Below are 144179 nucleotides of genomic sequence, written 5' to 3'. Positions count from 1 at the left end.
CGCCAAACAAAACCGGCAGCGTCAAGCAAAGGAGGCAATCTGATTAAAATCTGATGTAGTGTACAGGCTTTAATTATTTTGGCTATAAACTTATTTTAATTTTATTTTTTATTACTTTTGTTATTAATGCCTTTTTATTTTATTACTTTACTTTGATTTTGAGATTTTTTTTTAATTTCGCCCTACATACATCTGATCCGACGCCTATGTAAGTCCCGTTCAAATCTCGCGTAAGTAACAGCCAATCACAGCCCTCTTTTATACAGGCTGTCGGTTGCTTACTTTTCAGTGTAGCGATACTCTACGTGCAATCTTTCTGTACATTATATTTTGCTCACTTGAATAAACCATTAATAGAAAATTGCTAGTATATTTTTTTTTACAAAAGAAATTCCACAGCATTTTACAATTTTTTTCATTACATTGAATATTTTGTTTCACTTCTAACAAATATGTACACTTCCTGATAAATCTTCGCCAGCCAAAGTTCGTTTATACAGTCATCACTTCAATTTAACATCAAACACTGAGCATAATTATCTAGAATGGAAGCAAACAAATAAGTAAATCGTAATGATTAGAACACTGTAAACAATTGTATAACGGTCACCAGCCCACGGCATCGACGCAGAAAACTGGAGCAAACAAATATTTCCTGATCAATTGCGATGTGTTCCAAATAAAAAATATTTTATTCCAGTCCAAATCAGCTCAATCACTTTAATAAAGAGTTATTGTATAATGTACAGAATGTTGATACATTTTGATGAATGTTTACAGCTACGGCTTCAATACTGTAGACGATTTTGGCCCAATCGTCAACAAAACATCACCTGTCTCCAGGGTAAGCGACTGACGCTCAAGCCAAAAGAAAAAACTGTTTACATAGTGACATACTTCGTGTTCGCCTTATCCATAGGCTCCAGGGGGGGTCGTAACGCCATTAGACCAACAACAAGTACCAGTCAGGAGGATTAGCTTCCGTAACACCAATCAATGTACGGTCTCCATCTGGATTCATACAAATGTCTGGTGCCGTCCGACTGTGCCAAAGCGAGGAACTTGGACAACTTTGCAGAAAAGCCTAGTGCTTGGTTTATTGACAGCCTCCACGCGTGAATATGGAATAGAGCGGGCTCATCGGTAGAGTGCCGTCCGGCTGGGACAACAGATCCGGGAGATTCGGCGACTCAACTGGAAGTTCCAGCAACATTGGGAGCCAGACCTTCACAGGTCAATTGGGCGCCACCCAAGTCAGAAGACAGGTGGGCTTGAGTCACAACTTCTCCAACACTTGGCTCCCACTTGGAAGGGTAGAACAGCGTAAGCATAGATGGATAGAGCGTCCATGGCGAAAGCGCTCGTCTCTGAGAGGAGTGACACGTACGCCGGGAGCTTGGCATTCCAGTGATTGGCAAACAGAACTATCTGGGGCCCATCCCAGAGACAAAACTGCAGGTCCGCCACCCATTAGGGAGGGGGGTGGTCTGCCACTCGGTGTTCTGGAACTGGATACGTCTCGAGAGGGCGTCTACAGCACTGTTGCGTATCCCTGGGAGGTGGTAAGCCGATAGCTCAACCGGGTTATCCAGGCACCAAAGGAGAATCTCCTCCGCTAGCTTTGACAACATGGGGGAACGTGTCCCTCCTTTCCTTGACACTACTAAGGTGTTGTCTGTCCAAAGCAGGACTCTGTGATGGTGTGCGACTCCCTGAAAAATTTCAGACAGTAGGACGTAGGTCTGCAACTCCAACCAATAGATGTGGCGGCCTAAATATGCGGACAGCCCCATCCCTGGGGCGACGCATCTGTAATGAGAGTCAGTGAGGGAGTCGTCGGATCTAGGAGAGTTCCTGTTTCCAAGTACCATGTGTCGTTCCGCCAAAGGAGGGCAGTCATTGCTTGGTCCGATGATCGAACCCCTGAACGTCAGGTTTCGCATGTGGATCCTGTAAGCACCTCTGAATTGGATGAGACCGGAGAGGCAGACGACGAACTGAAGTCATCAGTTCGTGTATCGACACCAATCCCGACGACAGGAGTTGGCTGGTGAACTCTACAAGAGAGTTGCATCGCTCCTGCGAGGGTGAACAAGCCCTTGATCCATGTCGAACTGCATACCCAGAAAAACCAGGCTGTAGGATAGTATTGGGTTGGACTTGGCAATATTTATTGAAAAGGCCAACTCATGGAGGAGAATCTGCGTCAAAAGCACGTGCTCCACTAAAGCCTCCCTGTCTCAGTTGTGTAATAACCAGTCGTCAAGATGTGGGTTCGGATAGGCAGACGACCAGTGTAGCAGCTGGGTCACCTGTCTTAGCACACTGGTGAAGACATACGGTGCCGTGCACAGACCGAAAATAAAGGCGGTAAACTTTGCCCTCAGATGGGAATCTGAGATACCGGCTGCATGAGTGGTGAATCATAATGTGGAGGTAAGCGTCGCTCATATCCAGCGATGCCCGCTGGTGTTTCTATCCGGAAGCGCTTAAGTTCCACAAACCCGTTCAGGCGACTGAAGTCTAGAACTGGACGCCACCCCCCCCCCCAACTCTTGGGAACAAGGAAGATGTGGGAAAGAACCCTGGCAATAAATACGGGGCTTGCTACTTCCTGTCGGATCGTCCCCGCCTTGACCTCATCCCTCGACAAAAGACCTGAGGGAGGGTGAGGACTCAGAGGAGGAGGAGACTGAAGAGGAATCTGATACCCTGCGCCAAGCTGGTATGTGCTACATAAGGCACGATCCCATTGGAAGGAGCGGACGGGGATTCGGAGCTAGTGCTACCCGAACTCCAGCCTCCAGTATGTTAGGACGAAGAGGGGGAGACTGAGCCCGAGGACTCTGGGGAGGGAGACCCGGAGTCGTACCACCATCCATGTCCAGGCAGCCGGCGAACCTTCAAAGAGACTTCGCGGCCCCCTGGTCCCCAGAAGTGTCAGAACACCCACCACCAACACCACAACGTTTCTTGGGCTTTCTCTGACGCTTCCCGCTACTAGTCTTTTTCTGCCCCTTCGAAGGAGACTATGAGCGCTTTGATCCTCGCTGGTTGTGGCTCAGAGCGGAGGACTTACTGCCTGGGCTGCCTTGTAGTTTTAGTTAGAACCATTGACAAGAAGGACTAGCTACATTGGCCAACAGGGACAATTGCTTAAATTGGATACGCTGATCCTCAGCAACCGCCAAACCATTCACCGCATCCACTAACCGTCCACTAAATAGCCGGTCACGGATTAGGATAGGCGCACAGACCCAGAACTGCCTCACGCTCAGTCAAAACCGCTCCTGTCAAGAGGGCAGTATGGACTTACAAGATATCACACATAGCGACTCTCTGCGTCGCCAGGGACTGGCCCATCTGCCCGAGGATCGAGGTTTGCTGTTGAGCTGACGCTCTAACACTAAAGCAGCCCATTCTATAAACTTGATGGGTCTAAGTTCCGCCCGTAAAGCCCTATGCACTAGTAGGCATTGGTGCCGGTCAAATGACCACGCAACGTGGCCTTCTCGATCTGCACTACCCGCCATAACAAAAGTATGGGTACCGGGATAAGGACAGGGAACCTATGGAGAGACTGTGGTACCACGTGAGTGTCCAACACCGGAACCTATCATCGGTTCATATAGCCCCAATGGGATATCGATTCACCCAACGGAAGGCATTGGACGTGACCGCTCCAAAACCAGGTTTAAGCTGTTTGTCCTTTTCTCCCGAAGGGTACCAATCACCCCTCCATCACCCTCTGAGCCTCCTCCATAGCCTGGGTCACACGAGGCACTCAGGGGAGTTGGCCAACGGGCGTACAAGTCTCGCGGCCATCACTGCCTGGTTCACACGCTGCAACCTTAACTGCATATTAGTAAGGGACAGCTGGGCTCCGGTTGGTTGGGTATCCTGTGACTGCCCCGACAAAGATGAGACGAGAAACGACAAAGCGCTCACCCCCCCTCCTGTTGGAGAAATGGTAGCTGCACCCCATAAGAGGGTTGCATACCGCCCTGTACAGGGGTACCAACACTGGAGTCCCCTCGCAGAGTCATAAGTGGGGGCACTCTGCACGGCTTGGAAAGACGCAGGAAACAATGCCTGGTTAGCCCGAGCCTGGGGGGGGGTATGGAAGAGGACGCGTAAGGCGATCCGTTCCAGGGATAGAGCCCCCTTTATTAAAAAAGTGGATGCTCCCTTTCCCACTGATGTGAGTTGTCCCCCCACTGACCCTCTAAAGGAGAGATCACTAGGAGAATGGGACACACTTGACCCTAGCCCTGGTGGTGGAGGTACAGGCAGTATCTCAGCTTGTGCTTGTATCCTGACACAACCGAGCGTGAAAGGCAATAAGCGGGACCCAAACAGGCATTGTTTAAGGCAGAATGAGCATGTCTTGCGTCCCAACTGTTGTGTCGGGACATACTTTGTATTTTTTACGACTTAGGTGTACTGCAGTTTGAAAAAATTACGAAAAATGAGATAGTGAAAGAAACAATATTTATTTACTCACTGTTTACAATAGCCAGAACGCTGTATGTGTCTTCACTTTCAGGTTAGTTCTTCCGCCGATTTCTCGCAACCAGCAACGCAAATTTTTATTTGGGATTTCGAGAAACATAACATGAATCGTTGTGGCATTCATAACACAACACCTCTCCATGTTTCAACTTTTAAGTGGTCAGTTAACAAGGTCTTTCATAGTAGCATTTCTATGGGATTGACGTACTAGCATGAATGGGTTCAGTTATCAATGTTCACTGCTGACATCATCTGACTGGCCCTCTAGAGGCGAAATGACGCCAAGCAAAGCGGGCGTTTGTCTGCTTCACAGCCCGTTTTATACCCGATATTTAGGGCATTTCGCAGCACATACAAGTTGTTTTTATCAACAGAATTCATTCATAGATCTCAAATTTCATGTACAGAGTGTCAAAAGCCACACCTTTGCTCCCCTTTAAATAATCTCCACAAATTTCTATGTTTATTTTCCATGTTTCTGTAATTATACAAAAAATGAGAACAGAGATAATTATCAGCTTTGTAGTGAATATTAAATGACTTCAATTACTTTAATAGTTGTGTGAGCATATCAACTTTTTAAATAAATCTATCCACAAAAAATACGAAGCATCCGCAAAAAAAGAACACTGTCAACGCTGCTATTTGACAAATCTGGGAATAATGAGAAATATTACTTTAAATTTGCTTATCATGCATTTATAAATTTCGTAGATGAAAGTAGGAAAAATTTAAAATGCCGTAACTCGTCCACAAATTGACTGATTTGAACAGAAACGATGACGATCTGGCTAGAAAGGCTAAATCTGCATCTGTGTGTTCGACACAAGAATGACATTACGAAAACATACAAAGCAGGTAATAAACTACCAGCAAAGTCTGCTGTGGCAAGCATAGCACCAGTGTAATCCAGAATTCACACCTACATAATAGGCATAGTGGTCAGAGATACAACCTGATGTTTGAAGTGAAGTAGATGAGAATGTTTGAGAAGTGAGTTTCAGACATTTAACCATTTCATCACCTTAGCAAATGTCCTCACCCCAATTTTCTGTACCAATATTTATATTTTTGTTATTTCAGATTACTAGGCGATTGTTGCCCCAAATTACGTAAACTAGAAGTTTCAGATTGCCGTGATATAAATGAAGCCAGCTTAGCTCGATTACGAGTGAAGGGAATTGATATTGATGTGAGAGCGCCTCCTGGAGGTAGAGAACCACACCCAGCTGTCTTGCCATATCCAGCATTGTTCCATCAGATATAAAAAACATGGGCTGATAACTTCACAATAGCAGTGCTAACAAATTTGTACATTTGTCAAAATATATGTGGCTATCAATAAAGTTTACAATCAAGTCTTTTAATGGATTTTTTTGTTTTTTTATGTTGACAATAAGAATAATCTTTATTGCATCATTTATCATATCCTTATTTTGATTTGGAAATTACAACAAAAACAAAAAATTGAGGAAGTAGCAAAATAGAAAAGGATTTAAAAAAAAGAGAAATAGCTGGTATTTTTTTGTAATGCTTGGCACTGAAACAATTAGATGTAGCTTGCTAGTTTTGTTATTTTTTGGCTGTTATTGCTTGTTGTAATCAATTGGTATTTATGTTGTTGCAAATGTATTAAACTGATTTCCTTCCATATTTCAGTTCTTTCATTTTCATACAGCATGCATTCAATTATGAAGCTCATTTCGTATTCAATCTCATTTTGGTCGCAAGCAGTGCACTTTCTGCCACTGCAAGGAATTTGTTGGTATTGTCCTTTCTCTATTTCTAAACTATGGGCGCTAATTCTCAATTTTGTTACAACTGCTCTATGTTTTGCAGCTTATTATTGGTGCTCGAAATGAGTTGTGATCGAATTTGAATAATTCAGGATTCAATTCTCGATCCCATTTTCTAATATTTTAATTTTCTACATGTATATGGTCATCATTTTCAAATTGGGTGCATATTAGCTTGCACAACATTACAATTATGGGTGCATGTAAACAAGTTTGTCACTTCTTTGTACAAGTTCATGTTTGACTTGTGCTTCATTCTCTAATTTCCCCACCATGAATACATTGCAAGTGTCATTGAGTAATGCCATAAAAATTAAACACTTTACTTACAAATATTGCAAATTTAGTCATTTAATAAATCTGATTTTTGTTGATACTAGTACAGTCAGTTATTCACTCAATTCATGCAGAAACGATTTACCTGGTCACAAAGACGACATCCATATTACACTTGCAACAGGGACAACATTACTTCATATGTTTACAAAACAACACAACTTTAGGACAGTGATTTATTTTCAACTTTGAAATTAAATAAAATTACATCAAGATAATGTATTCTATTCAAAAATTAGCCCACTAAACATCAATAATGCACTGTAAAATACACATCAAAAAACACTACTACAATGATTAAACCATTTTGCATATTTACACAAAATTTAAATTGAAGAGACTGACAACTACCAGCGACCATTAAAAAAGAAATAGTGTACAATAGTGTGCATAAGGGTCCTGTCATAGGAATACCATTTATAAATTCACACCATTTTAAAATTGTACAGTTTGGAAGAAATTGAGGGCTCACTGTCCATATAGTGCATGACAATCTGTTCAGTTTTGCATGGTTTGGAATTTGATTTTTTTAAAGTAATAGTTATTTACCAGAGTAATATTTAAAATGACATCGTATATCTAAATCCAGTTCTACGCAAATGCCTAAAAACTACCGGGGGTATGCATGTGGAGATGATTTCTTCTTCCACAAATAAACATCATGTATCAAAGGCGTACGATATAATGGAAATGTGTTAAATATTAGTATTGTGAAAATCATCCATTGATGTTAAAATCTGGTAGATCTTCATCACTGTCATCTAAGGAGTAACTATTTAGTAACGGAGAATATGAAGGACTGCCTGCAACATTTGAAGTTGAAAAATCAGAAAGAGAGAATAGCTCTTCTGTGCAAGATGAATTTTTGGACTCAATATCATCTACTAATGTCACATCACTTTCACCAGTAGCTTGCTCACCTATTTGACTGGGTTTTGTACTTTCAAAATCTGTAAAATATAAAATATCACATCACTAATTATCGGACCAGTTTACTGACATTAACACATGCCCAATATCACATCACTGATTATCAGACCAGTTTACTGACATTAACACATGCCCAATATCACATCACTGATTATCGGACCAGTTCACTGACATTAACAAATGCCCAATATCACATCACTAATTATCGGACCAGTTTACTGACATTAACACCTGCCCAATATCACATCACTGATTATCAGACCAGTTCACTGACATTAACACCTGCCCAATATCACATCACTGATTATCAGACCAGAAAACTGACATTAACACATGCCCAATATCACATCACTGATTATCGGACCAGTTTACTGACATTAATACATGCCCAATATCACATCACTGATTATCAGACCAGTTTACTGACATTAACACATGCCCAATATCACATCACTGATTATCAGACCAGTTCACTGACATTAACACATGCCCAATATCACATCACTGATTATCAGACCAGTTTACTGACATTAACACATGCCCAATATCACATCACTGATTATCAGACCACTTCACTGACATGAACACATGCCCAATATCACATCACTGATTATCAGACCAGTTCACTGACATCAACACCCGCCCAATTTCACATCACTGATTATCAGACCAGTTCACTGACATTAACACCTGCCCAATATCACATCACTGATTATCAGACCAGTTTACTGACATTAACACATGCCCAATTTCACATCACTGATTATCAGACCAGTTCACTGACATTAACACCTGCCCAATATCACATCACTGATTATCAGACCAGTTTACTGACATTAACACCTACCCAATATCACATCACTGATTATCAGACCAGTTCACTGACATTAACACCTGCCCAATATCACATCACTGATTATCAGACCAGTTTACTGACATTAACACCCGCCCAATTTCACATCACTGATTATCAGACCACTTCACAGACATTAACACATCACTGGTTATCAAACCAGTTCACTGACATTAATACATGCCCAATTTCACATCACTGATTATCAGACCAGAAAACTGACATTAACACATGCCCAATATCACATCACTGATTATCGGACCAGTTTACTGACATTAATACATGCCCAATATCACATCACTGATTATCAGACCAGTTTACTGACATTAACACATGCCCAATATCACATCACTGATTATCAGACCAGTTCACTGACATTAACACATGCCCAATATCACATCACTGATTATCAGACCAGTTTACTGACATTAACACATGCCCAATATCACATCACTGATTATCAGACCACTTCACTGACATGAACACATGCCCAATATCACATCACTGATTATCAGACCACTTCACTGACATTAACACATGCCCAATATCACATCACTGATTATCAGACCAGTTCACTGACATTAACACCTGCCCAATATCACATCACTGATTATCAGACCAGTTCACTGACATTAATACATGCCCAATTTCACATCACTGATTATCGAACCAGTTTACTGACATTAACACATGCCCAATATCACATCACTGATTATCAGACCAGTTTACTGACATTAACACATGCCCAATATCACATCACTGATTATCAGAGCAGTTTACTGACATTAACACATGCCCAATATCACATCACCGAGTAGCAGACCAGTTTACTGACATTAACACATGCCCAATATCACATCACTGATTATCAGACCAGTTCACTGACATTAACACCCGCCCAATTTCACATCACTGATTATCGGACCAGTTTACTGACATTAACACATGCCCAATATCACATCACTGATTATCAGACCAGTTTACTGACATTAACACATGCCCAATATCACATCACTGATTATCAGACCACTTCACTGACATTAACACATGCCCAATATCACATCGCTGATTATCAGACCAGTTCACTGACATTAACACCCGCCCAATATCACATCACTGATTATCAGACCAGTTCACTGACATTAACACCCGCCCAATATCACATCACTGATTATCAGACCAGTTCACTGACATTAATACATGCCCAATTTCACATCACTGATTATCGATCCAGTTTACTGACATTAACACATGCCCAATATCACATCACTGATTATCAGACCAGTTTACTGACATTAACACATGCCCAATATCACATCACTGATTAGCAGACCAGTTTACTGACATTAACAAATGCCCACTATCACATCACTGATTATCAGACCAGTTCACTGACATTAACACCTGCCCAATATCAGGTCACTGATTATCAGACCAGTTTACTGACATTAACACCTGCCCAATATCACATCACTGATTATCAGACCAGCTTACTGACATTAACACATGCCCAATATCACATCACTGATTATCAGACCAGTTTACTGACATTAACACATGCCCAATATCACATCACTGATTATCGGACCAGTTCACTGACATTAACACCTGCCCAATATCACATCACTGATTATCAGACCAGTTCACTGACATTAACACCTGCCCAATATCACATCACTGATTATCAGACCAGTTCACTGACATTAACACCTGCCCAATTTCACATCACTGATTAGCGGACCAGTTTACTGACATTAACACCCGCCCAATTTCACATCACTGATTATATGACCACTTCACAGACATTAACACATCACTGGTTATCAAACCAGTTCACTGACATTAATACATGCCCAATTTCACATCACTGATTATCGAACCAGTTTACTGACATTAATACATGCCCAATATCACATCACTGATTATCAGACCAGTTTACTGACATTAACACATGCCCAATATCACATCACTGATTATCAGACCAGTTTACTGACATTAACACCTGCCCAATATCACATCACTGATTATCAGACCAGTTTACTGACATTAACACCTGCCCAATTTCACATCACTGATTATCAGACCAGTTCACTGACATTAACACCTGCCCAATATCACATCACTGATGATCAGACCAGTTCACTGACATTAACACATGCCCAATATCACATCACTGATTATCAGACCACTTCACTGACATTAACACATGCCCAATATCACATCACTGATTATCAGACCAGTTCACTGACATTAACACCCGCCCAATATCACATCACTGATGATCAGACCAGTTCACTGACATTAACACATGCCCAATATCACATCACTGATTATCAGACCAGTTTACTGACATTAACACCCGCCCAATTTCACATCACTGATTATCAGACCACTTCACTGACATTAACACATGCCCAATATCACATCACTGATTATCAGACCAGTTTACTGACATTAACACCCGCCCAATTTCACATCACTAATGATCAGACCAGTTCACTGACATTAACACATGCCAATTATCACATCACTGATTATCAGACCACTTCACTGACATGAACACATGCCCAATATCACATCACTGATTATCAAACCAGTTCACCGACATTAACACCCGCCCAATTTCACATCACTGATTATCAGACCAGTTCACTGACATTAACACCTGCCCAATATCACATCACTGATTATCAGACCAGTTTACTGACATTAACACCTGCCCAATTTCACATCACTGATAATCGACCAGTTCACTGACATTAACACCTGCCCAATTTCACATCACTGATTATCAGACCAGTTCACTGACATTAACATCTGCCCAATATCACATCACTGATGATCAGACCAGTTCACTGACATTAACACATGCCCAATATCACATCACTGATTATCAGACCAGTTCACTGACATTAACACCCGCCCAATTTCACATCACTGATTATCAGACCAGTTCACTGACATTAACACCTGCCCAATATCACATCACTGATGATCAGACCAGTTCACTGACATTAACACATGCCCAATATCACATCACTGATTATCAGACCACTTCACTGACATGAACACGTGCCCAATATCACATCACTGATTATCAGACCAGTTCACTGACATTAACACCCGCCCAATTTCACATCACTGATTATCAGACCAGTTCACTGACATTAACACCTGCCCAATATCACATCACTGATTATCAGACCAGTTTACTGACATTAACACATGCCCAATTTCACATCACTGATTATCAGACCAGTTCACTGACATTAACACCTGCCCAATATCACATCACTGATGATCAGACCAGTTCACTGACATTAACACATGCCCAATATCACATCACTGATTATCAGACCACTTCACTGACATTAACACATGCCCAATATCACATCACTGATTATCAGACCAGTTCACTGACATTAACACCCGCCCAATATCACATCACTGATGATCAGACCAGTTCACTGACATTAACACATGCCCAATATCACATCACTGATTATCAGACCAGTTTACTGACATTAACACCCGCCCAATTTCACATCACTGATTATCAGACCACTTCACTGACATTAACACATGCCCAATATCACATCACTGATTATCAGACCAGTTTACTGACATTAACACCCGCCCAATTTCACATCACTAATGATCAGACCAGTTCACTGACATTAACACATGCCAATTATCACATCACTGATTATCAGACCACTTCACTGACATGAACACATGCCCAATATCACATCACTGATTATCAAACCAGTTCACCGACATTAACACCCGCCCAATTTCACATCACTGATTATCAGACCAGTTCACTGACATTAACACCTGCCCAATATCACATCACTGATTATCAGACCAGTTTACTGACATTAACACCTGCCCAATTTCACATCACTGATAATCGACCAGTTCACTGACATTAACACCTGCCCAATTTCACATCACTGATTATCAGACCAGTTCACTGACATTAACATCTGCCCAATATCACATCACTGATGATCAGACCAGTTCACTGACATTAACACATGCCCAATATCACATCACTGATTATCAGACCAGTTCACTGACATTAACACCCGCCCAATTTCACATCACTGATTATCAGACCAGTTCACTGACATTAACACCTGCCCAATATCACATCACTGATGATCAGACCAGTTCACTGACATTAACACATGCCCAATATCACATCACTGATTATCAGACCACTTCACTGACATGAACACGTGCCCAATATCACATCACTGATTATCAGACCAGTTCACTGACATTAACACCCGCCCAATTTCACATCACTGATTATCAGACCAGTTCACTGACATTAACACCTGCCCAATATCACATCACTGATTATCAGACCAGTTTACTGACATTAACACATGCCCAATTTCACATCACTGATTATCAGACCAGTTCACTGATATTAACACCTGCCCAATATCACATCACTGATTATCAGACCAGTTCACTGACATTAACACCTGCCCAATATCAGGTCACTGATTATCAGACCAGTTTACTGACATTAACACCTGCCCAATATCACATCACTGATTATCAAACCAGTTCACTGACATTAACACCCGCCCAATTTCACATCACTGATTATCAGACCAGTTTACTGACATTCACAGCCACCCAATTTCACATCACTGATTATCAGACCACTTCACAGACATTAACACATCACTGGTTATCAAACCAGTTCACTGACATTAATACATGCCCAATTTCACATCACTGATTATCGAACCAGTTTACTGACATTATCACATGCCCAATATCACATCACTGATTATCAGACCAGTTTAATGACATTAACACATGCCCAATATCACATCACTGATTAGCAGACCAGTTTACTGACATTAACACCTGCCCAATATCACATCACTGATTATCAGACCAGTTCACTGACACTAACACCTGCCCAATATCACATCACTGATTATCAGACCAGTTTACTGACATTCACAGCCACCCAATTTCACATCACTGATTATCAGACCACTTCACAGACATTAACACATCACTGGTTATCAAACCAGTTCACTGACATTAATACATGCCCAATTTCACATCACTGATTATCGAACCAGTTTACTGACATTATCACATGCCCAATATCACATCACTGATTATCAGACCAGTTTACTGACATTAACACATGCCCAATATCACATCACTGATTAGCAGACCAGTTTACTGACATTAACACATGCCGAATATCACATCACTGATTATCAGACCAGTTCACTGACATTAACACCTGCCCAATATCAGGTCACTGATTATCAGACCAGTTTACTGACATTAACACCTGCCCAATATCACATCACTGATTATCAGACCAGTTCACTGACACTAACACCTGCCCAATATCACATCACTGATTATCAGACCAGTTTACTGACATTAACACCCGCCCAATTTCACATCACTGATTATCAGACCACTTCACAGACATTAACACATCACTGGTTATCAAACCAGTTCACTGACATTAATACATGCCCAATTTCACATCACTGATTATCGAACAAGTTTACTGACATTATCACATGCCCAATATCACATCACTGATTATCATACCAGTTTACTGGCATTAACACATGCCCAATATCACATCACTGATTAGCAGACCAGTTTACTGACATTAACACATGCCGAATATCACATCACTGATTATCAGACCAGTTCACTGACATTAACACCTGCCCAATATCAGGTCACTGATTATCAGACCAGTTTACTGACATTAACACCTGCCCAATATCACATCACTGATTATCAGACCAGTTTACTGACATTAACACATGCCCAATATCACATCACTGATTATCAGACCAGTTTACTGACATTAACACCTGCCCAATTTCACATCACTGATTATCAGACCAGTTCACTGACATTAACACATGCCCAATATCACATCACTGATTATCAGATCACTTCACTGACATTAACACATGCCCAATATCACATCACTGATTATAAGACCAGTTCACTGACATTAACACCTGCACAATATCACATCACTGATGATCAGACCAGTTCACTGACATTAACACCTGCCCAATATCACATCACTGATTATCAGACCAGTTTACTGACATTAACACCTGCCCAATTTCACATCACTGATTATCAGACCAGTTCACTGACATTAACACCTGCCCAATATCACATCACTGATGATCAGACCAGTTCACTGACATTAACACATGCCCAGTATCACATCACTGATTATCAGACCAGTTTACTGACATTAGCACATGCCCAATATCACATCACTGATTATCAGACCAGTTTACTGACATTAACACCTGCCCAATTTCACATCACTGATTATCAGACCAGTTCACTGACATTAACACATGCCCAATATCACATCACTGATTATCAGACCACTTCACTGACATTAACACATGCCCAATATCACATCACTGATTATCAGACCAGTTCACTGACATTAACACCTGCCCAATATCACATCACTGATGATCAGACCAGTTCACTGACATTAACACCTGCCCAATATCACATCACTGATTATCAGACCAGTTTACTGACATTAACACCTGCCCAATTCCACATCACTGATTATCAGACCAGTTCACTGACATTAACACCTGCCCAATATCACATCACTGATGATCAGACCAGTTCACTGACATTAACACATGCTCAATATCACATCACTGATTATCAGACCAGTTCACTGACATTAACACATGCCCAATATCACATCACTGATTATCAGACCAGTTCACTGACATTAACACCCGCCCAATATCACATCACTGATGATCAGACCAGTTCACTGACATTAACACATGCCCAATATCACATCACTGATTATCAGACCAGTTTACTGACATTAACACCCGCCCAATTTCACATCACTGATTATCAGACCACTTCACTGACATTAACACATGCCCAATATCACATCACTGATTATCAGACCAGTTCACTGACATTAACACCCGCCCAATTTCACATCACTGATGATCAGACCAGTTCACTGACATTAACACATGCCAATTATCACATCACTGATTATCAGACCAGTTTACTGACATTAACACCTGCCCAATTTCACATCACTGATTATCAGACCAGTTCACTGACATTAACACCTGCCCAATATCAGGTCACTGATTATCAGACCAGTTTACTGACATTAACACCTGCCCAATATCACATCACTGATTATCAAACCAGTTCACTGACATTAACACCCGCCCAATTTCACATCACTGATTATCAGACCAGTTTACTGACATTCACAGCCACCCAATTTCACATCACTGATTATCAGACCACTTCACAGACATTAACACATCACTGGTTATCAAACCAGTTCACTGACATTAATACATGCCCAATTTCACATCACTGATTATCGAACCAGTTTACTGACATTATCACATGCCCAATATCACATCACTGATTATCAGACCAGTTTAATGACATTAACACATGCCCAATATCACATCACTGATTAGCAGACCAGTTTACTGACATTAACACCTGCCCAATATCACATCACTGATTATCAGACCAGTTCACTGACACTAACACCTGCCCAATATCACATCACTGATTATCAGACCAGTTTACTGACATTCACAGCCACCCAATTTCACATCACTGATTATCAGACCACTTCACAGACATTAACACATCACTGGTTATCAAACCAGTTCACTGACATTAATACATGCCCAATTTCACATCACTGATTATCGAACCAGTTTACTGACATTATCACATGCCCAATATCACATCACTGATTATCAGACCAGTTTACTGACATTAACACATGCCCAATATCACATCACTGATTAGCAGACCAGTTTACTGACATTAACACATGCCGAATATCACATCACTGATTATCAGACCAGTTCACTGACATTAACACCTGCCCAATATCAGGTCACTGATTATCAGACCAGTTTACTGACATTAACACCTGCCCAATATCACATCACTGATTATCAGACCAGTTCACTGACACTAACACCTGCCCAATATCACATCACTGATTATCAGACCAGTTTACTGACATTAACACCCGCCCAATTTCACATCACTGATTATCAGACCACTTCACAGACATTAACACATCACTGGTTATCAAACCAGTTCACTGACATTAATACATGCCCAATTTCACATCACTGATTATCGAACAAGTTTACTGACATTATCACATGCCCAATATCACATCACTGATTATCATACCAGTTTACTGGCATTAACACATGCCCAATATCACATCACTGATTAGCAGACCAGTTTACTGACATTAACACATGCCGAATATCACATCACTGATTATCAGACCAGTTCACTGACATTAACACCTGCCCAATATCAGGTCACTGATTATCAGACCAGTTTACTGACATTAACACCTGCCCAATATCACATCACTGATTATCAGACCAGTTTACTGACATTAACACATGCCCAATATCACATCACTGATTATCAGACCAGTTTACTGACATTAACACCTGCCCAATTTCACATCACTGATTATCAGACCAGTTCACTGACATTAACACATGCCCAATATCACATCACTGATTATCAGATCACTTCACTGACATTAACACATGCCCAATATCACATCACTGATTATAAGACCAGTTCACTGACATTAACACCTGCACAATATCACATCACTGATGATCAGACCAGTTCACTGACATTAACACCTGCCCAATATCACATCACTGATTATCAGACCAGTTTACTGACATTAACACCTGCCCAATTTCACATCACTGATTATCAGACCAGTTCACTGACATTAACACCTGCCCAATATCACATCACTGATGATCAGACCAGTTCACTGACATTAACACATGCCCAGTATCACATCACTGATTATCAGACCAGTTTACTGACATTAGCACATGCCCAATATCACATCACTGATTATCAGACCAGTTTACTGACATTAACACCTGCCCAATTTCACATCACTGATTATCAGACCAGTTCACTGACATTAACACATGCCCAATATCACATCACTGATTATCAGACCACTTCACTGACATTAACACATGCCCAATATCACATCACTGATTATCAGACCAGTTCACTGACATTAACACCTGCCCAATATCACATCACTGATGATCAGACCAGTTCACTGACATTAACACCTGCCCAATATCACATCACTGATTATCAGACCAGTTTACTGACATTAACACCTGCCCAATTCCACATCACTGATTATCAGACCAGTTCACTGACATTAACACCTGCCCAATATCACATCACTGATGATCAGACCAGTTCACTGACATTAACACATGCTCAATATCACATCACTGATTATCAGACCAGTTCACTGACATTAACACATGCCCAATATCACATCACTGATTATCAGACCAGTTCACTGACATTAACACCCGCCCAATATCACATCACTGATGATCAGACCAGTTCACTGACATTAACACATGCCCAATATCACATCACTGATTATCAGACCAGTTTACTGACATTAACACCCGCCCAATTTCACATCACTGATTATCAGACCACTTCACTGACATTAACACATGCCCAATATCACATCACTGATTATCAGACCAGTTCACTGACATTAACACCCGCCCAATTTCACATCACTGATGATCAGACCAGTTCACTGACATTAACACATGCCAATTATCACATCACTGATTATCAGACCAGTTTACTGACATTAACACCTGCCCAATTTCACATCACTGATTATCAGACCAGTTCACTGACATTAACACCTGCCCAATATCACATCACTGATGATCAGACCAGTTCACTGACATTAACACATGCCCAATATCACATCACTGATTATCAGACCACTTCACTGACATTAACACATGCCCAATATCACATCACTGATTATCAGACCAGTTCACTGACATTAACACCCGCCCAATATCACATCACTGATTATCAGACCAGTTCACTGACATTAACACATGCCCAATATCACATCACTGATTATCAGACCAGTTCACTGACATTAACACCTGCCCAATATCACATCACTGATTATCAGACCAGTTTACTGACATTAACACATGCCCAATATCACATCACTGATTATCAGACCAGTTTACTGACATTAACACATGCCCAATATCACATCACTGATTATCAGACCAGTTTACTGACATTAACACCTGCCCAATTTCACATCACTGATTATCAGACCAGTTCACTGACATTAACACATGCACAATATCACATCACTGATTATCAGACCACTTCACTGACATTAACACATGCCCAATATCACATCACTGATTATCAGACCAGTTCACTGACATTAACACCTGCCCAATATCACATCACTGATGATCAGACCAGTTCACTGACATTAACACCTGCCCAATATCACATCACTGATTATCAGACCAGTTTACTGACATTAACACCTGCCCAATTTCACATCACTGATTATCAGACCAGTTCACTGACATTAACACCTGCCCAATATCACATCACTGATGATCAGACCAGTTCACTGACATTAACACATGCCCAATATCACATCACTGATTATCAGACCACTTCACTGACATTAACACATGCCCAATATCACATCACTGATTATCAGACCAGTTCACTGACATTAACACCCGCCCAATATCACATCACTGATGATCAGACCAGTTCACTGACATTAACACATGCCCAATATCACATCACTGATTATCAGATCAGTTTACTGACATTAACACCCGCCCAATTTCACATCACTGATTATCAGACCAGTTCACTGACATTAACACATGCCCAATATCACATCACTGATTATCAGACCAGTTCACTGACATTAACACCTGCCCAATATCACATCACTGATTATCAGACCAGTTTACTGACATTAACACATGCCCAATATCACATCACTGATTATCAGACCAGTTTACTGACATTAACACATGCCCAATATCACATCACTGATTATCAGACCAGTTTACTGACATTAACACCTGCCCAATTTCACATCACTGATTATCAGACCAGTTCACTGACATTAACACATGCACAATATCACATCACTGATTATCAGACCACTTCACTGACATTAACACATGCCCAATATCACATCACTGATTATCAGACCAGTTCACTGACATTAACACCTGCCCAATATCACATCACTGATGATCAGACCAGTTCACTGACATTAACACCTGCCCAATATCACATCACTGATTATCAGACCAGTTTACTGACATTAACACCTGCCCAATTTCACATCACTGATTATCAGACCAGTTCACTGACATTAACACCTGCCCAATATCACATCACTGATGATCAGACCAGTTCACTGACATTAACACATGCCCAATATCACATCACTGATTATCAGACCACTTCACTGACATTAACACATGCCCAATATCACATCACTGATTATCAGACCAGTTCACTGACATTAACACCCGCCCAATATCACATCACTGATGATCAGACCAGTTCACTGACATTAACACATGCCCAATATCACATCACTGATTATCAGACCAGTTTACTGACATTAACACCCGCCCAATTTCACATCACTGATTATCAGACCACTTCACTGACATTAACACATGCCCAATATCACATCACTGATTATCAGACCAGTTTACTGACATTAACACCCGCCCAATTTCACATCACTAATGATCAGACCAGTTCACTGACATTAACACATGCCAATTATCACATCACTGATTATCAGACCACTTCACTGACATGAACACATGCCCAATATCACATCACTGATTATCAAACCAGTTCACCGACATTAACACCCGCCCAATTTCACATCACTGATTATCAGACCAGTTCACTGACATTAACACCTGCCCAATATCACATCACTGATTATCAGACCAGTTTACTGACATTAACACCTGCCCAATTTCACATCACTGATAATCGACCAGTTCACTGACATTAACACCTGCCCAATTTCACATCACTGATTATCAGACCAGTTTACTGACATTAACATCTGCCCAATATCACATCACTGATGATCAGACCAGTTCACTGACATTAACACATGCCCAATATCACATCACTGATTATCAGACCAGTTCACTGACATTAACACCCGCCCAATTTCACATCACTGATTATCAGACCAGTTCACTGACATTAACACCTGCCCAATATCACATCACTGATGATCAGACCAGTTCACTGACATTAACACATGCCCAATATCACATCACTGATTATCAGACCACTTCACTGACATGAACACATGCCCAATATCACATCACTGATTATCAGACCAGTTCACTGACATTAACACCCGCCCAATTTCACATCACTGATTATCAGACCAGTTCACTGACATTAACACCTGCCCAATATCACATCACTGATTATCAGACCAGTTTACTGACATTAACACATGCCCAATTTCACATCACTGATTATCAGACCAGTTCACTGACATTAACACCTGCCCAATATCACATCACTGATTATCAGACCACTTCACAGACATTAACACATCACTGGTTATCAAACCAGTTCACTGACATTAATACATGCCCAATTTCACATCACTGATTATCGAACAAGTTTACTGACATTATCACATGCCCAATATCACATCACTGATTATCATACCAGTTTACTGGCATTAACACATGCCCAATATCACATCACTGATTAGCAGACCAGTTTACTGACATTAACACATGCCGAATATCACATCACTGATTATCAGACCAGTTCACTGACATTAACACCTGCCCAATATCAGGTCACTGATTATCAGACCAGTTTACTGACATTAACACCTGCCCAATATCACATCACTGATTATCAGACCAGTTTACTGACATTAACACATGCCCAATATCACATCACTGATTATCAGACCAGTTTACTGACATTAACACCTGCCCAATTTCACATCACTGATTATCAGACCAGTTCACTGACATTAACACATGCCCAATATCACATCACTGATTATCAGATCACTTCACTGACATTAACACATGCCCAATATCACATCACTGATTATAAGACCAGTTCACTGACATTAACACCTGCACAATATCACATCACTGATGATCAGACCAGTTCACTGACATTAACACCTGCCCAATATCACATCACTGATTATCAGACCAGTTTACTGACATTAACACCTGCCCAATTTCACATCACTGATTATCAGACCAGTTCACTGACATTAACACCTGCCCAATATCACATCACTGATGATCAGACCAGTTCACTGACATTAACACATGCCCAGTATCACATCACTGATTATCAGACCAGTTTACTGACATTAACACATGCCCAATATCACATCACTGATTATCAGACCAGTTTACTGACATTAACACCTGCCCAATTTCACATCACTGATTATCAGACCAGTTCACTGACATTAACACATGCCCAATATCACATCACTGATTATCAGACCACTTCACTGACATTAACACATGCCCAATATCACATCACTGATTATCAGACCAGTTCACTGACATTAACACCTGCCCAATATCACATCACTGATGATCAGACCAGTTCACTGACATTAACACCTGCCCAATATCACATCACTGATTATCAGACCAGTTTACTGACATTAACACCTGCCCAATTCCACATCACTGATTATCAGACCAGTTCACTGACATTAACACCTGCCCAATATCACATCACTGATGATCAGACCAGTTCACTGACATTAACACATGCTCAATATCACATCACTGATTATCAGACCAGTTCACTGACATTAACACATGCCCAATATCACATCACTGATTATCAGACCAGTTCACTGACATTAACACCCGCCCAATATCACATCACTGATGATCAGACCAGTTCACTGACATTAACACATGCCCAATATCACATCACTGATTATCAGACCAGTTTACTGACATTAACACCCGCCCAATTTCACATCACTGATTATCAGACCACTTCACTGACATTAACACATGCCCAATATCACATCACTGATTATCAGACCAGTTCACTGACATTAACACCCGCCCAATTTCACATCACTGATGATCAGACCAGTTCACTGACATTAACACATGCCAATTATCACATCACTGATTATCAGACCAGTTTACTGACATTAACACCTGCCCAATTTCACATCACTGATTATCAGACCAGTTCACTGACATTAACACCTGCCCAATATCACATCACTGATGATCAGACCAGTTCACTGACATTAACACATGCCCAATATCACATCACTGATTATCAGACCACTTCACTGACATTAACACATGCCCAATATCACATCACTGATTATCAGACCAGTTCACTGACATTAACACCCGCCCAATATCACATCACTGATTATCAGACCAGTTCACTGACATTAACACATGCCCAATATCACATCACTGATTATCAGACCAGTTCACTGACATTAACACCTGCCCAATATCACATCACTGATTATCAGACCAGTTTACTGACATTAACACATGCCCAATATCACATCACTGATTATCAGACCAGTTTACTGACATTAACACATGCCCAATATCACATCACTGATTATCAGACCAGTTTACTGACATTAACACCTGCCCAATTTCACATCACTGATTATCAGACCAGTTCACTGACATTAACACATGCACAATATCACATCACTGATTATCAGACCACTTCACTGACATTAACACATGCCCAATATCACATCACTGATTATCAGACCAGTTCACTGACATTAACACCTGCCCAATATCACATCACTGATGATCAGACCAGTTCACTGACATTAACACCTGCCCAATATCACATCACTGATTATCAGACCAGTTTACTGACATTAACACCTGCCCAATTTCACATCACTGATTATCAGACCAGTTCACTGACATTAACACCTGCCCAATATCACATCACTGATGATCAGACCAGTTCACTGACATTAACACATGCCCAATATCACATCACTGATTATCAGACCACTTCACTGACATTAACACATGCCCAATATCACATCACTGATTATCAGACCAGTTCACTGACATTAACACCCGCCCAATATCACATCACTGATGATCAGACCAGTTCACTGACATTAACACATGCCCAATATCACATCACTGATTATCAGACCAGTTTACTGACATTAACACCCGCCCAATTTCACATCACTGATTATCAGACCACTTCACTGACATTAACACATGCCCAATATCACATCACTGATTATCAGACCAGTTTACTGACATTAACACCCGCCCAATTTCACATCACTAATGATCAGACCAGTTCACTGACATTAACACATGCCAATTATCACATCACTGATTATCAGACCACTTCACTGACATGAACACATGCCCAATATCACATCACTGATTATCAAACCAGTTCACCGACATTAACACCCGCCCAATTTCACATCACTGATTATCAGACCAGTTCACTGACATTAACACCTGCCCAATATCACATCACTGATTATCAGACCAGTTTACTGACATTAACACCTGCCCAATTTCACATCACTGATAATCGACCAGTTCACTGACATTAACACCTGCCCAATTTCACATCACTGATTATCAGACCAGTTTACTGACATTAACATCTGCCCAATATCACATCACTGATGATCAGACCAGTTCACTGACATTAACACATGCCCAATATCACATCACTGATTATCAGACCAGTTCACTGACATTAACACCCGCCCAATTTCACATCACTGATTATCAGACCAGTTCACTGACATTAACACCTGCCCAATATCACATCACTGATGATCAGACCAGTTCACTGACATTAACACATGCCCAATATCACATCACTGATTATCAGACCACTTCACTGACATGAACACATGCCCAATATCACATCACTGATTATCAGACCAGTTCACTGACATTAACACCCGCCCAATTTCACATCACTGATTATCAGACCAGTTCACTGACATTAACACCTGCCCAATATCACATCACTGATTATCAGACCAGTTTACTGACATTAACACATGCCCAATTTCACATCACTGATTATCAGACCAGTTCACTGACATTAACACCTGCCCAATATCACATCACTGATTATCAGACCAGTTCACTGACATTAACACCTGCCCAATATCAGGTCACTGATTATCAGACCAGTTTACTGACATTAACACCTGCCCAATATCACATCACTGATTATCAAACCAGTTCACTGACATTAACACCCGCCCAATTTCACATCACTGATTATCAGACCAGTTTACTGACATTAACACCCGCCCAATTTCACATCACTGATTATCAGACCAGTTCACTGACATTAACACCTGCGCAATTTCACATCACTGATTATCTAACAAGTTCACTGACATTAACATCTGCCCAATATCACATCACTGATGATCAGACCAGTTTACTGATATTAACACATGCCCAATATCACATCACTGATTATCAGACCAGTTCATTGACATTAACACCCGCCCAATTTCACATCACTGATTATCAGACCAGTTCACTGACATTAACACCTGCCCAATATCACATCACTGATAATCAGACCAGTTCACTGACATTAACACATGCCCATTATCACATCACTGATTATCAGACCACTTCACTGACCTGAACACATGCCCAATATCACATCACTGATTATCAGACCAGTTCACTGACATTAACACCCGCCCAATTTCACATCACTGATTATCAGACCAGTTCACTGACATTAACACCTGCCCAATATCACATCACTGAATATCAGACCAGTTTACTGACATTAACACATGCCCAATATCACATCACTGATTATCAGACCAGTTTACTGACATTAACACCTACCCAATATCACATCACTGATTATCAGACCAGTTCACTGACACTAACACCTGCCCAATATCACATCACTGATTATCAGACTAGTTTACTGACATTAACACCCGCCCAATTTCACATCACTGATTATCAGACCACTTCACAGACATTAACACATCACTGGTTATCAAACCAGTTCACTGACATTAATACATGCCCAATTTCACATCACTGATTATCGAACCAGTTTACTGACATTATCACATGCCCAATATCACATCAGTGATTATCAGACCAGTTTACTGACATTAACACATGCCCAATATCACATCACTGATTAGCAGACCAGTTTACTGACATTAACACATGCCGAATATCACATCACTGATTATCAGACCAGTTCACTGACATTAACACCTGCCCAATATTAGGTCACTGATTATCAGACCAGTTTACTGACATTAACACCTGCCCAATATCACATCACTGATTATCAGACCAGTTTACTGACATTAACACATGCCCAATATCACATCACTGATTATCAGACCAGTTTACTGACATTAACACCTGCCCAATTTCACATCACTGATTATCAGACCAGTTCACTGACATTAACACATGCCCAATATCACATCACTGATTATCAGACCAGTTCACTGACATTAACACATGCCCAATATCACATCACTGATTATCAGACCAGTTCACTGACATTAACACCTGCACAATATCACATCACTGATGATCAGACCAGTTCACTGACATTAACACCTGCCCAATATCACATCACTGATTATCAGACCAGTTTACTGACATTAACACATGCCCAATTTCACATCACTGATTATCAGACCAGTTCACTGACATTAACACATGCCCAATATCACATCACTGATGATCAGACCAGTTCACTGATATTAACACATGCCCAATATCACATCACTGATTATCAGACCAGTTTACTGACATTAACACCTGCCCAATTTCACATCACTGATTATCAGACCAGTTCACTGACATTAACACATGCCCAATATCACATCACTGATTATCAGACCACTTCACTGACATTAACACATGCCCAATATCACATCACTGATTATCAGACCAGTTCACTGACATTAACACCTGCCCAATATCACATCACTGATGATCAGGCCAGTTCACTGACATTAACACCTGCCCAATATCACATCACTGATTATCAGACCAGTTTACTGACATTAACACCTGCCCAATTTCACATCACTGATTATCAGACCAGTTCACTGACATTAACACCTGCCCAATATCACATCACTGATGATCAGACCAGTTCACTGACATTAACACATGCCCAATATCACATCACTGATTATCAGACCACTTCACTGACATTAACACCCGCCCAATATCACATCACTGATTATCAGACCAGTTCACTGACATTAACACCTGCCCAATATCACATCACTGATTATCAGACCAGTTTATAGACATTAACACCTGCCCAATTTCACATCACTGATTATCGACCAGTTCACTGACATTAACACCTGCCCAATATCACATCACTGATTATCAGACCAGTTCACTGACATTAACACCTGCCCAATATCACATCACTGATGATCAGACCAGTTCTCTGACATTAACACCTGCCCAATATCACATCACTGATGATCAGACCAGTTCACTGACATTAACACCTGCCCAATATCACATCACTGATTATCAGACCAGTTCACTGACATTAACACCTGCCCAATATCACATCACTGATTATCAGACCAGTTTACTGACATTAACACCTGCCCAATTTCACATCACTGATTATCAGACCAGTTCACTGACATTAACACCTGCCCAATATCACATCACTGTTGATCAGACCAGTTCACTGACATTAACACCCGCCCAATATCACATCACTGATTATCAGACCAGTTCACTGACATTAACACCTGCCCAATATCACATCACTGATTATCAGACCAGTTTATAGACATTAACACCTGCCCAATTTCACATCAATGATTATCGACCAGTTCACTGACATTAACACCTGCCCAATATCACATCACTGATTATCAGACCAGTTCACTGACATTAACACCTGCCCAATATCACATCACTGATGATCAGACCAGTTCACTGACATTAACACCTGCCCAATATCACATCACTGATTATCAGACCAGTTCACTGACATTAACACCTGCCCAATATCACATCACTGATTATCAGACCAGTTCACTGACATTAACACACGCCCAATATCACATCACTGATTATCAGACCAGTTCACTGACATTAACACCTGCCCAATATCACATCACTGATGATCAGACCAGTTCACTGACATTAACACCTGCCCAATATCACATCACTGATTATCAGACCAGTTCACTGACATTAACACCTGCCCAATATCACATCACTGATTATCAGACCAGTTCACTGACATTAACACACGCCCAATATCACATCACTGATTATCAGACCAGTTCACTGACATTAACACATGCCCATTATCACATCACTGATTATCAAACCAGTTCACTGACATTAACACCTGCCCAATATCACATCACTGATTATCAGACCAGTTCACTGACATTAACACACGCCCAATATCACATCACATCAGTTGTGCGTTACATTTCTGTGCATGGATGCCACTGGGTGCAGGCTCCAGCTTTGGCTGTCCTCGCAATGAACTGTGAGTGTCTACAATATGTTGACTTGACAAGCTGCTGGGAACTTGATGATGAAACTATCTTGGTATTAATAATATCTCATCCTGGACTGAAATATCTTTCTTTAGCAAAAATATATGGCATAACAAATGTTGTAATCGACATGCTGGCAAGAACTTGTTCTGCTTTTGAACATCTTAATATTCAGGGTTGTTGGAGGATTACAAATTCAGTCATACGGTAAGTTTTATTTTAAGCTTTATTCACAAATAGAGGCACTGTGCTTTATTATTCCCCATTCAGGTGCAGCCTGGAAAAGGGACTACTAATTCGGGTTTTTAATTTACCGTCTTCAAAATTGTTTCAGAAATTCTGCAGCAGATATCAATGAAAGCAGGTTGATGAACAATAATCTTTTGACCATGCAACAATTTTTTTTCCAGATCTGAAAATCCTAAGTGGATATTTTTCATGATTTTCATCAAAAATTACCTCTCCCAGCAACATTGACAGAACAACTGCGCATACTCAGAATAAATTAATTACTGCAAAATACTTTATTTTCGCTGAAGGAATGATTTAGTTAAAATAGAATCCAGAGAGTATACCTTTTTAGTTCCCGTTCGGACGCAGTCCGAAAACGGGGACTTATGTTTTGACCTCCGTGTGTGCGTGCGTCCGGACCTGTATCTTAGAAATGCCTTGACCAATCACAATCAAACTTTACACATACACCATACATGATATTATACATATGCACATCAATTTGTTTCACGATCTGATTCAAGATGGCCGAATAACGGCCATTTTTGTGCTAAAATCATCAAAATCAAGCATTTCTCGGCTGTTTACTGATGGGTTTTGTTCAAACTTGGTATATACATTAGACATTATGGGACCTTGATGCAAATAATTTTGTTTTTTAGATAAGATTCAAAATGGCCGACTGGCGGCCATTTTGTATTAATGAATGTGGTTCTCGTGCCATATCTCTGACTTGGTTTCACTGATTATGTTCAAATTTTAAATATTCATTATACATCATGTCATAGATAGACAGATATATTGGTTTGACGATCCTATTTAAAATGACCAAATGGTGGCCTTTTTTGTGCTAAACAATCATCAAATATCAAGCATTTCTGGCATTTATGGATGGATTTCGTTCAAACTTGGTACATATATCAGACATTACAGGTTCCTGATGCACATCATTTATTTTTCAGATCGGATTCAAAATGGCTGTCTGGCGGCCATTTTGTTTTAATGATTGGGCTTCTAGAGCCATATCTCTTGAATGCTTTGACTGATTATATTCAAATTTTATATATTCGTTATACATCATGTTATATATATACATGTATTCAAAATGGCTGATTTTGAATGCTGTTCCAGAGCAATTTCTCTCAATATGGACAAGTACTTGTTTGACGATCAGATACAAATTTCAATCATTTTAATGTTAAAAAAATCATATTCCTGACATGGTTATATTCCTGCTATATTACTATAAACAAAACTATATATTTTAAATTTGATAACTAACGGGGACTGTGCCATGCATGGCTTGTTTCCTATATTTTACTTTCAACTCGTCTTAAATCAATCAAAATAAATTCCATACAAAACACCCAAAAAGTCTTTTCAGTGAATATAAATTCCAGCTAAAATAAAGTATTTTGCCTTAGATTAGATCTGTAAGTTATTATATTACTGTTTATATTTTGTTCGGCTCAGTGGTTTCCTTCACTAGTTAGTAGAAGAAGTAGTAGCCATATTTGATTGCAGGAACTTCAAGAAGGCAGCATAACAGACGTGTTTGCAAAGGTAGGTTCTCCATTTTCAGTGAAATTGAATGTATTGGGGGTGAGATTGGTGTACATCCCGTGACATACCGATGTGTAATAATAATAATAATAATCTTTATTGATAAATGTAACCTTAATTCAGATATTGTTCGTGATACAATAAAGTTAAATGTTGAACATTAGAGAACAAAAACACAAAACAAAGCAAAAACATTTTTTTTTATTAGATTTAATGTAGTTTTCTCTCATTAAGAAGCCTTGGTATACAAATTTGGCTAAATTAATTAACATGTTTTTGTCTTTTGTTTTAAGTATATTTACTAGTTTTTCTTGCTTGTTTTGATTGGTCGGTGTTGCAAAACATTTGTTTAGGCTGTCTTGTCTTAATGCATCATAGTGTGATCACGTTAGGAGGAAATGTTTTTCATCCTCAATCTCTCCATTCTGGCAAATTTGACATTTTCTATCTTGTAAGGCGTGGTTTGTGTATCTGCCTTTCTCAATTTGTGGAGTATGTGCACTTATCCTTAATTTTGTCAATGCTGACCTATGGAATGGATTTTTGACTATTTCAAGATAACTTTCTCTTTAATGCATCTGTAAGTGCGTAGTTTGTTTCTATGGTTGCCTCCCTTTTTGTCATCGAATAGAAAGTTATCACAGTGACTTTGAAATGTCTGTTTTATGTTCTCCTTGACTGTGGTAATAAGTTTGTTAATAGTTTTAGGAGTGTGGTTTTTCCAGATGTCATCCTTGTTTACCAAATTTAAAGTTTGTTTGATGCTTGACACCCAGTTTGGTGTGCCAGCTTTGTCTAGAGTGATACCTAGTCTATATGCCTCATTTAGAAGAGTGTATTCTGGCTTCTGTGATATTTTTATCCAATATTTTACCATCTGAATTGTACTAGTAACAGTGAGAGGGTAGCGACCCAACTCCATCAGGCATGCTATGTTAGATGATTTGCAATTTACTTTTAAGAGAAATTTAATGTGTATTTTTTCTGCTGGGTTATTGTTGTTGAAAATATTTTGTTTTGATTTAATATTGTTGCTTGACCAGATCTCAGTGCAGTACAGTAAAACTGGTTTTATAATAGTCACACAAACAGTTACCCTGTCTGTATGTGTGCCTGTCCATTCCACTGATATCTCAAGAACCGTATGTTGGTTTTTAATGAAACTTGGTGTATACAATGTAGATGCTCTGGGCTAATGTGCATATTTGATTAGGTTTTGGTTGAAAATTTTCAGCTGTTCCTTTACTGTTCCACTGATATCTAAAGAGCCATTCATTAGTTTTGATAAAACTTGGTACATAGATGCTCTGGACTAATGTACAGATGTGATTAGTTTTGGGTAAAAATCCATGCATATAATTAACCTTATTTGCATAATGATTAGTCAATTTTTGTCTTTTCCACTGATATCTTAAGTACTAATCATCACATTTCAATGAAACTTACATAGATACATAGGACGATAAACATATGTGAAATATTAATTACCTAATGTTCAGCTTTTGATATTTCAAGCACTATTACCGGTACTTCATTACTTTTCAATGAAACTTGGTACATAGATGCTCTAGAACAATCCAAAGACCTGATTAATTTTAAGTAAAATTGTGTGCATATTAAACAACTATAATTAGTTAATTTTTGGCTTTTACACTGACTAATTATCTAATTATCCCATTTCAATGAATCTTGGTAAATAGATTTTCTAGGACAATGCACAGACCTGATTAGTTTTAGGTTAAAATTAGTGCATATTAATTATCTAATTTGCATAATTAGCCAATTTTCATCTTTTACACTGATATCACATGTACTAATTATTCCATTTCAATGAAACTTGGTACATTGATGCTCCAGAACAATGCACAGACCCACTCAGTTTTGAATTATAATCAGATCATATTAATTACCTAATTTGCACAATAAATCATAATATTTGGTTATAATCAAATTTCAATGAAACTTCGTACATAGATGGTCTGTGACAGTACTTATCTTAACAATGAATCTTGGTACGTATGTACACTAACACAATGTGATGATCTAATTAGTTTTAGATTTGTATACATCTATAATAATTACCTAATTTGCATAATAATTTACTTTTCGCTTTCCACTAATTTAGGTAGGATTAATCATCACATTATAATGAAACTTTGTACATGTGCACCCTGAGACAATATGCAACCTAAATCTATGCATAATAATTGCTTAATTTGTATAATAATTAATTTGGTTCATTGAGGTAATCCACAGACATGATTAGTTTAATGTTGATAAACATGCATATTGATTATCTATTATTAGTCCATCTAAAAAAATCAGATTTAAATTGAATTCATCGCAGAGGTGCTCTAGAATAAATTAGACTAAAAACCATGAATGAAAAATCAAATGTATTTTCTGTATGTATAATAAATTTTGATAATGTGAATCACATTTTTTTCATGTTATGCATCTCAAATAGACAAAAATTAGTTGCCAAGCTTCTCGTTTGAAAAGCAAATCTTAAATTTTGAATTAATTTTAATGTGTCTCCAATACTCACAGCACACGGGAGTTCTTTCTAAGCTTTCTTTGATTAGATATGTTTTGACAGGGATATAAATGTCACTGTGTAAAAGTTGTTTTATTTTAAAATATGCTTTCAAAGCCCTACATTGTATTTGCTAAATCATCTTGTGCTGTATGGAGCTTGCCTGAACTACTTAATTTGACTCCCAGGTAAGAATAATTAGAAACTGTTTCATGTTCAACATTATTAATATGAAATTTATGCTTGGTGAGTTTTTCCTGTTATATTGAATATAATAACTTTGGTTATATTGATATGTTGATGATATGTTGCCATTTTTCACAATAAATACCTAAAGTTTAAAGCATTTTGAAGACCTGTGTTTGATTTAGATAACAGAAGTAGATCATCTGGCAGGGAAGATTACTATTTAGTAAAGAAGGAGAATCAGTGTTTGAATTTTCTAAATATTCTTCAATATCGTTGACATATATTAAATAGTAATGGACTTGTTGGACGCCTCTTTGGAATGGGAATGCTTCTGTTAAGCCATTTTTTAATTTTAATTTTATACAACTCGATGAGCTACTAGTAGTGCAGATTGATTGGATGATTTTGTGAAATTTTCCTGAAATACAATTTTTTAAGAGTTTGTACAAAAGACCTTGACGCCAAATTGAATCAAATGCCGTTTCGAAATCTATGAAGCAGGCGTAAATGTATTTATTTTGACTAGTGTGTTTTAATACAAATATATGATCGCTTGTACTAAACTATTAGGGTTGTCCAAACCCGTTTCTGTACCTAATCATACCTACCAGAAAGTCCATGAAAATAATAAATTCCATTTATTACTCGTTAGGCTTAACTACAGATTAACTACAGGCTTCTCCTAAGGGGTCACTATCAGGATGCTCGTGAGGCCTGATCCAATCATTCTCACAAACGTTTCCGCTGCACCAACGGGCTGCCGAAAGCTTGTGGTGAGGTGGGCGTTTTTCTACAGACTTTCTGGTAGGTATGATTAAGTAAACAAACAGGTTTTTACAACCCTAATAGTTTACTACATCACCTACCAGAAAGACCGTGGAAATAATAAATTCCATTTATTACTAGTGAGGGAGGTAGGGAAGCTCCGACAGCTGAAATGTATATTTTTCAACACAAAAAAAAAAAGGTCAAAAAACTGAGAGAAATCAAAACTACTCACTAACAAAGAGTCTTGGCCCAGGATAAAACCACTTAGGCGACTTTCAGGGACTGAGTGCCTCGAAAGTAGACCCCCCAATATGGGGAGGCTTACTAATGCCGGTCGACTGAACAATGAAATAGGGTCCCAACAATTTTAATGCATCAAAGCAGTGTATTGCTGGGGTTTGATAGCGCCAAACAAAACCGGCAGCGTCAAGCAAAGGAGGCAATCTGATTAAAATCTGATGTAGTGTACAGGCTTTAATTATTTTGGCTATAAACTTATTTTAATTTTATTTTTTATTACTTTTGTTATTAATGCCTTTTTATTTTATTACTTTACTTTGATTTTGAGATTTTTTTTTAATTTCGCCCTACATACATCTGATCCGACGCCTATGTAAGTCCCGTTCAAATCTCGCGTAAGTAACAGCCAATCACAGCCCTCTTTTATACAGGCTGTCGGTTGCTTACTTTTCAGTGTAGCGATACTCTACGTGCAATCTTTCTGTACATTATATTTTGCTCACTTGAATAAACCATTAATAGAAAATTGCTAGTATATTTTTTTTTACAAAAGAAATTCCACAGCATTTTACAATTTTTTTCATTACATTGAATATTTTGTTTCACTTCTAACAAATATGTACACTTCCTGATAAATCTTCGCCAGCCAAAGTTCGTTTATACAGTCATCACTTCAATTTAACATCAAACACTGAGCATAATTATCTAGAATGGAAGCAAACAAATAAGTAAATCGTAATGATTAGAACACTGTAAACAATTGTATAACGGTCACCAGCCCACGGCATCGACGCAGAAAACTGGAGCAAACAAATATTTCCTGATCAATTGCGATGTGTTCCAAATAAAAAATATTTTATTCCAGTCCAAATCAGCTCAATCACTTTAATAAAGAGTTATTGTATAATGTACAGAATGTTGATACATTTTGATGAATGTTTACAGCTACGGCTTCAATACTGTAGACGATTTTGGCCCAATCGTCAACAAAACATCACCTGTCTCCAGGGTAAGCGACTGACGCTCAAGCCAAAAGAAAAAACTGTTTACATAGTGACATACTTCGTGTTCGCCTTATCCATAGGCTCCAGGGGGGGTCGTAACGCCATTAGACCAACAACAAGTACCAGTCAGGAGGATTAGCTTCCGTAACACCAATCAATGTACGGTCTCCATCTGGATTCATACAAATGTCTGGTGCCGTCCGACTGTGCCAAAGCGAGGAACTTGGACAACTTTGCAGAAAAGCCTAGTGCTTGGTTTATTGACAGCCTCCACGCGTGAATATGGAATAGAGCGGGCTCATCGGTAGAGTGCCGTCCGGCTGGGACAACAGATCCGGGAGATTCGGCGACTCAACTGGAAGTTCCAGCAACATTGGGAGCCAGACCTTCACAGGTCAATTGGGCGCCACCCAAGTCAGAAGACAGGTGGGCTTGAGTCACAACTTCTCCAACACTTGGCTCCCACTTGGAAGGGTAGAACAGCGTAAGCATAGATGGATAGAGCGTCCATGGCGAAAGCGCTCGTCTCTGAGAGGAGTGACACGTACGCCGGGAGCTTGGCATTCCAGTGATTGGCAAACAGAACTATCTGGGGCCCATCCCAGAGACAAAACTGCAGGTCCGCCACCCATTAGGGAGGGGGGTGGTCTGCCACTCGGTGTTCTGGAACTGGATACGTCTCGAGAGGGCGTCTACAGCACTGTTGCGTATCCCTGGGAGGTGGTAAGCCGATAGCTCAACCGGGTTATCCAGGCACCAAAGGAGAATCTCCTCCGCTAGCTTTGACAACATGGGGGAACGTGTCCCTCCTTTCCTTGACACTACTAAGGTGTTGTCTGTCCAAAGCAGGACTCTGTGATGGTGTGCGACTCCCTGAAAAATTTCAGACAGTAGGACGGTCTGCAACTCCAACCAATAGATGTGGCGGCCTAAATATGCGGACAGCCCCATCCCTGGGGCGACGCATCTGTAATGAGAGTCAGCGAGGGAGTCGTCGGATCTAGGAGAGTTCCTGTTTCCAAGTACCATGTGTCGTTCCGCCAAAGGAGGGCAGTCATTGCTTGGTCCGATGATCGAACCCCTGAACGTCAGGTTTCGCATGTGGATCCTGTAAGCACCTCTGAATTGGATGAGACCGGAGAGGCAGACGACGAACTGAAGTCATCAGTTCGTGTATCGACACCAATCCCGACGACAGGAGTTGGCTGGTGAACTCTACAAGAGAGTTGCATCGCTCCTGCGAGGGTGAACAAGCCCTTGATCCATGTCGAACTGCATACCCAGAAAAACCAGGCTGTAGGATAGTATTGGGTTGGACTTGGCAATATTTATTGAAAAGGCCAACTCATGGAGGAGAATCTGCGTCAAAAGCACGTGCTCCACTAAAGCCTCCCTGTCTCAGTTGTGTAATAACCAGTCGTCAAGATGTGGGTTCGGATAGGCAGACGACCAGTGTAGCAGCTGGGTCACCTGTCTTAGCACACTGGTGAAGACATACGGTGCCGTGCACAGACCGAAAATAAAGGCGGTAAACTTTGCCCTCAGATGGGAATCTGAGATACCGGCTGCATGAGTGGTGAATCATAATGTGGAGGTAAGCGTCGCTCATATCCAGCGATGCCCGCTGGTGTTTCTATCCGGAAGCGCTTAAGTTCCACAAACCCGTTCAGGCGACTGAAGTCTAGAACTGGACGCCACCCCCCCCCCAACTCTTGGGAACAAGGAAGATGTGGGAAAGAACCCTGGCAATAAATACGGGGCTTGCTACTTCCTGTCGGATCGTCCCCGCCTTGACCTCATCCCTCGACAAAAGACCTGAGGGAGGGTGAGGACTCAGAGGAGGAGGAGACTGAAGAGGAATCTGATACCCTGCGCCAAGCTGGTATGTGCTACATAAGGCACGATCCCATTGGAAGGAGCGGACGGGGATTCGGAGCTAGTGCTACCCGAACTCCAGCCTCCAGTATGTTAGGACGAAGAGGGGGAGACTGAGCCCGAGGACTCTGGGGAGGGAGACCCGGAGTCGTACCACCATCCATGTCCAGGCAGCCGGCGAACCTTCAAAGAGACTTCGCGGCCCCCTGGTCCCCAGAAGTGTCAGAACACCCACCACCAACACCACAACGTTTCTTGGGCTTTCTCTGACGCTTCCCGCTACTAGTCTTTTTCTGCCCCTTCGAAGGAGACTATGAGCGCTTTGATCCTCGCTGGTTGTGGCTCAGAGCGGAGGACTTACTGCCTGGGCTGCCTTGTAGTTTTAGTTAGAACCATTGACAAGAAGGACTAGCTACATTGGCCAACAGGGACAATTGCTTAAATTGGATACGCTGATCCTCAGCAACCGCCAAACCATTCACCGCATCCACTAACCGTCCACTAAATAGCCGGTCACGGATTAGGATAGGCGCACAGACCCAGAACTGCCTCACGCTCAGTCGAAACCGCTCCTGTCAAGAGGGCAGTATGGACTTACAAGATATCACACATAGCGACTCTCTGCGTCGCCAGGGACTGGCCCATCTGCCCGAGGATCGAGGTTTGCTGTTGAGCTGACGCTCTAACACTAAAGCAGCCCATTCTATAAACTTGATGGGTCTAAGTTCCGCCCGTAAAGCCCTATGCACTAGTAGGCATTGGTGCCGGTCAAATGACCACGCAACGTGGCCTTCTCGATCTGCACTACCCGCCATAACAAAAGTATGGGTACCGGGATAAGGACAGGGAACCTATGGAGAGACTGTGGTACCACGTGAGTGTCCAACACCGGAACCTATCATCGGTTCATATAGCCCCAATGGGATATCGATTCACCCAACGGAAGGCATTGGACGTGACCGCTCCAAAACCAGGTTTAAGCTGTTTGTCCTTTTCTCCCGAAGGGTACCAATCACCCCTCCATCACCCTCTGAGCCTCCTCCATAGCCTGGGTCACACGAGGCACTCAGGGGAGTTGGCCAACGGGCGTACAAGTCTCGCGGCCATCACTGCCTGGTTCACAAGCTGCAACCTTAACTGCATATTAGTAAGGGACAGCTGGGCTCCGGTTGGTTGGGTATCCTGTGACTGCCCCGACAAAGATGAGACGAGAAACGACAAAGCGCTCACCCCCCCTCCTGTTGGAGAAATGGTAGCTGCACCCCATAAGAGGGTTGCATACCGCCCTGTACAGGAGTACCAACACTGGAGTCCCCTCGCAGAGTCATAAGTGGGGGCACTCTGCACGGCTTGGAAAGACGCAGGAAACAATGCCTGGTTAGCCCGAGCCTGGGGGGGGGGGGGTATGGAAGAGGACGCGTAAGGCGATCCGTTCCAGGGATAGAGCCCCCTTTATTAAAAAAGTGGATGCTCCCTTTCCCACTGATGTGAGTTGTCCCCCCACTGACCCTCTAAAGGAGAGATCACTAGGAGAATGGGACACACTTGACCCTAGCCCTGGTGGTGGAGGTACAGGCAGTATCTCAGCTTGTGCTTGTATCCTGACACAACCGAGCGTGAAAGGCAATAAGCGGGACCCAAACAGGCATTGTTTAAGGCAGAATGAGCATGTCTTGCGTCCCAACTGTTGTGTCGGGACATACTTTGTATTTTTTACGACTTAGGTGTACTGCAGTTTGAAAAAATTACGAAAAATGAGATAGTGAAAGAAACAATATTTATTTACTCACTGTTTACAATAGCCAGAACGCTGTATGTGTCTTCACTTTCAGGTTAGTTCTTCCGCCGATTTCTCGCAACCAGCAACGCAAATTTTTATTTGGGATTTCGAGAAACATAACATGAATCGTTGTGGCATTCATAACACAACACCTCTCCATGTTTCAACTTTTAAGTGGTCAGTTAACAAGGTCTTTCATAGTAGCATTTCTATGGGATTGACGTACTAGCATGAATGGGTTCAGTTATCAATGTTCACTGCTGACATCATCTGACTGGCCCTCTAGAGGCGAAATGACGCCAAGCAAAGCGGGCGTTTGTCTGCTTCACAGCCCGTTTTATACCCGATATTTAGGGCATTTCGCAGCACATACAAGTTGTTTTTATCAACAGAATTCATTCATAGATCTCAAATTTCATGTACAGAGTGTCAAAAGCCACACCTTTGCTCCCCTTTAAATAATCTCCACAAATTTCTATGTTTATTTTCCATGTTTCTGTAATTATACAAAAAATGAGAACAGAGATAATTATCAGCTTTGTAGTGAATATTAAATGACTTCAATTACTTTAATAGTTGTGTGAGCATATCAACTTTTTAAATAAATCTATCCACAAAAAATACGAAGCATCCGCAAAAAAAGAACACTGTCAACGCTGCTATTTGACAAATCTGGGAATAATGAGAAATATTACTTTAAATTTGCTTATCATGCATTTATAAATTTCGTAGATGAAAGTAGGAAAAATTTAAAATGCCGTAACTCGTCCACAAATTGACTGATTTGAACAGAAACGATGACGATCTGGCTAGAAAGGCTAAATCTGCATCTGTGTGTTCGACACAAGAATGACATTACGAAAACATACAAAGCAGGTAATAAACTACCAGCAAAGTCTGCTGTGGCAAGCATAGCACCAGTGTAATCCAGAATTCACACCTACATAATAGGCATAGTGGTCAGAGATACAACCTGATGTTTGAAGTGAAGTAGATGAGAATGTTTGAGAAGTGAGTTTCAGACATTTAACCATTTCATCACCTTAGCAAATGTCCTCACCCCAATTTTCTGTACCAATATTTATATTTTTGTTATTTCAGATTACTAGGCGATTGTTGCCCCAAATTACGTAAACTAGAAGTTTCAGATTGCCGTGATATAAATGAAGCCAGCTTAGCTCGATTACGAGTGAAGGGAATTGATATTGATGTGAGAGCGCCTCCTGGAGGTAGAGAACCACACCCAGCTGTCTTGCCATATCCAGCATTGTTCCATCAGATATAAAAAACATGGGCTGATAACTTCACAATAGCAGTGCTAACAAATTTGTACATTTGTCAAAATATATGTGGCTATCAATAAAGTTTACAATCAAGTCTTTTAATGGATTTTTTTGTTTTTTTATGTTGACAATAAGAATAATCTTTATTGCATCATTTATCATATCCTTATTTTGATTTGGAAATTACAACAAAAACAAAAAATTGAGGAAGTAGCAAAATAGAAAAGGATTTAAAAAAAAGAGAAATAGCTGGTATTTTTTTGTAATGCTTGGCACTGAAACAATTAGATGTAGCTTGCTAGTTTTGTTATTTTTTGGCTGTTATTGCTTGTTGTAATCAATTGGTATTTATGTTGTTGCAAATGTATTAAACTGATTTCCTTCCATATTTCAGTTCTTTCATTTTCATACAGCATGCATTCAATTATGAAGCTCATTTCGTATTCAATCTCATTTTGGTCGCAAGCAGTGCACTTTCTGCCACTGCAAGGAATTTTTTGGTATTGTCCTTTCTCTATTTCTAAACTATGGGCGCTAATTCTCAATTTTGTTACAACTGCTCTATGTTTTGCAGCTTATTATTGGTGCTCGAAATGAGTTGTGATCGAATTTGAATAATTCAGGATTCAATTCTCGATCCCATTTTCTAATATTTTAATTTTCTACATGTATATGGTCATCATTTTCAAATTGGGTGCATATTAGCTTGCACAACATTACAATTATGGGTGCATGTAAACAAGTTTGTCACTTCTTTGTACAAGTTCATGTTTGACTTGTGCTTCATTCTCTAATTTCCCCACCATGAATACATTGCAAGTGTCATTGAGTAATGCCATAAAAATTAAACACTTTACTTACAAATATTGCAAATTTAGTCATTTAATAAATCTGATTTTTGTTGATACTAGTACAGTCAGTTATTCACTCAATTCATGCAGAAACGATTTACCTGGTCACAAAGACGACATCCATATTACACTTGCAACAGGGACAACATTACTTCATATGTTTACAAAACAACACAACTTTAGGACAGTGATTTATTTTCAACTTTGAAATTAAATAAAATTACATCAAGATAATGTATTCTATTCAAAAATTAGCCCACTAAACATCAATAATGCACTGTAAAATACACATCAAAAAACACTACTACAATGATTAAACCATTTTGCATATTTACACAAAATTTAAATTGAAGAGACTGACAACTACCAGCGACCATTAAAAAAGAAATAGTGTACAATAGTGTGCATAAGGGTCCTGTCATAGGAATACCATTTATAAATTCACACCATTTTAAAATTGTACAGTTTGGAAGAAATTGAGGGCTCACTGTCCATATAGTGCATGACAATCTGTTCAGTTTTGCATGGTTTGGAATTTGATTTTTTTAAAGTAATAGTTATTTACCAGAGTAATATTTAAAATGACATCGTATATCTAAATCCAGTTCTACGCAAATGCCTAAAAACTACCGGGGGTATGCATGTGGAGATGATTTCTTCTTCCACAAATAAACATCATGTATCAAAGGCGTACGATATAATGGAAATGTGTTAAATATTAGTATTGTGAAAATCATCCATTGATGTTAAAATCTGGTAGATCTTCATCACTGTCATCTAAGGAGTAACTATTTAGTAACGGAGAATATGAAGGACTGCCTGCAACATTTGAAGTTGAAAAATCAGAAAGAGAGAATAGCTCTTCTGTGCAAGATGAATTTTTGGACTCAATATCATCTACTAATGTCACATCACTTTCACCAGTAGCTTGCTCACCTATTTGACTGGGTTTTGTACTTTCAAAATCTGTAAAATATAAAATATCACATCACTAATTATCGGACCAGTTTACTGACATTAACACATGCCCAATATCACATCACTGATTATCAGACCAGTTTACTGACATTAACACATGCCCAATATCACATCACTGATTATCGGACCAGTTCACTGACATTAACAAATGCCCAATATCACATCACTAATTATCGGACCAGTTTACTGACATTAACACCTGCCCAATATCACATCACTGATTATCAGACCAGTTCACTGACATTAACACCTGCCCAATATCACATCACTGATTATCAGACCAGAAAACTGACATTAACACATGCCCAATATCACATCACTGATTATCGGACCAGTTTACTGACATTAATACATGCCCAATATCACATCACTGATTATCAGACCAGTTTACTGACATTAACACATGCCCAATATCACATCACTGATTATCAGACCAGTTCACTGACATTAACACATGCCCAATATCACATCACTGATTATCAGACCAGTTTACTGACATTAACACATGCCCAATATCACATCACTGATTATCAGACCACTTCACTGACATGAACACATGCCCAATATCACATCACTGATTATCAGACCAGTTCACTGACATCAACACCCGCCCAATTTCACATCACTGATTATCAGACCAGTTCACTGACATTAACACCTGCCCAATATCACATCACTGATTATCAGACCAGTTTACTGACATTAACACATGCCCAATTTCACATCACTGATTATCAGACCAGTTCACTGACATTAACACCTGCCCAATATCACATCACTGATTATCAGACCAGTTTACTGACATTAACACCTACCCAATATCACATCACTGATTATCAGACCAGTTCACTGACATTAACACCTGCCCAATATCACATCACTGATTATCAGACCAGTTTACTGACATTAACACCCGCCCAATTTCACATCACTGATTATCAGACCACTTCACAGACATTAACACATCACTGGTTATCAAACCAGTTCACTGACATTAATACATGCCCAATTTCACATCACTGATTATCAGACCAGAAAACTGACATTAACACATGCCCAATATCACATCACTGATTATCGGACCAGTTTACTGACATTAATACATGCCCAATATCACATCACTGATTATCAGACCAGTTTACTGACATTAACACATGCCCAATATCACATCACTGATTATCAGACCAGTTCACTGACATTAACACATGCCCAATATCACATCACTGATTATCAGACCAGTTTACTGACATTAACACATGCCCAATATCACATCACTGATTATCAGACCACTTCACTGACATGAACACATGCCCAATATCACATCACTGATTATCAGACCACTTCACTGACATTAACACATGCCCAATATCACATCACTGATTATCAGACCAGTTCACTGACATTAACACCTGCCCAATATCACATCACTGATTATCAGACCAGTTCACTGACATTAATACATGCCCAATTTCACATCACTGATTATCGAACCAGTTTACTGACATTAACACATGCCCAATATCACATCACTGATTATCAGACCAGTTTACTGACATTAACACATGCCCAATATCACATCACTGATTATCAGAGCAGTTTACTGACATTAACACATGCCCAATATCACATCACCGAGTAGCAGACCAGTTTACTGACATTAACACATGCCCAATATCACATCACTGATTATCAGACCAGTTCACTGACATTAACACCCGCCCAATTTCACATCACTGATTATCGGACCAGTTTACTGACATTAACACATGCCCAATATCACATCACTGATTATCAGACCAGTTTACTGACATTAACACATGCCCAATATCACATCACTGATTATCAGACCACTTCACTGACATTAACACATGCCCAATATCACATCGCTGATTATCAGACCAGTTCACTGACATTAACACCCGCCCAATATCACATCACTGATTATCAGACCAGTTCACTGACATTAACACCCGCCCAATATCACATCACTGATTATCAGACCAGTTCACTGACATTAATACATGCCCAATTTCACATCACTGATTATCGATCCAGTTTACTGACATTAACACATGCCCAATATCACATCACTGATTATCAGACCAGTTTACTGACATTAACACATGCCCAATATCACATCACTGATTAGCAGACCAGTTTACTGACATTAACAAATGCCCACTATCACATCACTGATTATCGGACCAGTTCACTGACATTAACACCTGCCCAATATCAGGTCACTGATTATCAGACCAGTTTACTGACATTAACACCTGCCCAATATCACATCACTGATTATCAGACCAGCTTACTGACATTAACACATGCCCAATATCACATCACTGATTATCAGACCAGTTTACTGACATTAACACATGCCCAATATCACATCACTGATTATCGGACCAGTTCACTGACATTAACACCTGCCCAATATCACATCACTGATTATCAGACCAGTTCACTGACATTAACACCTGCCCAATATCACATCACTGATTATCAGACCAGTTCACTGACATTAACACCTGCCCAATTTCACATCACTGATTAGCGGACCAGTTTACTGACATTAACACCCGCCCAATTTCACATCACTGATTATATGACCACTTCACAGACATTAACACATCACTGGTTATCAAACCAGTTCACTGACATTAATACATGCCCAATTTCACATCACTGATTATCGAACCAGTTTACTGACATTAATACATGCCCAATATCACATCACTGATTATCAGACCAGTTTACTGACATTAACACATGCCCAATATCACATCACTGATTATCAGACCAGTTTACTGACATTAACACCTGCCCAATATCACATCACTGATTATCAGACCAGTTTACTGACATTAACACCTGCCCAATATCACATCACTGATGATCAGACCAGTTCACTGACATTAACACATGCCCAATATCACATCACTGATTATCAGACCACTTCACTGACATTAACACATGCCCAATATCACATCACTGATTATCAGACCAGTTCACTGACATTAACACCCGCCCAATATCACATCACTGATGATCAGACCAGTTCACTGACATTAACACATGCCCAATATCACATCACTGATTATCAGACCAGTTTACTGACATTAACACCCGCCCAATTTCACATCACTGATTATCAGACCACTTCACTGACATTAACACATGCCCAATATCACATCACTGATTATCAGACCAGTTTACTGACATTAACACCCGCCCAATTTCACATCACTAATGATCAGACCAGTTCACTGACATTAACACATGCCAATTATCACATCACTGATTATCAGACCACTTCACTGACATGAACACATGCCCAATATCACATCACTGATTATCAAACCAGTTCACCGACATTAACACCCGCCCAATTTCACATCACTGATTATCAGACCAGTTCACTGACATTAACACCTGCCCAATATCACATCACTGATTATCAGACCAGTTTACTGACATTAACACCTGCCCAATTTCACATCACTGATAATCGACCAGTTCACTGACATTAACACCTGCCCAATTTCACATCACTGATTATCAGACCAGTTCACTGACATTAACATCTGCCCAATATCACATCACTGATGATCAGACCAGTTCACTGACATTAACACATGCCCAATATCACATCACTGATTATCAGACCAGTTCACTGACATTAACACCCGCCCAATTTCACATCACTGATTATCAGACCAGTTCACTGACATTAACACCTGCCCAATATCACATCACTGATGATCAGACCAGTTCACTGACATTAACACATGCCCAATATCACATCACTGATTATCAGACCACTTCACTGACATGAACACGTGCCCAATATCACATCACTGATTATCAGACCAGTTCACTGACATTAACACCCGCCCAATTTCACATCACTGATTATCAGACCAGTTCACTGACATTAACACCTGCCCAATATCACATCACTGATTATCAGACCAGTTTACTGACATTAACACATGCCCAATTTCACATCACTGATTATCAGACCAGTTCACTGACATTAACACCTGCCCAATATCACATCACTGATGATCAGACCAGTTCACTGACATTAACACATGCCCAATATCACATCACTGATTATCAGACCACTTCACTGACATTAACACATGCCCAATATCACATCACTGATTATCAGACCAGTTCACTGACATTAACACCCGCCCAATATCACATCACTGATGATCAGACCAGTTCACTGACATTAACACATGCCCAATATCACATCACTGATTATCAGACCAGTTTACTGACATTAACACCCGCCCAATTTCACATCACTGATTATCAGACCACTTCACTGACATTAACACATGCCCAATATCACATCACTGATTATCAGACCAGTTTACTGACATTAACACCCGCCCAATTTCACATCACTAATGATCAGACCAGTTCACTGACATTAACACATGCCAATTATCACATCACTGATTATCAGACCACTTCACTGACATGAACACATGCCCAATATCACATCACTGATTATCAAACCAGTTCACCGACATTAACACCCGCCCAATTTCACATCACTGATTATCAGACCAGTTCACTGACATTAACACCTGCCCAATATCACATCACTGATTATCAGACCAGTTTACTGACATTAACACCTGCCCAATTTCACATCACTGATAATCGACCAGTTCACTGACATTAACACCTGCCCAATTTCACATCACTGATTATCAGACCAGTTCACTGACATTAACATCTGCCCAATATCACATCACTGATGATCAGACCAGTTCACTGACATTAACACATGCCCAATATCACATCACTGATTATCAGACCAGTTCACTGACATTAACACCCGCCCAATTTCACATCACTGATTATCAGACCAGTTCACTGACATTAACACCTGCCCAATATCACATCACTGATGATCAGACCAGTTCACTGACATTAACACATGCCCAATATCACATCACTGATTATCAGACCACTTCACTGACATGAACACGTGCCCAATATCACATCACTGATTATCAGACCAGTTCACTGACATTAACACCCGCCCAATTTCACATCACTGATTATCAGACCAGTTCACTGACATTAACACCTGCCCAATATCACATCACTGATTATCAGACCAGTTTACTGACATTAACACATGCCCAATTTCACATCACTGATTATCAGACCAGTTCACTGACATTAACACCTGCCCAATATCACATCACTGATTATCAGACCAGTTCACTGACATTAACACCTGCCCAATATCAGGTCACTGATTATCAGACCAGTTTACTGACATTAACACCTGCCCAATATCACATCACTGATTATCAAACCAGTTCACTGACATTAACACCCGCCCAATTTCACATCACTGATTATCAGACCAGTTTACTGACATTCACAGCCACCCAATTTCACATCACTGATTATCAGACCACTTCACAGACATTAACACATCACTGGTTATCAAACCAGTTCACTGACATTAATACATGCCCAATTTCACATCACTGATTATCGAACCAGTTTACTGACATTATCACATGCCCAATATCACATCACTGATTATCAGACCAGTTTAATGACATTAACACATGCCCAATATCACATCACTGATTAGCAGACCAGTTTACTGACATTAACACCTGCCCAATATCACATCACTGATTATCAGACCAGTTCACTGACACTAACACCTGCCCAATATCACATCACTGATTATCAGACCAGTTTACTGACATTCACAGCCACCCAATTTCACATCACTGATTATCAGACCACTTCACAGACATTAACACATCACTGGTTATCAAACCAGTTCACTGACATTAATACATGCCCAATTTCACATCACTGATTATCGAACCAGTTTACTGACATTATCACATGCCCAATATCACATCACTGATTATCAGACCAGTTTACTGACATTAACACATGCCCAATATCACATCACTGATTAGCAGACCAGTTTACTGACATTAACACATGCCGAATATCACATCACTGATTATCAGACCAGTTCACTGACATTAACACCTGCCCAATATCAGGTCACTGATTATCAGACCAGTTTACTGACATTAACACCTGCCCAATATCACATCACTGATTATCAGACCAGTTCACTGACACTAACACCTGCCCAATATCACATCACTGATTATCAGACCAGTTTACTGACATTAACACCCGCCCAATTTCACATCACTGATTATCAGACCACTTCACAGACATTAACACATCACTGGTTATCAAACCAGTTCACTGACATTAATACATGCCCAATTTCACATCACTGATTATCGAACAAGTTTACTGACATTATCACATGCCCAATATCACATCACTGATTATCATACCAGTTTACTGGCATTAACACATGCCCAATATCACATCACTGATTAGCAGACCAGTTTACTGACATTAACACATGCCGAATATCACATCACTGATTATCAGACCAGTTCACTGACATTAACACCTGCCCAATATCAGGTCACTGATTATCAGACCAGTTTACTGACATTAACACCTGCCCAATATCACATCACTGATTATCAGACCAGTTTACTGACATTAACACATGCCCAATATCACATCACTGATTATCAGACCAGTTTACTGACATTAACACCTGCCCAATTTCACATCACTGATTATCAGACCAGTTCACTGACATTAACACATGCCCAATATCACATCACTGATTATCAGATCACTTCACTGACATTAACACATGCCCAATATCACATCACTGATTATAAGACCAGTTCACTGACATTAACACCTGCACAATATCACATCACTGATGATCAGACCAGTTCACTGACATTAACACCTGCCCAATATCACATCACTGATTATCAGACCAGTTTACTGACATTAACACCTGCCCAATTTCACATCACTGATTATCAGACCAGTTCACTGACATTAACACCTGCCCAATATCACATCACTGATGATCAGACCAGTTCACTGACATTAACACATGCCCAGTATCACATCACTGATTATCAGACCAGTTTACTGACATTAACACATGCCCAATATCACATCACTGATTATCAGACCAGTTTACTGACATTAACACCTGCCCAATTTCACATCACTGATTATCAGACCAGTTCACTGACATTAACACATGCCCAATATCACATCACTGATTATCAGACCACTTCACTGACATTAACACATGCCCAATATCACATCACTGATTATCAGACCAGTTCACTGACATTAACACCTGCCCAATATCACATCACTGATGATCAGACCAGTTCACTGACATTAACACCTGCCCAATATCACATCACTGATTATCAGACCAGTTTACTGACATTAACACCTGCCCAATTCCACATCACTGATTATCAGACCAGTTCACTGACATTAACACCTGCCCAATATCACATCACTGATGATCAGACCAGTTCACTGACATTAACACATGCTCAATATCACATCACTGATTATCAGACCAGTTCACTGACATTAACACATGCCCAATATCACATCACTGATTATCAGACCAGTTCACTGACATTAACACCCGCCCAATATCACATCACTGATGATCAGACCAGTTCACTGACATTAACACATGCCCAATATCACATCACTGATTATCAGACCAGTTTACTGACATTAACACCCGCCCAATTTCACATCACTGATTATCAGACCACTTCACTGACATTAACACATGCCCAATATCACATCACTGATTATCAGACCAGTTCACTGACATTAACACCCGCCCAATTTCACATCACTGATGATCAGACCAGTTCACTGACATTAACACATGCCAATTATCACATCACTGATTATCAGACCAGTTTACTGACATTAACACCTGCCCAATTTCACATCACTGATTATCAGACCAGTTCACTGACATTAACACCTGCCCAATATCACATCACTGATGATCAGACCAGTTCACTGACATTAACACATGCCCAATATCACATCACTGATTATCAGACCACTTCACTGACATTAACACATGCCCAATATCACATCACTGATTATCAGACCAGTTCACTGACATTAACACCCGCCCAATATCACATCACTGATTATCAGACCAGTTCACTGACATTAACACATGCCCAATATCACATCACTGATTATCAGACCAGTTCACTGACATTAACACCTGCCCAATATCACATCACTGATTATCAGACCAGTTTACTGACATTAACACATGCCCAATATCACATCACTGATTATCAGACCAGTTTACTGACATTAACACATGCCCAATATCACATCACTGATTATCAGACCAGTTTACTGACATTAACACCTGCCCAATTTCACATCACTGATTATCAGACCAGTTCACTGACATTAACACATGCACAATATCACATCACTGATTATCAGACCACTTCACTGACATTAACACATGCCCAATATCACATCACTGATTATCAGACCAGTTCACTGACATTAACACCTGCCCAATATCACATCACTGATGATCAGACCAGTTCACTGACATTAACACCTGCCCAATATCACATCACTGATTATCAGACCAGTTTACTGACATTAACACCTGCCCAATTTCACATCACTGATTATCAGACCAGTTCACTGACATTAACACCTGCCCAATATCACATCACTGATGATCAGACCAGTTCACTGACATTAACACATGCCCAATATCACATCACTGATTATCAGACCACTTCACTGACATTAACACATGCCCAATATCACATCACTGATTATCAGACCAGTTCACTGACATTAACACCCGCCCAATATCACATCACTGATGATCAGACCAGTTCACTGACATTAACACATGCCCAATATCACATCACTGATTATCAGACCAGTTTACTGACATTAACACCCGCCCAATTTCACATCACTGATTATCAGACCACTTCACTGACATTAACACATGCCCAATATCACATCACTGATTATCAGACCAGTTTACTGACATTAACACCCGCCCAATTTCACATCACTAATGATCAGACCAGTTCACTGACATTAACACATGCCAATTATCACATCACTGATTATCAGACCACTTCACTGACATGAACACATGCCCAATATCACATCACTGATTATCAAACCAGTTCACCGACATTAACACCCGCCCAATTTCACATCACTGATTATCAGACCAGTTCACTGACATTAACACCTGCCCAATATCACATCACTGATTATCAGACCAGTTTACTGACATTAACACCTGCCCAATTTCACATCACTGATAATCGACCAGTTCACTGACATTAACACCTGCCCAATTTCACATCACTGATTATCAGACCAGTTTACTGACATTAACATCTGCCCAATATCACATCACTGATGATCAGACCAGTTCACTGACATTAACACATGCCCAATATCACATCACTGATTATCAGACCAGTTCACTGACATTAACACCCGCACAATTTCACATCACTGATTATCAGACCAGTTCACTGACATTAACACCTGCCCAATATCACATCACTGATGATCAGACCAGTTCACTGACATTAACACATGCCCAATATCACATCACTGATTATCAGACCACTTCACTGACATGAACACATGCCCAATATCACATCACTGATTATCAGACCAGTTCACTGACATTAACACCCGCCCAATTTCACATCACTGATTATCAGACCAGTTCACTGACATTAACACCTGCCCAATATCACATCACTGATTATCAGACCAGTTTACTGACATTAACACATGCCCAATTTCACATCACTGATTATCAGACCAGTTCACTGACATTAACACCTGCCCAATATCACATCACTGATTATCAGACCAGTTCACTGACATTAACACCTGCCCAATATCAGGTCACTGATTATCAGACCAGTTTACTGACATTAACACCTGCCCAATATCACATCACTGATTATCAAACCAGTTCACTGACATTAACACCCGCCCAATTTCACATCACTGATTATCAGACCAGTTTACTGACATTAACACCCGCCCAATTTCACATCACTGATTATCAGACCAGTTCACTGACATTAACACCTGCGCAATTTCACATCACTGATTATCTAACAAGTTCACTGACATTAACATCTGCCCAATATCACATCACTGATGATCAGACCAGTTCACTGACATTAACACATGCCCAATATCACATCACTGATTATCAGACCAGTTTACTGATATTAACACATGCCCAATATCACATCACTGATTATCAGACCAGTTCATTGACATTAACACCCGCCCAATTTCACATCACTGATTATCAGACCAGTTCACTGACATTAACACCTGCCCAATATCACATCACTGATAATCAGACCAGTTCACTGACATTAACACATGCCCATTATCACATCACTGATTATCAGACCACTTCACTGACCTGAACACATGCCCAATATCACATCACTGATTATCAGACCAGTTCACTGACATTAACACCCGCCCAATTTCACATCACTGATTATCAGACCAGTTCACTGACATTAACACCTGCCCAATATCACATCACTGAATATCAGACCAGTTTACTGACATTAACACATGCCCAATATCACATCACTGATGATCAGACCAGTTCACTGACATTAACACATGCCCAATATCACATCACTGATTATCAGACCAGTTTACTGACATTAACACCCGCCCAATTTCACATCACTGATTATCAGACCACTTCACTGACATTAACACATGCCCAATATCACATCACTGATTATCAGACCAGTTTACTGACATTAACACCCGCCCAATTTCACATCACTAATGATCAGACCAGTTCACTGACATTAACACATGCCAATTATCACATCACTGATTATCAGACCACTTCACTGACATGAACACATGCCCAATATCACATCACTGATTATCAAACCAGTTCACCGACATTAACACCCGCCCAATTTCACATCACTGATTATCAGACCAGTTCACTGACATTAACACCTGCCCAATATCACATCACTGATTATCAGACCAGTTTACTGACATTAACACCTGCCCAATTTCACATCACTGATAATCGACCAGTTCACTGACATTAACACCTGCCCAATTTCACATCACTGATTATCAGACCAGTTTACTGACATTAACATCTGCCCAATATCACATCACTGATGATCAGACCAGTTCACTGACATTAACACATGCCCAATATCACATCACTGATTATCAGACCAGTTCACTGACATTAACACCCGCACAATTTCACATCACTGATTATCAGACCAGTTCACTGACATTAACACCTGCCCAATATCACATCACTGATGATCAGACCAGTTCACTGACATTAACACATGCCCAATATCACATCACTGATTATCAGACCACTTCACTGACATGAACACATGCCCAATATCACATCACTGATTATCAGACCAGTTCACTGACATTAACACCCGCCCAATTTCACATCACTGATTATCAGACCAGTTCACTGACATTAACACCTGCCCAATATCACATCACTGATTATCAGACCAGTTTACTGACATTAACACATGCCCAATTTCACATCACTGATTATCAGACCAGTTCACTGACATTAACACCTGCCCAATATCACATCACTGATTATCAGACCAGTTCACTGACATTAACACCTGCCCAATATCAGGTCACTGATTATCAGACCAGTTTACTGACATTAACACCTGCCCAATATCACATCACTGATTATCAAACCAGTTCACTGACATTAACACCCGCCCAATTTCACATCACTGATTATCAGACCAGTTTACTGACATTAACACCCGCCCAATTTCACATCACTGATTATCAGACCAGTTCACTGACATTAACACCTGCGCAATTTCACATCACTGATTATCTAACAAGTTCACTGACATTAACATCTGCCCAATATCACATCACTGATGATCAGACCAGTTCACTGACATTAACACATGCCCAATATCACATCACTGATTATCAGACCAGTTTACTGATATTAACACATGCCCAATATCACATCACTGATTATCAGACCAGTTCATTGACATTAACACCCGCCCAATTTCACATCACTGATTATCAGACCAGTTCACTGACATTAACACCTGCCCAATATCACATCACTGATAATCAGACCAGTTCACTGACATTAACACATGCCCATTATCACATCACTGATTATCAGACCACTTCACTGACCTGAACACATGCCCAATATCACATCACTGATTATCAGACCAGTTCACTGACATTAACACCCGCCCAATTTCACATCACTGATTATCAGACCAGTTCACTGACATTAACACCTGCCCAATATCACATCACTGAATATCAGACCAGTTTACTGACATTAACACATGCCCAATATCACATCACTGATTATCAGACCAGTTTACTGACATTAACACCTACCCAATATCACATCACTGATTATCAGACCAGTTCACTGACACTAACACCTGCCCAATATCACATCACTGATTATCAGACTAGTTTACTGACATTAACACCCGCCCAATTTCACATCACTGATTATCAGACCACTTCACATACATTAACACATCACTGGTTATCAAACCAGTTCACTGACATTAATACATGCCCAATTTCACATCACTGATTATCGAACCAGTTTACTGACATTATCACATGCCCAATATCACATCAGTGATTATCAGACCAGTTTACTGACATTAACACATGCCCAATATCACATCACTGATTAGCAGACCAGTTTACTGACATTAACACATGCCGAATATCACATCACTGATTATCAGACCAGTTCACTGACATTAACACCTGCCCAATATTAGGTCACTGATTATCAGACCAGTTTACTGACATTAACACCTGCCCAATATCACATCACTGATTATCAGACCAGTTTACTGACATTAACACATGCCCAATATCACATCACTGATTATCAGACCAGTTTACTGACATTAACACCTGCCCAATTTCACATCACTGATTATCAGACCAGTTCACTGACATTAACACATGCCCAATATCACATCACTGATTATCAGACCAGTTCACTGACATTAACACATGCCCAATATCACATCACTGATTATCAGACCAGTTCACTGACATTAACACCTGCACAATATCACATCACTGATGATCAGACCAGTTCACTGACATTAACACCTGCCCAATATCACATCACTGATTATCAGACCAGTTTACTGACATTAACACATGCCCAATTTCACATCACTGATTATCAGACCAGTTCACTGACATTAACACATGCCCAATATCACATCACTGATGATCAGACCAGTTCACTGATATTAACACATGCCCAATATCACATCACTGATTATCAGACCAGTTTACTGACATTAACACCTGCCCAATTTCACATCACTGATTATCAGACCAGTTCACTGACATTAACACATGCCCAATATCACATCACTGATTATCAGACCACTTCACTGACATTAACACATGCCCAATATCACATCACTGATTATCAGACCAGTTCACTGACATTAACACCTGCCCAATATCACATCACTGATGATCAGGCCAGTTCACTGACATTAACACCTGCCCAATATCACATCACTGATTATCAGACCAGTTTACTGACATTAACACCTGCCCAATTTCACATCACTGATTATCAGACCAGTTCACTGACATTAACACCTGCCCAATATCACATCACTGATGATCAGACCAGTTCACTGACATTAACACATGCCCAATATCACATCACTGATTATCAGACCACTTCACTGACATTAACACCCGCCCAATATCACATCACTGATTATCAGACCAGTTCACTGACATTAACACCTGCCCAATATCACATCACTGATTATCAGACCAGTTTATAGACATTAACACCTGCCCAATTTCACATCACTGATTATCGACCAGTTCACTGACATTAACACCTGCCCAATATCACATCACTGATTATCAGACCAGTTCACTGACATTAACACCTGCCCAATATCACATCACTGATGATCAGACCAGTTCTCTGACATTAACACCTGCCCAATATCACATCACTGATGATCAGACCAGTTCACTGACATTAACACCTGCCCAATATCACATCACTGATTATCAGACCAGTTCACTGACATTAACACCTGCCCAATATCACATCACTGATTATCAGACCAGTTTACTGACATTAACACCTGCCCAATTTCACATCACTGATTATCAGACCAGTTCACTGACATTAACACCTGCCCAATATCACATCACTGTTGATCAGACCAGTTCACTGACATTAACACCCGCCCAATATCACATCACTGATTATCAGACCAGTTCACTGACATTAACACCTGCCCAATATCACATCACTGATTATCAGACCAGTTTATAGACATTAACACCTGCCCAATTTCACATCAATGATTATCGACCAGTTCACTGACATTAACACCTGCCCAATATCACATCACTGATTATCAGACCAGTTCACTGACATTAACACCTGCCCAATATCACATCACTGATGATCAGACCAGTTCACTGACATTAACACCTGCCCAATATCACATCACTGATTATCAGACCAGTTCACTGACATTAACACCTGCCCAATATCACATCACTGATTATCAGACCAGTTCACTGACATTAACACACGCCCAATATCACATCACTGATTATCAGACCAGTTCACTGACATTAACACACGCCCAATATCACATCACTGATTATCAGACCAGTTCACTGACATTAACACCTGCCCAATATCACATCACTGATGATCAGACCAGTTCACTGACATTAACACCTGCCCAATATCACATCACTGATTATCAGACCAGTTCACTGACATTAACACCTGCCCAATATCACATCACTGATTATCAGACCAGTTCACTGACATTAACACACGCCCAATATCACATCACTGATTATCAGACCAGTTCACTGACATTAACACATGCCCATTATCACATCACTGATTATCAAACCAGTTCACTGACATTAACACCTGCCCAATATCACATCACTGATTATCAGACCAGTTCACTGACATTAACACACGCCCAATATCACATCACATCAGTTGTGCGTTACATTTCTGTGCATGGATGCCACTGGGTGCAGGCTCCAGCTTTGGCTGTCCTCGCAATGAACTGTGAGTGTCTACAATATGTTGACTTGACAAGCTGCTGGGAACTTGATGATGAAACTATCTTGGTATTAATAATATCTCATCCTGGACTGAAATATCTTTCTTTAGCAAAAATATATGGCATAACAAATGTTGTAATCGACATGCTGGCAAGAACTTGTTCTGCTTTTGAACATCTTAATATTCAGGGTTGTTGGAGGATTACAAATTCAGTCATACGGTAAGTTTTATTTTAAGCTTTATTCACAAATAGAGGCACTGTGCTTTATTATTCCCCATTCAGGTGCAGCCTGGAAAAGGGACTACTAATTCGGGTTTTTAATTTACCGTCTTCAAAATTGTTTCAGAAATTCTGCAGCAGATATCAATGAAAGCAGGTTGATGAACAATAATCTTTTGACCATGCAACAATTTTTTTTCCAGATCTGAAAATCCTAAGTGGATATTTTTCATGATTTTCATCAAAAATTACCTCTCCCAGCAACATTGACAGAACAACTGCGCATACTCAGAATAAATTAATTACTGCAAAATACTTTATTTTCGCTGAAGGAATGATTTAGTTAAAATAGAATCCAGAGAGTATACCTTTTTAGTTCCCGTTCGGACGCAGTCCGAAAACGGGGACTTATGTTTTGACCTCCGTGTGTGCGTGCGTCCGGACCTGTATCTTAGAAATGCCTTGACCAATCACAATCAAACTTTACACATACACCATACATGATATTATACATATGCACATCAATTTGTTTCACGATCTGATTCAAGATGGCCGAATAACGGCCATTTTTGTGCTAAAATCATCAAAATCAAGCATTTCTCGGCTGTTTACTGATGGGTTTTGTTCAAACTTGGTATATACATTAGACATTATGGGACCTTGATGCAAATAATTTTGTTTTTTAGATAAGATTCAAAATGGCCGACTGGCGGCCATTTTGTATTAATGAATGTGGTTCTCGTGCCATATCTCTGACTTGGTTTCACTGATTATGTTCAAATTTTAAATATTCATTATACATCATGTCATAGATAGACAGATATATTGGTTTGACGATCCTATTTAAAATGACCAAATGGTGGCCTTTTTTGTGCTAAACAATCATCAAATATCAAGCATTTCTGGCATTTATGGATGGATTTCGTTCAAACTTGGTACATATATCAGACATTACAGGTTCCTGATGCACATCATTTATTTTTCAGATCGGATTCAAAATGGCTGTCTGGCGGCCATTTTGTTTTAATGATTGGGCTTCTAGAGCCATATCTCTTGAATGCTTTGACTGATTATATTCAAATTTTATATATTCGTTATACATCATGTTATATATATACATGTATTCAAAATGGCTGATTTTGAATGCTGTTCCAGAGCAATTTCTCTCAATATGGACAAGTACTTGTTTGACGATCAGATACAAATTTCAATCATTTTAATGTTAAAAAAATCATATTCCTGACATGGTTATATTCCTGCTATATTACTATAAACAAAACTATATATTTTAAATTTGATAACTAACGGGGACTGTGCCATGCATGGCTTGTTTCCTATATTTTACTTTCAACTCGTCTTAAATCAATCAAAATAAATTCCATACAAAACACCCAAAAAGTCTTTTCAGTGAATATAAATTCCAGCTAAAATAAAGTATTTTGCCTTAGATTAGATCTGTAAGTTATTATATTACTGTTTATATTTTGTTCGGCTCAGTGGTTTCCTTCACTAGTTAGTAGAAGAAGTAGTAGCCATATTTGATTGCAGGAACTTCAAGAAGGCAGCATAACAGACGTGTTTGCAAAGGTAGGTTCTCCATTTTCAGTGAAATTGAATGTATTGGGGGTGAGATTGGTGTACATCCCGTGACATACCGATGTGTAATAATAATAATAATAATCTTTATTGATAAATGTAACCTTAATTCAGATATTGTTCGTGATACAATAAAGTTAAATGTTGAACATTAGAGAACAAAAACACAAAACAAAGCAAAAACATTTTTTTTTATTAGATTTAATGTAGTTTTCTCTCATTAAGAAGCCTTGGTATACAAATTTGGCTAAATTAATTAACATGTTTTTGTCTTTTGTTTTAAGTATATTTACTAGTTTTTCTTGCTTGTTTTGATTGGTCGGTGTTGCAAAACATTTGTTTAGGCTGTCTTGTCTTAATGCATCATAGTGTGATCACGTTAGGAGGAAATGTTTTTCATCCTCAATCTCTCCATTCTGGCAAATTTGACATTTTCTATCTTGTAAGGCGTGGTTTGTGTATCTGCCTTTCTCAATTTGTGGAGTATGTGCACTTATCCTTAATTTTGTCAATGCTGACCTATGGAATGGATTTTTGACTATTTCAAGATAACTTTCTCTTTAATGCATCTGTAAGTGCGTAGTTTGTTTCTATGGTTGCCTCCCTTTTTGTCATCGAATAGAAAGTTATCACAGTGACTTTGAAATGTCTGTTTTATGTTCTCCTTGACTGTGGTAATAAGTTTGTTAATAGTTTTAGGAGTGTGGTTTTTCCAGATGTCATCCTTGTTTACCAAATTTAAAGTTTGTTTGATGCTTGACACCCAGTTTGGTGTGCCAGCTTTGTCTAGAGTGATACCTAGTCTATATGCCTCATTTAGAAGAGTGTATTCTGGCTTCTGTGATATTTTTATCCAATATTTTACCATCTGAATTGTACTAGTAACAGTGAGAGGGTAGCGACCCAACTCCATCAGGCATGCTATGTTAGATGATTTGCAATTTACTTTTAAGAGAAATTTAATGTGTATTTTTTCTGCTGGGTTATTGTTGTTGAAAATATTTTGTTTTGATTTAATATTGTTGCTTGACCAGATCTCAGTGCAGTACAGTAAAACTGGTTTTATAATAGTCACACAAACAGTTACCCTGTCTGTATGTGTGCCTGTCCATTCCACTGATATCTCAAGAACCGTATGTTGGTTTTTAATGAAACTTGGTGTATACAATGTAGATGCTCTGGGCTAATGTGCATATTTGATTAGGTTTTGGTTGAAAATTTTCAGCTGTTCCTTTACTGTTCCACTGATATCTAAAGAGCCATTCATTAGTTTTGATAAAACTTGGTACATAGATGCTCTGGACTAATGTACAGATGTGATTAGTTTTGGGTAAAAATCCATGCATATAATTAACCTTATTTGCATAATGATTAGTCAATTTTTGTCTTTTCCACTGATATCTTAAGTACTAATCATCACATTTCAATGAAACTTACATAGATACATAGGACGATAAACATATGTGAAATATTAATTACCTAATGTTCAGCTTTTGATATTTCAAGCACTATTACCGGTACTTCATTACTTTTCAATGAAACTTGGTACATAGATGCTCTAGAACAATCCAAAGACCTGATTAATTTTAAGTAAAATTGTGTGCATATTAAACAACTATAATTAGTTAATTTTTGGCTTTTACACTGACTAATTATCTAATTATCCCATTTCAATGAATCTTGGTAAATAGATTTTCTAGGACAATGCACAGACCTGATTAGTTTTAGGTTAAAATTAGTGCATATTAATTATCTAATTTGCATAATTAGCCAATTTTCATCTTTTACACTGATATCACATGTACTAATTATTCCATTTCAATGAAACTTGGTACATTGATGCTCCAGAACAATGCACAGACCCACTCAGTTTTGAATTATAATCAGATCATATTAATTACCTAATTTGCACAATAAATCATAATATTTGGTTATAATCAAATTTCAATGAAACTTCGTACATAGATGGTCTGTGACAGTACTTATCTTAACAATGAATCTTGGTACGTATGTACACTAACACAATGTGATGATCTAATTAGTTTTAGATTTGTATACATCTATAATAATTACCTAATTTGCATAATAATTTACTTTTCGCTTTCCACTAATTTAGGTAGGATTAATCATCACATTATAATGAAACTTTGTACATGTGCACCCTGAGACAATATGCAACCTAAATCTATGCATAATAATTGCTTAATTTGTATAATAATTAATTTGGTTCATTGAGGTAATCCACAGACATGATTAGTTTAATGTTGATAAACATGCATATTGATTATCTATTATTAGTCCATCTAAAAAAATCAGATTTAAATTGAATTCATCGCAGAGGTGCTCTAGAATAAATTAGACTAAAAACCATGAATGAAAAATCAAATGTATTTTCTGTATGTATAATAAATTTTGATAATGTGAATCACATTTTTTTCATGTTATGCATCTCAAATAGACAAAAATTAGTTGCCAAGCTTCTCGTTTGAAAAGCAAATCTTAAATTTTGAATTAATTTTAATGTGTCTCCAATACTCACAGCACACGGGAGTTCTTTCTAAGCTTTCTTTGATTAGATATGTTTTGACAGGGATATAAATGTCACTGTGTAAAAGTTGTTTTATTTTAAAATATGCTTTCAAAGCCCTACATTGTATTTGCTAAATCATCTTGTGCTGTATGGAGCTTGCCTGAACTACTTAATTTGACTCCCAGGTAAGAATAATTAGAAACTGTTTCATGTTCAACATTATTAATATGAAATTTATGCTTGGTGAGTTTTTCCTGTTATATTGAATATAATAACTTTGGTTATATTGATATGTTGATGATATGTTGCCATTTTTCACAATAAATACCTAAAGTTTAAAGCATTTTGAAGACCTGTGTTTGATTTAGATAACAGAAGTAGATCATCTGGCAGGGAAGATTACTATTTAGTAAAGAAGGAGAATCAGTGTTTGAATTTTCTAAATATTATTCAATATCGTTGACATATATTAAATAGTAATGGACTTGTTGGACGCCTCTTTGGAATGGGAATGCTTCTGTTAAGCCATTTTTTAATTTTAATTTTATACAACTCGATGAGCTACTAGTAGTGCAGATTGATTGGATGATTTTGTGAAATTTTCCTGAAATACAATTTTTTAAGAGTTTGTACAAAAGACCTTGACGCCAAATTGAATCAAATGCCGTTTCGAAATCTATGAAGCAGGCGTAAATGTATTTATTTTGACTAGTGTGTTTTAATACAAATATATGATCGCTTGTACTAAACTATTAGGGTTGTCCAAACCCGTTTCTGTACCTAATCATACCTACCAGAAAGTCCATGAAAATAATAAATTCCATTTATTACTCGTTAGGCTTAACTACAGATTAACTACAGGCTTCTCCTAAGGGGTCACTATCAGGATGCTCGTGAGGCCTGATCCAATCATTCTCACAAACGTTTCCGCTGCACCAACGGGCTGCCGAAAGCTTGTGGTGAGGTGGGCGTTTTTCTACAGACTTTCTGGTAGGTATGATTAAGTAAACAAACAGGTTTTTACAACCCTAATAGTTTACTACATCACCTACCAGAAAGACCGTGGAAATAATAAATTCCATTTATTACTAGTGAGGGAGGTAGGGAAGCTCCGACAGCTGAAATGTATATTTTTCAACACAAAAAAAAAAAAGGTCAAAAAACTGAGAGAAATCAAAACTACTCACTAACAAAGAGTCTTGGCCCAGGATAAAACCACTTAGGCGACTTTCAGGGACTGAGTGCCTCGAAAGTAGACCCCCCAATATGGGGAGGCTTACTAATGCCGGTCGACTGAACAATGAAATAGGGTCCCAACAATTTTAATGCATCAAAGCAGTGTATTGCTGGGGTTTGATAGCGCCAAACAAAACCGGCAGCGTCAAGCAAAGGAGGCAATCTGATTAAAATCTGATGTAGTGTACAGGCTTTAATTATTTTGGCTATAAACTTATTTTAATTTTATTTTTTATTACTTTTGTTATTAATGCCTTTTTATTTTATTACTTTACTTTGATTTTGAGATTTTTTTTTAATTTCGCCCTACATACATCTGATCCGACGCCTATGTAAGTCCCGTTCAAATCTCGCGTAAGTAACAGCCAATCACAGCCCTCTTTTATACAGGCTGTCGGTTGCTTACTTTTCAGTGTAGCGATACTCTACGTGCAATCTTTCTGTACATTATATTTTGCTCACTTGAATAAACCATTAATAGAAAATTGCTAGTATATTTTTTTTTACAAAAGAAATTCCACAGCATTTTACAATTTTTTTCATTACATTGAATATTTTGTTTCACTTCTAACAAATATGTACACTTCCTGATAAATCTTCGCCAGCCAAAGTTCGTTTATACAGTCATCACTTCAATTTAACATCAAACACTGAGCATAATTATCTAGAATGGAAGCAAACAAATAAGTAAATCGTAATGATTAGAACACTGTAAACAATTGTATAACGGTCACCAGCCCACGGCATCGACGCAGAAAACTGGAGCAAACAAATATTTCCTGATCAATTGCGATGTGTTCCAAATAAAAAATATTTTATTCCAGTCCAAATCAGCTCAATCACTTTAATAAAGAGTTATTGTATAATGTACAGAATGTTGATACATTTTGATGAATGTTTACAGCTACGGCTTCAATACTGTAGACGATTTTGGCCCAATCGTCAACAAAACATCACCTGTCTCCAGGGTAAGCGACTGACGCTCAAGCCAAAAGAAAAAACTGTTTACATAGTGACATACTTCGTGTTCGCCTTATCCATAGGCTCCAGGGGGGGTCGTAACGCCATTAGACCAACAACAAGTACCAGTCAGGAGGATTAGCTTCCGTAACACCAATCAATGTACGGTCTCCATCTGGATTCATACAAATGTCTGGTGCCGTCCGACTGTGCCAAAGCGAGGAACTTGGACAACTTTGCAGAAAAGCCTAGTGCTTGGTTTATTGACAGCCTCCACGCGTGAATATGGAATAGAGCGGGCTCATCGGTAGAGTGCCGTCCGGCTGGGACAACAGATCCGGGAGATTCGGCGACTCAACTGGAAGTTCCAGCAACATTGGGAGCCAGACCTTCACAGGTCAATTGGGCGCCACCCAAGTCAGAAGACAGGTGGGCTTGAGTCACAACTTCTCCAACACTTGGCTCCCACTTGGAAGGGTAGAACAGCGTAAGCATAGATGGATAGAGCGTCCATGGCGAAAGCGCTCGTCTCTGAGAGGAGTGACACGTACGCCGGGAGCTTGGCATTCCAGTGATTGGCAAACAGAACTATCTGGGGCCCATCCCAGAGACAAAACTGCAGGTCCGCCACCCATTAGGGAGGGGGGTGGTCTGCCACTCGGTGTTCTGGAACTGGATACGTCTCGAGAGGGCGTCTACAGCACTGTTGCGTATCCCTGGGAGGTGGTAAGCCGATAGCTCAACCGGGTTATCCAGGCACCAAAGGAGAATCTCCTCCGCTAGCTTTGACAACATGGGGGAACGTGTCCCTCCTTTCCTTGACACTACTAAGGTGTTGTCTGTCCAAAGCAGGACTCTGTGATGGTGTGCGACTCCCTGAAAAATTTCAGACAGTAGGACGGTCTGCAACTCCAACCAATAGATGTGGCGGCCTAAATATGCGGACAGCCCCATCCCTGGGGCGACGCATCTGTAATGAGAGTCAGCGAGGGAGTCGTCGGATCTAGGAGAGTTCCTGTTTCCAAGTACCATGTGTCGTTCCGCCAAAGGAGGGCAGTCATTGCTTGGTCCGATGATCGAACCCCTGAACGTCAGGTTTCGCATGTGGATCCTGTAAGCACCTCTGAATTGGATGAGACCGGAGAGGCAGACGACGAACTGAAGTCATCAGTTCGTGTATCGACACCAATCCCGACGACAGGAGTTGGCTGGTGAACTCTACAAGAGAGTTGCATCGCTCCTGCGAGGGTGAACAAGCCCTTGATCCATGTCGAACTGCATACCCAGAAAAACCAGGCTGTAGGATAGTATTGGGTTGGACTTGGCAATATTTATTGAAAAGGCCAACTCATGGAGGAGAATCTGCGTCAAAAGCACGTGCTCCACTAAAGCCTCCCTGTCTCAGTTGTGTAATAACCAGTCGTCAAGATGTGGGTTCGGATAGGCAGACGACCAGTGTAGCAGCTGGGTCACCTGTCTTAGCACACTGGTGAAGACATACGGTGCCGTGCACAGACCGAAAATAAAGGCGGTAAACTTTGCCCTCAGATGGGAATCTGAGATACCGGCTGCATGAGTGGTGAATCATAATGTGGAGGTAAGCGTCGCTCATATCCAGCGATGCCCGCTGGTGTTTCTATCCGGAAGCGCTTAAGTTCCACAAACCCGTTCAGGCGACTGAAGTCTAGAACTGGACGCCACCCCCCCCCCCCAACTCTTGGGAACAAGGAAGATGTGGGAAAGAACCCTGGCAATAAATACGGGGCTTGCTACTTCCTGTCGGATCGTCCCCGCCTTGACCTCATCCCTCGACAAAAGACCTGAGGGAGGGTGAGGACTCAGAGGAGGAGGAGACTGAAGAGGAATCTGATACCCTGCGCCAAGCTGGTATGTGCTACATAAGGCACGATCCCATTGGAAGGAGCGGACGGGGATTCGGAGCTAGTGCTACCCGAACTCCAGCCTCCAGTATGTTAGGACGAAGAGGGGGAGACTGAGCCCGAGGACTCTGGGGAGGGAGACCCGGAGTCGTACCACCATCCATGTCCAGGCAGCCGGCGAACCTTCAAAGAGACTTCGCGGCCCCCTGGTCCCCAGAAGTGTCAGAACACCCACCACCAACACCACAACGTTTCTTGGGCTTTCTCTGACGCTTCCCACTACTAGTCTTTTTCTGCCCCTTCGAAGGAGACTATGAGCGCTTTGATCCTCGCTGGTTGTGGCTCAGAGCGGAGGACTTACTGCCTGGGCTGCCTTGTAGTTTTAGTTAGAACCATTGACAAGAAGGACTAGCTACATTGGCCAACAGGGACAATTGCTTAAATTGGATACGCTGATCCTCAGCAACCGCCAAACCATTCACCGCATCCACTAACCGTCCACTAAATAGCCGGTCACGGATTAGGATAGGCGCACAGACCCAGAACTGCCTCACGCTCAGTCGAAACCGCTCCTGTCAAGAGGGCAGTATGGACTTACAAGATATCACACATAGCGACTCTCTGCGTCGCCAGGGACTGGCCCATCTGCCCGAGGATCGAGGTTTGCTGTTGAGCTGACGCTCTAACACTAAAGCAGCCCATTCTATAAACTTGATGGGTCTAAGTTCCGCCCGTAAAGCCCTATGCACTAGTAGGCATTGGTGCCGGTCAAATGACCACGCAACGTGGCCTTCTCGATCTGCACTACCCGCCATAACAAAAGTATGGGTACCGGGATAAGGACAGGGAACCTATGGAGAGACTGTGGTACCACGTGAGTGTCCAACACCGGAACCTATCATCGGTTCATATAGCCCCAATGGGATATCGATTCACCCAACGGAAGGCATTGGACGTGACCGCTCCAAAACCAGGTTTAAGCTGTTTGTCCTTTTCTCCCGAAGGGTACCAATCACCCCTCCATCACCCTCTGAGCCTCCTCCATAGCCTGGGTCACACGAGGCACTCAGGGGAGTTGGCCAACGGGCGTACAAGTCTCGCGGCCATCACTGCCTGGTTCACAAGCTGCAACCTTAACTGCATATTAGTAAGGGACAGCTGGGCTCCGGTTGGTTGGGTATCCTGTGACTGCCCCGACAAAGATGAGACGAGAAACGACAAAGCGCTCACCCCCCCTCCTGTTGGAGAAATGGTAGCTGCACCCCATAAGAGGGTTGCATACCGCCCTGTACAGGGGTACCAACACTGGAGTCCCCTCGCAGAGTCATAAGTGGGGGCACTCTGCACGGCTTGGAAAGACGCAGGAAACAATGCCTGGTTAGCCCGAGCCTGGGGGGGGTATGGAAGAGGACGCGTAAGGCGATCCGTTCCAGGGATAGAGCCCCCTTTATTAAAAAAGTGGATGCTCCCTTTCCCACTGATGTGAGTTGTCCCCCCACTGACCCTCTAAAGGAGAGATCACTAGGAGAATGGGACACACTTGACCCTAGCCCTGGTGGTGGAGGTACAGGCAGTATCTCAGCTTGTGCTTGTATCCTGACACAACCGAGCGTGAAAGGCAATAAGCGGGACCCAAACAGGCATTGTTTAAGGCAGAATGAGCATGTCTTGCGTCCCAACTGTTGTGTCGGGACATACTTTGTATTTTTTACGACTTAGGTGTACTGCAGTTTGAAAAAATTACGAAAAATGAGATAGTGAAAGAAACAATATTTATTTACTCACTGTTTACAATAGCCAGAACGCTGTATGTGTCTTCACTTTCAGGTTAGTTCTTCCGCCGATTTCTCGCAACCAGCAACGCAAATTTTTATTTGGGATTTCGAGAAACATAACATGAATCGTTGTGGCATTCATAACACAACACCTCTCCATGTTTCAACTTTTAAGTGGTCAGTTAACAAGGTCTTTCATAGTAGCATTTCTATGGGATTGACGTACTAGCATGAATGGGTTCAGTTATCAATGTTCACTGCTGACATCATCTGACTGGCCCTCTAGAGGCGAAATGACGCCAAGCAAAGCGGGCGTTTGTCTGCTTCACAGCCCGTTTTATACCCGATATTTAGGGCATTTCGCAGCACATACAAGTTGTTTTTATCAACAGAATTCATTCATAGATCTCAAATTTCATGTACAGAGTGTCAAAAGCCACACCTTTGCTCCCCTTTAAATAATCTCCACAAATTTCTATGTTTATTTTCCATGTTTCTGTAATTATACAAAAAATGAGAACAGAGATAATTATCAGCTTTGTAGTGAATATTAAATGACTTCAATTACTTTAATAGTTGTGTGAGCATATCAACTTTTTAAATAAATCTATCCACAAAAAATACGAAGCATCCGCAAAAAAAGAACACTGTCAACGCTGCTATTTGACAAATCTGGGAATAATGAGAAATATTACTTTAAATTTGCTTATCATGCATTTATAAATTTCGTAGATGAAAGTAGGAAAAATTTAAAATGCCGTAACTCGTCCACAAATTGACTGATTTGAACAGAAACGATGACGATCTGGCTAGAAAGGCTAAATCTGCATCTGTGTGTTCGACACAAGAATGACATTACGAAAACATACAAAGCAGGTAATAAACTACCAGCAAAGTCTGCTGTGGCAAGCATAGCACCAGTGTAATCCAGAATTCACACCTACATAATAGGCATAGTGGTCAGAGATACAACCTGATGTTTGAAGTGAAGTAGATGAGAATGTTTGAGAAGTGAGTTTCAGACATTTAACCATTTCATCACCTTAGCAAATGTCCTCACCCCAATTTTCTGTACCAATATTTATATTTTTGTTATTTCAGATTACTAGGCGATTGTTGCCCCAAATTACGTAAACTAGAAGTTTCAGATTGCCGTGATATAAATGAAGCCAGCTTAGCTCGATTACGAGTGAAGGGAATTGATATTGATGTGAGAGCGCCTCCTGGAGGTAGAGAACCACACCCAGCTGTCTTGCCATATCCAGCATTGTTCCATCAGATATAAAAAACATGGGCTGATAACTTCACAATAGCAGTGCTAACAAATTTGTACATTTGTCAAAATATATGTGGCTATCAATAAAGTTTACAATCAAGTCTTTTAATGGATTTTTTTGTTTTTTTATGTTGACAATAAGAATAATCTTTATTGCATCATTTATCATATCCTTATTTTGATTTGGAAATTACAACAAAAACAAAAAATTGAGGAAGTAGCAAAATAGAAAAGGATTTAAAAAAAAGAGAAATAGCTGGTATTTTTTTGTAATGCTTGGCACTGAAACAATTAGATGTAGCTTGCTAGTTTTGTTATTTTTTGGCTGTTATTGCTTGTTGTAATCAATTGGTATTTATGTTGTTGCAAATGTATTAAACTGATTTCCTTCCATATTTCAGTTCTTTCATTTTCATACAGCATGCATTCAATTATGAAGCTCATTTCGTATTCAATCTCATTTTGGTCGCAAGCAGTGCACTTTCTGCCACTGCAAGGAATTTTTTGGTATTGTCCTTTCTCTATTTCTAAACTATGGGCGCTAATTCTCAATTTTGTTACAACTGCTCTATGTTTTGCAGCTTATTATTGGTGCTCGAAATGAGTTGTGATCGAATTTGAATAATTCAGGATTCAATTCTCGATCCCATTTTCTAATATTTTAATTTTCTACATGTATATGGTCATCATTTTCAAATTGGGTGCATATTAGCTTGCACAACATTACAATTATGGGTGCATGTAAACAAGTTTGTCACTTCTTTGTACAAGTTCATGTTTGACTTGTGCTTCATTCTCTAATTTCCCCACCATGAATACATTGCAAGTGTCATTGAGTAATGCCATAAAAATTAAACACTTTACTTACAAATATTGCAAATTTAGTCATTTAATAAATCTGATTTTTGTTGATACTAGTACAGTCAGTTATTCACTCAATTCATGCAGAAACGATTTACCTGGTCACAAAGACGACATCCATATTACACTTGCAACAGGGACAACATTACTTCATATGTTTACAAAACAACACAACTTTAGGACAGTGATTTATTTTCAACTTTGAAATTAAATAAAATTACATCAAGATAATGTATTCTATTCAAAAATTAGCCCACTAAACATCAATAATGCACTGTAAAATACACATCAAAAAACACTACTACAATGATTAAACCATTTTGCATATTTACACAAAATTTAAATTGAAGAGACTGACAACTACCAGCGACCATTAAAAAAGAAATAGTGTACAATAGTGTGCATAAGGGTCCTGTCATAGGAATACCATTTATAAATTCACACCATTTTAAAATTGTACAGTTTGGAAGAAATTGAGGGCTCACTGTCCATATAGTGCATGACAATCTGTTCAGTTTTGCATGGTTTGGAATTTGATTTTTTTAAAGTAATAGTTATTTACCAGAGTAATATTTAAAATGACATCGTATATCTAAATCCAGTTCTACGCAAATGCCTAAAAACTACCGGGGGTATGCATGTGGAGATGATTTCTTCTTCCACAAATAAACATCATGTATCAAAGGCGTACGATATAATGGAAATGTGTTAAATATTAGTATTGTGAAAATCATCCATTGATGTTAAAATCTGGTAGATCTTCATCACTGTCATCTAAGGAGTAACTATTTAGTAACGGAGAATATGAAGGACTGCCTGCAACATTTGAAGTTGAAAAATCAGAAAGAGAGAATAGCTCTTCTGTGCAAGATGAATTTTTGGACTCAATATCATCTACTAATGTCACATCACTTTCACCAGTAGCTTGCTCACCTATTTGACTGGGTTTTGTACTTTCAAAATCTGTAAAATATAAAATATCACATCACTAATTATCGGACCAGTTTACTGACATTAACACATGCCCAATATCACATCACTGATTATCAGACCAGTTTACTGACATTAACACATGCCCAATATCACATCACTGATTATCGGACCAGTTCACTGACATTAACAAATGCCCAATATCACATCACTAATTATCGGACCAGTTTACTGACATTAACACCTGCCCAATATCACATCACTGATTATCAGACCAGTTCACTGACATTAACACCTGCCCAATATCACATCACTGATTATCAGACCAGAAAACTGACATTAACACATGCCCAATATCACATCACTGATTATCGGACCAGTTTACTGACATTAATACATGCCCAATATCACATCACTGATTATCAGACCAGTTTACTGACATTAACACATGCCCAATATCACATCACTGATTATCAGACCAGTTCACTGACATTAACACATGCCCAATATCACATCACTGATTATCAGACCAGTTTACTGACATTAACACATGCCCAATATCACATCACTGATTATCAGACCACTTCACTGACATGAACACATGCCCAATATCACATCACTGATTATCAGACCAGTTCACTGACATCAACACCCGCCCAATTTCACATCACTGATTATCAGACCAGTTCACTGACATTAACACCTGCCCAATATCACATCACTGATTATCAGACCAGTTTACTGACATTAACACATGCCCAATTTCACATCACTGATTATCAGACCAGTTCACTGACATTAACACCTGCCCAATATCACATCACTGATTATCAGACCAGTTTACTGACATTAACACCTACCCAATATCACATCACTGATTATCAGACCAGTTCACTGACATTAACACCTGCCCAATATCACATCACTGATTATCAGACCAGTTTACTGACATTAACACCCGCCCAATTTCACATCACTGATTATCAGACCACTTCACAGACATTAACACATCACTGGTTATCAAACCAGTTCACTGACATTAATACATGCCCAATTTCACATCACTGATTATCAGACCAGAAAACTGACATTAACACATGCCCAATATCACATCACTGATTATCGGACCAGTTTACTGACATTAATACATGCCCAATATCACATCACTGATTATCAGACCAGTTTACTGACATTAACACATGCCCAATATCACATCACTGATTATCAGACCAGTTCACTGACATTAACACATGCCCAATATCACATCACTGATTATCAGACCAGTTTACTGACATTAACACATGCCCAATATCACATCACTGATTATCAGACCACTTCACTGACATGAACACATGCCCAATATCACATCACTGATTATCAGACCACTTCACTGACATTAACACATGCCCAATATCACATCACTGATTATCAGACCAGTTCACTGACATTAACACCTGCCCAATATCACATCACTGATTATCAGACCAGTTCACTGACATTAATACATGCCCAATTTCACATCACTGATTATCGAACCAGTTTACTGACATTAACACATGCCCAATATCACATCACTGATTATCAGACCAGTTTACTGACATTAACACATGCCCAATATCACATCACTGATTATCAGAGCAGTTTACTGACATTAACACATGCCCAATATCACATCACCGAGTAGCAGACCAGTTTACTGACATTAACACATGCCCAATATCACATCACTGATTATCAGACCAGTTCACTGACATTAACACCCGCCCAATTTCACATCACTGATTATCGGACCAGTTTACTGACATTAACACATGCCCAATATCACATCACTGATTATCAGACCAGTTTACTGACATTAACACATGCCCAATATCACATCACTGATTATCAGACCACTTCACTGACATTAACACATGCCCAATATCACATCGCTGATTATCAGACCAGTTCACTGACATTAACACCCGCCCAATATCACATCACTGATTATCAGACCAGTTCACTGACATTAACACCCGCCCAATATCACATCACTGATTATCAGACCAGTTCACTGACATTAATACATGCCCAATTTCACATCACTGATTATCGATCCAGTTTACTGACATTAACACATGCCCAATATCACATCACTGATTATCAGACCAGTTTACTGACATTAACACATGCCCAATATCACATCACTGATTAGCAGACCAGTTTACTGACATTAACAAATGCCCACTATCACATCACTGATTATCAGACCAGTTCACTGACATTAACACCTGCCCAATATCAGGTCACTGATTATCAGACCAGTTTACTGACATTAACACCTGCCCAATATCACATCACTGATTATCAGACCAGCTTACTGACATTAACACATGCCCAATATCACATCACTGATTATCAGACCAGTTTACTGACATTAACACATGCCCAATATCACATCACTGATTATCGGACCAGTTCACTGACATTAACACCTGCCCAATATCACATCACTGATTATCAGACCAGTTCACTGACATTAACACCTGCCCAATATCACATCACTGATTATCAGACCAGTTCACTGACATTAACACCTGCCCAATTTCACATCACTGATTAGCGGACCAGTTTACTGACATTAACACCCGCCCAATTTCACATCACTGATTATATGACCACTTCACAGACATTAACACATCACTGGTTATCAAACCAGTTCACTGACATTAATACATGCCCAATTTCACATCACTGATTATCGAACCAGTTTACTGACATTAATACATGCCCAATATCACATCACTGATTATCAGACCAGTTTACTGACATTAACACATGCCCAATATCACATCACTGATTATCAGACCAGTTTACTGACATTAACACCTGCCCAATATCACATCACTGATTATCAGACCAGTTTACTGACATTAACACCTGCCCAATATCACATCACTGATGATCAGACCAGTTCACTGACATTAACACATGCCCAATATCACATCACTGATTATCAGACCACTTCACTGACATTAACACATGCCCAATATCACATCACTGATTATCAGACCAGTTCACTGACATTAACACCCGCCCAATATCACATCACTGATGATCAGACCAGTTCACTGACATTAACACATGCCCAATATCACATCACTGATTATCAGACCAGTTTACTGACATTAACACCCGCCCAATTTCACATCACTGATTATCAGACCACTTCACTGACATTAACACATGCCCAATATCACATCACTGATTATCAGACCAGTTTACTGACATTAACACCCGCCCAATTTCACATCACTAATGATCAGACCAGTTCACTGACATTAACACATGCCAATTATCACATCACTGATTATCAGACCACTTCACTGACATGAACACATGCCCAATATCACATCACTGATTATCAAACCAGTTCACCGACATTAACACCCGCCCAATTTCACATCACTGATTATCAGACCAGTTCACTGACATTAACACCTGCCCAATATCACATCACTGATTATCAGACCAGTTTACTGACATTAACACCTGCCCAATTTCACATCACTGATAATCGACCAGTTCACTGACATTAACACCTGCCCAATTTCACATCACTGATTATCAGACCAGTTCACTGACATTAACATCTGCCCAATATCACATCACTGATGATCAGACCAGTTCACTGACATTAACACATGCCCAATATCACATCACTGATTATCAGACCAGTTCACTGACATTAACACCCGCCCAATTTCACATCACTGATTATCAGACCAGTTCACTGACATTAACACCTGCCCAATATCACATCACTGATGATCAGACCAGTTCACTGACATTAACACATGCCCAATATCACATCACTGATTATCAGACCACTTCACTGACATGAACACGTGCCCAATATCACATCACTGATTATCAGACCAGTTCACTGACATTAACACCCGCCCAATTTCACATCACTGATTATCAGACCAGTTCACTGACATTAACACCTGCCCAATATCACATCACTGATTATCAGACCAGTTTACTGACATTAACACATGCCCAATTTCACATCACTGATTATCAGACCAGTTCACTGACATTAACACCTGCCCAATATCACATCACTGATGATCAGACCAGTTCACTGACATTAACACATGCCCAATATCACATCACTGATTATCAGACCACTTCACTGACATTAACACATGCCCAATATCACATCACTGATTATCAGACCAGTTCACTGACATTAACACCCGCCCAATATCACATCACTGATGATCAGACCAGTTCACTGACATTAACACATGCCCAATATCACATCACTGATTATCAGACCAGTTTACTGACATTAACACCCGCCCAATTTCACATCACTGATTATCAGACCACTTCACTGACATTAACACATGCCCAATATCACATCACTGATTATCAGACCAGTTTACTGACATTAACACCCGCCCAATTTCACATCACTAATGATCAGACCAGTTCACTGACATTAACACATGCCAATTATCACATCACTGATTATCAGACCACTTCACTGACATGAACACATGCCCAATATCACATCACTGATTATCAAACCAGTTCACCGACATTAACACCCGCCCAATTTCACATCACTGATTATCAGACCAGTTCACTGACATTAACACCTGCCCAATATCACATCACTGATTATCAGACCAGTTTACTGACATTAACACCTGCCCAATTTCACATCACTGATAATCGACCAGTTCACTGACATTAACACCTGCCCAATTTCACATCACTGATTATCAGACCAGTTCACTGACATTAACATCTGCCCAATATCACATCACTGATGATCAGACCAGTTCACTGACATTAACACATGCCCAATATCACATCACTGATTATCAGACCAGTTCACTGACATTAACACCCGCCCAATTTCACATCACTGATTATCAGACCAGTTCACTGACATTAACACCTGCCCAATATCACATCACTGATGATCAGACCAGTTCACTGACATTAACACATGCCCAATATCACATCACTGATTATCAGACCACTTCACTGACATGAACACGTGCCCAATATCACATCACTGATTATCAGACCAGTTCACTGACATTAACACCCGCCCAATTTCACATCACTGATTATCAGACCAGTTCACTGACATTAACACCTGCCCAATATCACATCACTGATTATCAGACCAGTTTACTGACATTAACACATGCCCAATTTCACATCACTGATTATCAGACCAGTTCACTGACATTAACACCTGCCCAATATCACATCACTGATTATCAGACCAGTTCACTGACATTAACACCTGCCCAATATCAGGTCACTGATTATCAGACCAGTTTACTGACATTAACACCTGCCCAATATCACATCACTGATTATCAAACCAGTTCACTGACATTAACACCCGCCCAATTTCACATCACTGATTATCAGACCAGTTTACTGACATTCACAGCCACCCAATTTCACATCACTGATTATCAGACCACTTCACAGACATTAACACATCACTGGTTATCAAACCAGTTCACTGACATTAATACATGCCCAATTTCACATCACTGATTATCGAACCAGTTTACTGACATTATCACATGCCCAATATCACATCACTGATTATCAGACCAGTTTAATGACATTAACACATGCCCAATATCACATCACTGATTAGCAGACCAGTTTACTGACATTAACACCTGCCCAATATCACATCACTGATTATCAGACCAGTTCACTGACACTAACACCTGCCCAATATCACATCACTGATTATCAGACCAGTTTACTGACATTCACAGCCACCCAATTTCACATCACTGATTATCAGACCACTTCACAGACATTAACACATCACTGGTTATCAAACCAGTTCACTGACATTAATACATGCCCAATTTCACATCACTGATTATCGAACCAGTTTACTGACATTATCACATGCCCAATATCACATCACTGATTATCAGACCAGTTTACTGACATTAACACATGCCCAATATCACATCACTGATTAGCAGACCAGTTTACTGACATTAACACATGCCGAATATCACATCACTGATTATCAGACCAGTTCACTGACATTAACACCTGCCCAATATCAGGTCACTGATTATCAGACCAGTTTACTGACATTAACACCTGCCCAATATCACATCACTGATTATCAGACCAGTTCACTGACACTAACACCTGCCCAATATCACATCACTGATTATCAGACCAGTTTACTGACATTAACACCCGCCCAATTTCACATCACTGATTATCAGACCACTTCACAGACATTAACACATCACTGGTTATCAAACCAGTTCACTGACATTAATACATGCCCAATTTCACATCACTGATTATCGAACAAGTTTACTGACATTATCACATGCCCAATATCACATCACTGATTATCATACCAGTTTACTGGCATTAACACATGCCCAATATCACATCACTGATTAGCAGACCAGTTTACTGACATTAACACATGCCGAATATCACATCACTGATTATCAGACCAGTTCACTGACATTAACACCTGCCCAATATCAGGTCACTGATTATCAGACCAGTTTACTGACATTAACACCTGCCCAATATCACATCACTGATTATCAGACCAGTTTACTGACATTAACACATGCCCAATATCACATCACTGATTATCAGACCAGTTTACTGACATTAACACCTGCCCAATTTCACATCACTGATTATCAGACCAGTTCACTGACATTAACACATGCCCAATATCACATCACTGATTATCAGATCACTTCACTGACATTAACACATGCCCAATATCACATCACTGATTATAAGACCAGTTCACTGACATTAACACCTGCACAATATCACATCACTGATGATCAGACCAGTTCACTGACATTAACACCTGCCCAATATCACATCACTGATTATCAGACCAGTTTACTGACATTAACACCTGCCCAATTTCACATCACTGATTATCAGACCAGTTCACTGACATTAACACCTGCCCAATATCACATCACTGATGATCAGACCAGTTCACTGACATTAACACATGCCCAGTATCACATCACTGATTATCAGACCAGTTTACTGACATTAACACATGCCCAATATCACATCACTGATTATCAGACCAGTTTACTGACATTAACACCTGCCCAATTTCACATCACTGATTATCAGACCAGTTCACTGACATTAACACATGCCCAATATCACATCACTGATTATCAGACCACTTCACTGACATTAACACATGCCCAATATCACATCACTGATTATCAGACCAGTTCACTGACATTAACACCTGCCCAATATCACATCACTGATGATCAGACCAGTTCACTGACATTAACACCTGCCCAATATCACATCACTGATTATCAGACCAGTTTACTGACATTAACACCTGCCCAATTCCACATCACTGATTATCAGACCAGTTCACTGACATTAACACCTGCCCAATATCACATCACTGATGATCAGACCAGTTCACTGACATTAACACATGCTCAATATCACATCACTGATTATCAGACCAGTTCACTGACATTAACACATGCCCAATATCACATCACTGATTATCAGACCAGTTCACTGACATTAACACCCGCCCAATATCACATCACTGATGATCAGACCAGTTCACTGACATTAACACATGCCCAATATCACATCACTGATTATCAGACCAGTTTACTGACATTAACACCCGCCCAATTTCACATCACTGATTATCAGACCACTTCACTGACATTAACACATGCCCAATATCACATCACTGATTATCAGACCAGTTCACTGACATTAACACCCGCCCAATTTCACATCACTGATGATCAGACCAGTTCACTGACATTAACACATGCCAATTATCACATCACTGATTATCAGACCAGTTTACTGACATTAACACCTGCCCAATTTCACATCACTGATTATCAGACCAGTTCACTGACATTAACACCTGCCCAATATCACATCACTGATGATCAGACCAGTTCACTGACATTAACACATGCCCAATATCACATCACTGATTATCAGACCACTTCACTGACATTAACACATGCCCAATATCACATCACTGATTATCAGACCAGTTCACTGACATTAACACCCGCCCAATATCACATCACTGATTATCAGACCAGTTCACTGACATTAACACATGCCCAATATCACATCACTGATTATCAGACCAGTTCACTGACATTAACACCTGCCCAATATCACATCACTGATTATCAGACCAGTTTACTGACATTAACACATGCCCAATATCACATCACTGATTATCAGACCAGTTTACTGACATTAACACATGCCCAATATCACATCACTGATTATCAGACCAGTTTACTGACATTAACACCTGCCCAATTTCACATCACTGATTATCAGACCAGTTCACTGACATTAACACATGCACAATATCACATCACTGATTATCAGACCACTTCACTGACATTAACACATGCCCAATATCACATCACTGATTATCAGACCAGTTCACTGACATTAACACCTGCCCAATATCACATCACTGATGATCAGACCAGTTCACTGACATTAACACCTGCCCAATATCACATCACTGATTATCAGACCAGTTTACTGACATTAACACCTGCCCAATTTCACATCACTGATTATCAGACCAGTTCACTGACATTAACACCTGCCCAATATCACATCACTGATGATCAGACCAGTTCACTGACATTAACACATGCCCAATATCACATCACTGATTATCAGACCACTTCACTGACATTAACACATGCCCAATATCACATCACTGATTATCAGACCAGTTCACTGACATTAACACCCGCCCAATATCACATCACTGATGATCAGACCAGTTCACTGACATTAACACATGCCCAATATCACATCACTGATTATCAGACCAGTTTACTGACATTAACACCCGCCCAATTTCACATCACTGATTATCAGACCACTTCACTGACATTAACACATGCCCAATATCACATCACTGATTATCAGACCAGTTTACTGACATTAACACCCGCCCAATTTCACATCACTAATGATCAGACCAGTTCACTGACATTAACACATGCCAATTATCACATCACTGATTATCAGACCACTTCACTGACATGAACACATGCCCAATATCACATCACTGATTATCAAACCAGTTCACCGACATTAACACCCGCCCAATTTCACATCACTGATTATCAGACCAGTTCACTGACATTAACACCTGCCCAATATCACATCACTGATTATCAGACCAGTTTACTGACATTAACACCTGCCCAATTTCACATCACTGATAATCGACCAGTTCACTGACATTAACACCTGCCCAATTTCACATCACTGATTATCAGACCAGTTTACTGACATTAACATCTGCCCAATATCACATCACTGATGATCAGACCAGTTCACTGACATTAACACATGCCCAATATCACATCACTGATTATCAGACCAGTTCACTGACATTAACACCCGCCCAATTTCACATCACTGATTATCAGACCAGTTCACTGACATTAACACCTGCCCAATATCACATCACTGATGATCAGACCAGTTCACTGACATTAACACATGCCCAATATCACATCACTGATTATCAGACCACTTCACTGACATGAACACATGCCCAATATCACATCACTGATTATCAGACCAGTTCACTGACATTAACACCCGCCCAATTTCACATCACTGATTATCAGACCAGTTCACTGACATTAACACCTGCCCAATATCACATCACTGATTATCAGACCAGTTTACTGACATTAACACATGCCCAATTTCACATCACTGATTATCAGACCAGTTCACTGACATTAACACCTGCCCAATATCACATCACTGATTATCAGACCAGTTCACTGACATTAACACCTGCCCAATATCAGGTCACTGATTATCAGACCAGTTTACTGACATTAACACCTGCCCAATATCACATCACTGATTATCAAACCAGTTCACTGACATTAACACCCGCCCAATTTCACATCACTGATTATCAGACCAGTTTACTGACATTAACACCCGCCCAATTTCACATCACTGATTATCAGACCAGTTCACTGACATTAACACCTGCGCAATTTCACATCACTGATTATCTAACAAGTTCACTGACATTAACATCTGCCCAATATCACATCACTGATGATCAGACCAGTTCACTGACATTAACACATGCCCAATATCACATCACTGATTATCAGACCAGTTTACTGATATTAACACATGCCCAATATCACATCACTGATTATCAGACCAGTTCATTGACATTAACACCCGCCCAATTTCACATCACTGATTATCAGACCAGTTCACTGACATTAACACCTGCCCAATATCACATCACTGATAATCAGACCAGTTCACTGACATTAACACATGCCCATTATCACATCACTGATTATCAGACCACTTCACTGACATGAACACATGCCCAATATCACATCACTGATTATCAGACCAGTTCACTGACATTAACACCCGCCCAATTTCACATCACTGATTATCAGACCAGTTCACTGACATTAACACCTGCCCAATATCACATCACTGAATATCAGACCAGTTTACTGACATTAACACATGCCCAATATCACATCACTGATTATCAGACCAGTTTACTGACATTAACACCTACCCAATATCACATCACTGATTATCAGACCAGTTCACTGACACTAACACCTGCCCAATATCACATCACTGATTATCAGACTAGTTTACTGACATTAACACCCGCCCAATTTCACATCACTGATTATCAGACCACTTCACAGACATTAACACATCACTGGTTATCAAACCAGTTCACTGACATTAATACATGCCCAATTTCACATCACTGATTATCGAACCAGTTTACTGACATTATCACATGCCCAATATCACATCAGTGATTATCAGACCAGTTTACTGACATTAACACATGCCCAATATCACATCACTGATTAGCAGACCAGTTTACTGACATTAACACATGCCGAATATCACATCACTGATTATCAGACCAGTTCACTGACATTAACACCTGCCCAATATTAGGTCACTGATTATCAGACCAGTTTACTGACATTAACACCTGCCCAATATCACATCACTGATTATCAGACCAGTTTACTGACATTAACACATGCCCAATATCACATCACTGATTATCAGACCAGTTTACTGACATTAACACCTGCCCAATTTCACATCACTGATTATCAGACCAGTTCACTGACATTAACACATGCCCAATATCACATCACTGATTATCAGACCAGTTCACTGACATTAACACATGCCCAATATCACATCACTGATTATCAGACCAGTTCACTGACATTAACACCTGCACAATATCACATCACTGATGATCAGACCAGTTCACTGACATTAACACCTGCCCAATATCACATCACTGATTATCAGACCAGTTTACTGACATTAACACATGCCCAATTTCACATCACTGATTATCAGACCAGTTCACTGACATTAACACATGCCCAATATCACATCACTGATGATCAGACCAGTTCACTGATATTAACACATGCCCAATATCACATCACTGATTATCAGACCAGTTTACTGACATTAACACCTGCCCAATTTCACATCACTGATTATCAGACCAGTTCACTGACATTAACACATGCCCAATATCACATCACTGATTATCAGACCACTTCACTGACATTAACACATGCCCAATATCACATCACTGATTATCAGACCAGTTCACTGACATTAACACCTGCCCAATATCACATCACTGATGATCAGGCCAGTTCACTGACATTAACACCAGCCCAATATCACATCACTGATTATCAGACCAGTTTACTGACATTAACACCTGCCCAATTTCACATCACTGATTATCAGACCAGTTCACTGACATTAACACCTGCCCAATATCACATCACTGATGATCAGACCAGTTCACTGACATTAACACATGCCCAATATCACATCACTGATTATCAGACCACTTCACTGACATTAACACCCGCCCAATATCACATCACTGATTATCAGACCAGTTCACTGACATTAACACCTGCCCAATATCACATCACTGATTATCAGACCAGTTTATAGACATTAACACCTGCCCAATTTCACATCACTGATTATCGACCAGTTCACTGACATTAACACCTGCCCAATATCACATCACTGATTATCAGACCAGTTCACTGACATTAACACCTGCCCAATATCACATCACTGATGATCAGACCAGTTCTCTGACATTAACACCTGCCCAATATCACATCACTGATGATCAGACGAGTTCACTGACATTAACACCTGCCCAATATCACATCACTGATTATCAGACCAGTTCACTGACATTAACACCTGCCCAATATCACATCACTGATTATCAGACCAGTTTACTGACATTAACACCTGCCCAATTTCACATCACTGATTATCAGACCAGTTCACTGACATTAACACCTGCCCAATATCACATCACTGTTGATCAGACCAGTTCACTGACATTAACACCCGCCCAATATCACATCACTGATTATCAGACCAGTTCACTGACATTAACACCTGCCCAATATCACATCACTGATTATCAGACCAGTTTATAGACATTAACACCTGCCCAATTTCACATCAATGATTATCGACCAGTTCACTGACATTAACACCTGCCCAATATCACATCACTGATTATCAGACCAGTTCACTGACATTAACACCTGCCCAATATCACATCACTGATGATCAGACCAGTTCACTGACATTAACACCTGCCCAATATCACATCACTGATTATCAGACCAGTTCACTGACATTAACACCTGCCCAATATCACATCACTGATTATCAGACCAGTTCACTGACATTAACACACGCCCAATATCACATCACTGATTATCAGACCAGTTCACTGACATTAACACACGCCCAATATCACATCACTGATTATCAGACCAGTTCACTGACATTAACACCTGCCCAATATCACATCACTGATGATCAGACCAGTTCACTGACATTAACACCTGCCCAATATCACATCACTGATTATCAGACCAGTTCACTGACATTAACACCTGCCCAATATCACATCACTGATTATCAGACCAGTTCACTGACATTAACACACGCCCAATATCACATCACTGATTATCAGACCAGTTCACTGACATTAACACATGCCCATTATCACATCACTGATTATCAAACCAGTTCACTGACATTAACACCTGCCCAATATCACATCACTGATTATCAGACCAGTTCACTGACATTAACACACGCCCAATATCACATCACATCAGTTGTGCGTTACATTTCTGTGCATGGATGCCACTGGGTGCAGGCTCCAGCTTTGGCTGTCCTCGCAATGAACTGTGAGTGTCTACAATATGTTGACTTGACAAGCTGCTGGGAACTTGATGATGAAACTATCTTGGTATTAATAATATCTCATCCTGGACTGAAATATCTTTCTTTAGCAAAAATATATGGCATAACAAATGTTGTAATCGACATGCTGGCAAGAACTTGTTCTGCTTTTGAACATCTTAATATTCAGGGTTGTTGGAGGATTACAAATTCAGTCATACGGTAAGTTTTATTTTAAGCTTTATTCACAAATAGAGGCACTGTGCTTTATTATTCCCCATTCAGGTGCAGCCTGGAAAAGGGACTACTAATTCGGGTTTTTAATTTACCGTCTTCAAAATTGTTTCAGAAATTCTGCAGCAGATATCAATGAAAGCAGGTTGATGAACAATAATCTTTTGACCATGCAACAATTTTTTTTCCAGATCTGAAAATCCTAAGTGGATATTTTTCATGATTTTCATCAAAAATTACCTCTCCCAGCAACATTGACAGAACAACTGCGCATACTCAGAATAAATTAATTACTGCAAAATACTTTATTTTCGCTGAAGGAATGATTTAGTTAAAATAGAATCCAGAGAGTATACCTTTTTAGTTCCCGTTCGGACGCAGTCCGAAAACGGGGACTTATGTTTTGACCTCCGTGTGTGCGTGCGTCCGGACCTGTATCTTAGAAATGCCTTGACCAATCACAATCAAACTTTACACATACACCATACATGATATTATACATATGCACATCAATTTGTTTCACGATCTGATTCAAGATGGCCGAATAACGGCCATTTTTGTGCTAAAATCATCAAAATCAAGCATTTCTCGGCTGTTTACTGATGGGTTTTGTTCAAACTTGGTATATACATTAGACATTATGGGACCTTGATGCAAATAATTTTGTTTTTCAGATAAGATTCAAAATGGCCGACTGGCGGCCATTTTGTATTAATGAATGTGGTTCTCGTGCCATATCTCTGACTTGGTTTCACTGATTATGTTCAAATTTTAAATATTCATTATACATCATGTCATAGATAGACAGATATATTGGTTTGACGATCCTATTTAAAATGACCAAATGGTGGCCTTTTTTGTGCTAAACAATCATCAAATATCAAGCATTTCTGGCATTTATGGATGGATTTCGTTCAAACTTGGTACATATATCAGACATTACAGGTTCCTGATGCACATCATTTATTTTTCAGATCGGATTCAAAATGGCTGTCTGGCGGCCATTTTGTTTTAATGATTGGGCTTCTAGAGCCATATCTCTTGAATGCTTTGACTGATTATATTCAAATTTTATATATTCGTTATACATCATGTTATATATATACATGTATTCAAAATGGCTGATTTTGAATGCTGTTCCAGAGCAATTTCTCTCAATATGGACAAGTACTTGTTTGACGATCAGATACAAATTTCAATCATTTTAATGTTAAAAAAATCATATTCCTGACATGGTTATATTCCTGCTATATTACTATAAACAAAACTATATATTTTAAATTTGATAACTAACGGGGACTGTGCCATGCATGGCTTGTTTCCTATATTTTACTTTCAACTCGTCTTAAATCAATCAAAATAAATTCCATACAAAACACCCAAAAAGTCTTTTCAGTGAATATAAATTCCAGCTAAAATAAAGTATTTTGCCTTAGATTAGATCTGTAAGTTATTATATTACTGTTTATATTTTGTTCGGCTCAGTGGTTTCCTTCACTAGTTAGTAGAAGAAGTAGTAGCCATATTTGATTGCAGGAACTTCAAGAAGGCAGCATAACAGACGTGTTTGCAAAGGTAGGTTCTCCATTTTCAGTGAAATTGAATGTATTGGGGGTGAGATTGGTGTACATCCCGTGACATACCGATGTGTAATAATAATAATAATCTTTATTGATAAATGTAACCTTAATTCAGATATTGTTCGTGATACAATAAAGTTAAATGTTGAACATTAGAGAACAAAAACACAAAACAAAGCAAAAACATTTTTTTTTATTAGATTTAATTTAGTTTTCTCTCATTAAGAAGCCTTGGTATACAAATTTGGCTAAATTAATTAACATGTTTTTGTCTTTTGTTTTAAGTATATTTACTAGTTTTTCTTGCTTGTTTTGATTGGTCGGTGTTGCAAAACATTTGTTTAGGCTGTCTTGTCTTAATGCATCATAGTGTGATCACGTTAGGAGGAAATGTTTTTCATCCTCAATCTCTCCATTCTGGCAAATTTGACATTTTCTATCTTGTAAGGCGTGGTTTGTGTATCTGCCTTTCTCAATTTGTGGAGTATGTGCACTTATCCTTAATTTTGTCAATGCTGACCTATGGAATGGATTTTTGACTATTTCAAGATAACTTTCTCTTTAATGCATCTGTAAGTGCGTAGTTTGTTTCTATGGTTGCCTCCCTTTTTGTCATCGAATAGAAAGTTATCACAGTGACTTTGAAATGTCTGTTTTATGTTCTCCTTGACTGTGGTAATAAGTTTGTTAATAGTTTTAGGAGTGTGGTTTTTCCAGATGTCATCCTTGTTTACCAAATTTAAAGTTTGTTTGATGCTTGACACCCAGTTTGGTGTGCCAGCTTTGTCTAGAGTGATACCTAGTCTATATGCCTCATTTAGAAGAGTGTATTCTGGCTTCTGTGATATTTTTATCCAATATTTTACCATCTGAATTGTACTAGTAACAGTGAGAGGGTAGCGACCCAACTCCATCAGGCATGCTATGTTAGATGATTTGCAATTTACTTTTAAGAGAAATTTAATGTGTATTTTTTCTGCTGGGTTATTGTTGTTGAAAATATTTTGTTTTGATTTAATATTGTTGCTTGACCAGATCTCAGTGCAGTACAGTAAAACTGGTTTTATAATAGTCACACAAACAGTTACCCTGTCTGTATGTGTGCCTGTCCATTCCACTGATATCTCAAGAACCGTATGTTGGTTTTTAATGAAACTTGGTGTATACAATGTAGATGCTCTGGGCTAATGTGCATATTTGATTAGGTTTTGGTTGAAAATTTTCAGCTGTTCCTTTACTGTTCCACTGATATCTAAAGAGCCATTCATTAGTTTTGATAAAACTTGGTACATAGATGCTCTGGACTAATGTACAGATGTGATTAGTTTTGGGTAAAAATCCATGCATATAATTAACCTTATTTGCATAATGATTAGTCAATTTTTGTCTTTTCCACTGATATCTTAAGTACTAATCATCACATTTCAATGAAACTTACATAGATACATAGGACGATAAACATATGTGAAATATTAATTACCTAATGTTCAGCTTTTGATATTTCAAGCACTATTACCGGTACTTCATTACTTTTCAATGAAACTTGGTACATAGATGCTCTAGAACAATCCAAAGACCTGATTAATTTTAAGTAAAATTGTGTGCATATTAAACAACTATAATTAGTTAATTTTTGGCTTTTACACTGACTAATTATCTAATTATCCCATTTCAATGAATCTTGGTAAATAGATTTTCTAGGACAATGCACAGACCTGATTAGTTTTAGGTTAAAATTAGTGCATATTAATTATCTAATTTGCATAATTAGCCAATTTTCATCTTTTACACTGATATCACATGTACTAATTATTCCATTTCAATGAAACTTGGTACATTGATGCTCCAGAACAATGCACAGACCCACTCAGTTTTGAATTATAATCAGATCATATTAATTACCTAATTTGCACAATAAATCATAATATTTGGTTATAATCAAATTTCAATGAAACTTCGTACATAGATGGTCTGTGACAGTACTTATCTTAACAATGAATCTTGGTACGTATGTACACTAACACAATGTGATGATCTAATTAGTTTTAGATTTGTATACATCTATAATAATTACCTAATTTGCATAATAATTTACTTTTCGCTTTCCACTAATTTAGGTAGGATTAATCATCACATTATAATGAAACTTTGTACATGTGCACCCTGAGACAATATGCAACCTAAATCTATGCATAATAATTGCTTAATTTGTATAATAATTAATTTGGTTCATTGAGGTAATCCACAGACATGATTAGTTTAATGTTGATAAACATGCATATTGATTATCTATTATTAGTCCATCTAAAAAAATCAGATTTAAATTGAATTCATCGCAGAGGTGCTCTAGAATAAATTAGACTAAAAACCATGAATGAAAAATCAAATGTATTTTCTGTATGTATAATAAATTTTGATAATGTGAATCACATTTTTTTCATGTTATGCATCTCAAATAGACAAAAATTAGTTGCCAAGCTTCTCGTTTGAAAAGCAAATCTTAAATTTTGAATTAATTTTAATGTGTCTCCAATACTCACAGCACACGGGAGTTCTTTCTAAGCTTTCTTTGATTAGATATGTTTTGACAGGGATATAAATGTCACTGTGTAAAAGTTGTTTTATTTTAAAATATGCTTTCAAAGCCCTACATTGTATTTGCTAAATCATCTTGTGCTGTATGGAGCTTGCCTGAACTACTTAATTTGACTCCCAGGTAAGAATAATTAGAAACTGTTTCATGTTCAACATTATTAATATGAAATTTATGCTTGGTGAGTTTTTCCTGTTATATTGAATATAATAACTTTGGTTATATTGATATGTTGATGATATGTTGCCATTTTTCACAATAAATACCTAAAGTTTAAAGCATTTTGAAGACCTGTGTTTGATTTAGATAACAGAAGTAGATCATCTGGCAGGGAAGATTACTATTTAGTAAAGAAGGAGAATCAGTGTTTGAATTTTCTAAATATTCTTCAATATCGTTGACATATATTAAATAGTAATGGACTTGTTGGACGCCTCTTTGGAATGGGAATGCTTCTGTTAAGCCATTTTTTAATTTTAATTTTATACAACTCGATGAGCTACTAGTAGTGCAGATTGATTGGATGATTTTGTGAAATTTTCCTGAAATACAATTTTTTAAGAGTTTGTACAAAAGACCTTGACGCCAAATTGAATCAAATGCCGTTTCGAAATCTATGAAGCAGGCGTAAATGTATTTATTTTGACTAGTGTGTTTTAATACAAATATATGATCGCTTGTACTAAACTATTAGGGTTGTCCAAACCCGTTTCTGTACCTAATCATACCTACCAGAAAGTCCATGAAAATAATAAATTCCATTTATTACTCGTTAGGCTTAACTACAGATTAACTACAGGCTTCTCCTAAGGGGTCACTATCAGGATGCTCGTGAGGCCTGATCCAATCATTCTCACAAACGTTTCCGCTGCACCAACGGGCTGCCGAAAGCTTGTGGTGAGGTGGGCGTTTTTCTACAGACTTTCTGGTAGGTATGATTAAGTAAACAAACAGGTTTTTACAACCCTAATAGTTTACTACATCACCTACCAGAAAGACCGTGGAAATAATAAATTCCATTTATTACTAGTGAGGGAGGTAGGGAAGCTCCGACAGCTGAAATGTATATTTTTCAACACAAAAAAAAAAAGGTCAAAAAACTGAGAGAAATCAAAACTACTCACTAACAAAGAGTCTTGGCCCAGGATAAAACCACTTAGGCGACTTTCAGGGACTGAGTGCCTCGAAAGTAGACCCCCCAATATGGGGAGGCTTACTAATGCCGGTCGACTGAACAATGAAATAGGGTCCCAACAATTTTAATGCATCAAAGCAGTGTATTGCTGGGGTTTGATAGCGCCAAACAAAACCGGCAGCGTCAAGCAAAGGAGGCAATCTGATTAAAATCTGATGTAGTGTACAGGCTTTAATTATTTTGGCTATAAACTTATTTTAATTTTATTTTTTATTACTTTTGTTATTAATGCCTTTTTATTTTATTACTTTACTTTGATTTTGAGATTTTTTTTTAATTTCGCCCTACATACATCTGATCCGACGCCTATGTAAGTCCCGTTCAAATCTCGCGTAAGTAACAGCCAATCACAGCCCTCTTTTATACAGGCTGTCGGTTGCTTACTTTTCAGTGTAGCGATACTCTACGTGCAATCTTTCTGTACATTATATTTTGCTCACTTGAATAAACCATTAATAGAAAATTGCTAGTATATTTTTTTTTACAAAAGAAATTCCACAGCATTTTACAATTTTTTTCATTACATTGAATATTTTGTTTCACTTCTAACAAATATGTACACTTCCTGATAAATCTTCGCCAGCCAAAGTTCGTTTATACAGTCATCACTTCAATTTAACATCAAACACTGAGCATAATTATCTAGAATGGAAGCAAACAAATAAGTAAATCGTAATGATTAGAACACTGTAAACAATTGTATAACGGTCACCAGCCCACGGCATCGACGCAGAAAACTGGAGCAAACAAATATTTCCTGATCAATTGCGATGTGTTCCAAATAAAAAATATTTTATTCCAGTCCAAATCAGCTCAATCACTTTAATAAAGAGTTATTGTATAATGTACAGAATGTTGATACATTTTGATGAATGTTTACAGCTACGGCTTCAATACTGTAGACGATTTTGGCCCAATCGTCAACAAAACATCACCTGTCTCCAGGGTAAGCGACTGACGCTCAAGCCAAAAGAAAAAACTGTTTACATAGTGACATACTTCGTGTTCGCCTTATCCATAGGCTCCAGGGGGGGTCGTAACGCCATTAGACCAACAACAAGTACCAGTCAGGAGGATTAGCTTCCGTAACACCAATCAATGTACGGTCTCCATCTGGATTCATACAAATGTCTGGTGCCGTCCGACTGTGCCAAAGCGAGGAACTTGGACAACTTTGCAGAAAAGCCTAGTGCTTGGTTTATTGACAGCCTCCACGCGTGAATATGGAATAGAGCGGGCTCATCGGTAGAGTGCCGTCCGGCTGGGACAACAGATCCGGGAGATTCGGCGACTCAACTGGAAGTTCCAGCAACATTGGGAGCCAGACCTTCACAGGTCAATTGGGCGCCACCCAAGTCAGAAGACAGGTGGGCTTGAGTCACAACTTCTCCAACACTTGGCTCCCACTTGGAAGGGTAGAACAGCGTAAGCATAGATGGATAGAGCGTCCATGGCGAAAGCGCTCGTCTCTGAGAGGAGTGACACGTACGCCGGGAGCTTGGCATTCCAGTGATTGGCAAACAGAACTATCTGGGGCCCATCCCAGAGACAAAACTGCAGGTCCGCCACCCATTAGGGAGGGGGGTGGTCTGCCACTCGGTGTTCTGGAACTGGATACGTCTCGAGAGGGCGTCTACAGCACTGTTGCGTATCCCTGGGAGGTGGTAAGCCGATAGCTCAACCGGGTTATCCAGGCACCAAAGGAGAATCTCCTCCGCTAGCTTTGACAACATGGGGGAACGTGTCCCTCCTTTCCTTGACACTACTAAGGTGTTGTCTGTCCAAAGCAGGACTCTGTGATGGTGTGCGACTCCCTGAAAAATTTCAGACAGTAGGACGGTCTGCAACTCCAACCAATAGATGTGGCGGCCTAAATATGCGGACAGCCCCATCCCTGGGGCGACGCATCTGTAATGAGAGTCAGCGAGGGAGTCGTCGGATCTAGGAGAGTTCCTGTTTCCAAGTACCATGTGTCGTTCCGCCAAAGGAGGGCAGTCATTGCTTGGTCCGATGATCGAACCCCTGAACGTCAGGTTTCGCATGTGGATCCTGTAAGCACCTCTGAATTGGATGAGACCGGAGAGGCAGACGACGAACTGAAGTCATCAGTTCGTGTATCGACACCAATCCCGACGACAGGAGTTGGCTGGTGAACTCTACAAGAGAGTTGCATCGCTCCTGCGAGGGTGAACAAGCCCTTGATCCATGTCGAACTGCATACCCAGAAAAACCAGGCTGTAGGATAGTATTGGGTTGGACTTGGCAATATTTATTGAAAAGGCCAACTCATGGAGGAGAATCTGCGTCAAAAGCACGTGCTCCACTAAAGCCTCCCTGTCTCAGTTGTGTAATAACCAGTCGTCAAGATGTGGGTTCGGATAGGCAGACGACCAGTGTAGCAGCTGGGTCACCTGTCTTAGCACACTGGTGAAGACATACGGTGCCGTGCACAGACCGAAAATAAAGGCGGTAAACTTTGCCCTCAGATGGGAATCTGAGATACCGGCTGCATGAGTGGTGAATCATAATGTGGAGGTAAGCGTCGCTCATATCCAGCGATGCCCGCTGGTGTTTCTATCCGGAAGCGCTTAAGTTCCACAAACCCGTTCAGGCGACTGAAGTCTAGAACTGGACGCCACCCCCCCCCCAACTCTTGGGAACAAGGAAGATGTGGGAAAGAACCCTGGCAATAAATACGGGGCTTGCTACTTCCTGTCGGATCGTCCCCGCCTTGACCTCATCCCTCGACAAAAGACCTGAGGGAGGGTGAGGACTCAGAGGAGGAGGAGACTGAAGAGGAATCTGATACCCTGCGCCAAGCTGGTATGTGCTACATAAGGCACGATCCCATTGGAAGGAGCGGACGGGGATTCGGAGCTAGTGCTACCCGAACTCCAGCCTCCAGTATGTTAGGACGAAGAGGGGGAGACTGAGCCCGAGGACTCTGGGGAGGGAGACCCGGAGTCGTACCACCATCCATGTCCAGGCAGCCGGCGAACCTTCAAAGAGACTTCGCGGCCCCCTGGTCCCCAGAAGTGTCAGAACACCCACCACCAACACCACAACGTTTCTTGGGCTTTCTCTGACGCTTCCCGCTACTAGTCTTTTTCTGCCCCTTCGAAGGAGACTATGAGCGCTTTGATCCTCGCTGGTTGTGGCTCAGAGCGGAGGACTTACTGCCTGGGCTGCCTTGTAGTTTTAGTTAGAACCATTGACAAGAAGGACTAGCTACATTGGCCAACAGGGACAATTGCTTAAATTGGATACGCTGATCCTCAGCAACCGCCAAACCATTCACCGCATCCACTAACCGTCCACTAAATAGCCGGTCACGGATTAGGATAGGCGCACAGACCCAGAACTGCCTCACGCTCAGTCGAAACCGCTCCTGTCAAGAGGGCAGTATGGACTTACAAGATATCACACATAGCGACTCTCTGCGTCGCCAGGGACTGGCCCATCTGCCCGAGGATCGAGGTTTGCTGTTGAGCTGACGCTCTAACACTAAAGCAGCCCATTCTATAAACTTGATGGGTCTAAGTTCCGCCCGTAAAGCCCTATGCACTAGTAGGCATTGGTGCCGGTCAAATGACCACGCAACGTGGCCTTCTCGATCTGCACTACCCGCCATAACAAAAGTATGGGTACCGGGATAAGGACAGGGAACCTATGGAGAGACTGTGGTACCACGTGAGTGTCCAACACCGGAACCTATCATCGGTTCATATAGCCCCAATGGGATATCGATTCACCCAACGGAAGGCATTGGACGTGACCGCTCCAAAACCAGGTTTAAGCTGTTTGTCCTTTTCTCCCGAAGGGTACCAATCACCCCTCCATCACCCTCTGAGCCTCCTCCATAGCCTGGGTCACACGAGGCACTCAGGGGAGTTGGCCAACGGGCGTACAAGTCTCGCGGCCATCACTGCCTGGTTCACAAGCTGCAACCTTAACTGCATATTAGTAAGGGACAGCTGGGCTCCGGTTGGTTGGGTATCCTGTGACTGCCCCGACAAAGATGAGACGAGAAACGACAAAGCGCTCACCCCCCCTCCTGTTGGAGAAATGGTAGCTGCACCCCATAAGAGGGTTGCATACCGCCCTGTACAGGGGTACCAACACTGGAGTCCCCTCGCAGAGTCATAAGTGGGGGCACTCTGCACGGCTTGGAAAGACGCAGGAAACAATGCCTGGTTAGCCCGAGCCTGGGGGGGGGTATGGAAGAGGACGCGTAAGGCGATCCGTTCCAGGGATAGAGCCCCCTTTATTAAAAAAGTGGATGCTCCCTTTCCCACTGATGTGAGTTGTCCCCCCACTGACCCTCTAAAGGAGAGATCACTAGGAGAATGGGACACACTTGACCCTAGCCCTGGTGGTGGAGGTACAGGCAGTATCTCAGCTTGTGCTTGTATCCTGACACAACCGAGCGTGAAAGGCAATAAGCGGGACCCAAACAGGCATTGTTTAAGGCAGAATGAGCATGTCTTGCGTCCCAACTGTTGTGTCGGGACATACTTTGTATTTTTTACGACTTAGGTGTACTGCAGTTTGAAAAAATTACGAAAAATGAGATAGTGAAAGAAACAATATTTATTTACTCACTGTTTACAATAGCCAGAACGCTGTATGTGTCTTCACTTTCAGGTTAGTTCTTCCGCCGATTTCTCGCAACCAGCAACGCAAATTTTTATTTGGGATTTCGAGAAACATAACATGAATCGTTGTGGCATTCATAACACAACACCTCTCCATGTTTCAACTTTTAAGTGGTCAGTTAACAAGGTCTTTCATAGTAGCATTTCTATGGGATTGACGTACTAGCATGAATGGGTTCAGTTATCAATGTTCACTGCTGACATCATCTGACTGGCCCTCTAGAGGCGAAATGACGCCAAGCAAAGCGGGCGTTTGTCTGCTTCACAGCCCGTTTTATACCCGATATTTAGGGCATTTCGCAGCACATACAAGTTGTTTTTATCAACAGAATTCATTCATAGATCTCAAATTTCATGTACAGAGTGTCAAAAGCCACACCTTTGCTCCCCTTTAAATAATCTCCACAAATTTCTATGTTTATTTTCCATGTTTCTGTAATTATACAAAAAATGAGAACAGAGATAATTATCAGCTTTGTAGTGAATATTAAATGACTTCAATTACTTTAATAGTTGTGTGAGCATATCAACTTTTTAAATAAATCTATCCACAAAAAATACGAAGCATCCGCAAAAAAAGAACACTGTCAACGCTGCTATTTGACAAATCTGGGAATAATGAGAAATATTACTTTAAATTTGCTTATCATGCATTTATAAATTTCGTAGATGAAAGTAGGAAAAATTTAAAATGCCGTAACTCGTCCACAAATTGACTGATTTGAACAGAAACGATGACGATCTGGCTAGAAAGGCTAAATCTGCATCTGTGTGTTCGACACAAGAATGACATTACGAAAACATACAAAGCAGGTAATAAACTACCAGCAAAGTCTGCTGTGGCAAGCATAGCACCAGTGTAATCCAGAATTCACACCTACATAATAGGCATAGTGGTCAGAGATACAACCTGATGTTTGAAGTGAAGTAGATGAGAATGTTTGAGAAGTGAGTTTCAGACATTTAACCATTTCATCACCTTAGCAAATGTCCTCACCCCAATTTTCTGTACCAATATTTATATTTTTGTTATTTCAGATTACTAGGCGATTGTTGCCCCAAATTACGTAAACTAGAAGTTTCAGATTGCCGTGATATAAATGAAGCCAGCTTAGCTCGATTACGAGTGAAGGGAATTGATATTGATGTGAGAGCGCCTCCTGGAGGTAGAGAACCACACCCAGCTGTCTTGCCATATCCAGCATTGTTCCATCAGATATAAAAAACATGGGCTGATAACTTCACAATAGCAGTGCTAACAAATTTGTACATTTGTCAAAATATATGTGGCTATCAATAAAGTTTACAATCAAGTCTTTTAATGGATTTTTTTGTTTTTTTATGTTGACAATAAGAATAATCTTTATTGCATCATTTATCATATCCTTATTTTGATTTGGAAATTACAACAAAAACAAAAAATTGAGGAAGTAGCAAAATAGAAAAGGATTTAAAAAAAAGAGAAATAGCTGGTATTTTTTTGTAATGCTTGGCACTGAAACAATTAGATGTAGCTTGCTAGTTTTGTTATTTTTTGGCTGTTATTGCTTGTTGTAATCAATTGGTATTTATGTTGTTGCAAATGTATTAAACTGATTTCCTTCCATATTTCAGTTCTTTCATTTTCATACAGCATGCATTCAATTATGAAGCTCATTTCGTATTCAATCTCATTTTGGTCGCAAGCAGTGCACTTTCTGCCACTGCAAGGAATTTTTTGGTATTGTCCTTTCTCTATTTCTAAACTATGGGCGCTAATTCTCAATTTTGTTACAACTGCTCTATGTTTTGCAGCTTATTATTGGTGCTCGAAATGAGTTGTGATCGAATTTGAATAATTCAGGATTCAATTCTCGATCCCATTTTCTAATATTTTAATTTTCTACATGTATATGGTCATCATTTTCAAATTGGGTGCATATTAGCTTGCACAACATTACAATTATGGGTGCATGTAAACAAGTTTGTCACTTCTTTGTACAAGTTCATGTTTGACTTGTGCTTCATTCTCTAATTTCCCCACCATGAATACATTGCAAGTGTCATTGAGTAATGCCATAAAAATTAAACACTTTACTTACAAATATTGCAAATTTAGTCATTTAATAAATCTGATTTTTGTTGATACTAGTACAGTCAGTTATTCACTCAATTCATGCAGAAACGATTTACCTGGTCACAAAGACGACATCCATATTACACTTGCAACAGGGACAACATTACTTCATATGTTTACAAAACAACACAACTTTAGGACAGTGATTTATTTTCAACTTTGAAATTAAATAAAATTACATCAAGATAATGTATTCTATTCAAAAATTAGCCCACTAAACATCAATAATGCACTGTAAAATACACATCAAAAAACACTACTACAATGATTAAACCATTTTGCATATTTACACAAAATTTAAATTGAAGAGACTGACAACTACCAGCGACCATTAAAAAAGAAATAGTGTACAATAGTGTGCATAAGGGTCCTGTCATAGGAATACCATTTATAAATTCACACCATTTTAAAATTGTACAGTTTGGAAGAAATTGAGGGCTCACTGTCCATATAGTGCATGACAATCTGTTCAGTTTTGCATGGTTTGGAATTTGATTTTTTTAAAGTAATAGTTATTTACCAGAGTAATATTTAAAATGACATCGTATATCTAAATCCAGTTCTACGCAAATGCCTAAAAACTACCGGGGGTATGCATGTGGAGATGATTTCTTCTTCCACAAATAAACATCATGTATCAAAGGCGTACGATATAATGGAAATGTGTTAAATATTAGTATTGTGAAAATCATCCATTGATGTTAAAATCTGGTAGATCTTCATCACTGTCATCTAAGGAGTAACTATTTAGTAACGGAGAATATGAAGGACTGCCTGCAACATTTGAAGTTGAAAAATCAGAAAGAGAGAATAGCTCTTCTGTGCAAGATGAATTTTTGGACTCAATATCATCTACTAATGTCACATCACTTTCACCAGTAGCTTGCTCACCTATTTGACTGGGTTTTGTACTTTCAAAATCTGTAAAATATAAAATATCACATCACTAATTATCGGACCAGTTTACTGACATTAACACATGCCCAATATCACATCACTGATTATCAGACCAGTTTACTGACATTAACACATGCCCAATATCACATCACTGATTATCGGACCAGTTCACTGACATTAACAAATGCCCAATATCACATCACTAATTATCGGACCAGTTTACTGACATTAACACCTGCCCAATATCACATCACTGATTATCAGACCAGTTCACTGACATTAACACCTGCCCAATATCACATCACTGATTATCAGACCAGAAAACTGACATTAACACATGCCCAATATCACATCACTGATTATCGGACCAGTTTACTGACATTAATACATGCCCAATATCACATCACTGATTATCAGACCAGTTTACTGACATTAACACATGCCCAATATCACATCACTGATTATCAGACCAGTTCACTGACATTAACACATGCCCAATATCACATCACTGATTATCAGACCAGTTTACTGACATTAACACATGCCCAATATCACATCACTGATTATCAGACCACTTCACTGACATGAACACATGCCCAATATCACATCACTGATTATCAGACCAGTTCACTGACATCAACACCCGCCCAATTTCACATCACTGATTATCAGACCAGTTCACTGACATTAACACCTGCCCAATATCACATCACTGATTATCAGACCAGTTTACTGACATTAACACATGCCCAATTTCACATCACTGATTATCAGACCAGTTCACTGACATTAACACCTGCCCAATATCACATCACTGATTATCAGACCAGTTTACTGACATTAACACCTACCCAATATCACATCACTGATTATCAGACCAGTTCACTGACATTAACACCTGCCCAATATCACATCACTGATTATCAGACCAGTTTACTGACATTAACACCCGCCCAATTTCACATCACTGATTATCAGACCACTTCACAGACATTAACACATCACTGGTTATCAAACCAGTTCACTGACATTAATACATGCCCAATTTCACATCACTGATTATCAGACCAGAAAACTGACATTAACACATGCCCAATATCACATCACTGATTATCGGACCAGTTTACTGACATTAATACATGCCCAATATCACATCACTGATTATCAGACCAGTTTACTGACATTAACACATGCCCAATATCACATCACTGATTATCAGACCAGTTCACTGACATTAACACATGCCCAATATCACATCACTGATTATCAGACCAGTTTACTGACATTAACACATGCCCAATATCACATCACTGATTATCAGACCACTTCACTGACATGAACACATGCCCAATATCACATCACTGATTATCAGACCACTTCACTGACATTAACACATGCCCAATATCACATCACTGATTATCAGACCAGTTCACTGACATTAACACCTGCCCAATATCACATCACTGATTATCAGACCAGTTCACTGACATTAATACATGCCCAATTTCACATCACTGATTATCGAACCAGTTTACTGACATTAACACATGCCCAATATCACATCACTGATTATCAGACCAGTTTACTGACATTAACACATGCCCAATATCACATCACTGATTATCAGAGCAGTTTACTGACATTAACACATGCCCAATATCACATCACCGAGTAGCAGACCAGTTTACTGACATTAACACATGCCCAATATCACATCACTGATTATCAGACCAGTTCACTGACATTAACACCCGCCCAATTTCACATCACTGATTATCGGACCAGTTTACTGACATTAACACATGCCCAATATCACATCACTGATTATCAGACCAGTTTACTGACATTAACACATGCCCAATATCACATCACTGATTATCAGACCACTTCACTGACATTAACACATGCCCAATATCACATCGCTGATTATCAGACCAGTTCACTGACATTAACACCCGCCCAATATCACATCACTGATTATCAGACCAGTTCACTGACATTAATACATGCCCAATTTCACATCACTGATTATCGAACCAGTTTACTGACATTAACACATGCCCAATATCACATCACTGATTATCAGACCAGTTTACTGACATTAACACATGCCCAATATCACATCACTGATTAGCAGACCAGTTTACTGACATTAACACATGCCCAATATCACATCACTGATTATCAGACCAGTTCACTGACATTAACACCTGCCCAATATCAGGTCACTGATTATCAGACCAGTTTACTGACATTAACACCTGCCCAATATCACATCACTGATTATCAGACCAGCTTACTGACATTAACACCTGCCCAATATCACATCACTGATTATCAGACCAGTTCACTGACATTAACACCTGCCCAATATCACATCACTGATGATCAGACCAGTTCACTGACATTAACACATGCCCAATATCACATCACTGATTATCAGACCAGTTTACTGACATTAACACATGCCCAATATCACATCACTGATTATCAGACCAGTTTACTGACATTAACACATGCCCAATATCACATCACTGATTATCGGACCAGTTCACTGACATTAACACCTGTCCAATATCACATCACTGATTATCAGACCAGTTCACTGACATTAACACCTGCCCAATATCACATCACTGATTATCAGACCAGTTCACTGACATTAACACCTGCCCTATTTCACATCACTGATTAGCGGACCAGTTTACTGACATTAACACATGCCCAATATCACATCACTGATTATCAGACCAGTTCACTGACATTAACACCCGCCCAATTTCACATCACTGATTATCGGACCAGTTTACTGACATTAACACATGCCCAATATCACATCACTGATTATCAGACCAGTTTACTGACATTAACACATGCCCAATATCACATCACTGATTATCAGACCACTTCACTGACATTAACACATGCCCAATATCACATCACTGATTATCAGACCAGTTCACTGACATTAACACCCGCCCAATATCACATCACTGATTATCAGACCAGTTCACTGACATTAATACATGCCCAATTTCACATCACTGATTATCGATCCAGTTTACTGACATTAACACATGCCCAATATCACATCACTGATTATCAGACCAGTTTACTGACATTAACACATGCCCAATATCACATCACTGATTAGCAGACCAGTTTACTGACATTAACAAATGCCCACTATCACATCACTGATTAGCGGACCAGTTTACTGACATTAACACCCGCCCAATTTCACATCACTGATTATATGACCACTTCACAGACATTAACACATCACTGGTTATCAAACCAGTTCACTGACATTAATACATGCCCAATTTCACATCACTGATTATCGAACCAGTTTACTGACATTAATACATGCCCAATATCACATCACTGATTATCAGACCAGTTTACTGACATTAACACATGCCCAATATCACATCACTGATTATCAGACCAGTTTACTGACATTAACACATGCCCAATATCACATCACTGATTATCAGACCACTTCACTGACATTAATACATGCCCAATTTCACATCACTGATTATCGAACCAGTTTACTGACATTAACACATGCCCAATATCACATCACTGATTATCAGACCAGTTTACTGACATTAACACATGCCCAATATCACATCACTGATTATCAGACCAGTTCACTGACATTAACACCTGCCCAATATCAGGTCACTGATTATCAGACCAGTTTACTGACATTAACACCTGCCCAATATCACATCACTGATTATCAGACCAGTTTACTGACATTAACACCTGCCCAATATCACATCACTGATTATCAGACCAGTTCACTGACATTAACACCTGCCCAATATCACATCACTGATGATCAGACCAGTTCACTGACATTAACACATGCCCAATATCACATCACTGATTATCAGACCAGTTTACTGACATTAACACATGCCCAATATCACATCACTGATTAGCAGACCAGTTTACTGACATTAACACATGCCCAATATCACATCACTGATTAGCAGACTAGTTTACTGACATTAACACATGCCCAATATCACATCACTGATTATCAGACCAGTTCACTGACATTAACACCTGCCCAATATCAGGTCACTGATTATCAGACCAGTTTACTGACATTAACACCTGCCTAATATCACATCACTGATTATCAGACCAGTTTACTGACATTAACACCTGCCCAATATCACATCACTGATTATCAGACCAGTTCACTGACATTAACACCTGCCCAATATCACATCACTGATGATCAGACCAGTTCACTGACATTAACACATGCCCAATATCACATCACTGATTATCAGACCAGTTCAGACATTAACACCTGCACAATATCACATCACTGATGATCAGACCAGTTCACTGACATTAACACATGCCCAATATCACATCACTGATTATCAGACCACTTCACTGACATTAACACATGCCCAATATCACATCACTGATTATCAGACCAGTTCACTGACATTAACACCCGCCCAATATCACATCACTGATTATCAGACCAGTTCACTGACATTAACACATGCCCAATATCACATCACTGATTATCAGACCAGTTCACTGACATTAACACCTGCCCAATATCACATCACTGACTATCAGACCAGTTTACTGACATTAACACATGCCCAATATCACATCACTGATTATCAGACCAGTTCACTGACATTAACACATGCCCAATATCACATCACTGATTATCAGACCAGTTTACTGACATTAACACCCGCCCAATTTCACATCACTGATTATCAGACCACTTCACTGACATTAACACATCACTGGTTATCAAACCAGTTCACTGACATTAATACATGCCCAATTTCACATCACTGATGATCAGACCAGTTTACTGACATTAACACCCGCCCAATTTCACATCACTGATTATCAGACCAGTTCACTGACATTAACACCTGCCCAATATCACATCACTGATTATCGGACCAGTTTACTGACATTAACACATGCCCAATATCACATCACTGATGATCAGACCAGTTCACTGACATTAACACATGCCCAATTTCACATCACTGATTATCAGACCAGTTCACTGACATTAACACATGCCCAATTTCACATCACTGATGATCAGACCAGTTTACTGACATTAACACCTGCCCAATATCACATCACTGATGATCAGAGCAGTTCACTGACATTAACACCTGCCCAATATCACATCACTGATTATCAGACCAGTTCACTGACATTAACACCTGCCCAATATCACATCACTGATTATCAGACCAGTTTACTGACATTAACACCCGCAGAATTTATTGTTCACTTATACTGCATCTGCAATCACTGAAAAAAGTGAAGAATTCCGATGAGTGCTCACTGAATACTACTCTTTAGTCTTTTGATTGACTGGGTTTGCGCTAATATTAAATTGCTTGAAAATGGACAAAATGTACAATGGACGACAAACCATAATTAGTAATATCTGACAGTGAGAAACCTGTAAACACCTTAATTTCATGGTTATATGTTGTAGATAGTACAAAAGTAAATTTCCATTCATTAGCAGTGCAGTTGGTGATTCCAATGGTCAGTAATTGCCATTTGAACCAAATCGAGCTGTTTTCATGCCTTAATTTACCAACATAGAAAAACATGATTAACATAATCTCTGTTTACTTGCTTTGAGTGTGGTTCAACAACATTTTCTTTGGTTGCTGTGTATAGTGAAACTCCACTCAGGATTTTCTGAATGAAGAGTAAACAAAAAATTGTTGCATCCATAGATGCAACTAGATATTACCTTATATTGAGTAGGTTGGTTTGATTTTAATAATGGAATGAACATCATTCGAGATTTATATAAAGCTATACATACGTCTCCAAATACACGGTAATCATCCCAGAAACTCCAGAAATTGCCAGGTATGCACATGTTCCATTGTACATGGCATTGTCTCCAGTTATCAACCAGTTGTGGTGGTGGTGGTGGTGGTGTAAAATTGTCAAGGCTCTCTCTGAGCAATTTATTTTGTATTGTTGGTGAATCTACTGTCACTAGGGATTGTGTTGACATTGAAATTGATACAGGATTAGAGCTGCATGTGGAAATAACATTCTGTAATCTGCAAACACGCATTTTAGCACCACAAATTTGACGACGCTCATACTATTGGGAAATAAAAACGTTATTGTATCAGGGCCACAAAATCCTGAATAAGATAAACCGTACCATGACAGAATGATTGGACGAGTGTATATTTTTTCGAAGCAGCGAGAATGAACCGAGACATTGTTTACAAAACACTACAATAAACTCTCGTACTGTGTGGTGCATGTAACGGCCGTCGGCACATTTTTATCTCGAAATCGGCGTTTCTTATACTCGTTTTTATGATTCAACCACTCAAATTATATCCCAAATAATGGCCTCTCAAAACATAATTTCCGTTTTTGTTTAATTCAGCCACTCCCAAAGACAATGTTTGTTTTCATGGTTTCGTGACCTTAGAATTAACCGTTGAAAGCCTGTGTAATCGTGAGCTGTTTCTCTGACACTGAGTCTCAGCCCTGTTTGTTTCACAGGTTATTCATTTGCTTATCAACATGTCCGACTCAATCTTGCGCTACCCATGGAGCTTAAAAAAGATCTTTTTTTTAGCTCCTTGCGCTACCCCTTTGGAAATTTGCATAATTATAGCTAGCTGATTACTTTAATTTCCAATAGCAATAGCTTCGTACTTGTTTCCCATAAATGTTATATAACAGTATTTCATGCGAAACATCCAGATTGCGTTGATAAACAGGCTTGAAAATCATTACCGTCTATGAGTCTATGATTTTACATTTTTAAAAAGCTTGAACTGGGACACAGTTTGAATTTTCTCGATGGCGCGGTGTCACACGCAACGTAATATTACCGTAATTGGTATAGTACAGGTGTGATGGTTCAAATACCAAAATGGCAACAGTAACAAAAAGACTTCCCTGGCGGCGATGATAAAATACGAACACGGAGCCAACAGATGAGGTTTCAACTGGTACTGGTATTATTATGCTCTGCAAACATCAAGTACAATAACGTGGCAAAACTCCACTACTCCAATAACTAGATACTTAAACTCCAATACAATTCAACGAGATCTCCGATCTGATCTCAGTGCTGAACAACTCCCCTATATATACCCACACTGTCTATAAATAGACCATTACATCAGCATACATAATGAGTCTGGAACTTACTACAAATTTCTAGAATGTTCCATTACCTTCTATTGCCTTCTACAGTGTCCTATTACCTATTCAACCAACTTCTAAAAATTCCACCCAGACACAGTACGGTTCTAGAACATTCTCAGTCACACGGAAGTGGTAAACAAGTCCTATGCGACACGCGGAATGAGGGGCACAGAATACGGCACAGAATGGTGGCGCAACTAGGTGGCGCACAATGCTTATTTTGGGAAATGCGCTGGTGCATTCCGGTGGCGCAGAGTATAGATTTCGAGCCTCCTAAGGTACGTGAAAATGTAGGTGAACTTTTCAAGGTAAAATTGCAAAAAAAAAACCTGTAACATTGCAGACGAAAATACCATTTTGTTGAAAACTACCAATTGTAGCAATATGTGTACACCATACATTTTCTTAGCCTTACATGCACATAACAGCAACTGAACAGGGTAATTGGCAAGCTAACATGCAAATTTGTAATTCCACATACCATCTGTATCACTATTGTCAAGTGACATTGGGGGACTGAGTTCTTCTATATTCTTTTCATTTGCCAAACTCTCAACTCTGCGTTTTCTAGTTTTCTTTGGCTGTGTAAACTGTATTTTATCTTTCCACTGTTTTATGAATGTTTGAGATGATTGAACACCATCAGAGAATTCTACAAACAGAAATAGCATATTAGAGATTAGACACTGCAAGCAAAATGGTCATTAATATTTGAGATACACCAAACACTGCTCATGCTAACTAGGGCAAATACAGTACTATAGGTTTGTTCATAGTCCCTCAATACTGTGGTTATGATATAATTGAAATAGCTACAAGAATATAACTAGAATTATGGTTGTGATTACCAATAATTTTAGTAGCTTTGGCTGATGTGATCAAGTTTACAGCAAGCTGATGCTTGTAATGTGGCCTATGCATGAATTAATTTTTGTCTGGACAACCTAAAATCCGATCATGCAACATGTTTTCAATTTACATGTACATGTATGTCTTTAATAACTACTGATTTTGGTTCTTGGCTCATTTCACTACATATCATGTTAAAGACTATCAAACAGTTTAGCAGATAATAAAACAACATATTATTTGATGTATGTAAATTAGTCTGTGTCTGGTAGTTGTGCGTCTCACTGCAACATGTAAGGGAAGTTAATTCCTAGCATCATATTAAACTGTTATTGTTGTTATTCTGTGATAAACATGTATTGTAGTACTTCAATACAGCACGTATTTTTGTATGTACTTTTCAGGCTGAAGCAAGAAACAAATGCTCAGTGCTGACAGTTAAATTGTTGCTATGTTTGAAGTGCATGGCGTTATGTAAAAGAATAAGCAGTATTAACTCTGCAGAGCTGAATTCATGAATGATACACTGTTTTCTAACTTTTTATTAGCTTTGCTGTCAATTTTGTCTAGCTCCATCATAAGAGTGATTGTCTGTCGGAGTTGGCGGCAAGTTTTTACTTTTTCAAGTTCTTCTTGGAATCTGTGATATGCTATGATACCTGGTGTATATGTACCTTGGGTAGACCTCTCTTAGATTTGTTCGTTTTGTAATGATATTTTCAACTTTCTAATTTAGATAAATATTTTTGTCATTTTTGGTATAAAGTGTGTTTGATTTTATATTGCATGTATATATTATATATACAAGGTACTGCAGATAGACCTCTCTCAGATTTGTTCATTTTGTAATATCTTCAATTGTTTAATTGAAATGTGCATAGCTAACAGAGCTATCTCAGTGCAGAGGCTGCTTGTTTTTGCTTTCCTTGTAATGTTTATTACATCTTAACATACTGTATAGTGCTTCAATTTTGCAATAAACAAATTTATGCAAATTTCACAAGTCAGTGAAACTCATGACATTTTTGGCAGTGGAAATTTCTGTGTGGATCTATGACACGAAGTTTCAGTGACTTTTTGCAAAATGGTTTCTTCATGAATGCCATAAAATCATCAAATAGCCAAAATTAATTGGTCTACAGTAAATTGATTTGTCAAATTTCAATTGACTGGAATGAAGTATTATTATAACTATGGAGTTATAAAATATGGAGTTTACAAATTAAACACTGCATGTGCAAATTACAACATTACCTTGACAGTGACTTATAACTTTGCCCCAGAGATCATTTTGATACAACATCTTCATATTACCTACAATGAATAGATGATTCTTAGATCTTGTCAACGCCACATTAGCCCTCCTACAAAGACAAAAATACAACATGCCATTAAGAGTGTCACAGCAAATGTAAAACAAAAGCGCTGACTTTCACCGTTTCACTGGAGTATATATTTAAAACTGATTCACAATTACTGTCTTATGTACTCTAGTGAAGTCATTGATTCACTGTGTGAAGTATTCCAATTAAAGTAACTGAATCACTGTATGAAGTACTCCAGCGTAAGTAACTGTGTATTGTTTTTAAGTACATTGACTTTCACTGGAGTACTTCACACAGTGAATCAATGACTAGAGTTCTTAAGGCAGTAGATCAGTTATTTTCACACTGTAAGTCAGTGAATTGAATACAGTGATTCATAGTTTCACTGGAGTACTAATGACAGTGACTTTAATTTAAGTACATTTGTACTTAAATTTAAGTACAAGTGACATTCATGAAATTATATGTCCTCAAATTTCAAATATTAGAAAGTGATAGAGGGAGTTTACATTGAAGTTTCCTTTCAACGATTCAATTTTGTTATGCTACATTTCACAGGACATGACTAAAAGATCAGCAACATGATGTAAAAATTGCACCTACTTATCACAATCGATGAATCCCATATAGTCAGTTCTCACACATGACAATATTATGATACCTTTCTCACCACCTTGGAATGCATCAACAGTAGAAATCTGAATGGATCTCAGGTCACTCTGATTGCCAAAACTGAAAGCAAAAAAAAGGTTATTAATTTTACTCATCTCGCAGATTTGTTTCTAAAACTATTTTTACATTTTAGCTGGGTTTAATTTCACCTTATTGAAATGTTAATTTTTTTTTAACAATTTCTTAAGGAACTAAGTCATTTAAAAGATTCTGAAATGAAAATAATTGTAGGCATCTTGCACGACAAGAAACTATTTACATACATTGGATAACTGTTCATGACTATCTTTAAAACACCATTTTTACAAGTTATTAATTTCTTTGATGGCTAACCACAAATTACAAAATCAGAAGATGATTTGTTAAAACAGAAACAAACTAAAAGTGATATAAAGATGCATTTTGATCACAGGTTAACTTAATAAGTAGTATGTGGTACTGTAACAAGCAGCAATGCACATTTCAATTAAAGATATCATCACAAAATGAACGAATCTGAGAGATCCACATGTAGTACCTACATTGTACTGTATGTGTATAATATCTAGGCAATCGGATTTGCGGTTTTCAACAAGAATTTGAAAATATCACTTTTTACCAAAAATATTCAACAAAATTAGAGAATTGAAGATATCACAAAATGAACAAATCTGACATAAGACTATCCATTGGTTTTGAAGAAAAAGACAAAAGTTGACATCAGACTACAGACTACATACTACAGACATCGAACAATCAGAATATGAAGAGGTCTGCGTCTTTGACTTTATTGACAGCAGAGCTAAAAAGAAGACAAGATGTTTCAGGGACTTTCTTCAATGAATGGTGGGGTTATAAATTGGAGTTTGGTCAGCTAACGGGTAGCTACTGGATAGGAAATGAAAAAAATATTTATCTTTTGAGAAGTGATGTATATAAATTACAAGTTAATTTAGTGGACTGGTCGGTTAAATCCATGTATGAAGATAAGGCTGATTGGTGATCCACTTCGCTCAAACAATTAACAACATGTTTTTGGTTGTTACCATGGGTGAACATGGGTTTATAAATAAAACCGGGCCCCATATACGAAGTTCGCAAAGAGCAGTCAGCCTCTTTCCAGGTCACTTCACTTTATTACTAGCGTGTCTTTTGCTGCTATCGTTTTTTATATTCTCACAAGTTGACCAGTTTTGCACTGTTGCCTTGGTAACAATGGGCCAGAATTTTTTTCAGATTTTACCACCTAACTAGAATGAAGGTATGACCTGCTTATCAAGTATGAACGAAATCGGTCCAGTGAAAAAAAATCACAGAAGAGTTAAAAAGCTGTTCCCAGCGCAAGATTACCTAAACTTTGTGTTCAGATATCAAAAAAACAAATAATAGCTTTGAAGCTACTTTTAGTTCTAGAATTGGAGAAGGAGATGCATTTGGCACAAAGCTATTCAAAAATCAGTTTTTCGTCTGTTGCTATGCCAATGGTAGGCCAGAATTGTTTTTTACCACCTAATTAGGTATGACTTGCTCGCCAAGTTTGGGCGAAATTTATCCAGCCAAAAAAAATCACAGAAGAATTATAATACGTGAAGACACTGAAAATCACACACACACACACACACACACACACACACAAAAGTGATTTTAGGGGCAATGCTAGCATAGCAGATCGCCAACAGTCATACAACAATATAATTCAAATATTGGGTTGAAGGATTGTTTTCAGTTTTTGGAAAACTTTATTAAATTTCTCCAACATTAAAACTAGTTTCAATCATTATACAGAGAATCCATATTTTTATTTTTTATTTATTAATTAACACATATACTCCCCCCCCCCGGAAGGAATGGCAATGGTTACAGATTATAGTAAAAGTATCACTTAAAAAAAAGAAAGGAATAAAAATAAACTAACCTACAAAAACAGAGTATTAATTAAAAAAAAAATGAAAACAACTCCATCTAAAAGAAAGATGCACATTGTTCTTGTAATTGTTGTTTATTTTCAAAGCACTTATTGATATACTGTCCTACCTGGATAACAATACTATGATTATTTAACAGTGCAGTGAGCTGTTCTTTGGGAGGCAGGTTGTGAAAGGAGTCAATCACATCAGCAGCTGTATCAAACAGAACACTGCATCTATTACTGTATTTCGGAGACTCCATCATAAAATGAAATTCATTTTCAATGGTACCTTGGTTACACATGTCACAAACCCTGTTATTGAGTGGAGTACAATTGTGACGCCCATTTCAATTTTGAGTGCATGGTCACTCAGACGGAACTTAGCCAGACCAGTTCTCAAATCAATGTTTTTGATATTGAAGAGATATGGTTCCAGTGTTCTCCACAAATAAAATTTAAAGAGGGGCGCATATAATATAATTAGCATATTTAATTTGCATATAATTAGCATACTAATCAAACATTTCAAAGGAAATTCTTAGCACTTTTATATTTACATCAATTAAATACTGTGTACAAGTACTATATTAATGTTGTTGAATTATTTTGATGAATAAGTTAAACCACTTGATGTGTAAAAAAAATATAAACTTTGACAAATGAAGAATGTCAATTTTATTCTTTGTAAAAGTGTAATGGAACAAGTTGTGAAATTCTAGCCTTTCATTTATTTCTTTTAAATTTCTTTCAAATATTTCCATTTTCATAGGTTTATAAATGCACTAAGATATTGTAATAGTTGAAAACCCCAAGTAATAAGAAGAAAAATATTTTCACATAACAAAATTACCATTTAAAATAAAAAAAAGAAAAAATTGAATCCGATGACTGTAAATAAATTAATCATTCTGTTGATTGCATTGTGGGTACTGAGGAGAAAGGTCAAATCAGATACTGTGACATCCATGTTGTTTCAGTGTTTACCGTATGTTTTGTTTTGGTGATTTATTTTATGATTCTATTTACTTTTCGCCAATAAAAGGCAAGTAACAAGCAATTGGACCAATAAGTTGTTGCTGGTTCTCCTCTTCTTAAGTATCTCAGCTAATTCAGGAATGATGAGAAAACTTGTTTTGACTATTCCATTGCGTGATTAACGCAATGCTTGTGACAATCACTTCACGCATTCATTCATTGTTTTTTGTTTATTTGTTCAGCCAGTTTTTTCCCCAGGCATCAAATCCATTGTCCGAGTTGTCACCTATGCCACTATCTGTCCCTTAGTTCTTTGTTTTACTGCCTGTCAATTAATAAGAAAACTGAATACTCGACTAAATATACAATGTATTTGATCGGGACGGGAAATGTGGATGCAGGGCGCTTGTTGACCGATGCAGGGCGCACGACTTCCTATGCAGGGCGCTGCGCCCTGCTAAAACCCCTCGTGGAGAACACTGGGTTCCATACTGATATTAAATTTGTTCACATTTTGTAAACATTCTGTAAGTTCCGAGTTTGTTTTTTCCTTTAGACTTTACACGAATGTCACTGTGAATTTCTTCTTTCCAATGAAATAGGTTGATGTTGGACTTGAGGTTGAAATTTATTTTTGCTGAAGTTATTTTATCGCTTTTATTAGACAATCCTGTTTAATGTTCTTCAGCAAGTCTGTAATTTCCAAATCCCACTTGGTTTGTAAGCTTTTATTAACTGAAAAAGCTTCTTTAAGAAAAACATTTTGAGTATTTTGAATGCGGTTGTAATATTTTATTAATTGATTTTAATAAATAAATTCGAAGGGTATCTCCCTAACTTGCTGTAAATTATTAGGGTTGCAGAAACCCGTTTGTTTACCTAATCATACCTACCAGAAAGTTTGTGGAAATAATAAATTACATTTATTACCCGTAGGATTAACTACAGAAAACAGCCCTGATTGGAAACTATTAGGGAATATACCCTGTTCACAAAGAACACCTTAGGATAGCATTCCCTATATAAAAAAGGCCTCTCCTAAGGGGTCACCCAACCTGTAGAGACCCTCTTGCAGCGCTTGGAGGTCTCTCAGGTAATAGTTAATGAAGACATTCTGAGATCTCCAGAACCCTGGTCGAAGCACCTGCTCGAGCGAGGCCCCAGACATCAAAGCCAATGAGTTAGCTACCCCGCGAACCTTGTGTCCCTTCACCTGGTGGCGTTCCAAACGAACCGATGAAGAAGCAGTTAACTTATACACTTACACAATCGTATCAACAATCCAATTCGAAATGGTGATATTCGAAGCAGGGTGGCTCTGTTTGCCCCACCCATAACAGACAAACATGCGCTTCTCACTGCCCCTAGACACCTTGGTGTGATTGCAGTACCAGCTCAGAGCTCGAACCGGGAATAGAATCTGTTCCTGATGGTCCTCCTTGCTCACAATGTTAGTGAGGCGTGGGATGACGATCGACTCAGGGTCGCGCCCTGTGATTTGATTCTTGGCAAGAAAGCCCAGTCGAGTCTTTAAAATAACATGCGAGATCATAAAGGAGGCATATCCATCACTAAAGGACAGTGCCCCTATCTCTGAGCGCCGCCTACCTGACGCCAGAGCCAAAAGAAAAACTGTTTTCATAGTGACATACTTCATGTCTTATCCATTGGCTCAAGGAGGGGGAGGGGGGTGTTGTAACGCCGACAGAACTAATGACAAGTCCCAGTCAGGTGGATTCATTAGCCCCTTGGCGCATGGCCTCTTCGAGCGAAAAAACTTGAACAGTTGAATCATAATAGAGCTCAAAGCCAGTTTCAGTCCAGCAGATTCCGATAAAACTGGGAATAAAACTGGCCGACATCCAAGAATTGTTGATATACAGTACAGTTCTCGCGAAAGCTTTGGCTTCACTTCAGCATCACCTGTTATCCCAGATTTTGCGATGCCGCACTCCTGAATGAACTTTTTGAAAATTGAACGCGCAACAGTAGTAAAGGCTTGAACACAGTAGCGCAAGTCTCAAGTGCAACTTTGTATCAACAAATGTTCGTCTTCTGATACTTATTAGCTTTCAGAGACACATATCCAGCCCAATGAAAAGTCTGATTCACGTCCTCTGCTCAATTTGCGACTCAAGCATAACAGTCTATCACAACAAAACAATTTATTCATCACGCTGTTCACCAATATATGAAAGAGTGTTTTTTTTAGGCAAGACACACTGTAAAACGACTACTGTACACCAATAAATCGACACATTTTAGAGACAACTATCTAGTCTCCAAAAAGCAATGTAAACTTTGTCAATCCCAAAAATAAACAACAGCTTGAATGAGGTGTGAATGAGATCGGTTCGAACCGCAGTTTTTATGCAAATTCGTGCGGTCGTTCTGAACCGCACTGTCTGTTGTTTAAACTTCCAAACCGCAAAACTGGGTTTTGTTCGGGCGGTTTGGGTTTTCGTAGGTTTGAGCCGCATGTTTGAATATGAGATCACCCCTTAGTCAAGACCCAAAAAGGGTGGTGTCTTACCTTGCCTGTGCTGTCCCCGGATCAAGAAGCCAAAATGCTGCTACGGTGCAAAGCGGGACCTGGGAGCTTCCAGGAGAGTGCTGATGGTAGAGAAATCTGTCCACAAAAAATGCCGAGACTGACTTATTGCCCATGCGCAGGGACCCTTGTGGTTGTTCGGGCTGGGTTAGCAAACCAAGACTGACCCGCTACGAGATGACCCAACCTTAAGAGACCCTCCCCAATGGATTCGGTGTCAGGTGGTAGTTGATAAAGACGTTCTGCGTTCTCCAGAAGCCTGCCCTCCCTGTGTGCTCGAGGATGGGTGCCTGACGCTAGCACTAGTGAGTTAGCAATTGCACAGACCTAATGCGCTCATACTTGGTGTCTCTGCAAGCTCTGTGTCGAGGCAGTTAAAGTATTATAGACCTCTAATACAGTCGCAGTAAACCACCTGGTTATGGAAGTTGGGGAGGCTGGCCTATCCTGCCTGCCTGGGCCATAACACAAAGATATGTGCCTGGCACTCCGTCCTGAATCCTTAGTACGGTTTGGTAGAAACTCCGTGCTCGAACCAGGCAGAGAAGCAATTCCTCCTGACCCTCCGGGCAGACAAAATTTGACAGCCGGGGGACGACGATCGGGTGAGGATCTTGTCCTGGGATTTGGCTCTAGGTAAGAAACCCGATTCGTGTCCTTAGCACAACTTAACGGCGGTACATCATCCGAGAAGGAAAATGCCTCCAGCTCTGGCCGACGCCTACCTGAGGTGAGGGCCATTAGAAAGACTGTTTTCCACGTCAAAAATTTGAGTGGTGCTGATCGGAGAGGCTCAAAGGGCGCTCTGCTTAGAGCGGACAACACAGTCCCAGTTATGCGGTTCCCTTGTATGGGGTCTTGGTGTCTGTAAAGCAGTAAATAGTCTCCTAATAATAGGACAATCGGCTAGTCTTGTTATTGTACGTTCTCAATGGTGGGGGACAAGGCTGACCTGTAGCCAACGATCGCTGCGTAGGACAAACCCACTTCGTCAAACAGGTGGACGAAGGAGCCAGCTACCTGGCCAATAGAGGGATGGTATGGATCAATCTCCCTCCCACTACACCAATCAATGTAAGCTCACAGCCTAGAAATGTAGGCCACATTGGTGGAATCCCTGTTCGCTCTGGCCAGGACGTTGACATCCCACGCAGATAAAGCTTTCGTATGTGCGGGTCTACTGAGAGCCTCTATGCGTGTAAGTGATACCCGCTGAGCTCGTTGGTAGTGCGCCGTCTGGCTGGGACAGCAGGTCCGGTAAGTCTGGAAGCACTACTGGTGTTTCGACTAGCATTTCCAACAGAAGTGGAACCTAGGCCTTGCTTGGCCAATTGGGTGTGACCAATGATAATATGCAGGTGTGCACCTGTCGAAATTTTCTCCAGTGCCTGGCGAACTAGCGAGTAGGGAGGAAAGGCGTACACAACTAAGTGGGTCTAGCAAAGCAACCCTGGCCCAGGCTCCTGGAGTCGGCAGGAGTGTTACGTACGTTGGAGCTTGGTGTTCCAGGGTGCAGCAAACCAGTCTAACCTTGGACCGTCCCACAGCCGAAACAGCCTGGAGGCTACCCACTGGGGTATCAGCCACTTCGTGTTCTGGAGACGGAGCTGCCCTGAGAGGGCGTATGCCAGACTGTTCTTCACCCCTGGAAGGTGGTGTGGAGTTAGCTCCACATTGTATTCCAGGCATCAAAGGAGGATTTGCTCCGCTAGGACTGACAACGATGAGGAACGCGTCCCCCCTCCTTCTTGAAGGAGACCACTGCTGCGCTGCCTGTGCGGAGCAGGACTCTGTGGTCACAAACTATGGGTAGAAAACGTGGTAGTGCTAAGTACACTGCTTTCAGTTCGAGCCGGTTGATATGGTAGTCTCGAAACTAATGCGGGGACCATATCCTTGGGCTTGTTCGTTCAATAGATAAGCTCCCCAACCTTGGGAGGAGGCATATGTTACCAGAATCATACCTGCGGCAAATGGGTCCAAGTGGGCCCCCTGTCCGAGGTTGGCCAGTGACGACCACCAGGGCAGGGCTTCCTTCACTTGGTACAAAATCAAAAACCCGTCTATCTAGTTCCCATAGGAGAGCTCGGCATTATAACAAGCGTTATACCGGGCAGCTGCGAAGTGCGGCCTGGGGAACGACCCTTCGAACCGAGGTCATCATACGGATGATTCGTATTAGTTTGCAGAGGGACACTGAGGGAACACTAACTAAGCGTTAGGCTAGGCTGCTTAGCGCTAAGTAACACGCTTGAAATAGCTATACCAAGCTTACCTCTGTGTCAAAACTCCATTGACCACAACTGCGCGTTGAGATGCCACTTGTCGATTTACTAACGAGCCCAACTGGTGAAGTAAATCCTGTGTTAGCCTGACGTGTTTGGCTATTGGACGTTGACATCCCACGCAGATAAAGCTTTCGTATGTGCAGGTCTACTGAGAGCCTCTATGCGTGTAAGTGATACCCGCTGGGCTCGTTGGTAGTGCACCGTCTGGTTGGGACGGCAGGTCTGGTAAGTCTGGAAGCACTACTGGTGTTTCGACTAGCATTTCCGACAGAAGTGGAACCTAGGCCTTGCTTGGCCAATTGGGTGCGACCAATGATAATATGCAGGTGTGCACCTGTCGAAATTTTCTCCAGTGCCTGGTGAACTAGCGGGTAGGGAGGAAAGGCGTACACAACTAAATGGGTCTAGCAAAGCAACCCTGGCCCAGGCTCCTGGAGCAGGACTCTGTGGTCTCAAACTATGGGTAGAAAACGTGGTAGTGCTAAGTACACTGCTTTCAGTTCGAGCCGGTTGATATGGTAGTCCCGAAACTAATGCGGGGACCATATCCTTGGGCTTGTTCACCCAATAGATAAGCTCCCCAACCTTGGGAGGAGGCATCTCTTACCAGAATCATACCTGCGGCGAGTGGGTCCAAGGGGGCCCCCTGTCCGAGGTTGGCCAGTGACGACCGAAATCAAAAACCCGCCTATCTAGTTCCCATAGGAGAGCTCGGCATTATATTAAGCGTTATACCGGGCAGCTGCGAAGTGCGGCCTGGGGAACGACCCTTCGAACCGAGGTCATCATACGGATGATTCAGTTAGTTTGCAGAGGGACACTGAGGGAACACTAACTAGGCACTAAGTAACGCGCTTGAAATAGCTATACCAAGCTTACCTCTGTGTCAAAACTCCAGGGACCACAACTGCGCGTTGAGATGGGACTTGAGATGGGATGGGTCGATTTACTAACGAGCCCAACTGGTGAAGTAAATCCTGTGTTAGCCTGACGTGTTTGGCTATTAACCCCTTGTCCGGGTTGTGTAGTAATCAGTTGTCTAGGTATGGATTGAGGTGTATCGACATTTGGTGAAGCAGCAGCACTACCTGTTTCATTATTCTGGTGAACATGTAGGGCGCTGTGCATAACCCAAATGGGGGGGGGAGAAATTCGAATACTTGGCCAAGCTGGGCGATTCAAAGGAGATGGCAACTCACTGGGTGCATCGGTATGTGCAGGTAGGCCCCGCTTAAGTCTAGTGGGGCTAGCCAGTCGAAACGGTGGATGGAGAGAAGAACCCTGAATGGCATATCCATGTGGAACCGATTGAGGAACACGTACTGATTCAGTCTGCCTAGGTCCAGTACTGGACGCCCGCCACTTGTAGATTTGGCACGACGAACACATTTGGGTAGAAGCCTGGACTTAGTTCTGGCTGATCTACTCTGTGTATGGCACCTTTTCCCAGCAAACTGCTACTTCCTGCCTGATTGCTTCCGCCTCGCAGGAGTTCCCTGGCAGATGGAGATTTCAGCGGTATCCCGTAACAGGATGTCACCACCTGGAAAGGTTCAGGGATCGGTTACCCGCTGTCTCCAAACCGGACTACACCAGCGTAATCTGTGTACGACAGGAATATATGACCATGGGTTCGGCAGTTGCGAGGGGGGGTGCTCTCCTCTCCCATGAGAAGTTGCAGAGGTAAGCTTCTGTACTTGGGGTGCCCTCCGCTTACCCTTGGCAGGGCCAACTGGCTAGCAGATTCGATCTGAACCTTCTGGTTCATTGCACTCTGAAGCTCCGAGACTGTACCCACCATTCCCCGAACAAAGAGGGTGGAAGATGTCCAGTCTGCGTCACTGAGATGGGGACGTACCCCCTGACTCAGCTTGCCGGCGAAAACACACGCGTCTAAGGCAGTGTCTCGTTGCGCAGTAGTGGCCCCGGTCAAGAGAGCCAGGTGACACAAGGGGATGTCGCATGTTGATGTGCGGTGGCCCACCAGTAAATGTGTCGCCTGGTCTAGGAGGCTGGTGCGTTCTGCCTCAGATGTCTCAGAGTCATGGGTGCGCAAAATAATGCGCTCAAGCAACTCTGCCCACCCAGGGGCCTTAAGCGTTACCACCTCCGCCCATGTGTTCCACTTCGCACTTGGACGGACAGGGAGAGACGTGCCAACAGGGTTGCTTTGGATCCCGATGTCTGTGATCCCATAAGCGTTAAAGAAACTGAAAGTGGTCGCCTTAGGATCAGGGATGGGGGTATTTACATCGTATCACTAAGTTCGATGAAACTCTGTATCACCCCAAAAGCGTGGCTTACCGAGTCGTTACGGATGTAAGACTCTGAGGGACCTCCCGAGGTACCCGCTGTATCCGACGCGAGCGAACTGTGTCTCCTTTTCATTTTAAATATGTGAGAGAGAACGTGTTCGACTGTGTGTTTCATGACAGGGTTGGTTCCCTCTGGGGGCGCTCGTGGGTCAGTAAGAAGGGAGTCAAAACCCACAGCGAAGACCTGACACAAGGGTAAATTTGTTACTGTTTTACCATTACTGCGCGGCGAACCCTGGCTGGCTAAAAGTAGGGGGGTCAACGTGAGCCCTGCCCTGAAAGCCCTGCCCTGAGATCAGAGGCTTGGTTGCCAGTACCCCGTTGGCATTCAGTGCCAGAGGCTCCAGAGGAGGCCCGGTGCAATTAGCCTGAGCCTCGGCTGGGAACGGGGGTTCCCCGGAAGAGACGTGTTTGAAAGCAAACATGCTTTTTATTCCTGCTTGCCCACCGGGGGTCGCAGTGGAGACAGCTTGTTTCGACTGTGTCTGATCTACCCGGCCTGCCAGGGACGCAATTTCCCCGACAGTTCTTCGACCAAACCCGGCGCCGTGTGAGTAAGGATCCCGCGATGGGCCCCATAGGAGAAAAAAACCTCTAGGGGCACAGCCTCGCTGTAACCGGTAAAATCGAGTAAACCACCGCCTGAAAACACAGATTGTGAGGATGCCCTCTGATCAGCGGGAGGAGACCGAAAAAATATTGGCACCTCCACTGTCCGGCCTCCTACTCGACGTCCCGGTACGCGAAGCACCGGTAGCCGAGTGTGAGGACTTTCCACTCATGCCAAACACGCAACTCACTTTAACCGATTTTTACTAGTTGTGCGACCTTGCACAGTCAACTCAACTCGAAAACGAAGAGACCAACCAAACGGCAGCGAGTCATGGAGCTGTCATTACATCTATTCATTTCTTAATAGGTAGATCAAGCATAAAATGAAGACGACATGCATGAGGGAAGCGAATTACAGAAGTAAAAGGTGACGTAACGCAATCGACAAGTGATTAAGCTACGACACCCAGGTTGTATTTCTTTGTTGTGAAAAATGCTACACACAAAGGGGAGAAACGACATGAGGGTAAAAAATGACAAAAAAACCTATTCTACCAGCAACAATGTCGCGTGCTGCCCAGCAGTAACAACCCAAGCTAGAAACCCGGACAGGAAAAAAGCAAGCAATCCAGGCAGAGCTCACTAGATTTCATCTCCATTCGAGGCGGAGACAAATCAGAGTGATTGTCATGTCGTTAATGGCGCTGCCATATGGACTCGGTCACGTGGTTTGTTACATAAATGAAGAGGGTCATGGGGCTTCCCCTGACGTAGATTCTATCCCTCCGTCACCGGTAGAATCGCGCTGATTAATGCCTACAGTTCAAAATAGTCAAAATAGTCATTTTGACTGACCAGAGTCTATGGTGGGTAGTTGAACGTAGTGAATAGACTTTATTATGACACATGCGTGGCACAGTCCCAGTTTGTTACCAAACTTAAAATATATAATTTTGCTCATAGTAATGTAGTTCAAACATAACCATGTCAGAGATATGGATCCAGAAGTTGAAGCTTGATTATGGTGATTTTTTAACAGTGAAATAATTGACATTCAGTCATCTTGTGTCTGATTGTCAAAGGAGTACTTGTCCATATTGAGAGATATTGCTGTGGAACAGCATTATTTAAAACAAAATAGCCATCAGTCGTCCCTTTTGAATACATCTGTATATCTATAACATGCTATAGAATGAATATATATTAAATTTTAACATTATCAGTCAAATCATGTCAGAGATATGGCTCTAGAACCACATTCATTCAAACAAAATGACCACCAGTCAGCCATTTTGAATCAGATTTGAACAAGTCATTGTCAATGACATGTCCCCGTTCCGTTCATATTTGAGTGACATATACATTCAAAGCAGATCATGACCGAAATGCACCTGCATATGTACAACACATTGTGCTAAATCTGAACAAAATCCATCCATACATGACTGAGATCCGGTTCTGGAATTGTGAAAATACGTGATTTTGATGCATTTTCGGCCTTAAAATGGCCATCATTCCGCTATTGTTAGGCAGATCATGAAACAAATGCACATATCTATTTGTAACATGATGTACCATGTGTGTGTGAAGTTTGAACTTGATCAATCCAGACATGTCTTGGATACGGATCCAGAACTGAATTCTTTAACAAAATGGCCGCCAGTCGGCCATTTCGAACTTGATCCGAAAAAAAAAAAAAGACGTGCATCAAGGTCCTATTATGTTTAATGTATGTACCAAATTTGAACAAAATCCATCCATGCATAACTGAGATACGGGTCCGGAATGGTGAAAATGTGCGATTTCAATGCATTTTCGGCCTTAAAGCGGCCCCCATTTGGCTATCGTTAATGAGATCATGAAACAAATGCACATACATATTTGTGACATGATGTACCTTGTGTGTGTGAAGTTTGAACTTGATCAATCCAGACATGTCTCGGATACGGATCCAGAACTGAATTCTTTAAAACAAAATGGCCGCCAGTCAGCTATTTCGAACTTGATCCGAAAAAAAAAATGACGTGCGTCAAGGTCCTATTATGTTTAATGTATGTACCAAATTTGAATGAAATCCGTCCATGCATAACTGAGATCCGGGTCCGGAATGGTGAAAATGTGCGATTTCAATGCATTTTCGGCCTTAAAGCGGCCGCCATTTGGCTATCGTTAATGAGATCATGAAACAAATGCACATACATATTTGTGACATGATGTACCTTGTGTGTGTGAAGTTTGAACTCGATCAATCCAAGCATGTCTCAGATACGGATCCAGAACTGAATTCTTTAAAACAAAATGGCCGCCAGTCAGCTATTTCGAACTTGATCCGAAAAAAAAAATGACGTGCGTCAAGGTCCTATTATGTTTAATGTATGTACCAAATTTGAATGAAATCCGTCCATGCATAACTGAGATCCGGGTCCGGAATGGTGAAAATGTGCGATTTTGATGCATTTTCGGCCTTAAAATGGCCGCTATTCGGCTATCGTTAATCGGATCATGAAAAAAATGCATGTGCATATGTCCCATATAATGTGTGATGTATGAGTGAAGTTTGAACTTAATCGGTCCATGCATGTTCGAGATACAGGTGATCACGGACGCACGGACGCACGCACACAGGGCAAAACATAAGTCCCCGTTTTCGGAATGCGTCCGAACGGGGACTAAAAATAAAATGATGTGCATCAAGGACCCATAATGTCTAATGTATGAACCAAGTTTGAACAAAATCCATCAAAAATGCCTTATTTAGATGATTTTTCAGCACAAAAATGGTTGCTATTCGTCCATTTTGGAATCAGAGAGTCAAACAAATACATATATATATCTATGACATGATCTACCTATAATGAATATATAAAATTTGAGCATAATCAGACAAAGCATGGGAGAGATATGACACTAAAACTGCATTCATTAAAACAAAATGGCTGCTCGTCGACCAATTTAAATTTGATCTGAAAAACAAAATGACGTACATCAAGGTCCAATAATGTTCAAGGTATGCACCAAGTTTGAACAAAATCCATCCAATAAATGCTTGATTATGCTTGATTTTCAGTACAAAAAAAATGGCTGCTATTCAGCCATCTTGAATCAGATCGTGAAACAAATTGATGGGCATATGTATAATATTATGTATGATATATGTGTGAAATTTGAATATACAGTACTCATTCCGCTCAACCTCCCGCTTTTATCGCTTTTTTTCCGATCGCTTATCGCTTAATTTCCGACCGCTCGCTGCTTTCCGACCGGAAACCGACCGCTTTTTTTCCGCTCGCTCGCGTTCGCTTTTGTTCGCTCGCTCGCTCGCTTTTGTTCGCTCGCTCGCTCCTGCTATGGCTGGCTTCAGAAACATCGTCCACTTGCCAACCGTCCGCTGGAGTAACAATGATCGTACATTGTATGTATAAACTTAAGTTTTTATTTGTAATAAATTTAGGTTTTAATGACGATTCAAAACACAACGCCTTTTGCTTCTCTGTGTTGGAACAAAGACGCCTTCAAATCACTTGACACATTGTATTGTAACGTTTGCTACGCAAGTCGAACTGTGACCTGTATTTACATATTTACGTCCTTGTGTGTGTAGTTCAACTATATATAACTGGTCAATCGCGATATGTATTGAGTACTAGTATTTGTGTGTTGTGTGTGTGTTTCTGTGTGTGATTTTGACTAAATTTATTCCGAACGGCGCTCAAAATAATTTGACACTTTGTTATTTGCGAACGCAACTCACACTATGACCCTTACTCAATTTGCATAAGTAATACGAATGCTGTAGTTCAGAAAATCTATTGGTTAACTGTTGCTCGTGTCTGGGTGCGCAAAACAAAACTGCACATATAATTATCGCATAGCTGAATTTCTACAAATCAATTGGACTTAAACTACTAGTATAATGACTGACGATTAATCGCTTGTCTGAGTACATGCGGCGACGAATTATTGGATTGGCAGCAGCCGGACGAAAAATGAAAGAGATCTTGGAACAGTTAATTTGTTGAGGAAAACAAAACAAATGCAGCCAGTGATACATTTTGAAAACAAAAATACAAAATAAACGCAATCAAAGGCGCCGACCACGCGCGTTGGAAATAAATAACGTGTTGTGACAGTCTCACCAAACTCTTTCACTCGCGCAATATAATTATGTTATTTCCCAAAGCACTTATATTTAATACATTGACAAAAAACACCGCAAGAAAAATGTAAATCAGGCTTGTAATTACTAGTAACTCTACTCGAACGCAATGTTGATCACTGTAAAAGTGGATAAATTCGAACCGTCATCAAATTCAAAATTCAAGCGATCTCGTTGAATGTCAAAAATAAACTCGATGTTTAGAAAGACAAAAACAACACCATATTAGAGTGCAAAAAAGTTAGCAGCAAAGAACGAGAAGTGCATGTGGGAAAGCGATGAGTGAACTCGAAGAAAATTATCCTAATGTGAGAACAAGCCATATACCCGCGGAGTACTCGCTAAAACATCGAGAAAATGTGCCATTTCAAAGGTCACCCTTACAAATAATGTCTGCGATTGTGTGAACATGATAACGTGCAAACAAGGAACAGAGCTCGTGGTCCACAAGGAAACTTAGCGATGACGCAGTTAGATGTATACGGCTGTATACGGCTAAACAGAGACTCCTTCGATCTCATATAAGCAGGTTCACGTGGCTGTATCATTTTCAACTATTACCAACAACGCTATCATGATAACAAAGACATTATGAAATTCTTTTGTTTTTATGTAGAAAAATACAGTAATTTTACCAAGTAAAATCATATTTATTAAAATTGTTGTTCATACATGAGTTGTCGAATACACTACATAGTTTGTAATTTCATCAAGCTCCTTTCAGTCACGATTCAAGACAAATAAAAGGCACAAATATAGATAATATAGCAAATTATTTTTTTCTGTAATATTCGTGTGTAATCAGTAATTATGAAAAAAAAATATGGGTACATATGGATTTCGTTATGAATTATTCTTAATATCAATTTCTAAATTATTTTGTCAAAATCAGGTTTTTTTCCCCCAAAACGAAAGAAACGAGAAGTTTTTTTTTTTATTATTATTTACTGGGAACGGAAAGTCTTTATCGTAGTGCTTCGCCTCGGTTGACAATGAGCTCTTCGGGTCGCTAAAACTGTATGTCCACCTCTGTTGGGGTGAACATTTGTATTATTATACTGAATAATTCTTATAACAGAAATGGTGGCACTCAATCATGGCAATCTTCCAGGTCATCGTTAGAAAGATTTTCGGAGGCAAATTTAATCTTGAAGGATTGCAGGAAATTGACCCTTACCGATTCATATTTATGAATTAATCGGGATTCAGATACCATAGTGTTTGTAACAGGAAAAAAAAACGCTTTCGCGTGGGACTTTTCATGCAAACATTGTGAATGGTTCCCCGACACTGATTCCTTTTTAACTTTCAATTTTTCTAAGACGCGGCAAACCCTGCTCATGACCAGAGACGTCGTCAAGATGCAGGTGCGATTCCTCTTAGCAACGCGTTCTATTTATTTCCAAAGCGTGTGGTCGGCGCCTTTGATTGCGTTTATTTTGTTCTTTTATCTATCTATCACTGGCAGCGTTTGTTTTGTCGCGTCTCACAACTTAATGTCCAAACTAACTTTGTTTTGGCTGTAAGTGAACTACGTACAGCTGATGAAAGTATTTCGCCCAGAGTTCGCAAAAAACGGAATACCCTGCAAAATTTGAATCCTTTATTTTATAACGAGACATTCGGCGCAAAAATAAAAACCATAATTGTAATTCAACAAGTTTATGTAACGTGTTAGTCCGCTTGCCAGCCGCCTAGTTAAATAACGCGATCTCCATTGATGTCGGCTTCGACAACTTCGGACAAGTAAGATGGGCGCTGGCCGACATTACATTTGCAAGTATTGTATTTGTTTGACAAATTGTACACTGCGGTCATTCTATAACAATCGATCAGTCGTTTATTTTCACAGTCTTACTATTCCTGCAGATATTCTTCAATTGTTATAGGTGCCACGGATTTTAACATAACTACAACTTGACCCGTGTTAAACCCAAACCATGCGTACATGACAACCATCACCCTACACACGGTTACTCAACGAATACCGTACTCTACAGTAGACATTTTTCGCTCTCCAAAAATAGAATGGTTTTATTTCATATTAGTTGTGTCTGTGTCAGTGTCGTATTTGATTTCACATGTTTGGTTCGATCTTGTTTATGGTGGACATTATTACTACGCGTATGTATTATTACCAATTTTATATGGCCGTGTGATCCACCGTATTTTTTCAACGGTCGTTCTATAAATTTCTGATTGTATTTATTCTTATTTTAACATCATAAAAAACAAAAATGATACACTTGTACATGAAACAGTAGGTAATGAACTGTAAATGCGGGCGGTTGCGCTGTCAGGCGAGCGAGCGAGCGATTGCGCGAGCGGATACTTCTGGATTTGCGCGGTCGAAAAAAAAGCGGAAATTGCGCGGTCGAATTGAACAAAGCGAGCGAAAAAAAAGCGATCGAAATCCGGAAGCGGGCGGGAGGTTCGGCGAAATGAGTACTGTAATCAGTCCAGTCATGTCTAAGATATATATGCAAGCACGCACGGACGCACAGAGGTCCAACCATAAGTCCTCATTTTCGACCGAACGGGGACTAATAAGCTTAATGTTTTACAGTTAGTACTTATTTCTTGATTTTTTTTTTCATATCAAGTTTTTTTCAGTTTTGCTGTTATTTTATTATAATATCTTTTCTGTGGTAACAGTTAGACATCGCTAAACGTTTTGGAGGAAAGCTCCCGTGGGAATGGTACCACTCAGAATACCTAATGCCACCATATGTACAATTGTAGTTTAATATATAGTTTCATACGTAAGTATAGGGAAAGACCAGTTTCTAATTTAACACTGAAATTTGAATTCAGTCCAACAATTTAATACTTACTTGCTGGCTTGTAAATGAAGACTTATTCTTGATAACTGTGCTTTATACAGTGTAATGACACCAATATATTTAGGATCTACCCCATGATACACCAACGCTTCTATTAATAACACTACAAACTCAGCTTCTTGATCATTATAATAACTACCAACATTTCCACATAGTTCCTTACCATCAGCTACATTATAAAAACACAGAGTGGGGAAAATATCCTGAAAGATAGTAGAACAAGCCATGCATGGCACGGTCCCAGTTAGTTATCAAATTTAAGATATATAGTTTTGTTTATAGTAATGTAGCTGGAATATAACCATGTCAGGAATATGATTTTTTAACATTAAAATGATTGACATTTGTATCTGATCGTCAAACAAGTACTTGTCCATATTGAGAGATATTGCTCTGGAACAGCATTCAAAATCAGCCATTTTGAATACATGTATATATATAACATGATGTATAACAAATATATAAAATTTAAATATAATAAGTCAAAACATTTAAGAGATATGGCTCTAGAAGCCCAACCATTAAAACGAAATGGCCGCCAGTCAGCTACTTTGAATCCAATCCGAAAAATAAAATGACAAGCATCAGGAACCCGTAATGTCTAATGTATGTACCAAGTTTCAACGAAATCCACCCATAAATGCTTGATATTTGATGATTTTTTAGCAGAAAAATGACCACCATTCAGCCATTTTGAATAGGATAGTCAAACCAATATATCTGTTATCTACGACATGGTGTATAATGAATTTAAAATTTGAAAATATTATCAGTCAAAACAAGTCAGAGATATGGGTCTCGAAACCCATTCATTAAAACAAAATGGCCGCCAGACAGCCATTTTGAATCCAATCTGAAAAATAAATGATGTGCATCAGGAACCTGTAATGTCTAATATATGTACCAAGTTTGAACGAAATCCATCCATAAATGTCAGAAATGCTTGATATTTGATGATTGTTTAGCACAAAAAAGGCCACCATTTGGCCATTTTGAATAGGATCGTCAAACTAATATATCTGTCTATCTATGACATGATGTAAAATGAATATTTAAAATTTGAACATAATCAGTGAAAGCAAGTCAGAGATATGGCACGAGATCCACATTCAACAATACAAAATGGCCGCCAGTCGGCCATTTTGAATCTTATCTGAAAAGCAAATTAAAGTATTTGCATCAAGGTCCCATAATGTCTAATGTATATACCAAGTTTGAACAAAATCCATCTGTAAACAGCCAAGAAAATGGTTGATTTTTAGGATTTTTTAGCACAAAAATGGCCGCCATTCAGCCATCTTGAATCAGATCATGAAACAAATTGACGTGCATATGTATAATATCATGTATGATGTATGTGTGAAGTTTGATTGTGATTGGTCCAGGCATTTCTAAAATACAGGTCCAGACGCACGCACGCACGGACACACACATGCACGCACGGACACACAGAGATCAAAACATAAGTCCCTGTTTTCGGACTGCGTCCGAACAGGGACGAATTAAGCTGAAAACATGTGTACACACATCTACAAATAATTGACGAATATGTTGGCAAAAGTTTGAAAGCTTGCCTGGAATCAGAGTGTAATAAATTGTTTCCTATTATTGTACAATGTATCAGGGTAGTTTGAGCCGAATTCAAATTTTGCTCTACTGAGTTTGTTACTGCACATATATGTAATGCATTGTGGGAGGGAGTTTACCAACTATATAATGGAAAATTATTACATGTATTACCCTTGAAACTAAATTATATGTCATTTTTTTAAATTTATATTAATAACATATGGCTTTTTAATCCCAAATGCCAATTTTGATCTTTTTCCATGACATTTCAGAATCTTGTATCTTGTCTGGTGACCCCAATTTTTGTTTTGAAGTTGGCTAAAACCTGATTAAGAAGAGACAGCAAGTATTTTTGTTTGCTAAATTAGATGGTTTATATCAAAGACATGTTTCCACACTTGATAGTAAGAATTGTTGCTGTAAAAAAAAATCTTACCGCCAATGGCTGTCTGTCTTTCTCTGACACTCCATTTATCAATTGATTATCATAAAATAAATCATTTGCAATAGCACTGATATTTGGATGACATCTGTATTGAGTTCGCAGCAATGTTGGTTCATGACCCTGTGCAAAAAAAAATGAAAATAACAAAATGATGAAAACAATTTTATCATTTTCCTATGATTCAATAATTATGTAGATTACTAGAGACCTGATTGAATACACATGATTAATCTGTTGCTCACAACAGATGAATGTAAACATAATGTATTGAGTTGTAACCATGGTACAGTGAACACTAACATTACTGATTTACTAATGAATTTCTGGTAGTAAAAATACTTATCTTTAATATGCAGCCAAAGAAAGAATGAATACTAATTAATACAAATAAAAAAGAGGCCTTATGTTTATATCATGCATAAAAGTTGTAAGTTAACAATTTGGGGAGTGGTCACGACAACATGACAGTGTGAAAAATTTAATTCAGAAGTGACTGACAGTTTTGTCATACTCTATATTGTTTTTGTTTCTTTCATGTAATTGCATGATTCCCATGCTGAGTTACATGTATGTGTTATATGTGTTATACTATTTTACAGCTGTGATGACAGATTACAAATTAAAAAGATATCCCATATTTGTCGTAATACTAATACATGAGCTTATGTACCGTACTCGACCGCGTTAGTGCCCAGGGGCCTCAACTCAGAAAATCACGATTTTGTAGGGGTGGGCGCTTACCCGAGCACCCACCTCGAAAAAGAGTGCAAATGACAATTTTGATTCATCAAGTGACAGATTACGTCTTTGAGGGAAAATCAAATTACTAAATTAGTTTGCGTCGTCATTGATTTTCACAATGAAGAAACAGAAATGATCACAAAAAATATGCACATTACAATATTAATTACGTTACATCATAATTTACGGAATTAAAAACATTTGAGTCTGTTGGAACACAGTCGAAGTCAAAATTGTCATATTATTTCCACTGACGAATTTGTTGGATCGTACGCAAACTCTCGATGAAAATCACTTTCCGCCATGATGCAATTGCAGATTTGACCTACAGCAGCGTCGCTTGATCTAATGGGTCAAAGTTGGTTATTAACTAATCAGAATGCTGTGTTGTACTGACGCAATTCTTCGGAAATTCCCGAAGACTTTCCAGTAACGCAATGCGGAAGTGGATAATCGATGTCGAAGTACGATCTGTTGGAATTGATTTCAGCGAATAAACGACATGGTTTTTCCAAAAAAACTAGTAACTATCCATTTTTGAGAGGTAAACTGAATATGGCATGAAATATGTATCGCATTTTACTTGTATTAACAGGTCATTGTTGAAGCGTAGTTTACGCACGGTTACCGTGTTCTACTCATTCACAACATGTTCACAGCGTCGATGTCCACACTGTATCATATAAAAACGATTACCAAGATTCGTTACGCAAGACCAAGTTTTAAATTAGTTGCATTTTGAAGGGGTGGGCGCATTGCCGAATGTGACCCCTAATATAAAAATTGCGCAAAAGTGGGGGGTGGGTGCTTGCCCGGGCATGGGCGCTAACGCGGTCGAGTACGGTAAATGACATAAAGAGTGTACATGTATAAGGTCAATTAAAACATATTTTTCAAATGACTCAGAATACAATACATGCAATGTTTCTATTAGAGATGTGCTTCTAATAGCAATTAGCATAGATTAAATCTGATACAAAATACAGTGACTATAAAACTCATGTCTGCTGACATCAAACTAATTAAAAGATATTTTTTGAATTAGTTCTGAAAAAACTCACCATTTGAATGAACCTGTCAAATAATGTTTGTTGTAGACCTGATTTGTGCAATGGTTCTGATCCCTGTATGGTTGGATTCAACTGCTTGGGATCTCCCACAAGTATCAATTTCTCACATTCAAATCTGGCAATGGGTAGCAAAGATGTGGGTTCTGTCATCTGACTGCACTCGTCCAACAACACAACCTATAATGAAAAAAGTACATCTATTCAGTAAATTACTTCACATAAAAAATACCATAATAACAGATGCTCAGACCAATCCCATAATTATATTGCAGTTAATTTCAGCATATGCTAATTATCCTTCTAAATATTCATGAGCAGAAAATCTTCAACCAGGACATATTGCTGTCTTGTTCTGGATAGATAGAGGTTAAAAGAACAGTTGAAGAATGGATAGTTTTGGTTATAAAATTAAACAGGCAGCCTGTCGGAAGAAATATCTCCGTTGTTAGCAATGAACAGAACTATTAGGGTTGTACAAACCCGTTTGTTTACCTAATCTAATCATACCTACATGTACCAGCAAGTCTGTGGAAACAATAAATTCCATTTATTACTCGTTAGGCTTAACTAAAGATTATAGCCCCGATCAGGAACTATTAGGGAATATACCCTGTTCACAAAGAACACCTTGAGGTAGCATTCCCTATAGAAAAAAGGCCTCTTCAAACGGGTCACCCTCAGGGTGCTCACGCTCGTGAGGCCTGATCCAATCATTCTCACAAACGTTTTCACTACACCAATGGGCCGCTGGAAGCTTGTGGGGAGGTGGGCGGTTTCCACAGACTTTCTGGTAGGTATGATTAGGTAAACAAACGGGTTTGTACAACCCTAATAGTTTACTACATCACCTACCAGAGTGTCCGTGGAAATAATAAATTCCATTTATTACTCCCAGGATACTTAGGCGACTCTTCACTTGGAAGGTCTTGGAAGGTCTTGGAAGCACTTGGAAGTCTCTCAGGTAATAGTTAATGAAGACATTCTGAGATCTCCAGAACCCTGCTCGAAGCACCTGCTTGAGCGAGGCCCCGAACATCAAAGCCAATGAGTTAGCTACCCAGCGCATCTCGTGTGCCTTCCCCTGGTGGCGTTCCAACGAACCGATGAAGAAGCAGTTAAATTATACGCTTCCACGACCGTATCAACAATCCACCGCGAAATGGTGATATTTGAAGCAGGGTGGCCCTGTTTGCCCCGCCCACAAACATGCGCTTCTCACTGTCCCTAGACACCTTGGTGCGGTCCAGTACCAGCTCAGAGCTCAGAGCTCAGAGCTCAGACCGGGCATAGAATCCGTTCCTGACGGCCCTCCTTGCCCACTATGTAAGTGAGGCGTGGGATGACGATCGGATCAGGGTCCCGCCCTGAGATTCTTGGAAAGAAAGCCCAGCCGAGTCTTCAAAATAACTAGTTAGTTCATAAAGGAGGCACATCCGTCACTAAAGGACAGTGCTCTTATATCTGAGCACCGCCTACCTGACGCTAGAGCCAAAAGAAAAACTGTTTACATAGTGACATACTTCATGTCCGCCTTATCCATAGGCTCGAAGCGGAGTGTCGTAACGCCGTTAGAACCAATGACAAGTCCCAGTCAGGAGGATTGGCTAGCCCCTTGGTGTGTGGCCCCTTCGAACGGAAAGACTAAAATAGTTGTATCATAATAGAACTCAAAGCCAGTTTCAGTCCAGCAGATTCTGCTAAAACTGGGAATAAAACTGATCAATATCCAAGAATTGTCGATATAGATTTTCCTTGATCAAAAGATATAGGAAAAAAATTGCCTACCTTGCTAATAGAGGGACTGAGATGATCAATCTCCCTTCCGTCACACCAATCAATGTACAGTCTCCATCTGGATTCGTACAAACGTCTGGTGCCGTCCAGCTGTGCCAAAGCGAGGAACTTGGACAACTCTGCAGAAAAGCAAAGTGCTTGCATGAGTTTATTGACAGCCTCCACGCGTGATTATGGAATAGCGTGAGACTCATCGGTAGAGTGCCGTCCGACTGGGACAACAGATCCGGAAGATCCGGCGACTCGACTAGAAGTTCCATCAACATTGGGAGCCAGACCTTCACTGGCCCATTGGGCGGCACCAAAGTCAGAGTCAGGTGGGCTCAAGTCGTAATTTCTCCAACACTTGGTGCCCAGTTGGAAGTGTCCATGAGACTCCAAGAGATCGATAGAGCGTCCGTGGCGAAAGCGCTCGTCTCTGGTAGGAGTGACATGTACGTCGGCATTCCAGTGATTGGCAAACAGGACGAAACCACCCATTTGGGGGGGGGTCTGCCACTCGGTGTTCTAGAACCGAATGCGTCGCAAAATGGCGCCCGCAGCGCTGTTGCATATCTCCGGAAGGCGGTGCGCCGATAGCTCCACCTGGTTATCGAGGCCCTAAAGGAGACTCTCCTCCGCTAGCTTCGACAATGTGGGGGAACGCGTCCCTCCCCTCCTTGTAGATGTACAACACTACTGAGGTGTTGTCTGTCCGAAGCAGGACTCTGTGGTGGTGTGTGACTTCCTGAAAAAATTTCAGAGACAGTAGGACAGTCTACAACTTCAACCAATAGATGTGGCAGTCCTGAAGGTCCCTCAGATGACCGCCCCATCCCTGGAGCGACGCATCTGTAATGAGAGTTAGCGAGGGAGTCGTCAGATCTAGGGGTGTTCCCATTTCCAAGTACCATGCGTCCTTCCGCCAAAGAAGGGCCATCATCGATTAGTTCGACGATTGAACCCTGAACGTCAGGTGCCACATGTGGATCCTGTAGTCCAGTAAGCACCTCTGAATCGGATGAGACCGGAGAGCTGCTAACGGAACCAGACGACGAACTTAAGTCATTAGCAATAGGCCGCATTAGTTCGCGCATCAAAACCTATCCCGTCGACTGGAGTTGGCTGGCGAACTCTACAAATGAACTTGCATCGCCCTTGCTCCGTGTTGAACTGCATACACACCCAGAAAAACCAGGCTGTGGGACGATATTGGGTTGGATTTAGCAATATTTATTAAAAAGCCCAACTCGTGGAGGAGCATCTGCGTCAACCGAGGGGAAGGGCGGTAAACTCGTAAACTTTGCCCTCTAATGGAAATCTGAGATACTGGCTACATGAGTGGTGAACGGGAATGTGGAGGTAAGCGTCGCTCAAATCCAGCGTTGAATTCCACAAACCAGTTCAGCCGACTGAGGTCTAGGACTGGACACCCCCCCCCCCCCCAAACTCTTGGGAACGAGGAAGATGTGGGAAAGAACCCTGGCAATAAATGGGGGTTCCCCACTAGGTGTATCGCCCTTTTCTCCAGAAGCCTTGCTACTTCCTGTCGGATCGTCTCTGCCTTGACGTCATCTTTTGGCAAAAGACCTGAGGGAGGGTGAGGAGTCAGAGGAGAACGCCCATCACCATCACCACGTTTCTTGGGTTATCTCTGACGCCTCCGGCCTGGGCTGCCTTGCGGTTTCGTTTGAACCGTTGAGCCGAAGTACACAAATAGCCGGTCATGCCCCTGAGGCCCTTTCCACAGGCGATCAAACTAGTCTCATGCTGGAGTAGGATAGGCGCACAGACCCAGAACTGCCTCACACTCAGCCGAAACCGCTCCTGCCAAGAGGCTAGTATGGACTTGCAAGATATCGCACATAGCGAATCTCTGCGCCGCCAGGAACTGGCCCATCTGCCCCAGGATTGAGGTCTGTTGCTGAGCACTCAGACGGTCAGAGGTACATGCAAGGTGAGCTGACCCTCTAACACTAAAGAAGCCCATTCTATAAACTTGATGGTCTAAGTTCCGCCAGTAAGCCTGATACACTTGTAGGCATTGGTGCCGGTCAAATGACCACGCAACCTGGCTTTCCTGATTCACACTACCTGCCTTAACAAAGGTATGAGTACCGGGATCATGATTGGGAACCCGTAAAGTTTTATTTTTGTTCAGGCTGTGGTACCGCTTGAGTGTCCCGCACGGGGGACCCATCAACAGTTCGCATAGCCCCAATAGGATATTGAGTCACCCAACGGAAGGCATTGGATGTGACTACTCCGAAACCAGGTTCAAGCCGTTTGTCCTTTTCTCGCTAAGGGTAACAATCGACCCCTCCATCGCCCTCTGAGCCCCCTCCCGTTTGGGCCACACAAGACACCCATGGGAGTTCGCCAGCAGGAGTGGTCTCCACGCTGGCAGTAGGAGAGGAGAGCGCCGATGAAAATGTGTCCAACAGCGACTCTTCCATCCGGTGGGTGGGATTACCACCGGCTCTGTATAAAACCAGAGTCTCGCGGCCATCACTGCCTGGTTCACAAGCTGCGACCTTAACTGCATATTAGTAAGGGACAGCTGGGCTTTGGTTGGTTGGGTATCCTGTGACTGCCCTGACAAAGTGGAGACGTGGTAGCTGCACCCATAAGAGGGTTGCATACCACCCTGAGACTGCAGAAAGGAGTTGACTTTTGAAGCCAGATTACGCATCCAGGCTTTCCAAGCCATCTCTTCACCCTGGGAGAGCTGGCCACCTTGACTAGTACCAGTAAGGGAAGGCAACGGGGCCTGTCCCTGTGATTGCACAAGTCACTCAGGCTGTGTTGGTACCAATAAAGCCCTGGTGGATTGAACCGGTTAAATCTCTAAAGGCTGTGCAGATTCCACCTCGGAACTCGGTGTCGATGTCAGCGCCCCAGTGGGAACACGTTGTTTATCAACATCGGTAACCGTGGTGACAGGAAACTCTGATCTCCCAGCAAAGTGGTTGAACGGTGTTTGTTAGCCTCGGTAACATCCAGTGGGGAGGATTCAGATCAGCCTCTGCTACCTCAACGGTAAACGGTTCTGAAGGTCTTGTCTCAATCAACAACCCCGCTACCTTGAGCAGGGAGTCAGATCGTGACAACACTCCAACAATCTTGGCGATTACCAAGTGGAGGGAGAGATTTTCTTCACTCATTGAATCAGACATTACATCGCTAGCCTGCGGCTAGGGATTTCCCCTTTTTCGCAACTGTTACCATTGGACTATTACCATTGGATTATTACCAGCTTTTAATCGCTTGCCTTCAGCTTTCCACCTTGCCTCGCAATGTAACTACGTTTTAGGATCCCATCGATCGCAGAGACCCTCTAGACAATGCCCCGAGTCCCTGACACAACCGAGACATGAATGGCAACATGCCGGTCCCAAACAGGCATTTGTTTAAGGCAGGATGAGCATGTCTTGTGTCTTTTTTACGACTTAGGCATATTGCAGTCAAAAAAACTTACAAGAAACAAGAAAATTCATAGCGCCAGAATTCGGAATCCGGGTGAATAAAAACTGAGCCGGCGATTCAACTAAAACAGGTAAAAACAGGGGCCCCTAATAATGGAAAGCCTTTACCGTAATGGAGTCGATCACCAACACTAAATTCCTAAATAATCTCAGTCATAAAACTGTAACCTGCACTCTTGTCCATGCATAGCCGAGGAGCTGAAAAATATCTGCACCCATTGGTCACGAAAACAAGAGAGAATGATTTGATCAGCGTGAGCGTGAGCACCCTGAGGGTGACCTCTTAGGAGAGGCCTTTTTTCTATTGGGAATGCTACTCTAAAGTGCTCTTTGTGAACAGGGTATATTCCCTAATAGTTTCTGATCGGGCTGTAATCTGTAGTTAAGCCTAACGAGTAATAAATGGAATTTATTATTTCTACAGATGGAAATAATGTAGGTGATGCAGTGATCTGGAGATATCATTAGAAAATGAACAATATGTATAGTATCACAGCTGTTTTCAACATGAATTCAAAAATATCACATTTTACCTAAAATGACAAAAATATTCATCAAAATTCAAGAATTGAAGATATCATCACAAAATGAACAAATCTAAGAAATTTCTACCTGAGGTACCTATATATATGTAAGTAATATCAGACTTGTGGTTTTTACTAAGAAGTCGAAAATATCACTTTTTACCAAAAATATTCATCAAAATTAGAGAATTGCAGATATCATCATGAAATGAACAAATCTGAGAGAGATCTACCTGTAGTACCTATATGTATAATATCAAAGCAATCGGACTTGCAGTTTTTAACAAGAAGTCAAAAATGTCACTTTTCACCAAAAATGCTGTTATTGTTGAACTCTTACAGAAATGCAGAAGGGTTGAACACAATAAAGGAAACAAAAATTAAATCTGAGAAGAGTTTTATAGAAGGAAATTTTCTAACACAAATCCTGGTACACAAAGAATGAAATATAAACACATTTCTAGAGGACAGGACAGGACATTTTACTACCATGTTGACTCATTTTATTTATCAAAGTTCAATAAAACTCACAGGAAATTTCAGTTTCTTCATACAGGGGAAATCACAGGCTGCACATGTTACCCCAACAACTCTAACATTGGATAACTTGGCTTTGTTTTTCCCAAGACGATGTTTCTCTATTGCTTTCCGGACAAGTTGTTTTTCTGAAGGAATGAGATCACCTTTCAACATATCTTGTAATTCTCTTAACTCCTGACTTTCAGATCCTGTAGCATGGACACTGGGGGTAAGATAACAAGAAAAATATTGATGCATGTGCTCAGAAAAGTTTTATTTTATCAGAATGACTAATAGTAATATACATATAGGTATATAGTACCCAAAAAACTCTTCATGAGCAACTCATTTAGATTAAATCCTTAAGGGGGTGGCTATATCGTTTTTATGCTTTCGACAATATTTTTTGGCTTTCAACCAACATTTTCAACCCACTTTCATAAATGTCATCTGCACTTTAGTCTGTAATCCAATGAATCACAATGGCATATCAAGTTATATTTTTTTTTTAAATTGCCAATATACTGAAATATTTTTAAATTAATCAATAGATTTATATATTGCCATGTTCCAATGCAATGCAAGTAAAAGAACAGTAATCCACTATGTGTGATGTTTTTTGATGAAATCTGCTTATAAAACAAGTCTGAGGACAAACATGTTCACCAGTCAATCAAACATCAGTGAATCGAAATATGTACATAGTATCCTTTTGTGATCAGGTTGTGTACCAGAAAAACGGATAGTGGCATGTCCAAGACAGAACCCAAACCAAGTTCCTATTTCCAAATTTGGGATTAGAATCAATCATACCTGTATGGTAAAACTTGTTTGGCTATTTTCTTCATACTTCCCACTCTGACAAAATCTTCAAATCCTACATCCAATAATCTATACATTTTATAATAGTTAATATACTTAAAATAAGACACCATCAGTAATACATTCAACAATTACTGCTGACTGTAAAATCCATACTAATATTTAAACTACTTAACAAGCAACCTGTCGGCTGAGATACCTCCGCTGTTAGCAATGCACATTTCAATTAAAGAACAGAAAATATCATTAGAAAATTAATGATATCATCATGAAATGAACAGATTTGAGAGAAGACCTTCTGTAGTACCTATATATATATATATATATATATATATATATATATATATATATATGTATAAAGCAATCAGACTTGTGGTTTTTAACAAGAAGTCCAAAATATCACTTTTTTACCAAAAATGACAAAAATATTCTTCAAAATTAGAGAATTGAAAATATCATCATGAAAAGAACAAATCTGAGTGAGGTCTACCTGTAGTACCTATATGTATAATAGCAAAGCAATTGGATTTGTGGTTTTTAACAAGAAGTCCAAAATATCACTTTTTACCAAAAATTACAAAAATATTCTTCAAAATTTGAGAATTGAAAAAATCATCATGAAAAGAACAAATCTGATAGAGGTCTACCTGTAGTACCTATATGTATAATATCAAAGCAATTGGACTTGTGGTTTTTAACAAAAAGTCCAAAATATCACTTTTTACCAAAAAATACAAAAATATTCACTAAAATTAGAGAATTAAGATATCATTACGAAATGAACAAAGCTATATACCTATATATGCAATATATGAAAGAAAATGAACAAATCTGAGAAAGAATCAACCAAGGTACTTGCATATCAAATTTGAAAACATTCCGACTTTGAAGAAGAAGTTGAAATTGTAAAGTTGACAACGACGGACAATCAGTAATACGAACAGCTCCCGCTGTGTTGACTTTGTCGACAGTGGAGCTAAAAAATATGGTTTTCATCTTTCTTTTCAAAATTCAGCCATCTCCAAAAATACTCATTCCTGGTGTAATTAGAAAGCAACAGAAGTGAAAAAATTACATAAACTGCATACCCTTGAAGGATTCTATCAACAGCTACATTTGTTGTTGATGATATCAGAAGTTTCCAATGATAGTTAGAGTCTTCTTCCATGTTGAATAGTTGAACCAGAAACACGATAACAACAGCGAGTAAGAAACTCTTACCAGCACCAAATACACCTAGATAAAAAAATTAAATGCACTAGTGAAGTAGTTTTAGTTTTCAAGTAATATGAAAAATGGAAATGTAGGTGGTCCCAACGAAACTGTAAAGTCACTGAATTTCTTGTTTTTCACTGCTGAAAAGCAAATTAAAGAAAGCTTAGAAAGAACTCCTGTGCGCTGAGCATTGGAAACACATTAAAATTAATTCAAAACTACTTGTACTTAAGATATTGATAGACAAGTCATTGTTAATGACAGTCCCCGTTCAAAATTTTGTGATCTGACATATCAATTCGATGCTGATGAAGTCATTGAGATTAGATTGAAACCATTAATAGGAGATGGATTTGTGAAAAATTATGATTTAGTGCTTTTACACGAGAATTGAACATTGGGCAGTCATATTGAATCAAATTACAAAAATAATGTTCATGTTGATGTATCTATTGGTATACTGTCTTTGTACAAAATTTGAACAAAAATGTTCATTGCATTCATGGGAAAGTAGGCATGGGTATCATGAAAAACAAAATGGCCACCAGTCAGCCATATTATTTTGAATCACAGAAAAAATATGACATGCAACTATAACCTAATATGTATGATCATCATACCAACTTTGATTTAAATTGGCCTTGTCATCTCTGAGAAACAGCTCCACTCCAGACATGCAAAAATTAGGATTTAGCACTTTTACATGTAAATTGGGCATTGGCCGGCCATATTGAATTGAATCACAAAAATAATGTTGGTACAAATGTATCCCTCGGTATATTATCTTTGTACAAAATTTAAAGAGAAACGTTTATTGCATTCAAGAGAAAGTAGCATGGGTACCATGAAAAACAAAATGGTCGCCAGTCAGCCATATTTGTTCGAATCACGAAAAAAAATGACGTGCACCTATAACCCAATATGTATGATCAACATATCAACTTTCATCTAAATTAGCATAGTCATCTCTGAGAAACAGCTCTGGACATGTAAAAAATGACTAACGCTTTTACAAGAAATTTGGGCATCGGTCAGCCATATTGAATCGAATCACAAAAATAATGTTGATACAAATGTATCCATTGGTATACTATCTTTGTACAAAATGTTGTCTTCATGTAAAGTTTGAATGAAATCTGTCAATGGGTGTCCGAGATATAGCTCCGGACGGACAGACAAACAAACAGAACGAACCCAAATTAATAGTCCCCGTTTTCGGACTTCGTCCGAACGGGGACTATAAATTTGGAACTGACTAATTATGCAAATCAGGTGAGTAATATGCATTGATTTAAGTGTAAAACAAACAAAGGTCTGTGCAATGTCACAGACCTTCTATGTTCCAAGTTTCATTGAAGTGTAATTAGAACAAGAAAATATGAATTATTATGCTAATTATGGAATTAACCCAAAATCAGGTCCGTCATGGAGCATCTATGTACTAAGTTTCATTGGAATGGAATAATTAGTATCGGTACTTGAGATATCAGTGTGAAAGATGAACTGAACTTTAAATTTCATAAGTATTTCAAGATGAAGTTACACAGTTTGAAAAAATAATGCTTTTTTGTCAAGGCTATATACTAAATTCTTTTATTTTCTGGGCATTTTTTGTCAAGTGTACATGTATGTATTAAAATATGTATACCATTAATATTATCAAAACTTCAAATGTAATCATAGTACAAATGTAAAGTAAACAAAATTATCAAGAGTGATTTTGGATTTGTTGAAAAATAGCCAAAATGCTGTGACATTGTCTAATTGGTGGTGGGAATTGGCCAAGCCAGTTTATAAAATACATGTAGCGAATACAAATTTTCGTAAATATTACTGACTGCGAAAGACACCCAGTGTCTTGTTAAATATTAATATAAATTATGAATCAAAGAAAACTTAGAAAGAACTCCTGTGTGCTGCGAGTATTGAAGACACATTAAAAATTAATTCAAAATTACTTGTACTTGAGATATTGATGGAATAGCTGAAAACTAATTATGTAAATCAGGTAACTGATATGAACAGATTTAAGTGTAAAACTAATAAGGTCTGCACAATGTACCAAGTTTCATTGAAATGTGATTAGAACCCAAAAAATATTAATTATTATGCTAATTAGAGAGTTAATATGAACAGATTTTAACCCAAAATTAATCAGGCCGTCTATTGTCCTAGAGCATTTATGTACCAAGTTTTATTCAAATGTGATGATGATCAATACTTGAGATATCAGTATTAATTAATTATGTTAATTAAGTGATTAAGAAGCATACATATTTACCAAAAACTAATATGGTGTATAGTCCTAGGTTCATTGAAATGTGATGAGTACACTCTTTAAAAGTTTCATTGAAATCCAATGAGTGGTTTGTAGACATCAGTGCAACAGCCATAGAACAGCAAAAAATTAACTAATTATGCAAATTAGGTAATTAATAGGCACAATTATTTATCCCAAAATTAATCAGGTCTCTGCATATTCCTAGAAAATGTTGCAAGTCTCATTGAAATGTGATGATTAGTACTTGAGATATCAGGTGAAAAACTGAAAATTAACTAATTATGCTAATAAGGTGATTAATATGCACAAATATTTACCCAAAAACTAATTAGGTCTCTGCACAGTCCTCAAGTAACCATGTACCAAGTGTCATTGAAATGTGATGATTACTACTCGAAATATCAAAAGCTGAAAATTAATTAATTATGCAAATTAGGTAATTAATATGTACTGATATTACCCTAAACACTATCAGGTCTGTGCAGTGTCATATGACATCTATGTACCAAGTTTTATTGAAATGTTATGATTAGTACTTGAGATATCAGTGGAAAAGCCGAAAATTGATTAATCATTATGTAAATTAGGTAATTAATAATATTAAAAGATTTTTACCCAAAACTAATCAAATCTGCACATTAGTTCAGAACATCCATGTGCCAAGTTTCATTGAAATCTAATGAGTGGTTCTTCAAATATCAGTGGAACAGTCATGGAACAGCTTGAAATCAGTTAATTATCATTCAAATTAGATAATTAATATTCATAGATTTTTACCCAAAACTAATCAAATCTGCGCACTAGTTCAGAGCATCCATGTGCCAAGTTTCATAAAAATCCAATGAGTGGTTCTTCAGATATCAGTGGAACAGTCTTGGAACAGCTAAAAATCAGCTAATTATAATGCAAATTAGGTAATTAATATTCATAGATTTTTACCAAAACTTAATCAACTCTGCGCATTATCCCAGAGCATCTATGTACCAAGTTTCACCAAAATTTGATTAGTGGTTCTTGAGATAACGGTGGAACAAAAAAAGTGACATACATACATACATACATACAGACATACAGACATACAGACAGGGTAACTGCAAAGACTCCCTTTTGTGCTTCGCAAACGGGAGTCAAAAATAGTGAGGGTCGTCACTTGGTAGGTTTGTCATCACTTGGTAGGTGTAAAGTTAAATGGAAGTTGTCACAATGTTGATGAGACAAATGCACATAGACAGACTAACCTCAAAAACTCCCATTGTGTGCTTCGCACACAGGACTCAAAAACTATTCCAAGCAGGTTTTGACCAGCTAAATAATTGTAGTTTATAAATAAATAAACGCTGCTCGGACTGATAAGTATGATATATTGAAGATAACATTAGGTAATCGTAGTCCTAAATAACTATTAAAAATAGCTAGACTTTTCGAGCAATGGCTCTTTATCGATAGCATAGAAGCAAGTGTGATAACGTACAGGTAGAACATAGGAACGTAAGAACGCGCATGAACTATAAGTTAGAATCACAAAAAATTCCACAATAGAACAAATAACGCGCCTTAGGTAGTGAGCTCAACAAATGAGTTGAACTGTTTGTTAATACCACGGGGTTCTTTAGTACCAAGGCGGAATATAGTTTCCTCCTCGACACGCCTGAGCTGATTTTCGTTGCCATTGACAACACATACACCAGAAATAGACATATCTGTAATATTATGTCCACTAGAATTAAAATGAAGTGAAACCGGATAATAACGATTTTTCTGTCTAGTTTGCCGTAGATGCTCAGCAAACCGATCACCCAGTCGACGAACTGTAGAACCAATATAAAGTTTCCCGCATCTAATACATGAAATGCAATATACAACATTCATAGTGATACAACTGAACGGATATTTGACCTCAACATCTCCCTTGGGACCAAATATACGATATTAATATTATCTTCAATATATCATAAATAATTGTAGGCTGAATATACAGTGTTTCTGTGTATGGAAGAGCGAGTCTGGTGTCAGCACTTGTTGTTAACATAATTGGAATCAATTTTTACTTGTCATTCTATTTCAGATTTTATAATTTAATTTGTTGTAACAAATTCTTTTTGTATTTATATTTCCTTTTTCACATCTGTAATGCATGTTATTCAAAAATGATATGAATGGAAGATTATTATTATTCAAAGCATACTTACCATGAATCAATGCTATGGATGAAATAGTTAATTCATTTCTTGTCAACATTACACATACTCTTTTTAAAGCAGTAGATTGGTCCCTATTCAAAGCATACTTGGCAATACACTTTTCAGCAATGTCAGACTGAGGGATTTAATTGAAAGGAAAAACACATTATTAAACAATATGAATAACGAGGTATGTGTGAGGCCTTAGACCTAGTTGCGTCACCATTCTGCGTCCCTCATTTTGCGCCATCTAGAAAATTCATACTGTGCCCCATTCTGGGTTCAAAATGAAGTTACTGCAATGATTTTCAATCCTGTTTATCAATGCAATCGAGATGGTTTTATGTGAAATACTGTTATAACATTTGTAGGGTCATCGAAAAGTACAAAATTATTGGAAACTAACAAATCATTCTGCTCTCCTCATTTGCGTACGAATTATTTTTGTAATAATAATAATAATCTTTATTGATAAACGTATCCTTAATTGAGATATTGTTCGTGATACAATAAAGTTAAATGTTGTAAGTTAAAAATAGAAAAATTAAAAAAAAATTAGAGAAAAAACAAAAGACAACAACAAAAACACAAAACAAAGCAAAAACATTATTTTTATGAGTCAGCTGGTAATTTAGATTTAATGTAGTTTTCTCTCCTCAATAAGCCTTGGTATACAAATTTGGCTAAATTAATTATCATGTTTTTGTCTTTCGTTTTAAGTATATTTACTAGTTTTTGGCAATCCGCTCCGCTAGGATTGCCCTTATAATCATTTTTGTAGTTTTGTGTGTCTGTGTGTGTACATTTCCAGTGTTTTCACGTATGATTTCTTCTGTGATTTTTTTGGCTTGGCCGATTTCTTTCAAACTTGGCAGGTAGGTCACACCTTCACCCTAGTTATAAGGAAAAATCTGAAAAAAATTTTGGCCCACCATTGCCATAGCAACAGCCAAAAAACTGATTTTTGAATAGCTTCGCGCCAAATGTATCTCCTCCTACAAATTTGGGATAAAACACTTCAGACATAGCTCATTCTACTCAGCTTGAGTGTGGGCACAAAGTTACTATTTGAATTTTTGATATCTGTATTCATTACCGAGAAATTTGACCCCAAAGTTGGGGTAACTTTTCACCAGCAACGGCTCGGCTGGTTTTGTTCATACTTCACAGGTAGGTCGTGCCGTCACTAATTGGAAAAAAAATCCTGGCCCACCACTGCCATTGCAACATCCAAAAACTGATTTTTGAATACTTTCGCCCCAAATGTATTACCTCCTACCAGTTTTGTACACAGTCAGCTGGCATCGGTGTCGCTGGGTGTATATGATAAAGGGAAGTTGTGCAACCAAATTTGCCGAGTTCGCAGTTTTTCGCCAATAAAAAAATAACTAAGGCAACAACTCATGGTTTTTCAGCATTTTTGTAATAAAGACATTATTCTCTATCAATAATCTGCCAAAAACAGGAACATTTCTACTAATTCTTGTGTTTTTTCGACGTTTTTCGAAAAACCTGCGATTAGGCTGCGAAAGTAGAACATTCCGGAGGGGGCGAAACGGAAGAGCCAAATTTAATGCGTAAAAATAGAACGCGTATTTTGACCTCTATGCGGTCGTTGCCAAAGAGCCCCGCGTCCATCGCCTGGCGATGCTCTTCCGTTTCACCAGTTGCGTTTTTTTGACTAAAATTTGGGCAGTACTGTCAGTCACGAAAATTGATGAATAAATTAATACACATAAAATATGAATCACGGGCTAATTCAATGGTCACCGAACACTTTACTACTAAACAATAAGTGGCAAGATAGTAGCGTACTGTATATTTGACCCAGATTTGACAAGCGTGGTACAGTTTTTGGCGCGTGTCCGTAATAACGCGCACAAAGGATTGTGGGACAGAGTTCTTTATTTGCTGGCATTCTTGACTTTTGACTGCAGTTCTTTTTTATATTTTAGAGTAAATGCTTCTGATATGCTCTTACATTGCATAATATCCGTCTGAAATTCTGGACTGTGGTCATATTTTTCGATTAGGAGACGTATATTTAAATAACTCACCGTGACTAGTGTTTTGCATTATGAAGTATATTAGTAGTATTATGAAGGTCAACACACTGTACTTTAGGTAAATATTTACCATTTCGTTATTTCTCTTTCCAGCATTTACAGGAAACGCTTCATTCTAGAAAATGCTATCGCAAAACGGTTGAAAATAATAAATGTAACAGCAGAATACGTCCTAGCACAGTCACTCTACTAGGAGAGTGACTGTGGTCCTAGTAATTAACTAAGTGACTTCTAAAGACTGAATGGTGTTTGCGAACTTCGTATTAGTTATAAACCGACGTTAGCTTCACGTTTATGTCACACCATGGAAACAGCCAAAAACATGTTGCTTGTTTTTGAGCGGAGCGGATCGCCAACCAGCCTACCGGCTTGTTCTTCTTTGTTTTGATTGGTCGGTGTTGCAAAACATTTGTTTAGGCTGTCTTGTCTTAATGCATCATAGTGTGAACACGTTAGGAGGAAATGTTTTTCATCCTCAATCTCTCCATTCTGGCAAATTTGACATTTTCTATCTTGTAAGGCGTGGTTTGTGTATCTGCCTTTCTCAATTTGTGGAGTATGTGCACTTATCCTTAATTTTGTCAATGCTGACCTATGAAATGGATTTTTGACTATTTCAAGATAACTTTCGAATTCAATTTTCTCTTTAATGCATCTGTAAGTGCGTAGTTTGTTTCTATGGTTGCCTCCCTTTTTGTCATCGAATAGAGATTTATCACAGTGACTCTGAAATGCCTGTTTGGTGTTCTTCTTGACTGTGGTAATAAGTTTGTTATTAGTTTCAGGAGTGTGGTTTTTCCAAATGTCATCTTTGTTTACCAAATTTAAAGTTTGTTTGATGCTTGACACCCAGTTTGGTGTGCCAGCTTTGTCTAGAGTGATACCTAGTCTATATGCCTCATTTAGAAGAGTGTATTCTGGCTTCTGTGATATTTTTATCCAATATTTTACCATCTGAATTGTACTAGTAACAATGAGAGGGTAGCGACCCAACTCCATCAGGCATGCTATGTTAGATGATTTGCAATTTACTGTTAAGAGAAATTTGCAAATCCAAAATCCAACTCTTATTTTTGCACTGTCTAGTATTTTACAAAAAACAGATAGCTTCACACACACTATTGTGATTTGCACGATTTTATACTTTATACTTTATATTTTAGCCACGTGATGAGTGCAACCCAACAAAACAAGCAAAATTAAAATTCTCAAGATGGTAAATGTAATTGCTTTGTCAGTTATTGATGTTGGTTTGCTTGTGAAGCTACAAACAAAATTGTAGCTCCCTGGTTTGCTACAATAAACATTGTTTTGAAACATTCCCAACACATCCAGACTTCAAGTCGCCGAAGCTACTAACCACTTACGTTCACTTCGATAGCGAGAGTATTATTTGCGTTCAAAAAATTATTTCTTCATTTATGGAATGTACTCTAAATTTTCAAATGCCGAAGTCAA

General features: G+C 39.5%; 5 protein-coding genes across 5 annotated transcripts in view; 4 read left to right on the top strand and 1 right to left on the bottom strand.

Moving 5' to 3' along the window:
- LOC146731480 (uncharacterized) overlaps positions 1-6113 on the top strand; it is an 11869-nt gene extending 5756 nt beyond the window's left edge. The window contains exon 2 of the mRNA XM_085493646.1: positions 5596-6113. Within this exon, the coding sequence (XP_085349772.1) occupies positions 5596-5779 (184 nt within the window). The 3' untranslated portion in view covers positions 5780-6113. The remainder of the gene's footprint in view (positions 1-5595) is intronic.
- Positions 6114-27948: 21835 nt separating this feature from the next.
- On the top strand, positions 27949-39817 carry LOC146731479 (uncharacterized). The gene is made up of 2 exons (XM_085493498.1): positions 27949-28219; positions 39300-39817. The coding sequence occupies exons 1-2, from the start codon at positions 27996-27998 to the stop codon at positions 39481-39483; spliced, it is 408 nt and encodes a 135-aa protein (XP_085349624.1). The 5' UTR covers positions 27949-27995; the 3' UTR covers positions 39484-39817.
- A 16587-nt stretch (positions 39818-56404) lies between these two features.
- LOC146731478 (uncharacterized) lies at positions 56405-68271 on the top strand. Its single transcript, XM_085493512.1, has 2 exons — positions 56405-56675; positions 67754-68271. Exons 1-2 carry the CDS (start codon positions 56452-56454, stop codon positions 67935-67937), a joined length of 408 nt encoding a protein of 135 aa, XP_085349638.1. The 5' UTR covers positions 56405-56451; the 3' UTR covers positions 67938-68271.
- A 14803-nt stretch (positions 68272-83074) lies between these two features.
- On the top strand, positions 83075-94936 carry LOC102808527 (uncharacterized). The gene is made up of 2 exons (XM_006817194.3): positions 83075-83345; positions 94419-94936. Exons 1-2 carry the CDS (start codon positions 83122-83124, stop codon positions 94600-94602), a joined length of 408 nt encoding a protein of 135 aa, XP_006817257.1. The 5' UTR covers positions 83075-83121; the 3' UTR covers positions 94603-94936.
- A 693-nt stretch (positions 94937-95629) lies between these two features.
- On the bottom strand, positions 95630-143720 carry LOC144344195 (5'-3' DNA helicase ZGRF1-like). Its single transcript, XM_085493797.1, has 12 exons — positions 143079-143720; positions 140665-140791; positions 136068-136215; positions 134971-135048; positions 134170-134380; positions 127848-128033; positions 126037-126165; positions 124023-124234; positions 106395-106523; positions 105721-105830; positions 104099-104269; positions 95630-96417 (listed from the first exon to the last, which is right to left on the bottom strand). Exons 1-12 carry the CDS (start codon positions 143718-143720, stop codon positions 96185-96187), a joined length of 2376 nt encoding a protein of 791 aa, XP_085349923.1. The 3' UTR covers positions 95630-96184.
- Positions 143721-144179: the final 459 nt, after the last annotated feature.

This window comes from Saccoglossus kowalevskii, chromosome 19, assembly GCF_978046115.1.
Source record: "Saccoglossus kowalevskii chromosome 19, keSacKowa6.1, whole genome shotgun sequence".
Classification (NCBI taxonomy): Eukaryota; Metazoa; Hemichordata; class Enteropneusta; family Harrimaniidae; genus Saccoglossus; species Saccoglossus kowalevskii.
Note: the sequence above shows the minus strand (reverse complement) of the source record. Positions and strands in the feature narration are given on the sequence as shown.

Coding starts and splice junctions, on each gene's coding strand:
- LOC144344195 (XM_085493797.1), bottom strand. CDS start 143,720: ATGGAGTTGGGTCGCTACCCTCTCATTGTTACTAGTACAATTCAGATG. Junction 140,792..143,078: donor AAGAACAAGCCGGTAGGCTG/GTTGGCGATCCG, acceptor TAAATCCCTCAG/TCTGACATTGCTGAAAAGTG. Junction 135,049..136,067: donor GTTGATAGAATCCTTCAAGG/GTATGCAGTTTA, acceptor TAAAATGTATAG/ATTATTGGATGTAGGATTTG.
- LOC146731478 (XM_085493512.1), top strand. CDS start 56,452: ATGAACTGTGAGTGTCTACAATATGTTGACTTGACAAGCTGCTGGGAA. Junction 56,676..67,753: donor ATTACAAATTCAGTCATACG/GTAAGTTTTATT, acceptor TTGTTATTTCAG/ATTACTAGGCGATTGTTGCC.
- LOC146731479 (XM_085493498.1), top strand. CDS start 27,996: ATGAACTGTGAGTGTCTACAATATGTTGACTTGACAAGCTGCTGGGAA. Junction 28,220..39,299: donor ATTACAAATTCAGTCATACG/GTAAGTTTTATT, acceptor TTGTTATTTCAG/ATTACTAGGCGATTGTTGCC.
- LOC102808527 (XM_006817194.3), top strand. CDS start 83,122: ATGAACTGTGAGTGTCTACAATATGTTGACTTGACAAGCTGCTGGGAA. Junction 83,346..94,418: donor ATTACAAATTCAGTCATACG/GTAAGTTTTATT, acceptor TTGTTATTTCAG/ATTACTAGGCGATTGTTGCC.